General features: G+C 37.7%; 2 protein-coding genes across 4 annotated transcripts in view; both read right to left on the bottom strand.

Annotated features, from left to right (window-relative positions):
• Positions 1–20,846, bottom strand: part of NEK10 (NIMA related kinase 10) — a 166,281-nt gene extending 145,435 nt beyond the window's left edge. Inside the window, exons 1-8 of the mRNA XM_081345079.1 lie at positions 20,766–20,846; positions 19,452–19,589; positions 18,883–18,973; positions 18,551–18,611; positions 16,762–16,895; positions 14,334–14,432; positions 4,831–4,915; positions 1,025–1,066 (exon numbers count right to left, since the gene is read on the bottom strand). Of these exons, the coding sequence (XP_081201205.1) occupies positions 1,025–1,066; positions 4,831–4,915; positions 14,334–14,432; positions 16,762–16,895; positions 18,551–18,611; positions 18,883–18,944 (483 nt within the window). The 5' untranslated portion in view covers positions 18,945–18,973; positions 19,452–19,589; positions 20,766–20,846. The remainder of the gene's footprint in view (positions 1–1,024; positions 1,067–4,830; positions 4,916–14,333; positions 14,433–16,761; positions 16,896–18,550; positions 18,612–18,882; positions 18,974–19,451; positions 19,590–20,765) is intronic.
• A 4,503-nt stretch (positions 20,847–25,349) lies between these two features.
• On the bottom strand, positions 25,350–135,737 carry SLC4A7 (solute carrier family 4 member 7). Of its 3 annotated transcripts, XM_081344060.1 has the most exons (26): positions 135,587–135,737; positions 98,253–98,334; positions 88,104–88,247; positions 83,022–83,160; positions 82,129–82,289; positions 81,135–81,323; positions 79,407–79,742; positions 74,262–74,377; positions 68,352–68,509; positions 66,915–67,002; positions 55,729–55,875; positions 54,825–54,928; positions 53,491–53,665; positions 50,615–50,748; positions 47,535–47,780; positions 46,957–47,062; positions 43,698–43,859; positions 41,794–41,907; positions 40,403–40,564; positions 38,238–38,489; positions 37,776–37,844; positions 34,763–34,936; positions 34,458–34,589; positions 33,152–33,252; positions 31,045–31,152; positions 25,350–29,120 (listed from the first exon to the last, which is right to left on the bottom strand). In XM_081344060.1, the coding sequence occupies exons 1-26, from the start codon at positions 135,632–135,634 to the stop codon at positions 29,039–29,041; spliced, it is 3,729 nt and encodes a 1,242-aa protein (XP_081200186.1). In that variant the 5' UTR covers positions 135,635–135,737; the 3' UTR covers positions 25,350–29,038. The 3 variants fall into 3 exon arrangements, with proteins under 3 accessions (XP_081200186.1, XP_081200184.1, XP_081200185.1); XM_081344058.1 differs by lacking the exon at positions 79,407–79,742; XM_081344059.1 differs by lacking the exons at positions 37,776–37,844; positions 79,407–79,742.
• Between the last annotated feature and the right edge of the window lie 8,442 nt (positions 135,738–144,179).

Genomic DNA, 144,179 nt, shown 5'->3' with positions numbered 1-144,179 from the left:
TAATATTACTGAATTAGCTTTCACAATCTTGTGGGGTTTTGGCAGTTTAATTTTCAAATTTATCTTACTGATTTTAGAGGATGTCATCATTGCCATTGCATGTCATCAGTATAACACAGGAAAAAGTTGCTAATTTCTGCCACAAATCAAAACTGGTTTAGGAGAAGAGTATATCTGTAATATGGCAGCTTATTAGTTTGCTTCTTATTATCATGTCCCCCTTTTTCCCTTATAAAGAGATTATCATTTTTTAACCTCTGTCATTATCGAAAAATACAAAAACTGCTGTGTGTTATAAAAATGAAACCCAACAGAAAATATTAAGCTCACTACAGTATACAACCATAGTACATTTATAAAAAAATACCATCTTCTTCCAAGAAATATTATAGTTGTAGCAGTAGTAGTTTCCTTAACCATACACAGACTAAAAATTAACACCAAGTTATTTTATACCAAATAATAGCAGGGATTGAGCATTTTGACCCTTTGGATAGTTTGGCATTTTTTAATTTCTTCTTCATTGTTTAATGGAATACAGTCCTGGTCCTGGGAATAGGAAAGGGAGGAACAAATAATTAAAGTAGTTTCATAAAAGATAACTCAAGAACCTTTCCAGTTTGATGTTAGCCTTTTAAGGTAAGTGAGGTCCAAAAAGAGGAATAGCAGGATTTCAGAAATGTTTCCTTATTGTTGCTGGGTATCAAACAGAATCTTGAAAGCCTTTCAGAATTTTACTCTATTACATTTTATACCAAACAAAATTCCCCTTTAACAATTCATTCATCCCTTTCCCATTCCCAGTTCTACATTTAGATTTTATCAATATTTTCATCTTTGCTTATCTGTTGTTTTTTTTGATTATCTCAAAAGCTGAACAGCCTTTGTTTAGTGGTCCCTTGAAAACAGGAAATTATTTATGTATTTGTTTGTGTTATTAAATGTATTTGCCACCTATTTCGCTGTGGGGCTACTCTTTTGAACACAATGTATAAAAACAATCATTTTTTTGGAAAAACTTTACCTGTGCTAAACTGTCAATTCCACCTAGATTGTGAAGAACTTCCTAAAGAAGAGAAAACAAAAGTAAGTATGTCAAATGTATTTCCAATTCTATGTACTATTTTATTAGGTTGAGCAGGAAATATATGTCTGTCCTGCCAATTAAAGAGTTCCATCTGGCAGGACCCAGACAGCATGCCTTTATTGCTGTGGCCCCTGCCCTCTAGAACATCATTTCACCTGAGATGAGATTGATTTCATCCCTACTTGTCCTCTGAAAAGTCCCTAAAACATGTTTTTTTCCACCAGCCTTGGGGATCCCATGATGAACATGCACGATGGCTCTGTGATGTCAAGTGCCTGTTGTTTTGCATTCTTGGATTTTGTCACGGGTTATGACTCAGACACTGACTTTTACTTTGAAGAAGTCACTCCAGCATAATCTGTGGAGTACGAGCATCAGAAGATGCAAAGCCAAAGAGCAGTTAAATACTAATGATATAGGTCCTTTATGCCCCAGCACCCAACGAGTACAGAGAAGAGGAGAGCAGAGACATTCCATCAGGTGTCTTACCAAGAAGGCAATAAATATCTTGATACTGGCAGTTGGCTGCAGCCTGATTTAAGAGGCAGTTCTGCAGAAAACAACCATCTCATATATGGCTTTTTATAACCTTTGTATGATTCTGTCTGTGAAATTATGACCTTTGGATTGGTTGAGAACTATGACCTGGCTCTTTGAATCTTGGACTATTTTGTACTATTCTCTTACATCACCATCACCATCATCATTATCAGTTGGAAGGGGCCTTGTAGGTCTTCTAATCCAAACCCCTGTACCAAAGGGCCTATACCATTTTGGATAAATGGATGTTCATTCTCTTCTTAAAAGCCTCCAGTGATGGAGCACCCACAACTTCTGTAGGAAAGCCATTCCACTGGCTGATTGTTCTCATTGTCAAGAAATTTCTCCTTAGTTCTAGGTTGGTTCTCTCCTTGATTAATTTCTATCTGTTGTTTCTCATCTTGCCTTCTGGTGCTCTGGAACCTGTACACTTGGTTTTTCTTCCCTAAGTGCAAAATCTTCTTTTTCTCTACACTGAATTTATTTTGTTAGATAGGACCTGTGTTCAAGTTTGTCAAGATCCATCTGGATCTTGGGCCTATCTTCTGGGATGTTGGCTATTCCTACCTATTTGGCATCATCTGCGAATTTGATGAGTTCCTCTTCTATTCCCTCATCTAAATCATTTATGAAGACATTGAAGAATACTGGGTCTAAAACAGAACCTTGGGGTGACTCACTGCTTACTTCCCTCCATCTAGAAGCAATGTAATTCCATTAAGCACTGCATATTGAGTGCGGTTTGTCAGTCAGTTACAAATCCATCTGATGGTGATGCTGTCTATCCCACATTTTTCCAGCTTATCAAGAAGTAGGTTGTGGCCCACTTTGTCAAATGTCTTACTGAAATCCAAGTATACTCCTGTTACCAGCTCCTATTAGCAGCAAACCATTTAGGCAAGTGTCTGTCAGCTACTGTTTTAGTTTGCATACCTTGACTGTTACTTCTTTGACCTTGAGTAAACTGAACTCATCTGGCTCTTCTTGACCTCTTGGGAACTTTTTATATCATTGACAATTGTATCTTTTTAATCTGACTTAGGGAATTGAGGGTGAGTGGCACAGTTCTGTACTGGTTCACCTCCTTCCTCTGAGGATGATCTCAACTGATATTGATATGAAACAAAAGGTCCAAGATCACAGCCCTGCTTTGTGGGGTGTTGCAGGGCTTGGGGCTTTTTCTGCACCTTTTTAATTTTTATGCCAAACAGATGATTTGATCATATATCACCATGGCACAAAATATCATCAGTATGCTGATGACACCCAGTTATATATCTCTGTCCTGGGCAAAGTGAGTGACGGTGTGGAAATTCTTTTGTGATACTTGGAGGCTGTGGGGAATAGACTTCAACTGAACCCTGGTAAGGTAGAGTGACTGTGGGTATGCCCGCCTGTATCTGGGTGTTTATCATTTTTTATCTTGGATGGTGTTCACTACCCCAGACTGATTCAGTGCATGATCTGGGCTCCTGGACATGGCTCTAGCTCAAAGAACAATTATCAGCTGTGGCTGAGAGCCTTTGTTCAACTTAATGTTGTGAGCCCACTGAGCTCTTTCCTGAGTAAGGAGGCTCTTTGCTTGATCACTCATGTCCTGATCATCTCCCATTTGGACCATTGTAATAAGCTCTACACGGAGCTACCCTTGAAAAGTATCCGGAAGCTTTAGGTGATACAGAATGCAGCTGCACAAGCAATGTTGGTTGCCCAAAGAATGACACATGTAATACTTTTGCTGCATAAGCTTCACTGAGTAGTATTTTGCTCCCAGGTCCAATTCAAGGTGTTGTTATGATCTTTGAAGTCCTATATGCACAGGGCCAGGTTATCTATAGAACTGTGTTCTTCCTGTTACATCATCCTGTTTCACTTGGTCAGGCAGGGAGGATATGTTGCAGACATGTCAGTAAAAGAATTCCAACTGGTTGGGTCCAAGAAGAGAGTTACCCCCATCGTCTGGAACACTCTCTCCCAGGGATGAGATGGGCCCCTACTCTCTTGGCCTTTCAGAAAGATTTAAAAACATGGCTCTGCTTTCTTGCTTTAGGCTTTCAGCCAACCCTGTAGCTGGTTACTGCCTGAAAGCCCTGCCCTTGCCTTTTAATTAATTTTTAATGTTGAATTTTAATAAACTTTGCCTCTTTTTTAATTTTATATACTATTTCATGTTTTAATATGTTATTTGTACACCAGAGTCCATCTATGAGAGAAATGAGTGGTTTCAAAATTTGATCAATAAATAATAAATACATAAAATTGTGTGAGTCAGTATCTGAAACCAGTAGAACAGGAGGTTTTTTAAAAATTATTTCAGTCTTTCATGATTTTAAATGTTATTAGGTTTGTATGCCACCTAATAACACTCTCATGTTTTTAAAGATAGGATAAATACATTTTCAAGGAATTGCCTGTGTGAGGAAACAAATTTTTGGAGAAGTGGGAGCATATTAGCAAGGCAGAAACATAGAAGGAATGTGTGCTAATTGGAGCAACCTTGAAATGCTTGGTACTCCGCTTTACATAAATTTCTATGATAACGTAACTGATATGCATCATTTCATTAAGACAATAATTCTTTCTTGGGTATAGTAATGGTAGAAGAGCGGGAGGTAATTTGAGGTTTGCTAATTATGAATATCTATGCTTTCATCATCTATTACCTATGTATAACTATATAATTTTTCTCCTTTCCTGAAATATATGAGTGCATAGTTTAGTCTGTGGGAGTCCCTTCCATTATTTTCTGGACGGAATTCCTATATTTTAAATAATTACTACAGTAAGCCTTGATTATTGGTTTTTGGGTTCTGCATTTGGGTCCATACTGGCAAACAGAAAATTGGTTTAGAGCAATTTAGCAGAACTGAAAACCACACTGCTCCTCTTTTACTGCTTTGCTGAATTAATTGAATAAAACATTTTAATGCTTCACTACTGCAATAGTGAAAAAAATCAGTTGCTTTAAATTTATTTATAGATTTAGGACAATGCTGACAAATTGAAAATGCATTCAAATCATTCCATATTAGCACGTCAATAATCAGAATAGAATTTACTAACTAGATGTACAAATTGCATAAGGAAATATAACTTGTTATTAGAAAGGCCATTGACTTGCATTAATATTTAACCAGTAGTTAAAGTTGTGTTACAGAATGTAATGCTGAATATTTTAAAAGGTAAATTAAAGACAAGCCAACCTGATAGCATGGATCTCTCATTAATAATCTTATACAAATTAAAATTCTTAGAAAATGGAGGGATGAAGCTTGGTTAGCCCATTCTCTGCAAAAAATAAAAAAATACCACATATTAATAACTCTAGACCAATATATTCTGATTGAGCAACTTCATATTTTTAGCTAATATTCAGACACAGACAAGAAAATAGCATCTCATAAACTGAACCCATACAAATAACTTACTCCCAATTATTTAACTTATTTTTAATTAAACTATATGTTGTTCTAAATTTAGAACAAAATCAAAATTTTATTGCTTTCAAGTTTTAGACTACAAATCAGCAACACAGAACCTCAACCTTACAGGCCTCAGTTTAATGAGTTCAGGCAACCTTCATATGAAAAGCAGATTCAAGCTTCCCCACTATTGATGAAGAGAAATATTTTCTCTTCAGTGCATCCTATGTTTGTGAAACAGAGGGATGCAGGAAACCGTCACCCAAATCAATGCAAAATATATTGATTCTAAACTGAGCAATAGTTCACTTTCTGGAATTTTTGTAGCTCTATTAAATAAATTCATCTCAATATATCTTACTAAAAAGAACTCCTTGAAAATTGTCCTTGGAAATGAATCATTATTAGTTTAGGCAGTTGCCAAAGCCTAACAGCAATGACAAAATTGAATCTAAATATCCCATCCCAATTAATAGACAAGTCCATTAACTCAAAGTTTTATTGATATTTCTGGAAAGGAATAAGTAGGATATGTGGACAAGCCAGCAAAAAGATTGATAAACTGGGAAGTAGGTGTACAGATAAACAATAGTAAGAGGAAGACTAAGGGATAGTACAATTTTAATCTCTTGATAGCATGTGAACTGCATCATAATTATATCATTATGAAAATAAATAAATCACTGCAGAAAACATACTTTGATTGTGACAGACATTTGGGAATAACAAATACTTCATTCCTGCAACTTCTCCATGTCCCAGATTTCAATAGCTTCAACACTCAAGAAAAAAGCCAAATAGGTCTATGTTTGAACTTACCTCATATGGAAAAAAATCTCATCTTTATTTTTTTTTTTGCAAGTAATTTTTTTAAGTTTTGATTTAACATCTTTAAAATGGCAAATACATAACTATACAATTGTAAGATATATTTCAATTTATTTTCCTCTCACTCATTCCGTCTCAGAAATAGCCCTGATTAAAATGTCAGTTCAAGGATATGCTGGCCATCAAGTCAATTTCTAAAAATAGTAAAAAACAAAGGTGGTACTGCTGTAGATATAAATCAACTCCCCAAAATTAGATTATTTGGAACAATCTCTCTGGGCCTATGGCTCTTTTCAAGGTTCTCTCCACAGAAAAGGAGTTATTTAAACTATTTAACAATTGATCTCTGTTTCAGTTAATAAAGAAAAAATAAACTTAATGTAAAACTAAAACATAGCATAAAGCCTTTGAAATTCAGCCAAATTATTCAAATTTTATGAAAAATGGCTATAGCTCAAATGCAATTTAAATCAGGCTTGACCGAACGTAATAGAATTTATGACTGAATTAAATCCTACACATTTAGTGAGTGTGCTGTATCACACTGATATAGGATTAAGGTACCGGATCCATGCTCAAATCCTCCTTGATCACATAGTTCACTTGGAAATTTTAGATCAGTCACTATCTCAGTCAGTTTCACTGAATTGTTCTTGTTAGTATAAAATTAGTATAAAATAAAGAGTACCTTTGGGTATTTAACTTTAAGACTTTGTATTCTAGAAATAATTAAACCAGCCAAATGTCAACAAATGAATCTAACTAAATCTGAGAAACCAAGCTGATTTTGGAGGAGGTTTTGAGAATGGAAGGAGAGTAATTTGCCTCTTGACAATTTTCAGCTTCCATGTAGAAGTTTAATTTGACCCAGTGGGAGGGAAGGAGAGACAATCAGATTCTAAGATTGCTGGCGGATTGACAACAGTGTTACTAATGACTACAGGGTGACCACAGGCCATGGGTTATCCATCCTGTCTTAGGGAAAATGCAGTAATAAATAATAAAACACTTTTTTAAAAAAACAAAACCTGACATTCCACATTTTATTTAAATAGCTTCCCTTCTGTGAGAAGCAATGTACACAATTTATTGGAACATTTGAGGATATAAAACAATCTTGTTTTTCATAGTTAAATTTAATTTAAATTTAATGTTATGTTGCAAGTTGAAACTGTGATATATTAACATGTACTATACATTTTGCATTCATAGACATGATTTTATGGACATTACCAATTTTTCTAGGTACAATAGTACTGTGTGCTTATACTTCTTAAGGAAAAGAATAACATCAGATTAGAATCAGATATAGGATCAAAATGAGTGTTAGCATTCTTGGTTTTTATTCCCCAAATCATTGAATTTTGACAAACAGATCTGCAAAATCAATTTAACATGAATATGGCTTTTTCAAACATCTACATGAAATCACTGCGTGAGATCATCCAATACCATGGGATGAGATACCATCAGTATTTAGATGAAACTCAGCTCTACATCACCATCTCTGGTCATCAAAGTGATGTTGTGGCTGCCCTTCTGCAGTACTGTGAAGGTCTAAATGGGGAACAAGAGATTTGATTTGATTCTTTTTTTTTATTGAAAAGTTTTAACATACAGTTTATCTTTAACAATCCCCCCTCCCCCTCCCCTCTCCCTCCCTCCCTACCCCTCCCCCCCTCCCCCCCCCCGACTTCCCAGAGCTAAATACAAGGTATAGCAAAGAAAAACAATCATAAACAAGCATATGCTAACAACCATAAACTCTAAAATCCATCACTCTCTAGCTTATACAGGATAATACAAATCTTAATAATATTAAATATATATAGAAAAGGAAAAAGAAAGGGAAAAAAAGGAAATAAAGAAAGAGAAAGCGAAGGAAGACTTATTCAAATGCAACATGAAACTTCTTAACCCTATATTTGTTCTGGATGTACTCAACCCATTTTCGCCATTCCATAATATAACGTTCTTGCGAGTGATCTTTCAGATAAGCCGAGATCTTTGCCATCTCTGCCAGGTCGGAAACCTTTAAAGTCCATTCTTCTATAGTCGGCAGTTCCTCTTTCTTCCAATACTGACCTATTAAGAGTCTTGCTGCCGTGATTAAATTCAACATCAACTTAGTGTCCACAACCGTAGCATCCGTAATTATTCCCAGCAAGAAGAGTTGCGGACAGAACTTTATCCTTTGCTTGAAAATCTTCTGCATATTCCACCAAATTTTTATCCAAAAGGCCTTAACCTTTTTACAAGTCCACCATATATGAAAATATGTTGCATCTTCATCACCACACCTCCAACATTTTGGTTGATAGCTCGGATACATACTTGCAAGCTTTTTAGGATCTAAATGCCATCTATAAAACATTTTGTAAAAGTTCTCTCTTAGATTTTGAGCTTGTGTAAATTTTACATTCCTCACCCAAATCTTTTCCCACGTGTCCATCGTAATAACTTCTTGAATATTTTGGGCCCATTTTATCATACAGTCCTTAACAAGCTCTGTTTCTGAATCAATCTCTATCAATGCAAGATATATCCGTTTAATATGTGCTGGACCCTGATTTCTGATTTGCTTTATCAGATTTTCATCAGTCATTGTAAAACCATTTTTCTGATCTTCTTTCCACCTGGCCCGTAGCTGAGTATATTGAAACCAATTCTGAACAATCTTCTCATCTCGCAAGACACTATATGGTTTCAAACACCAGACATTTCTTTCCAAGTTTAGAATCTCTTTGTACGTAGTCACATCATGTTTGAAACCAGCATGTATATTTTCTATTGCGTGTTTTGGAATTGCCCACAATGGTATCTTGCAGTCTAGCTTATGTCTGTACTTCTTCCAAACTCTCAGCAATGCCTGTCTTAAAATATGCACTCTAAACACATTATCTACCTTCTTATCATACAACAAATATGCATGCCAACCAAACAACAAGTCGTGGCCCTCAAGATTTAATAATCTCTCTTGTGTCAAATTGATCCAATCACTTATACCTACTAACGCAGCAGCTTCATAATATAATTTAAAATTAGGCATTTTAAGACCACCTCTTTCACGAGTATCCTGCATAATCTTAAGTTTGACTCGTGGTCTTTTCCCTGCCCAAACAAATTTATTGATACCTCTCTGCCATTCCTCCAAATTAGAATCTTTCTTAAGAATCGGTATCATTTGAAATAGAAACAAGAATTTAGGCAGGACATTCATTTTCACTGCTGCAATTCTTCCCAGTAAAGACAATTGCAATTTTTCCCAACTCTCCATTTCTTTTTGGATTTTTCCCCATAATTTTTCATAATTATTTTTATATAATTTTGTATTAGAGGGCGACAAAAGCACCCCCAGATATTTGACCCTTTTGACAATCTCAAATCCAGTTAACCCTTCTAGAAGGGCCTTTTGCGATACTGTCATGTTTTTGGCCAAAATTTTAGTTTTTTGTACATTAACTTTAAATCCGGAAACCTTCCCATATTGCATTATTATCTCCATCAGGTCCACAACAGAGCTCTCAGGCTGGGTCACTGTAACAACCAGATCATCTGCAAACGCTCTCAATCTATAATCCTGATCTCTAATCCGTATACCCTTAATTCTTTCCGAATTTCGTATTTTTACCAATAATATCTCCAATGTTAACACAAATAACAAAGGCGATAGCGGGCACCCTTGCCTTGTACCCTTCTCAATACTACAAGCTTCAGTCAAGCTATTGTTAACTATTATTCGGGCAGTTTGTTTTTGATATAATGCCCTAATTGGTTGCAAAAATTTATCCCCAAAGTTCATTTTATCTAAAACTTTCATCAAGAATTGCCAATTCAATTGATCAAAGGCTTTTTCAGCATCTAAAAAAATTAGCGCCGCAGGGATCTGGTTATTCCTTTCCAAAAATTCCAACACATCAACTATATGCCTCACATTATTTTTCATTTGCCTACCACTAATAAACCCAGTTTGATCCCCATGAATCACCCGTTGCAGAACCCTCATCAATCTATTAGCCAACACCTTAGCAAATATCTTATAGTCTGTATTTAGTAGTGATATCGGTCTATAGTTTTTTACTTGAGTAGCATCTTGGTCTTCCTTCGGAATCAAAGAGATAAAAGCAGTTCTCCAAGATGGAGGCACCTTTCCCCCTCTCTGGATTGTCTGGAACAATTCCTTTAACGGTTTAACCATCTCTAATTGTAAATTTTTGTAGTAGGCCGCAGTCAGACCATCTGTACCTGGCGCTTTGTCAACCTTCAACTCCTTAATTACTGTAAATATTTCTTCTTCTGTAATCAATTGATTAATCTCCTCTTTTTGTACTTGCGTGAGAACCGGGATGCTAGCATTCTCCAAATACTCATCAATATCTTTTTCATTAATCTTCTCCTTAGCATATAATTTAGAATAGAAATCCACGAAGGCTTCCTTAATAAAGTCCTGTTGAAACACTAACTTCCCCTTATGTTCAATTTTGTCTATGTTAGAAGCCCTCTGCTTTTTCCTTAGTCTATAAGCTAGCCATCTACCTGGCTTATTAGCATTGCAAAAAGTATTATGCCTAGCAAATCTCAAGTTGGTTGCCACTTGATCAGCCATTAATTTATCAAATTGCCCTCTTAATAGCTTGATAGCCTCCTTAGTCTTCACATCCCCTGGATTCAAAGTCAAGGCCTTCTCTTTTTCCTTAATTTCATTCTCCAATTCTTTCCTTCTAGCTTCCAAAGTACGTCTGCATTTATTATTCATATATATCAGCACCCCTCTCATATATGCCTTGCTAGCATCCCAAACCATGTCCATAGACGTATCCTTATTCATATTAATTTCAAAAAAATCCTTCATCCGTTGTTTACATTCTTCCACATTTTTCTGGTTTCTAAACAAGTTCTCATTTACGCGCCACGAGCGCCTATCTCTATTGTCCTTATTGATCTCTAACCATACTGGACTATGGTCAGAAATAGCTCTTGCACAGATCTTTACCTTCTTAATCCTAGAGAAAAAGTCATTAGTCAGCAAAATGAAGTCAATCCTAGAAAAAGATTGATGTCTATCAGAAAAAAAGGTATAATCCTTTTCATGCGGGTGTGTGTCACGCCAAATGTCTCGCAGTTCCAAATCATCCTTCATTTCAAAAAAAGACTTAGGCAGTCTGGCATGGCACGGAATACGCTTAAAAAAACCAGCTTTATCCATCTGTACGTCCAAAACGCCATTCCAATCCCCCATAAAAATAAACGATTTGTAATCCAACTGGGTAAGCTTTGTATGAAGTGAGCTAAAAAAATCAGCCTGTTGTTGTTGTTGATTAGGAGCATACAATCCAACTAAAAGCATTTTTTTACCTTCTAACAACAAATCTATCATTACGTATCTTCCATGCTTATCTGCTTCAATTAAGTCCGCTGTTATAACACTTTTAACATAAACAACCACTCCGTTTTTCTTGTTCATTTCAGAGGCAACAAATTGCGTACCCAATCTTGAATTCAGTAAAAACTTTTGGTCCATAGCCCTAATATGCGTTTCTTGCAAACATATAACATCAGTCTTAAATTGTTTTAAATATTGAAAGACTTTCTTCCTCTTCTGGGGCGAATTTAGTCCATTAACATTCCAAGTTAAGAATTTAGTCGCCATTCTTGTCCCCCCGAAGCTTCTGGAGCACCCCTCCAATGGCCCTATCTTCTTTGGGCCGTGCTCCTCCCACTGCCTCGCTGTAAGTACGCTTTGAAAGTTCCATAAACTTCTGGTGGTCTTGTTCTTTTATTTGTTTTGCTCTTTTTAAAGCAGCACGCGTCACCCTTAGCTCTCCAGCATCAGCCAACAAAGTTGTAGTTTGATCCCTTCCAGCACCCTCCTCCTCTGTCAGACCATCTTCAGCCTCATGAGGTTTTTCTTCACCAGATCCCTTTGCCGCTTCCAAAAGTGATAGTGGGGTTGCTTTTAAGACATTATTGTAGAAATCACGCGCCTGTGCCACAGTAGCCAGACGGTATCTTTTACCTTCATACATCGCCACCAGCCCCACTGGAATCTCCCATCTGAACCTTATATCATGTTGCTTAAGTTCCTTTACCAGAAATGCAAAGTCCTTTCTTCTCCTTAAAATCTTTGGAGGAATTTCCTTTAAGACGAAAACTTCTTGGTCAGCAACCACCACTTTGGTATCGTAGGCAGCTTGGATAACTTCATCTCTGATTTCTCTCTTTGTAAAGTAAACCACGACATCTCTAGGTAACTTCCTCTGTCTGGCAATCCATGAGTTAACACGAAAAGCTTTATCCATACATCCCTTTATTTCAGATGCTGGCTGACCCAATACTGCTTCCAGGGCTTCAGAAATCAGCTGCTTTAAATCATCTTTAATATTTTCTTTTAAGCCTCTGATTCTAACAGCATACTGCATCTGATGAAACTGGACAAGGCTTAACTCTCTGTCCATTTTGTCTCTTAAGTCTTCATTCTCCAATACCTTTATTTCTAGTACAGCATTTTTTTGAGTCAAATCTTCCACCTTTTCTTCCAAACTTTGCACACATTCAGCCACACTTTCCACTGTAGACAAAATGTCTACCCTCATCGCACTAAATTTCTCTTCCATCCTCTCTTCTATTCTCTCCTCCATTTTTGCCAGTTTATCACCCAATGTTACTAAAATTACCTGGGCATGTTTTTCAAGGGCATCTTCTAAATCCTTCGATGTCAATGCAGCAGGAGGAAGCAAGGCTTGCAACGGTGTCTGTTGCACCGGAGAAGTTCCAGCACTCCGAAGGGTTTTTGAGGGAGGTTTAGCCGCCATCTTTTACTTTCACTTGTGACGCAGTTTCACTTTAAGTTTAAAAAGTCCATTAAGCTCAAGAGTAAAAATAAAGATCCTCTTCTCCTTTTTCTCTTGTATCGCTCTGCCTGCTCCTTTTATTCCAGGGTCTTTCCTTCTGGCAGGGGTGGTCGTAAACGCCTGGCTCTGCTCCAAGAAATCCGGAGCAGAGACGCTGACCAGCTGGGAGCGACCCAGGCTACGGGGGAGTTTGATCCTTCAGCCGCCCAAGTTTTGAACTCAGGCGGCCCCGGAGAACTCGACCCCTACCTGGGGCCTCACCCCCTCCTCTTCTCCCAAGGAGGGGGCTTCAAATTCACCCGAACAGCTGATCGGCGCTGTTTCGGGTGAAATCTACGCAGCTGAGCCGCGGGCAGCCCGAAAAGGCTGTCTCCGGCGCTCCGCCGCCACCGGAAGTCCAAGATTTGATTTGAATCTTAGTAAGATGGAGTCGCTATGGTTGCAGGGTTGCACTACCCCAGGCAGATTTGGTTAGCAATCTGAGAATTCTTCTAAACTCTTGCTTGAAGGGCAGAGGAAAATCATGACTTAGGAGGGCCTTTGTGCAATTTCGCAATGTGTGCCAGTTGTGTTATCTGATCATGAGGCCTTGCACACAGACCCTCATACTCAAATCATCTCTCAATTGGATTGCTGCAATGCCCTCTACCCTTAAGAGTATTTAAAAGCTAGAACTGGTGCAAAATGCAGCGGCATGGATAGTTCTGGAGGTCCCTAAGTGGTTCCACGTCCAATTCAAGGTACTGATCATCATCTTTAATGATCTTTATTGTATGGGTCCAGGTTATCTGAAGACCCCCAATAGAATTATCTTGCCCCACATGGGAAGGGGCTTACGTGAACCTCATCTATTAAAGAATTTTATCTGGTGGGGTCAACTAGAAGAGCCTTGTCCATTGTGGTTCCTGCACTGTGGAGCACTTTACCAGCGGAGGTGAGATTTATTCCCACTCCCCTGGCCTTCCAAAGGGGCCTAAAAAAACCTGGTTTTCCTGGTTACTTTGGGGCCCTTGCTGGAGATGGTTGTCAGAATAAACAAGACGACTTCACCTTCATCTTGTCCTTCTCCTTGGTCTTAGCTTTTGTGCAACTTGTTGAATTCTAATTGTTTCCATATTTGGTTTTTTTTCTGCTTGTAAGAAGCCCAAAGTCACCTTATCACTGAAGTGGGCAGCATAAAATTTAATAAATAAATAAAAACATTGCAACCTTCTTGGAGCTATCTGGAAACTGGTCAAAAAAAAGAGAGCAATAACCTCTCATAAGAACTTTACAGTTAGTAACATGACTTCCTTTCACTACTAGAAATCAAAACATAATACAATTCAAGAATGCATAAATATAAAAATCAGGTTCTACTATCAAATATCTATAAATTATGATTTCTAACAATTTATGCTACAGTCCTTTATCAACCTGTTCCAATTAATTACTTACATCTGAGTATCCATATAAAGACATGCCTACAAGGGTAGACAAATCACACAGAACGTATCATACTAATGCTGTATCTAATTATATAAATTTATATGTTTTAAAAAACCAAAATCTCTTCAATTTTGCAGCACTCTTTAACAAGCTATACATATAGTCTGTATCTCTTACCTGCAAATAAGCCGGTTTTTAACCAAAGCTGTGAAGATATCTTGAAATAACTTGTGCTGCGGGCGTTGACTAAAATTTCTTTCATTCTTGTAATTCATACTAAAGGCACAAAAGGCAAATCAGACATTGCAAAAGACTCAAATCTTAGTACAAAAAGCATTATACAAATATCAATTACAGAAAATATATACTCCAATCCAACCTATATGTGAAGTTAAATTTCTTTAAAAAACTACAATCATATTGCAGCTCAGGTATGGGCCCACTGCTTAGTCTCAGGGAAACACCAGTAGTGTCACTCCCTCTTCCTTGAATATTGCAATTATTTTTAGTGCTGTATACTCTTAAGAACTGTCATATATGCCTATTGGAAAATGAAATATGACTGACCCTGGCTTAACAATTTAAGAATTGGTAATTACAAACATCCATTTGTCCCAAGACAGCATTTAGCCAGCTAGAGAAAGATGCACAGCTTTCCTATTAAGCTTATGTTTGCTTATAACTCGTCCCTTGGCTATCTCAGAACAAATAAAAACAATACAGGTAATCCTCGACCTCTAGCCATAATGGAGCCTTCCCTTACCCCACCAACTCCTGCTTATCATAATGCAGTTGTTAAACAACTATGTGGGTTGTTAAGTGCAGTATGTGGTGTGTCTCATGGGTGGGGTAAGGCTCTTGGAAGCCTGCCACAGGCCTAGGCCTATCCCAGGCATCCCAAAGCCTCCCCCATCCCAAGACACTCCATGTTTTGCTTCCTATCACAGCCTTTGGACCTGCTTCCCCCACCCCCCAGTCTCTGGTAGCTGTTTTCCCACTGGGTCCCCACATGCCTTCCTCTCCACTGAATCACTGCAGGGCTTAGACTTCCTCCTCACCCCTTCCTCACAATTCAATGCAGCTGCATCAAAAAGGCAGCCACTTTGGGCCCAGCAACAAACTAATTCATTCTATTTCCCTAATCCAACCTGTGCAATGCTGAGGCAAGCTTAAGAGCTTTGTGTTGTGGTGCACAAACTGCATTAGGAAAGCAGAACAAATCTCTATGTCTCTGGACCATGCAGAAGTGTTCCAGAAGTGGCTGCCTTTTCAATATGACTCCATTGAATTGTGGTCATTCAGAAAATAGTAGCCACTTCTGGGATCACACTACATGACCCAGTAAAGTAGTGGTCCTTTCTGCTTCCCTAATGTGATCTGCACAACACTCCAGAAGCCCGCATTGCTGCAAGGTCCACATCAGGGAAGCAGAATAGAACTCCTGAATGATGTGGTGCAATCTCAGAAGTGGCCGCTATTTTCTGAGCAACCACAATTCAATGTGGCTGCTTGGAAAATGGCAGCCATTTCTGGGACTGTGCCACATGGCCCTGCAACAAAGTGGCTTGTTATGATTCCCTAATCTAAGCTCTAGAGCAACAGAGATCTTCAAATAGTGAGGAGGAGGATGTGAAGCCTGTTGGGATGGAAAACAGGTTCAAGGCCTGCCAGGACCTAGTGGAAAGGACGAGGGGAGTGCAGTATTCCTGTGGTCACTGATAAGGGAAAATGACCATGAGTCCACTGTAGCATCTGTAACTTTGGGAACAGGTCATAAATAGCTTTTGGGGAGTCTGCTATAAATCTGAATGGTTATTGAGCAATCAGTAGTAAGTCAATATCAGTCATTTCCTTGTCTGTGCAGTAAACTGCAGAACTTCTTCCAATCAGCAAAATGGACAGGGCACTCTTTTATACATAATGTGCCATTCGTAGAATAGAATGAATATCATTCAATCAAGATCATTTTATAAATGGTCACTGAAAATATATTTTCCATATGAATTCAGACTACTACACTATCATTCTATTAAATGACAGTACAAATGATTTTACCTGCCCTACTCTCCCACCTTTAAATGAGACTTCTTCAATAAGAGAGGAAATAATTATATATATTCACATGACTAAAACTATAGAAATTCTACATTGTTATCCATATATGAAGCATCAATAAATTAATACAAGTTATGTCTTAAATTCAGGTATCAAGAATAAGCATACTTCACTAAGAAGCTCTAGAATAGGAATGCACAATTTTTTTCAAGCTAGAATTTCATTCGGCCTTTCTAATGGTATGTCAAAAATAATGGGAGGGCTAAAGAAAACTAAATTGGACTTCATTTAATTAAAGTAGTATGACAAATTGGTATTTATTTTACCCTTGTATCATCCGAACAATTCCAAGTTAGCAATAATTTCTGGAAGGTGCTGAAAACTTTTGGAAAGTTCTTTAACTGTATTCAGTGCTGTACTTTAATTATAATCAAAGATTTCAGAAACCTCATCCTCAAATATGCATAGATGCTTGAGAATAAAATTTAAAAATATTGAAAGTAAATGCATGCAAATACAATAAACCTTAATTAATTTCAATACATTGTACCTGAAGCGTTCCAGTTCAACAGCTTCAGAAGATTCTTCCCACTGTCCTCTATATTTCTCTTTGCAAGAGTTGCTAGAATATCGTTCATACTTGGTCATACTATTATTAATACTTTCAAAGTTAAGGGCTGGCAACTGCAAATGCAAGACAGGGTTGTCAGTTAAGTAAGTTACTGAATATAACCAGAATAATATCAGTGATTGTCATTTGAATTCCATAATACTAATAATGATATATGAAATATAGATAACTGATACAATTATTAGTATTCCTCTGTGTTTAAGATTAGTCACTGATATTCATCTTGATTATCTTTACACACAGACACACACACACACACACAGACACACACACATTTGAATTTGGACTATTGGAGAAAAATGCCAATAATTTAGAGCATTTAACTGGAAGATCAGAAGCACAAAGAGGGCAGTTTCAATAAACTTCAACTTAGAATCTTGCTTTGAAGGCTCCCAATAGGTTCTGGGGTACAAAAGACTGTACAGTAACATATGATCTGGTCAGTGTAGGATTCTAGACAACTCTTGCCAAGTGGCCTGAGTCTGATAGTTTGAAAATGTAGAAGCTAAGATGCAGTCTCTGCTTTGGAATGTATGTATGTATGTATGTATCTATGTATGTATGTATTTCATAAATTTATATAGCTGCTCATTTCACACATGTGATTCCAAGTAGCATACAAAGTTAAAAACACAAAAACAATTCAAGAAAATAACCAAAAGCATAACAAAAACCATAAAAAACCATAAAAATATAATTGTAGGACATGCCCTCAATTTCACTAGCAATATAGCCACTGTGCAGGCTCCATGCCTTTGTTAGGCCAGATAGTATGCCATGTTTTCAGCCCTTCCAGAAGTTTACAAAGGACAGGGCCAATTTGACCTCAGGGGAATGATGCTTTAAAAGGCAGATGGTATGGCAGAAAAGGCTCTTTTCCTGGGCCCTATCAAATAGTATCTTTTTCTGCTTGGGTTCCACAACTTGCCCTTTCTGTCAGGCCTCATCGGATGGGTAGATGTGATTGGGGAAAGGTGTTCCCTCAAATTAACCTAACCCTATGCTATAGGGTTGAAATCTATAGATCATTTCCAGCACCTTGATTTGAACCCAAAAGCAATCTACCTATCAGTCAGTCCTGTCTTAGTGTGATAAAACAAAATAGAGTAGGAGCTATCCTACACAGATTGATGTTCCTGAATAGAAAGCTGAAAATATGTAGAAGTACTGGAGACAGTGCTTTTATGTAATCCCTAGTGGGTGCACCAAATACTTACAGTAGACTTCTGTTCCACAAATGGATCTATTTCACAAATCCATTTTAATCTAATCTAAGCAGTATTGTCTTTTAAGATCAGATTTTAGTTCAATCAGTGTTTCTGGAATTTATACTGCCTCATATTTTCAAAACTTTTAATGAAAACTGCTCTACTAGAAATATGATGCATTTTACACTGAAACCCAGGACACAAACAGACATGAAATGATATCATTATCCAGTTTATTATTATCCAAAACTCTGATTTTTTTTTTACCTATAATCAAGCAAAATGATGCTGAAGCAACACAAAAGCAAATACAACACAAAAAAAACACAAAATAATTCATTCTAAAACATAAGCACTTGGAAAACATAACTGAGTTCTTTCTATGCAATTCGTTCTATTTATTAGAGGAACCTGTAAGCATATTGAAACCATGAAATTCATTGTATAAGATTTACTATTTTTAAAACATTGATTCAAATTATAGCAATTTGGACAAGTACCTGTTGCTTGCTAGACTGGACATTTAGAAAGGCCAGAAGCCTTTTAAGATCAGTATAATTCCTGGGGGGAAAGAAATTATATATCTGTTAACAATACATAATCACCATATCATTATGAAATGTAATTTTATCCATACTATTCTGTAGCAGAAAAATCTTTCTAGAGCACCTTTCTATGACCCCCTGTCTCTGCCCACATTTATATAGACTTGTCAGCCACAGCTATTTCTGTCACACTTGGTGACCAGAGAAACAGTAACCATGTACACACAGATTTAATGGCTGGTGCAGATGCAGGAGATATTGCTGACATTTAGTGAAAAATACTATACCTTTGAGATTTAGTATCTGCTGCCTTTTCTTTGGTCTTCACCTTCTTGAGTTGATCTGGCATTTTATACCCTCAAGGCAGCAGAATTAATTCTTAAAGGAAACAAACATAAAAAAGAATATTGGTTTGTGGACATGTGAAGAACAATGGGAACAGAATTTCAGCAACTGGAGGAGAAGAAATAGAGTTAGTTGAAAAAGAAATATATGCTAACTAAAAGATAAAACCTATAGTAAAAATATTAACTGAGTTAACTCACAAAATCACCTCTAAGTGGGATTTATTCTACCTTTGAATTTTAAGTAGTACATCAGGTTGTTTATTTAGTTAGATTTAGATTCCACTTTTCCTTTAAGAGTAGAAGGGAACTCATATGGGGATCTTTTTTTAATTTAATTCCAGTAACATCAGTTCTGTGAGGCAGACTGGATAGAAAGAGATTAGCAAAAATGCTCCCAGCATGTTTCCATATATAAGTACAGATTTAAACCTGAGTTTCTTTGGTCCTAGTCCAACAGCTTAACCATTACAACATACAGGCTTTCATTTAATCAATTAATTTTGAGATACCTCTCCATTTTGGGCAGTGGTTTCTAATGTAGCATGGCATGGGTTGCAGCAAGCCCACAAGGAATTCAGATGTGGAGAGCACAGAACTAGTTGAGCAGATCTTGTAGTTCTGAATGTAAAATCTTCTGTCATTGATTTCTGGGGGGAAAAAGTCAACAGTATGCAGAAGATATACATAACTATTGGCCATACCTATTACAACTTTTTAAAAAGGCAACATTCTATGTACACGACCTTCCCCTCCCCCTGTAAATAAGGAAGTGATAATTTAAATGTGCCAGTGCCCAAAGCCTTTATACATCTTAATACAAAATGTATTTTTGAACGATAAACAGAAAAATGAGATGATATATTCACACATAATAGAGCTCTAAAGTAATACTACACTACTCTATCTGTTTATCCATATCCATTTATGAATTTAAATTAGAAGTTCCCAGAAACAGAACTCTTAATATCAAGCTTGACTTCTGATGGTTGCATCCATCTAGTTTTGTTAGCAATGTTATGGAAGAGAACTGTTATTGCCCCCCATTACATTTGACTTCCCAGTCTATATAACAGTTCTGGATTTCTCAAGGCATTCACCACCTGTTTGGCATCTGTTTAGCTGATCCTGTTTAGCCTCTGAAATTAGCCAAGGTCAATTACTTATATGGTGTATATACTAACAGAAATAGATGAGGTATTCTAGACTGTGCTGTAAAGTAGATGACATCCAGCAAACCAAAACATACTGAATTGCCCTTGCATTGTTAACTTTTGAATTAGAGAAATTATAGAGTGGGTCCAGCTTCCTGGCAATACACTGCATCACCATTTTGAGTTATTTGTAAAAATAATAAATGCAGAATACAAATTAATAAATTTTGCAATATTACATATGGTTAACTGGTATTCCTGGGTTTTTTTTTCTCAAACCTACACTATCGGTCTTCTATAAAGAAATAGGGGGAAAATCTTTGAAGAATGGAGCCCCCAAAAAGAAAAGAAAATTTCGAAAACAATTCTTGATAAAAAAAGAAATGGTAGATCGTACCTCTTACATTTCCTGTACATATTAAATTGAGGCCCTCGTTTATATGCACCAGACGGTTTACCTTTTTAACCTGAGCCCATCTGTACTATATATTTTTTTTAATCCCAACTATAACCACGGAGGAGGCTGCGTGCCCTGTTTATTTGGCCGAATGGGCTCTACAAAAGCTTATTATAGCTCAGTAAGTCAGCTCTTGTTTAAAGATGCCTCAGAGCTGTTCCTGGTTTTCAGTAAAAGTCACACACTCTACCCATGTATATGCACATTTGTCTCACACGCGCCGACGCTAAATCTCATGCCGTAAAAGGATTTTGAGGAACTGCCGGCGCTGCTTTCCATGGGTCTCCGTGCCTTTCCTTCTAATCGCAAAATTCGAGGTTGATCTCAGGAGGGCAGGGGTATTTGGCACTGTTAACTCCTCCCGTCTCTCCTCCCCAATTTTTGCATAGGACACCGCTGGCCTTCGGCCGCCGTTCTATCACTCACCTGCTTGGAGTGCCAGTTCTTACACCATGGCAGCTCGCTCGCTCGCTTACTATTTATTTTTGCAGTAATAATTGTTTTTAAGCCAAATAAAAAGCTCCAGTCCGCCGAGCGATTAAATCCGCAAACGCAGGAACCATTGATAGTGCGCCTTTTCCGTAAAAGGTCGCTTTTTAGAACCAGTAATTAAGTTCCGTAGAAAAAGGCCGAGAAGGTTCCGGGACAACGACTAACTAACACTACCGTTGTTGTCATAGCAACAGAGAAGCCGCGCGGCTAGAATCCTAAAGAATGATTCTAGCTCAGCGCCCCTTGGGTGTGCCTAAGAACGGTGACGTCAAACCGCCAATGAAGGGAAACTGTAAAAGGGAAAGTGATCATACTCCTCCAAGAAGTGGGTGATAGATCTGTATCAGTGTTTTCAACCTTGGTAACTTTAAACTGGATGAACTTCAACTTCCAGAATTCTCTCGTCAGCTACTGGGGAATTCTGGGAATTCCAAATCCACACATCTTAAGGTTATCAAGGATAAAAAACACTAGTCTGTATATTGCTTGTAATAAGGCAAGCCCTGTAGTATCTTAACCCTAACTAAGTCAGTACACTATCTGGGAACTACTGTGTATTCCTGTATAGATTTAAACACAGTATTTTCCAGTCATGGATGCTTTTCCCCTGAGAATACTTCCCTTCCACTGCTCCTGGCATATATTTGCTATGGTTTCTTTGACTGACTGCATATCCTGTCCTATGACATATTTCTGGCTTTTCTACAATACTCATTTCCTATCTGGGCAACTTTTTCCCCCACATCTGCTAAGAATGTTTCATGCTGAATTATTTCCCAAGTACTGTTGCCTTCCCTAAAGGTTCAATGTAAAAACTATTAGGCCTCTTTCTAATGTTAAATTTGATTCCACAATATCATAGGGCACTTTTTAAAAAACCTTTTTTGAACCTTAAGATGATGTTTGAAACCCTCCTCTACTTTGTCCCATAGTCTTACATGATAGGATCAAACTATCTCAATGATATTACTCTGCAATACCACTGTGAAGAATACATATGCACTCCTGAAATACTGTATTTTTAATTTATTGCCTAATGGAGGTTAAATAATTAAAATAAAATAACATGAAATAATTAAAACTATTCCTAGAGATCTTGAGTTCTAGTTCCCCCTTAGGCACTAACGAAGCTAGATGAATTTGGGCCAGTCACTCTTCAGCCTTAGGAAATAAGCAATGGTAAACTGCTTCCAAAATACTGCCAAGAAAACTACAGGCATTTATTTCTTCAGGCAGTCACTAGAGTCAAAAGTGATTTGAAGGAACACACACAAAAAGCCATTCTGAGAAACCTGTGTTTTGAAAGGCACCATATGGGTTTTTTTTAAATTAAGTTGGACATACTATAGGCCCAGAATCTGTCATAAATTGGTCCTAAATGCCTAAAAACATGAAGTATTTATCTGTATCCTACTCTCATCCACACAGAGAATTTTTCTTTGTATAGCCAGACCAGCTCTTTAATCAAATAGCGTTTTAGTTAAAGTTATTGTTAATCTTATTGAAGAGTTTACTTTTGGTTTCTAGGGCACATTTAATTTCTTCCTGTTATTTATGCTGAGAAGTACCATCACTTCTTATTTCTAAATATCAGATAATACATATAATGTGTGAACATGTATTATATCACACAAAGAAATTACCAAATGTTTTATAGGGCATGTTCTTTTTTCTATTATAGGTAATCATAAACTTCACTTCTAGGAATCACCATCAACATATATTAGAAGAGGGAGCATTTGTCCTTTCCCCAAGGAACCTATTCCCTCTTTGTAGGAATGAGTCTCTATACCAGGAATATCATAACAGAGATGATGGTCTTTTGCCATTTTTTTTCACAAAAAAGTATCCATTCATCTTACTTCTATTACCAGGATTTTCAGGAATTAAGCTTTTCCCCTTCAAACCAGGAGCTGGACAAACCTCTCAACAAAGCACAAGATAATTCACACTTTCTGTATGGCATACATTTGTAAGTTAATAGTTGCCAATCATTTAAATCAATCGTTTTTTCTACTACCGGTCCTACTTATCACTTTTGTGATTCTGTAAATGTAATGGAAGACATTTATCCCAGATTAGTGTTACTAGTCAAACATTAGGAATAATAGCTACCCTATATTTCACTTTGCTAATCAATTTTCAATTGCAATTAGGCATAGCTTTAAAGGTAGTCTTTATTTGTCAACCACTTATTCAGCAACTGTTCAAAGTTGTGATGGCACTGAACAAATGGTAATTATAACCAGTCCTTGAAGTTCCAACCATTCTAGCACTGACGTGACATGTGATTACGATTTGGAAGCTTGACAGCTGGCTCACATTTACAAACGTTAATCCAATGGTCACAGTCACCATTTGCAACATTCCCTGCCAGCTTCCCATAAGCAAAGTCAATAAGGAAGTCAGTAGGGAACAAAATGACTTATCAGAACTCACTCTGGTAAGTCTCCCTGGCTTTCTTTCACTTATGCCACACTGCCCATCCCCCAATCTTCTGTACTTTGTCCTGTTGCACCATCCATCTTCTGGCCTCTCCCAAGCCATATGCAGCCTATGCTCAACCTTCCAAGCGTCCTGTCTTCCCCTAATTCACATGCTGCCTGCGCAACAACTTAGGACCTCCCAGCCCTACCCACTCCACTACCACCCATGTTCCTTCAGAACTTTATCTGGGACTTTAACCACATTCTGCTTAATGACTTGTACATCTTGGGATTATAATGGCAATCTGGACTGCCAGGAGTATCATCACTAAGTGATGCAGTCATAATGTCATAAAGTACATCACATGACCAGATTGCTTAGCAACAAAATACTTGCAGTCCCTGTTATCATTAAGCGAGGATCATTGGTTGAGCACTTCCTTGCAATTTCCTGCCAGCTTCCAATAATCAAAATCAGCAGGGAAGTCAGCAGAAAGTTGCAAATCCCAGGTGGCTTGCAACAGGCTGGCAAGCACTTAAGTGGCTGCTGCAGGGTGGAGAAGGGTTTGCAAGGGGGTATTAATCAGGTCGGAGACGTGGAACAAATGCTGCAGAGCTTGAATGGCTGTTGCTGTATGCAAAAATGGCCAGGGAAGTCTACTGGGGTTGAGATGACTACTGCTGGATGGGAGAGTGTGTAAGAATATGCAAGTGGCCAGCAAGATGCAATGTAAGTGCAATGGGGAAGGATGTAAGGGTGATGGGAGACTTATCTGAACAATTTACGACCTCCACTGCCATTCTGCCAAATGACTTTGCTTTGGGGAAGCTGGCAGGAAAGGTTGTAAATGATAATCACATGACTGTGGGATACTGCAACCTTGCAAGTGCAGATCACAATCATATGTCCTTCTAAGGACTGGTTATTATCACCACTTATTCAGCACCATTGTTGTTGAATACAGGAGGATGTATCAATATGAATTTCAATGTTTGTCCTGCCAGCCAAATGGTGTTAAGACAATGTTGGGAACACATTGTGGAATTTGAAATCCCTTAAGTATTTAGACTGTACTCTCTCTAAAAAGGTAAATAGGTTATATGACTCCAAGCAAAAACTATATCCCAGCTCTAACCCAAAATTTTTTTACATGTTCCATAGGCCAGAGGCCAACAATTAGCAAGCAGAACCCAGATACCTTTTTATTGATTGGAACTATCAAAACTAAACCTAGTTTTTTGGAATTAATACTTTACAAACTATAAATGAAACTAAATAAGACAGGACAGGGTCCAACAACAGATCTGAATAACTTTAGTAGCGATAAAATCATTGCCAGGCTTAAGTTGTTTAACAAGATCTGCTCTTTGTGAGCTTGCTTTGGAAGATCAGTACCATATCAGATTCATATTAAGCCCTTCCTTCCTTCCTTCCTTCCTCCTTCCCTCCCTCCCTCCAAAACTTACTTTCTTTTGATAACTTTTTTTTATTTGTTTCAGTCCTGGCTGGTTGGCTTCTATCATCCTCATCAGATTGGCTAAAATATTGACTTCTAGCTACTGACTCCTAAACATTTGTTTCTCTTGAGTGTTTAGTCAGACCTAGAGTGGGACAAAGATTTCCCTTTCAATCTTTTCTGGTTTCCCAGAGAGTTGGTGTAGAAAAAGAGAAACTGGTTTATAGTGACAGGATGATGGCAGCAAGAAAACCCAATTGCTAGTTGTTGTTCACCCATAGGCACTGTTATCTCAGAATGATAGGCCTCAGAGAAAGGGCCTAACATTTAAGGATCCTTTCCCCCCCTCATTAGATATGTTAATCTTACAGGTACAATGTATATATATAAAAAAGTAACTCGAGTCTTTAAAAGCAGTGACATTTTATTGCTTTTTTTCAACCTTTTCAAATATTACAAAAAATAGTCATTAAACAAATGATAAAACATTGGATTTTTTCCATTACATACTGGAGAATTTTGTAGGCATTATATAAAAGAATAAAATATTATCTCTACATTCAAACAGTGTAACTCTGGATATAATTCTATAAGAAAATGATGCACGATTAGAAAATTGTTATATAAATTGGAGTATACTGTGGAATTACACCTCAAATCAAAATAGATGGTTTTGTTCAGGAAGCAATGCTGAACACTGGAAGACACTTACAAACAAAGTATAAGTGACAAAAGGGAATAAACTGCATTTATAAAAACCTGTCCATTAAATAAGTTATTCTAAGATTGCAAAACAGTGACAATATATGCTAAATATGATTTTTCTTATTTTCACACCAATTATAAGCATTTTTCTGTTATTGATAAATTTTCTAAAAAGTAATAAAAAATTCAAAATAGTAAAATCACAGGACAACATTTTATATTAATACAAGTATCTATGGACACACTACACACCTGTTATTCATGAAATTAAAGGGTTCTTCATAGTAATTGTGCTAAATAACATATGGAACCTATATTAATCATCTTAACAATCATTACATTACTGACCAAAATGTGTTGAAAGAAAATAACATTCAATACATTCTACTGATGACCAACATGCACTATGTTGGGGACATAACACAATTCATTAACAAACTTTTAAACAATGAAGACCTATGAATATTTGTAATGTACCACAGTTATCTGACATTACAATTATGGTTGGAATTTTTACCAGACAACACTGTTTATAAGACTACTGTACAGAGAAATAAATTTAATTGAAGTAAAAGAGGAAAAATACAATATTGGATGCTAAGTAATGTACATGCTTTGAACACTATTTTACATATTTTATTGATTGCATTGAAAAATTGAATAATTTGTTTTTAGCGTGGTTAATAATGTGGAATATGGAAACTAAGCATAATGAATCATTCATGTATGTATGTATGTATGTATGTATGTATATGGGTTCATGAGTTTCCACTATGAAAAAAGGTATTTATGTTCTGTTTGTGACATTAAACAATTTTAAGCAAAGTGTTTATATAGAATTAAAATTCAGATAGTCTGCACTGAAAACATGTTGCCTTAAAGAACAGAAAAGATACATTTCCTGGGATTGCTCTACAGTTATTTCCACTAAATCAGTCTGCTCCTAAGGAGGCAATCAGGTTATCTAGAAAACAGTCATTTAGCTATTGTCATAATGGGAATATACTGGCTATAAATTATATTTCACCCTAAGGTGAATTAGTAATTTTACTCATTTATAGCTTTTAGGGCAATATTTATATCTATATACAATAAAAGCTGTGTCTTTTATTGTTTTACTTTAATACTATAATTTTATTTATGGAAAAAGAAATAGTTTTTACAACATACAACATAGAAAATTATAAATTAGCACTGGAGTTTTAAACATCCTATTTGGACATCTGCTATCAAAAAATTAAAATGTGTAATAATGAATTAATAAGCAGTATTTAAGCAAATAATGTAAACTACACTGCAAGTCATGATATTTCTGTCAGGAATTATTTTATATAATTAGCAAATAAATAATGAGTTTCAATAATTTTCAGATATTTATTTAAATTAACTTATTAACCCTTTGGCATTGAACAACAGCATTATTGAATCTCAGGCATTTGAAAACAAAGGGTTAAAATTCAAAACAATCTATTTGAGTTTTTGTAAATTTCTACACATGGCTCTGAACACAAACATTTGTAATAACAAAAGACAAGTATAATTAATTTGGAATGCTGTCAATACTAATGAACATGATTCACTTGCCTACACTAAGTAACAAACCTGAAATGTAATTTCAAAGATACAGAAATATTTATGAGATACAAACAAGTATGATTTTTAAATAAAGAAAAGTGCATATATATTTTTTAAAAAACTAAGGCACAAGCTATGCAAGCATTCAGGAATGAAAATATTCTGTTTCCAATATTTCATATCAAACCCAAATATATTAATATTAATTTTATCATTCTTAGGCATCAGATTTTCATTTAACATACTTGCCTATAAATTAATAATTTCTTTTTTTTTCTTTGCTCAGTTTTACATTTAAGCATTTCTGAGAATGACTGGGCCCTTTTCAACAAAACACAAAGTTTTACTTGCATTGCTCTCACTTGTTTCAGGTAAAATCCATAATTGTTTTAATTATACTCAAAAATGTTTGTTTACCAGAATTCTAGACGTTGCCAAATGAAACTACAAATCTTGCATCCCTTACTTGCTGCCAAAAATTTAAGTTCAATAGCATTGGGAGGCTCACACACTGCAAATCCTTTTCTACACTGTAAGGTTTTTAAAAAAATCTTTGGTGCACTGTAAACAGGAGTAACTTTAGTTTCAGTTTGAAATTAAGTTATGTGTTTTCGGTTACAGTTTTCACATAGCCATATTAAAGTGGATGTTTATATTAAAATGTTTATCTTCAGTTCTGATCTAAAAAAACTTAAATTTTAAACAATCTGTCTTTATAAAATTGGTAAACTGGTACTATTTAAGCACAATCAAACCTTACTCATTTCAGTGGCATATATGTGTACTGAAATCTATAAACACAGGGCTTAAACATTTGACAGATCAAACTCAGCTGTACCCAGCATTTTATATAAATGCTTTTATTGATTTAAAACAAATATGCTTTGGAAAACATTTTTTAAAATTTATCGTAATTTTAAAACAATTCTGGTTTTATTTCCTGGAACTGAATTTTAAAATGATGGACTCAAGAACTTATATAAGTTTATTTTTAATGTCTAGTAGCAATAAAGTTTATGTCAGAGAAGTCAACTCTTAATGTAAATCCAGATGTTCTAATACAGTAGTACTGGAAAATTTTGATTTATATGATAGAAATTTCTTCCCTCTCCTGCAGTTACCAATGATCAACTAACTCCCCCAGCTCTTTGGAACATATTTACAGGATGCCCAGGAGAAAATTAAATCATATCTCACAAAAAGAGAACCATAATCATGTTTAATCTTATTAAAAGGCAGTCTAAATAAATGCCAATCTAGATTTCTATATTAAAAAACTGCTTTATTCTTTCAGTATAATCTGCTCTTGTGGTTGCTGAATTAAAAAATAAAACTGACTTATTTTTTTAAAAAAAATGCAATACAATGCAATACAATGATGTTTAACAGTACAACTCAGAAAATAATTCATATACAAATACAAATAAGTCATCCATAAAATAATATGAAATAAAGGCTGAAATACAGCAATTCACTAAGTTGCATATGTATGATTTGTTCTTATAAACTGGCATAACCTTTGCAAAATTCCAACTAGCAAATGCCCGATAACAGGACATTTGTATTGAAAATTATATACAAATATCACATACTATGCAAACCAATAATTTATAGTTGAAAATGATCTTTGACTTACTGATAACTAAAAAGGAAATTATTTTTCCTATTTAAAAAATTGAAATAAACATTCCACTAAAATAAATATTTCCACAGTGATAGACATTTCTTGTTGGAAAATCTCACTGCTGTTCACATAAGTACCTAGTACTTAAAAGAAGCTGTGAAGTCACCCTCTTTCAATATATCCTATAAAATAATATCATTGTTTTACCTCTATAATGAGGTTTCAGCATCTACATACTTTATTTCAGATGTTTTTTCAATTTCTATTTTCACAGATGGCTCATTTTCAGGGCTGTTAAGAAAAATTCATATGATTAAAAATGTCAAGACATAGGTATTAATAATATATATTGATATAAATCAGCATCTATGGATGCTGATATTGATATAATTGTATATGTAAAATATTTTTGTCTAAGGATATATGCCCACACTCTTCACTTAATACATATTGCCAGGAGCATAAAGCAAGATTTAACCTATAAATGCCTTTTTAAATTAAAAAAGGTATACATTCTAACAATATAACCTTATACATATCTTTTTAAAGCCTAGCAAGTTCAATAGAACATTCTTTTAGATAAATGAATATGGATTGATAATTAAGAAGTCACAATGATTCCTATCTTGTGCAACATGGATCTGTATTTAAACATGTAAAATACATTATTTGACTTTTGTGCTATAATCCAGTATAACCATTAGAATATAAAGTTCTTTGAATTATCAGAACTCAATGAAGGATGGATGGATGGATGGATAGTGGGTGGATTATAGATAATAGACAGGGCTGCACTGCAAATACCCAGTAGCAAGTATCTAAAAGACGGGTTTATGAGCAATTCAGAAGCAGAATTGTTGTAATATTTGAACTCAAGACTTTGTAGTTGTGTTGGCTATTATTACCAAATTTGCAGGTCAGTTAAAAAAAAATCAGTTGAAGTCACTGTATATTGTACTACAGAGGAGAAATGAAATTATGAAATTGAGCAATGAGTGAATGGAAAATAAAAAATGGATTCTTAACAATTATTAAGATAAAAGAAGTTTTCACATTATACGTCAACCCAGAAATACTACACAATGAGTCTTAAACTGAACCCACTCAAATGTGCATAGAATATTAAAATAAATCTGAATTCTATGAAAGAAAACTGGAATACTTTGTATCAGGTAAAGGAGTATACTAGATCCTTTTTTTATGCAATTCAAACAATATCCACAAATAATATAGTCAAAATTTGCCAGCATATATGGCAGCACAATTTGCAAAACGTGCTTTAAGACAGGGCATTCTTCAGACAGTGACATTGCCACATCAATCCCTAAAGCTCTATATTTTTAAGCCTGAAAAAAAATATACCGTAGTCACTATCTACAAGCAAACTTGTCCACCATTATTTTATGTAATTTAGAGCAGAATTCTTAATGTACAATCAAAGAAACCATGTTATTCTCAAGCAAAGAGCTTAAATTAGTCCAAATGATTATTTTGTTTTAGCAGTATATTATTACTCATTTTCCAATATATTTATCATGCAACAGAATGTGTTATCATTTGAGAATATTTTAGAGCACATTACCTGTCCCATTCAAACTACTATAATAAAAATAGTGGAGATCTATTTTGCTAATATGGATATTTGATTTTCAGTTTTGTGCTAAAATTTATCCTCTTTGTTATAAACATAGATCCCAACTCCTTAACATAAGCTCTTTGGTATGTGTTTAGGGCAGTGATTGCAAACTCATGTCATGCATGTCAAAGGTGAAACACTTATGATGTTTTGGATGACATAGCAGCATTCAACAACACCTGACAACAACTATTCTTGAAAGCATGCCTCATTCTTACGTGACTTTTGGAAGATGAGTAAGAATAGAGCGTGCTTGGGGAATATCAAGAGTGGCTTTTTTGAGTGGCAGCAGGGCATTAGGGATGAAATCGAGGTTTGAGTCTCTATTCAGGCCCATCTGTTTAGTGCCACTGTTCAGGTTGGTCTATATGGGGGAGGGGAGATACATAATTGTTTCTCTTTTGTGGGAGGGGGGACATGCCAGAAAAGTCAAGTTAAGCATTTTCTGAATATTTGACACACCAAGCCCAAAAGGTTCATCAGCATTGTTTGGTATATAAATGAACAACCATTTCTATCTGTTTCCATATCTAAACATACAAAGCAAAAGCAAAAGGTAATAAAGCATGATTAATCTACCTCAAGTTAGATCTTGTTACTTTGGCATTCTCTGTGTTCATGGAAAGAGCCTTCCACTGTGCAGTTTTGGCCATTTCATCTGTTATGTTTACCACAGAGGGGTCAATGCTGGGTAATAAACACACACTGATTAGTTCTACATGCCTTGCTATACCATTAATAAGGTGACATATTCTTATCATTTTAAGCCTTGGTTATGTTTTTTGCTTAGGTACTAGAAAATATTGCATTATTTTACTTTAACACTAAGAATCTCAGTGTTAAAAATAATTCATGTTCCAGTTCAGTGTTAGTTCTAAAATAGACTATGAAAATAGGTAACTTCTAAAGGTCTGAACCATATTATAATAGAATATATGAAAAGTCTTTTAAAAGAATCACTGTTACCTATTTTCTCTATCATGTTTTTTTTCCTGGAAATTACCATAGACCTATGGACACTTGTATACCAGCAATCATCTTCCTCTGTGGGCATCATCATCATCATCATATAATAATAATAATGTTGGAAGGGACCTTGGAGGTCATCTAGTCCAACCCCCTGCTCAGGCAGGAAACCCTATACCATTTCAGATAAATGGCTGTCCAGTCTCTTCTTAAAAACTTCCAGTGTTAGAGCATTCACCGCTTATGGAGGCAGGTTGTTCCACTGGTTAATTGTTCTAACTGTCATGCAATAATAAATTAAATGAATATATTTTTACTCAGCTTCAAAGCAAAGAAGAGAAAGGTAAACTGGACATTAAGAAAGGGGCACTGAGAAGCATTTTTACTAGTGTGTCATCTGATAAATCAGTGTTTTATGACCTGCCATGCTAATGATGGCAGCCTTTCTGTGAATAGGCAGAAATCCAAGGTAACCATTTTGTAGAGATATTCACAATATAATATTATACTGAATGGGATTGGGGTTACTGCTTTAGGAAAATTAAGAAAAGTATTGTTAGAAAATTAACTTAATTATACGATGAATGATATTAGTGGAGAATACTTCATAAAATAAGTTTCTTAAATGCGTTATTTCATCTCATCTTATTTTCATCTGATATTATAATTGGCAGAGGTACTGTTCCTGAATTGATTGATTAAGGAGCTTTATAAGCTTTAGTATTACAGAAAAAATCAAGTGAAATCATGTGCAGTTAATGCACAGTATCACTTTAACAGCTTCTATTAAGAAAGGATGGAAAACTGTCAATAAGCAGTTCACGATATATATTTCTACTGAGAAGGAAAATAATTCATAATTATAACTGTTTTTAGCAGAAAGTCAAAGCAGGAATAAGCATTATAGCCTCCAGACTTAATTGCAGTTACTCACTTGGTATTAATTTTTCATGAAGGGAAAAGTGCTAAAATAGCATTAAATCCAAGTAGTAGCAGATTATGTAAGGAATGTTAATTTTAAAAATTGTAAAAAGATGTTTATTTGGGGAATAGTAACATTTCTAATTTTATAACACAGAGTTCCCCAACCTTTTCAGCTTTGCAAACCCGCAGGATGGGGAAGTGATGGTTCCACACAAGTGCCAGGCAAGCTTGTGCACACAACTCCATTTCCATAAGCAGTGAGCACAAGCACCTACACTTGTGCAAATGGAATACATACACTTGCCCGCTGCTGTGCAAATGGAGCGCACACACACACATTCACCCACTGCTTGCATAAGTAAGGATGTGAGTGCGTGCTCACCACCACTTCTGTGGCCCAGTTCTGAATGTATCAAGGCTCGGTAGTGGGTCACGGCCTGGGGGTTGGGGACCCCTGTTATATTCTATTTGTACATGTGAACATACTGTTCAGGCTTTCAGTAAATGGTCAAAGTCTCAGTTTAATATCTTCAGTGTCTTCCACATTAACTATGCACAGTAAGAGACAAGACAGGACTAAAGAAAGTTCTTCATACAGACACGGTTGACTGATAAGGAGTCATCTATTATCTAATTAAGTAACATGTAATGCACTAGGGGGATGCATGAACCTACAGTATAAAGTCTTTGGTCCTCTTTCTCACCATGATTAATTCTCAATTTTATAAGCATCATTCAGAATTAAATGGAATAGATTATATAAAATAAAATGTAAAATAATAGATAAATACTACACCTGTATTTTAGAGCTTTCATAGGAATCTGTAATACTTCACTTCTTTCATATGGAAGGTGTACAGTTTCACTGTCCACTGCCTGAAACATTCGTTCAGCTTCCTGAAAGTTGTATGTAATCCAATACAGGTTTAACAAATTTGGAATTATAAGAGAAATGCAAAAATGAATCTTGTATTTTGTCAACATAGACCTAAAAGCAGGCATTTGGAAACTGCATAGTAACAGACTTCACTCAACATTTGGGGAATAAAAAATGAAGGGTTGTGAAGAATTCAGGCCAGAAAATTATACTCTATTCTCCTCTCATGAAACTCCTTCCTATGCAATCCATCGTATTGTGGCATTCAAATTCAGCCCCATAATATAATATTTTTTTTAATATTTGCCAAAACCCAGACATGAATAATTTTTCATTATGGAACATTTTAACTCAGAAATGGCTCATTCTGAGTACAGATTAAACTATTTAACTAATTAGGAAATAGTCTGACCTTGAAATGGCCATATTCTGAAATGTTCTGGGTCACACGGAATGGGCCCATTTTGAAGTCAGGCCATTTTAAAACAGTTACAGTACAATTACTGGAACAATACTGTCTATTGCTAGGTTACTTTGTTATATGATGAAGTTTTTATAAATGTAAATCCTTCATAATGGAAGATACAATAATACATACAAGTTGTCTATGTATTGCATTATTTCAAATCTACTGAATTTTTCTTTGACACTTGTGTTAATTATACAAACACATTAAAAAGTATGCCAACAAACATAACAATGATCTTACCCACAAAAAGATGTACTACATAGCATTAACTTTTTTTCTAGTTTACATTTTCAATATTAGCCATAGAGAAATTTTAGTACATTTCATTCCAAATATATCTACAGCTATTGGTTTACATTTGTTTATATCCTGAATACATGTATTTTTTAAAGTAATTTACTATGGCTTGTAAGATAATCCTGAAAGCAATTAACCATCTATAAATATTTCTTGTATTTTAATCTTTGAAAAGCCTTCCCAATATTTGGAAAAGAGCGTTTACATTTGACACTTATACAATATCTATGTTTAGTGTATATTCTGTTTATGTCTACGCTGTCATATTTCTATCGATCACATCTCATTTTGCATGCTTTTATAGAGCTTTAATGAACTGCTATATTTGGAGGAATTAAAAGCTAATTTCCATTTGTTTCACTGATAACTTGAATCAAATATGGAAAATGTTTTCCATTTCTCCATCAAACACTTCTTCTATGGGGCTTTTGCCTCAATAATTAATACTATTCCACTTACTTCCTTTGCCTTTTTCTTTTTGTCATCTTCCTTTTTCTTCTTACTTTCTGGCATAAGGTCATCTAGCCAACTGAGCTCCCGTTTGGTGAAACACAAATCCATAAGTTTGCGAACAAAAACTAAAGCTAAAACCTTTAAAACAGTTTTAAATATAAATTATTAGCAAGTATAAATACTAATATAAATATAAAATTAATATAATTAAGGTACACTAATTGCATAAATTTAATATTATCATTGAATTTCATATTTAGACATTTATAAATGATGCATAAAGTTGCAGACATACTGAAATATTTGCTTACCATCATAGGAAAAACAACAGCAGCAGCTGATGCTTTAATTACCCACAAAAGAATAAGACAGGTAAGCTGAACTACTGTAAATACATGTACTTTCCATAATGGCACATAACGGAGATAAATCAAATCAGGTTGATGTTTGGCAGGCATACCGAACAGTTTAATACGATCAAAAAACTGTAATGAAAAGAAAAATTATTAAACATATGTCTAAAAACAATTTTAAAAAACAAAAATTATAAAAATAAATTGATTACAAATTAGACATGACACTCTTTGAGTAGTAAAAATAATAATATTTTATCTGTAATAAAGAGTTATTCTAGCTACTAAAAACTTTTAGAATTTCTGGATTCCTGTCTATTTGCAATATTAAGAAAATAGATATATTTGTAAAAATTCAAGAAGGTGAGCCCTTTCAGCAAAACTAGCATAGTTTTAAGAAGCACAAGGCAAGTAACATAAGCAGAATGGAGAATTCTTCCCTCCCAATGACCTCTGTGAATTTAATACATACTACTGCTAAGACACACGATTTGGGAATAAATGTGTCTGTGCACATAGGCAACATGTACTTGTGTGTACACACTCTCACACTATATAACTATTAATAATAGTTCTATCTATCTGTCTGCCTGTCTGTCTAGCTATCTCTCTTAAAGTGGCGAAGATATCTCATACTGTTTCCTATTTTTCTTATAACAGCAACCTTGTGAGTTGGATTGGGCTATGAGAGTGTGACTGGCCCAAAGTCACTCAACTGGCTTTCGTGCCTAAGTGAGGCCTAGAACTTAGTTTTCTGGTTTTAGGACAATACCTTCAAACTGGCTGTTATTGCAATGGGAAATTCAGAAATACACCTTGTATAAGCCCATCTTAAGTTGTTTAGAGCAGAGGTCCCCAAACATTTGGACACAAGCACCAGTTCCGTGGAGAGAGGTTTTTCTGCGGACTGGAGGGTGCATGGTTTTGTGTGCTGCCTGCATCCCACGGATGGGGCTTTGCTTGTTTGTGTGGACCGGTTGCTGACATGCTGCGGCCCAGTACTGGTCCACAGAGTGGGAGTTGGGGACCCTTGCTTTAGAGCTCAGCTATGTGATATCCTGACCTTTATATTTTCAAGAATATCTTGAAGACGCTCAAGATATTACCCCGGATGAGGTGAAGACGCTCAAGATGTTACCCCGGATGAGGTGAACAGGACCATGAGGAGACTGAGTTCCACCACGTGTTTATTGGACCCGTGCCCCTCCTGGCTGGTGTATTCAGCTCGGGAGGAGACACGAGGCTGGTTCCAGGCAGTAATAACTACTTCTTTGAGAGAGGGTACCTTCCCTACTGCCTTGAAACAGGCGGTGGTGAGGCCCCTTCTCAAGAAGCCTGCTCTGGACCCAGCTATTTTGAATAACTATCGTCCGGTCTCCAACCTTTGCTTTTTAGCAAAGGTTGTTGAGAGCGTGGTGGCGCATCAGTTCCCTTTGTTCCTGGAGGAAACTGATTATCTAGACCTGTACCAATCGGGCTTTAGGCCCGGGTACAGCATGGAGACGGCATTGGTCACACTGGTTAATGATCTCTGGCGGGCCCGGGACAGGGGTTGTTCCTCTGTCCTAGTCCTATTAGACCTCTCAGCGGCTTTTGATACCATCGACCATGGTATCCTACTGCGGCGTCTCAGAGGGTTGGGAGTGGGGGCACTGTTTTACAGTGGTTCTCCTCCTACCTTCTGGGCCATTCGCAGTCGGTGTTAACGGGAAGGCAGAGATCCGCCCCGAGGCCTCTTGTTTGTGGAGTTCCTCAGGGGTCAGTTCTCTCTCCCCTCTTGTTCAACATCTATATGAAGCCACTGGGTGAGATCATTCGTGGTTTCAGGGTGGGGTATCATCAGTACGCTGATGATACCCAGCTTTTTCTTTCCACCCCGAACCAACCCAGTGATGCCCTCAACATGATGTCCCATTGCTTGGAGGTGGTCCAGGTTTGGATGGGGAGGAACAGGCTTCGACTCAATCCCACCAAGACTGAGTGGCTGTACATACCGGCATCTCGGGAGAACCAGTTTTGTCCATCGTTAACTATGGGGGGTGAGGTGTTACCCCGTTGATAGGGCCCGCAACTTGGGTTTCCTCCTGGATTCATGGCTCAGTTTAGAAGACCACATAGGAGCTGTGACCAGGGGGGCTTTTGCCCAGGTTCGCCTGGTGCACCAGTTGCGGCCCTATCTGGACCGAGATGCCCTACGCACAGTCACTCATGCGCTCGTGACCTCCCGGTTAGACTACTGCAACGCTCTCTACATGGGGCTGCCCTTGAGGACCACTCGGAGGCTTCAGCTAGTACAGAATGCAGCCGCGCGAGTTGTGATGGGAGTCTCCCGATACTCCTGTGTAACACCTCTTCTCCGCGAGCTGCATTGGCTTCCAGTTGCCCTCCGGGTGAGATTCAAGGTGCTGGTGATGACCTATAAAGCCCTACATGGCATGGGTCCGGATTATCTTAGGGAGCACCTGCTGCCAGCATCAACTTCCCATCGTCCTGTGCGCTCCCATAGAGAGGGCCTCCTTAGGGTGCCGCCGGTTAGGGAGTGCCGGCGGGTGATCCCCAGAGGGAGGGCATTTTTTGTGGGCATGCCTGCCCTTTGGAATGATTTACCTGTGGAAGTCCGGACTGCCCCTGATCTGCGTTCATTTTGCCGGGACCTGAAAACCTGGCTTTTCAATCTATCAGGCCTGGACTGAAGGGGTTTTAGCTTTTTAATATTGTTTTAATTGTTGGGCTTTAATTAATTTAATTCATTTTAATTTTATATTATCTTTTTATATTGTCTTTTATACGCTGCCCTGTAAACTGCCCTGAGTCCTTCGGGAATAGGGCGGTATAGAAAGCTAATTAAATAAATAAAAATAAATAAAAGGCATCATGTATGGGGTGGGGAGTGAGACGGGAAAGCTAAATACTGCATAACATCTATGTTATTTTTTTCTACAGATGCAACATGATTAAAAATAAAACTTGCCTGAATGCCTTTTAATGAGGATGCTCCCATATAAAGAAAAACACCATATAAAACTGGCATTGGAATAAACTGGAAAAAAAACCAGCAAATTAAACTTTAAAAATCAACATATTAATGAATATAAAAGCATTAAGCAATTTTTTGTGAAGATTGGACCATCTCATAACAAAAAATAAAAATAAAAATATACAGATAAAACAAGATGAATTTTCCAATGTATTTTTGAAAAAGGAGACTGGCTGTGATTAGAACATAAATGATTGGCAAGTATCTGGTTAGGAAAAAAACTGGTTCAGATATAAGGCATTGCTATTCACCTATGGCAGAGATGAATATAAAAGTATGACTAATTTGTAGATTATGAAAGACTGTAAAATATAGTGAAGAGGAGGGAAGGGAAGAAAAAACAACTTTTTTAATACACTAAGTTTGTAATAAAATTATTTTTTTTCTGCTGCTTACCTTTAATACAGAGGTCATAAACACTGATAGCCCCATCAGGACAAAAATCATTAATCCTGTCACTCTTTGTTCACGGATTCCCAGGAACTTTGGTTGTTCTCCTGGAGCTGAACACTCAGATTCCACTTTTAAACTGTTGACATGGCTTATTGAAAGGACAGTTGCAGCCACAAACCAAGGCAAACCCATAATAGAGCAGATACCTAACATAATGCCAACCATGAGCAGATCAAGATGATAACCACAACCTTTCTGTGGAATTAAACATAAATGTTTCATGCTAAAATCATAGTAAATAATGTTCACAAAATATTTAGAATGTTTGTTTAAAAGTTTATTATATAAATTATATTATATGCTATATACTATACCATACCATGCCATACAATACTTTTTTTTAATAAAGTGTGATTAGACACACAAGGAATTTGTCTCAAGTGCAGAAGGTCTCAGTGTACATGCTAACCAACAGAGTAATAATAATCATAATAATGATATTAATAAGAGGGCCTAGTGGAGATGAGAAGGATAATAATACTACAGCCATACATGGGTAAATATACTTAGACATACAATAAGACAGTACTGTGAGGATTAGGTGTTCAGCAGAATGATGACACAAGGGAAAAAAGTGTCCCTGTGTCTAGTTGTTTGACATGTAGTACCGTACACCGATGATCTAAAGGGAGGAGTTGAAACAGTTTTTGTCCAGGATATGAGGAATCTGTACATATTTTCTCAATCCTTCTTCTGACCCGCACAATATACAGGTCTTCTAAGGAAGGCATGTTGGTTACTATTGTTTTTTCTGCAGTTCTAACTATCTATTGGAGTCTGTACTTTTTTTTTAGTTACTGTCAAATCAGACAGTAATAGAAATATGACTGACTGACTCAAATAATATCTCTGTAGAACTATATCACTAGTTCCTGGGGCAAGCTGAACTTCCTAAGCTGATGAAGGACATTTTTTATTTTGCCTTTTTAACAATGGTTAGGCCAGTTGTTCAATCTCCCGTTTATATGCAGATTCATCATCAACTCAAATGTGACCAATGACTGTAGTTATTATCTGCAAACTTCAGTACTTTGACAGAAGGATCCTTAGAGATGGAGTCATTGGTATATAGAGAGAAGAACAATGGAAAGAACACACAACCCTGAAGGGCACCTGTGCTAATTGTCCAGGTGCTTGATGAGATTTTCCCTAGCTTCACTTGTTGCTTCCTATCTAGCAAAAGGCAGTAATCCACCTACAAAATGGATAGGCACAGCTAGTTGAATCACCCAACAATTTTACATTTACATCACGAATCAGTTCAACATAAGGCTGTGCAAATCATTTGTTAAGACGTATAAAGCAAAACATAAATAAAACATTGTTCCTAAAAATGTTAAAACAACAGAGCCCTTTGAAAGACTACATGTGTGTGTATATATGTGTGTATTTATGCTAGGATTAGTCATTTCCAAGTTTCTTCCTAAAAGTTTTGGCTTTTAATTCTGTTGTCCTTCTGTACAATCTTAGAACATCAATATTTCATTTACCATATCTTCCAGTAAAATTCCTTTACCAGTTTTTAAATACAATAGAAAACTGTTTTTAAACAGTTTTACCTAAAATAGTCCTTTTGAATAGTAGCCTTACAATCCTTGATTGAACTTAACAAGCTATGAAGGGTTGGATGCAGTTATCAATCTGAGGTTAAGAGGAAATTACTCAGCCATACACTAGTTTGTGAAGTTATGTTAGAAAAGGCAATAATAAACAGATGCCAAGAAAAGATACATGTCCATACAATCACCAAAGTCAAATTTGTTTCAAATGAAACTTTTCCAAGAATAAATGATCTCAGTTATAAATAAATTAAGTCTGCTACAAACTATTAAAGTCTTTAATTTAGCTCAGGGATGTCAAACTGCCACCCCACGGGCCAGATGCATCACGCCAAAACTGCACCCACCCCATTGCCGGCAATGGGAAAAAAGTTGTGATATGTCGTGACACATCACATGACGTTGCGAGTTTGACACCTGTGATTTAGCTCAATACAAGATTTTGACTTCGATGTTTCCTATATGTAGGAAATTACTACAGTACTGTAATTATTTCTAATTTAAGTTAACTGTTGCATTGGTAAATGAACAAACAAAACAAATATTCACCTTGAGTTTATGCTCTTTTCTGTTTATGATAACAGCTGTAATTTGCTGATCCATAAAAATAAGGATGGTACAGAGCAAAGCAGGAACTGCAGCTACTACTAGGGTCCACCAAGGATTACTCCCTAGAGGATTGATAAGCCATCCACGACCACTCTGTGTAGGCTAAAATAAAACATAAATACACAGCTATCAAAAGGAACAGATATTTTTCATTATTTATAGAGAAACACTCACTATAAATACCTGTATACAGATTATAATAAAAGCAATTTTAGATGATGATTAGATTAAATTTTGAAAAAAGATACATTTCATATAGGATGCAATTAATACAATACAAAAATTTACAACATTACTTTAAGATATAAATATTTGAAATTGGTAAATTTGGCATGATCACAAGGCATTATTGTACTTTAGTGGTTTACAACCTTTACTTTCTTAACATCTGTTATACCACTATTAAAGGTGAACCACCAAATAAACAAGCTATTTAACAAATTTTAATTAAGAGGCTATTGCTGTCAGGAATCAAACATGTATACCAAGAAGCATTTAAAAAACAGAGGCTTTTAAATAAATAAAAATATAGTTATATAAATACACAGGTAATCTTTGAGACATGACAGTAATAGAGTCTTCCCATTATGATTGCAAGTGGTGTCAGCTGTTAAGCAAGATGGCCTCACTTAACAACCCTTCTTTCCCCTTACGTGACTGTTAAACAAACATACAGTTGTTAAGCAAAGCATGGGATGCCTCAGAGGTGGATAAAGTCACTAAAAGCCTAGCGCATCATACCCTGTGCTCTGCTTCCTGGGTCTCCCCACAGGTCTTTTCACCCTCTTTCAGGTCCCAAAGGCCTGATTCCCACCCGATTAGGTTCCATACCTTCCTTTTAAAAGTTCTCCAGGCTAATGTTGGAAAAGAGGACAGGCCACATGTCCCTGAGTTACATGGCAGCCTTGTGGAAGTGGTCACTTCCAGGCAATCACATGTGAGATAGGGGCAAGCTGGCCTGTTTTGCTTAGCACAGTCCCCACATTGGCATGCCAAAATGGCAGATGCTTTTGTTAGGCCACCACTCAGCCCAGGAACAAGTTGCTTCATTTTGTTGCTATAATATGGTCTTCACAGTGTTGCAGAAAGCATCTGCAGAAGCAGAAAGCTGCTTGAATCAAAATCATGAAATATGCAATCAAATATATGAATTTCACTAGTATAATTTCTCATTGGATGTTACTCTATCAAGCATCTACAAAGCTAATAAATAGCCTTGCTTCAGCAGCCTATCACATCAACAGCTACTTTATTTAAATAAAATAATTTTCCTGATTTAATGGATAGTATTTCAGAGTTTATTAAGAAAAAACTAGAAAGCATTTGCTTACTTCAAAATTTTCAGGCACATTTAGTTTAGGAGAAGGAACTCCAACAAGATAATCGATGCAAACCATAATCACTATTGTCAAAAATACAGCAAAATCACTTATTGTAGAACGTACCTAAAAAAAGAAAGAAGACATAGTATAAAAGCACTTTGGTACTTCAAATACTTACCTGCAATGAAATAGTTCTAAAGGACAATAACATTTGTAATTATTCAGATTCTGTAATATGCTCTAATGTCTTAATTTTGAAATAGCAGTCATCTGTTAATGAAAAAAATTCTTCATGAATAAATCTAATATTAATATTATCTAATAATATTCTAATTTAATATTCTAATATTCAATAAATCTAATATAAATATTAAAGCAAAATCTTGCAAAATAATTTATTTAACTAATTTAAAAAACCTATGTCAACAATTAAAATATTTCTCCTTATTTTACAATACATAATGAAAATATTCAATACAGATGAAGTAATGGGGTTTTAATTAGTATTTAAAATTTGGAAGCAGGTAGTGAGATTCTATACTTCTTATCATCAGCAATTTTTCTGCCTAATTAAATGTAATTTAGCATTGTTTCAATTCATTCATTTCTCAAACTTTAATCAGGTTAACTATTATCAATTTAATTTTTCACTTTTAATATTAAAAAGTACTAGCAATATATTTCATATGTATTAGTCTTTGAAAAATTTTGATTACAATTGTTCATGTTCAGTTCTAATAAGTTATCTTCTCACAGAAGCGTAACATGGGTTGCTAACTGTGAATTGTTTAAGCTAAAACCTGTGCTAAGTTTCAAATTTTATGTATCATTCAAACCACAACAAATACTATAGAAAATGATACTGAATCAGGTAAAATCTAAAACTAAACTTTTAACTGTTTAAGCCTTAACTTCATCTAATTTCTAAAAAAGGCATTTTCATTATCAAATCTCCTTTTGTGAAATATGCTAATTTTTATAGCACAAATATTCATCTCAACAAAAATGCTAGGAAAAGTTCACTAAAAGCTTTCTAATGTAGATCATCCATGTTATAAAATTTCTGACAGGTTATACGCAAAATAGTAACCACATTCACAAGTAAAGCTACTTTTTGCAATTGACTAATGTTTTTGCCAATGTTGATGGTGTTCAAGTGGTACACAAGTGTTGGGATTACTATTGGTACTATCTTTGCTTTTTGTTATAATGATTGAACACATCATCATACAGGTCTTATTATAGCACAAAAAAGAGCAAATGGAACAAGGAACAGGAAGAAATTTTTCTCTCACTCTCTGATTTCAGAAATGATTTCTTCCTTTTATCAACAAAAAGATCTGTTTTGCAGTAAGACAGAAACATCTGTATAATTTTTAGGATTATTTTCAATTTGAATCAATATGGGAATATGCATTAGCCAAGGGCTTCAACGAATCTAGCTTACCACTCCAAACACTTTTTCTCTTAACCTTTGCTCGTGCCAGACTTTTAAGAAAATTGGTCTCAGAAATTAGAGGGATATTAGTGCTAAAGCTTGTTTTCTCAAGTCTCTGACTTTAAAAAGGGATTCAATTTTTTCTATGGTGTTTAGGCTACTTTTTAAATTGTATTAAGTATTACTTGGTAATAATTAATTCATATTACATTAATTATTAATATTATTGATATTTTAATATTTTATTAATTAATATTTAAGTATTGTAGAACAGGACTGAAAATAGCCATGCTGCAATAGTCTAGATATGCAAATCAGTTTCAATATCCTTTGGGTATCAACTAAGGATGCAGCAGGAATATTGGAAAATATGCAAAATAATACATTCTTTGCCTTTAATATTACAAATCAAATTATCTTCAGCAAAATACTTACTGTAAAATTAATGTAAATGCATAAAAGCTATCACAATTACCTTGGTGGGAAAATAACGTTTGGTTTTAAACTGCTTGAAAAAAGAGGAGAGGAAAAATGTTGTAAAGAATAATATGACAGACCAAAAAAGAACATCTGGGAAATATGGACCATAATGTCCACAAGCTGATCCAACAAATATGCCATGATGATTGTTGCATTCCTGTAAATACAAACACAAATCAAATATTGCATTAAGAATATTCACATCTGAAGTTAAATTTGTGTCTATTATAATTTCACTACATATGAAATTAAAAACTCACAGTTGCTTGAATATAGACCAAACTACATTTACTTGTTAATTTTAAAAAAAAACAGTTTAATGATTTAATATGCAAAATACATACCAGTTTAATAATTAGTTCTAACTAGAGAAGCCTAAAAGCTCAATAAAATAAACAAATTTCTTCCTATGTTTAGCATAATTTATCCTATGTATGAAAATTGACATTTTACGGATTAGTAAAATGAGATGGACACTTTCAGTTAGGAAATCACAGTTTATTATTCAGAACATTAAAAACAAAGAAGAAAGCTTTTATAGTTAAGAAGGGTTTTACAAGAACAGTACTTTGCTACAATGCAATCTGTGACTAAATATTATTAATTAGACTTTGTGGATGACCACTTAAATGATAACTATACTATTTACGCTCCAAACACTGATATAGAAGAGATTTTATGTTCAAGTTCAGTTTGAAATTGACAAAACATGTCAAGCAAGACTGAAAGCTGTAAGGCCAAAGTTAGAAATATTAAAGAGGAAAATATAGTTGGGTTGCATAGTTTAGGGCAAGGCTTTTCAATCTTTTCATCCATTGTACCACTTTTAGGATATGGCAATATTCGAGTACCACCAGTCACCTAGCAAGGTGTCAAAAATTTGATGACCTCCACCCAAAAAAGAAAGAAAAAAGTAATAAAGTACAGGTAGTCCTTGACTTACAACAGTTCACTTAGTGACTGTTCAAAGTTACAACGGCTCATGACTTATGACCATTTTTCACACTTATGCAGCATCCCCAGGGTCTTGTGATTTACATTCAGTGCTTGGCAACTGATTCATATTATGACGGTCACAGTGTCCCAGTCAGGTGATCCCCTTTTGCAACCTTCTGACAAGCAACGTCCATGGGGGAAGCCAGATTCACTTAACAACCGTGTTACTAATTTAACAACTGCAGTGATTCACTTAACAAATGTGGCAAGAAGAGTCATAAAATGGGACAAAACTCAATTTCTCAATTAGCAACATAAATTTTGGGCTCAATTGTGGTTGTCGGTGGACAATTATCTGTACGCCCACTTACCATACTTTTAATGGGAAACTTGTGCCTGTTTCTCTGACATTAATCTTTTCACTCTTCTATCCCCTTCTCTCCTTCTGGTTGAGTCAAAGAAGCTGATAGGTGATTGCAGAGGCTTTGAAGGGGGGGTGCGGCTTCTGCACTTGAAGTGGGGGCATGGCGGGCATGTTGGGGTGTTATCCCACCAAGAGTCCCTAACTTTTAAATAGCTCTTGGGTGGCAACAGTTACCCACCAGGCTCAAGAGAAAGAGATGACAGCAATGCTAACTCCCAAAAATAAGGGGCTCGGAGGCAGCTACAAGCAGGGAGGCAGGAAGGAGAGGCAAAGAAAGGAAATCAAACCTGATTGACAAGGAGCATAGTAATCCTGCCCCTACTCCGCAGAGGCCAGATCCCCATCATCCCTGGCCCGGCAGGGGTCTTCCTGCCCCACCTTTGCAGACAAAGGGAGGCTCCAATGAGAAGGAGGAGGAAGAGGGTTTAACTAAGCTTAGCAACCAGAGTGGGGATCCCCCCCAAAAAAACGTTCCTCATGGGTAACCACCCAGCACGACCAAAAACATGTTGCAACCACCCAGCAGATGGAGAGGAATAAAAACCAACAGCCCCCGCCCCCGCCAATTCTCAACAGAAATGCTCATGACAACGAAAACCTCAGACAGGGCAAAGACCGCAGGCAGGTGGGTGTCTTGCTCATCTGGTGGCTTGGGGGGGAAGGGGGCAGATTTCCCCCTCCCCCAAAATGCCGCCCTCTCACGAAAGCACGATGAAAACGCCAAAAAACAATCAGGAAAAAAGGTTAAAACAGAAGAGTGTCTCTTCTGAACAAGAAAAAAAAGATCATATTAGCATCCAGCTCTTAGGGGTGGAATGGGGGATTATTATTTTTTTGCCTCATTTTGCTCTTTTAAAAACACCGCCCTCCCAACACCAGAAGCTGCAAACTCTAATAATAGTCAAGAGATAAATTGGGGGAAAAATGAAACTAAAATGAAATATGAAAAAACCTAAACTAATGACAACAAGTAGAACAACCAATCTTAAGAACTGATAATTTATCAAAAAGTTAGATAGTTTCTGTCTTTTAGGTCCAACTATTTACAATAAGGAAAGAAGCAAACAAGAAATATATCACAGATGGGCACTTGGTAGGGTAGCCATGAAGGTCTTGGAAAAGATAGCTAAATGCTGAGACATGTCTATACCTGCAAAGTTCAAAACAATCCAAGCAATGGCATTCCCTATAGAATGCTTTTGTTTCTGTGGAAGCAAAAGTTGCACTTTGATGAAATAGGACAGAAAGAATGCCTATGTTTTGAATTTTGGTGTTGAAAAAGATCCTGGGAATATTGTGAGAGCAAAGAAAAATAATTGTACTATTGAATAAATCAACCCAGAATTTTCACTCAAGGAACAAATAATCAAGTTCAGCTTATCCTACTTCAAACATATTATACAAAGCTCTGGTTCTGTAGAAAAAAAAGCTGTAAAACTGGAAAAGACAGATGAAAAGAGAACAAGAGGGCAACCAACAGCAAGGTACATGAATTCACTTGCAGGAGCAATGAGTGCAATATTGGAAGACCTAAAGATCAAGTTACTGTAGAGACAGATCATCTTGGGGATAAACTTTGTGACTGTTAACAGTGGACATTGACTTGATAGCTGATACAGAAGGTCCTCACCTTACCATCACAAATTGGGACTGGAATTTTGATCATTACATGATGCAATCATCAAATAAGATCGCATGTGGCTTCATCAATTTATGACTGCAGTCCCAGCATTGCCAGTTACCATTCAAATAAGTGCTGATGGTGGATGGGGGAGGCCTTGGGACAGGCTGAATGTTTCATACCTTCCCCAAGCCATATGTCAAATGCAATTTATTATTTCTTTTTTATCAGCTCTGCAATATGAAATTTTACATCACCTTTCAAGACATTCACCTTAACTGTGAAGTTGGTCCATGGTATGTTATCCAGAGAATCATAGTTTCTCATCCACAGCTCTAAAGTTTCATTACTGGGATTTGGAGGCTCAGCACATACACATCTAGCAAATTTAAAATTAAGCATTTTATACATTTTAACATTTATCCTCATATTTTAAAAACAGAATAATGGAAAATAAGAAAATTTGCTATGAAATAATGAAATGACCTAAATGACCTAAAACAGGAAATGCAGTGCAATTTCAAAACAAATTGTTTTAATAAAGAGCTAATGATAATAAATAGCTGATGATTCACTCTAAAAATAAACACTCATGTTCCTTTTCAATATTAGAAATAAAGGCAAAAAAGTGAAGAAAAGGAGTGGAATGAGGAATATCCAAACAAATAATTTAGAATATGCATTAAGAGTAATAATCAAGGAAACAATAGAACAAGAGAATAATTCTGCTGCATCTAAATTATTGTATTACTTTCTTCGATGAACTATCGGCTTAATCTGATTCTCAAAATTTCTAGGAAAGTTCAAAGAAAACAGTAAAAAAACATATTTTATGTAAAAATCACACGTACGAATACAATGTCAGCTTATCAAGATCATTGTGCATATTGAAAGGATATACTTCTCCCAAATGAAAGAGCTTTTCCAGTGCTTCATATATAAATATTATGCAAATCAGGGCAGCAAAAGCCTCTTCAGTAAATCGAGTAATGTAACACACAAGGCTGCTTGCATCAGTTGCTACTAACAAGATGCATAAAAATGATGTCCACAGACCAATACTGGTTCGTAAAGAAAGATAAGAAAGTTTATAATCCCTGTTGAAAAAGGCAACATAGAATCATATATTAGTAAAATGATTTATAAAAATGTTTTTCACTATTGTAATGCATTCTGTTACACACTAATGTTGACAAAGATACATATGCACACTCTACTATGTAGCATAATTTGAAGAGGACTGAATCCTCCCAAGCAAATAAACCTATTTATGGATCAGTAACAAACTTCAAAATACAGATTTTAATTCTATTTCAATAGAGTAAGCTACACTAGTTGTTTTGGTGTTTTTTTTAATCTTTGAATTTTTAATGACATTTCAACAACTGAAATAAAATAATTGGAAATTTTAAATTGTAAAGCTTTAAAATCAGGAATAGCAGATCTGTTGCACAAGCTGGTCTCAGGCATTACTGCTACCTTCTGAAAATGTGTGGCAATAAGAACTTTTTCAATGCTTATGCACCCTTAATTTCTGCACTCTTTTTAAGAGCTTCTTTATTAATTCTTTGGTATCAAATTAGGTCCAGAGTTAGTCTGGCACAAGTCAGCTTCATGTTTTTCCTCTCTCCTTCCTGGCCAAGGATACTGTGTTTCCCCAAAAAGAAGCACCAGGTCTTATTTTGGGGGGATATGTTACTCAACTCTGGCTCCGACAGCCCCACCCAGCAGGTCCACTTCTTCTGGGGCCAAAGGAGCAGCTTCATTCTGCAGCTGCATTCTGGCCTACACAGCCAAGTACCGAGCTATGAATTCAATCCATATCTTGGTCCTTGGTTGCAGAGTTCTTGCAGAACCAAGCTATGGATTGAACTCTGCAACCAAGGACCGAGATATGGATTGAATTCATAGCTCGGTATGCAAAAATTGGATTTTTGGGGCACTCATGGATACTATGCTAATTTTCCTGATTCACCTCCTCCCACCATATATAGCAGTGGTGATTTTGTATACTCACCCACTGACAAAGAAATGATCAGTCTATAATTTTAATGGTAGGTTTATTTTAACAGTGAGACACAATAAAAATGCAGAAAAATGCAGAAAAATGCATTTCAAAAAAGTTATAAATTGATTTGCAATTTAATGAGCAAAATAAGTATTTGACATGACTTAGTGCTTGGTGGCAAAACCCTTGTTGGCAGTCACAGAGGTCACACATTTCTTGTAGTTGGCCACCAGGTTTGCACACATCTCAGGAGGGATTTTGTCCCACTCCTCTTTGCAGATTCTCTCTACATCATTACATTTCTAAGCTGACATTTGGCAGTTCGAACCTTCAGCTCCCTCCACAGATTTTCTATGAGATTAAAGTCTGGAGACTAGCTATGCCACTCCAGGAACTTAATGTACTTCTTGAGCCACTCCTTTGGTGCCTTGGCCGTGTGTGTTGGGTTATTGTCATGCTAGAATACCCATCCATGCCCTGGCTGAGGGAAGGAGGTTCTCACCCAAGATTTCTTGGTACATGGCCCCATCATCCCTTTGATGCAGTGAAGTTGTCCTGTCCCCTTAGCAGAAAAGCACACCAAAGCATAATATTTCCACCTCCATGTTTGACGGTGGGGATAGTGTTCTTGGAGTCACAGGCAGCATTCCTCCTCCTCCTAACATTGCAAGTTGAGTTGATGCCATAGAGCTCAATTTTGGTCTCATCTGACTACAATACTTTCACTCTGAATCATTCACTTCAGACGGGCCTGTACATGTGGTTTCTTGAGCAAGGGGGCCTTGCGGGCGCTGCAGGATTCCAGTCCTTCACGGCGTAGTGTGTTACCAATTGTTTTCTTGGTGACTATGGTCCCAACTGCATTGAGATCATTGACAAGATCCTCCAATGTAGTTCTGGGCTGATTCCTCACCATTCTCATGATCATTAAAACTCCACAAGGTGAGATCTTGCATGGAGCCCCAGACCAAGGGAGACTGACAGTTATTTTGTGTTTCTCCCATTTGCGAATAAACGCACTTACTGTTGTCATCTTCTCACTAAGCTGCTTGGCAATGGTCTTGTAGCCCATTCCAGCCTTCTGTAGGTCTACAATCTTGTGCCTGACACCCTTGGACAGCTCTTTGGTCTTGGCAATGGTGGAAAGTTTGGAATCTGATTGCTTCTGTGGACTGATGTTTTTATACAGGTAACAAGCTGAGATTAGGAGCACTCCCTTTAAGACAGTGCTCCTAATCTCAGCTCGTTACCTGTATAAAGGACACCTGGGAGCCAGAAATCTTGCTGACTGTTAGGGGATCGAATACACATTTCACTCATTAAAATGCAAATCAATTTATAACTTTTTTGAAATGTGTTTTCTGGATTGTCTCTCACTGTTAAAATAAACTTATCATTAAAATTATAGACTGATCATTTTTTGTCAGTGGGCAAATGTACAAAATCAGCAGATCAAATAATTTTTCCCCTCACTGCAGGCCCCTGGTGTTAAAACAAATGTAATTCCATCTGCAATGTGATGCACTTTGGTTTTTAGTATTTATCTTTTGTTTAATTTGTTTTTCATATTTATTTTTTAAAAATATTATATCAGGATAAATACCTTGAAGAATTGCTAATAAGATGAAATCAAGAAGACAGTTTGTAAATTCACTCCTAGTGAATCAAAAATTAATATTTGATATGATGAACTAGTTTTGTTCTAGAACGCTTGCCTTATTTGCCCATAGTGACAACTCTAAAAGTGTTTAATGATGGAACCCTAAGGACAAAATTTTGATTTCTTGCTAAATTAAGTCATGCAAATATTTAATCTGTTTGAAACAAATTACAAACAGATTTCAGACACTATACCTAAATATGCCTTAAGAGAAACTGAAACTAGTAGAATGTTAAATTTTTGAGAATGAAAAATGTACTTACTTGCAAAATTTAAACAATATCTTTTCAAATACTAGTACTGGTCCAGTGCTGCCCAATATTGTCAAAGGTTGCCCAGAAAAAAGTGAATAGGCAACTCCAGTTAATGATGCTCCAAATAAAGACTCTATTGCACTCTGGAGAGAGGGAAAAAGAATCATGTGATTCACTGAAGATATTTTCATACATTAGTTAACAGCATCAACAATTAGAGTATTACAAATATTATTAGCCAAATACATTTTATGTTACATTAGTAATAAAGTGTTCAGTATGAAATAATCCCATTAAGGTATAAATTTATACAAAAACCTAAGGAAAGGTTATTCATTTTGGCACATTAAATGATAAAAAGGATGTTATAATACTTGTAACATACCAAATCTAATTAAAGTAGGAAAACAAGGATAACTTTTACTGTATAAAGAAAGCATGTTTGTAACAAACCTTTAACCAAGCTGAGCATGAGGCTTGTATTAAAACATGCAAATCATAGAACTGAAAAACTGACCAAATACAAAAGAGCAACGATGATTCAATATTTAGAAGAAATAAATTAACAGTAGAAATAATAAACAAATCAAATACTGTAGTTATCATACTATCCAGTAATGCACTTTCTCAATTACAGTGTTCCATAGATGCCCAGCAACTATCTCCCCTTTTATTTTCTATATAAGACAGGGAGTGAGAGGACTTAAAATTATATTTCTATGTATTTTAAAATACCAAAAGTAATTTAAAATATCCAAACAACCTCACATTTAATTACTTTGATTCACTGCATAGTATTAACATCAACAAAGACATTTTATGGGCAAATATAATACAAGTTGAAACTGTGTACACTAAAATAATCAATAATCACAAATATGTAAAGGTCAGTGGGATTAGATTGGGGGGGGGGCACAAGCAGCCCTTAGCATTTACAATCATACTTAAAAGGTACACACAATTTAGTCTGGGCTTATCAGTGAATTAACCTTAGGTATTCAGATCAAATATATTGCAGAAATGACAGCTTTGGAGATACAAGAAAATCATCTGTACTCAAGACATGTTTCTTAAGTTATTATGTTTAAACACAAAAGTGCAAGAACTAATGTACTCATGCACATCAAGCCACTGAAGGCAGCAAACAACTCCAGACAGCTAGAAAATACAGTATAAGGTATTTTTAAATGTACATTAAAAAAGGACATTTTAAAAGTCAGTAGCTTGATGACATACAGTCTAACTACTATTTAGCAACAAATTATGCTAAATATCATCATTTTAGCTAGAGGAAGTAAGCTATGTATGATAGCCACAGACATTGGACATCATATTAACCAGGTCATATTATAGTATAGAAAACTAGCTCTTTTATAAGGAAGTAGAAGGCAGAATTTTTGTGAGTTTTTGAAACCAGAATAATATAACATATACATCTAAAGGTGTCCAGGTATATAACAAATTTAGGAAAATTCAAAGTACTGATATTGTGCTAGACAGCAAAGTTAACTTTTCAATATATATGAAAATAAGTTTAAGGACTACAAGGACGTATATTTTAAATAATGTAATGAGCAGAACCAAATTTTATACCCTCTTTGCGAATTTGAAATGTATCCATTAAGCAAATGTGTTAATTAAGCTGTATGGAAGATGACCATAACTAAGTGGTCCTCTGTTTTGCTCCCCAAATGTGAAAAGTCCTATAGCCAAAATTCTTCTATATGGCTGGCAAATTTTATCAAAGCAAACTGAGAATGTTCTAGAGATTATAAAAATGCAATTCAGGACAACATATGACTCAAAATCCATAGGTTTTTCCACCCTGTGCATAGAAGAATACATTGATACTGCATATTATATGCCATAACACCTTCAAAAAGTAGTTTCACAACTGCCAGTTACAAACTAAAATGCTGAGCATGAGTAATTTATATTCAGTTATTCCATTAATTTATATATTCAGTTAATTCATTAATTTGAAAGCTAGGATAAACCAGCTGTTATTATGGCTGATACACTTGAAATTATCATGAAAATATAATAGTTGACCAAACTTGTTAGTTAACATTCAAATTTTCTTTAGAAATATATTTTTTCTCTGGCAAAAGAAAACAAATATTTTAAAATCAAACTAGGTATTGCATACATGCATTCAAATCCAATTATTTCTTTAGAGTAAATCAGATTTAAGAGAATTGTTCTGTGTGGAGAACCTGTAAGAAAGGATGTTTTATCATTTTTCTGCTATCTTTTCTCCACTGCTATATCCCCAGAAACATTCAAGCTGGACTTGGGTAGGTGGGGAAGGAAAGATAGTGATAAATGGTTTTCACACCAAATGAAATATGATAGGGAAATTCATGATAGAGAAAAGATAAATAATTCTCATATCTCTTTTTGAAACAGTTTTTTCTCTAACAAAAAGATTAATTTGAATTTTGTTACATGCATGTGTGCATGACATTTAGTTTAACTCAGAATGCTGAATTTTTATTTACAAAACATTTTAAAAGCATGTTTTTATTTTATTATTTCACAAAAGAAACAAGATCTCTGAATTAGCATTCTTGAATATATTATGAAAATGTAACAAACATTTTTTCCCATTAGGTTAAGGCCTTTTAAAAACATACACAATGAAAGTTGTTTCTCGGACCATGAAACAGATTCATCAAGGCAGGATAATTTTTACCTTAACTGTGCATCTCCTCCTGGTCTCCATTTTTTCCACATATTTGAGAAACATGTATTATTGGGCAGGGCTAGTCAAAAGGATGTTGATAAAAGTCTTCAAATAAAAGTAGAAATAAAGGAGACAAATGAACACAGTCACTTGCCTCTGAAAAGCTAAAATCCTGGCTACTACCATTCTTTGTACTCACTATTCTGCCTTCTGTAGCTTCTCCAAGGAGCCCTCCAAAAGTGATTACAGGAGACATACAGGCACAGTATAGGAAAAGAATCGAGGCCAGACACTGCAGACTTAATGCATCCTTGAAGTCACTCAAGAAAAAAGATGTTTTCCTTTTGATGTCAAGTATCAAACCACCAAAAAGCCTAAATAGGTGAGATGAAACTCATCAAACTGTACTCTATAGGACTCCAGAATGTTTAAAACTATGGGACACACAAGACTGACAGTGCAGATTTTTAGCATAAATTAGCCTTATATTCCAAACCTATTGACAATACAGATGCAAACATTCCAATTTCATCTATACATTCTCAGCTGAGTGAACTGATATTCTGGTTTATGTATTTTAATGGTAAAGTATCTATTGTTAGTCTCTGGGGGTTGTCTTAAATGAAAACATTTTCAGGTCATCAATTTCTGCATTCAGTACCAGGTTTTGTGCATGTACGCTGGTTGCGGTGAATAGTAATATATGCTTTGAGTAATTTTAAAATCAACTTACATACAATCCTGGTATTTAATATTAACTATATTTTTAAAGATATAGGAAGCTAGCTGCAAGTATTTGTAAGCATTGTTTCATTGTTTATAAGATATTGGAAAAATTAATTTGGTGATTATAAAGTATTCTTTGAAAAAGAAGTTTAATTTTTAAAAAAGCTGAGTTACAATGTCCATTATTTTTATGTTTATAATTGAGAATGAAAAACAAAACAAAACAGATATTCATCCTGAGGAAGATGAAGAACTTTTGAGAGAAACTGAAATCTAAAATCTTCCATTTGTCAGGGTTATCTCTCCTTTAATAATGGTATTTAATTAAATTTTAGCCCATATTTAAATTTTAGGCAACCATATCTTCAAAAGGATTTTCCATATGAAGACACTTACATTTCAATAGAATTTAGCTTAATAAAGATATTAGCCTTTTTCTTTTTTCTGTTGTAACTGCAAAGATTGGGAGCTTACAGGATATCTGTACTATTTTCACATGTGAGAAATCTTTATAAGTGCTCTTTACTGCAATATTTTGAATATCTAGCTTTGTACAAGCAATTTTTGACTTCAAACTATTTTTATCTTCATAATCTGGTTTCAGACGTTGTTTTAAAACTTCGCTATAGTCCCTGGAGCCTATTAAAGAATACTTCTACTGTATTAAGAGACTAAAATAGACTATTAGCTGGGAATCAAGCATATTTATGTAGAAAATTTTAATCCATGGCATCTTATAAATTTTTAAAGCAACAGTAATTTAGATTTTACACTGATATTGTTATAACTGAAGTAAATTCTACACACCTTCCAGTTCTCTGTAGTTCAGGTCCAGCATGATGACCTTCTTCGTTAAGGGGTTCTCCAGGAGAAGCAGCTCCATTTGGAAATTTAGGAATCTTCCTCTTCTCCTGTTTTTAACATTAATCTGTCAAATGATTTTTGCCTTTAAATCATGATAAAGTTATTATTCTTTGTATTTGTTCTTTAGTAGCTTGTTTAAAATTATGTTTTATCTAATTAATGTAGCAAAGCTATCAATGTATGATTTGAGGAAGGCTTTTGTTTTTCAGCCAGCTTGTCCCAGCATATAACAATAATTAGGAATCAGAAGAAATAACTAGTCCACAGTCAATGATCCAAGGAAAACTAGAAGCTGGGTCTCCCATTACTAGTCCAGCATTTTAGCTACTACACTATGTTCACTCTCAAAGTCATACTGCAGTAACAAGCATAATTTCAAGCCATCTTCTTCACATCTATATTAGTTTTCCAGACTAACTATTTAATAGTGTTCTTCCAAACCAGAGTTGTATTTTTAACATGCTAATCTAAAATTAACTCTCTACTCAGAAATAATTTCCAATAATTAACACACTACTGTATTAATAATAGCTTGTTTAAATCAATCGTAACTAGACTATCTAAGTTAGGTATAGTGAATATATCAAACTGTGGATCTGTCATAAATTATATGTGATAGCCACTCCTATTCACTAAATTGTCTAAAAGCTGTAAAATAATTTCTTCCTTTCTTTTTGCTTTTGAATCTTTTTATAGGATAAAAACAATACTATGAATTTGATCTCACCATGTCATCACCTTGTTACTTCATTGCAAATTTATTTTTCAGGTTTGTGATACAATCTTACTCAAACTTACCATACCATTATGCATTTTTAAAGGACTCTTCATTTGAAGAGAAACTTACCTGAGAAGGAACGCTCTTGGGTGGTTCAATTCTTATTGAAGGATCCCACTCGCCTGGAGGAAGAACAGTCACTTGATCCAAAAATTCATCTATTCCAGATAGTAGATCATTTCTGTCTTTGGCTTTATAAGCAACATCATGGAAAACCTTTTAAAAAACAGCATATAAATATATATTTGTATTTCATTTTTTGACATTACAGAACTCTTTACTAAGAAGTACTAAACATGACTAATATAGCTGAAAGACCAAAATGAAGAATTAGTTTAATAAATCTAGATTAAAGTATTAACTTATAAACACATTGGGTTTTCTGAATGAGGCTTCTATCATTGGCTGGACCCACTTTGCCTCTGGCCATCCACCTCAGCCCATTTATAGCCAGCTTTCCTCCTCTACTGGCCCTCCCCCGGCCATTTTCCTTAGCCAATGGGCTCCTAGCCCTCACTCTTCAGCTCAGCCCATTCGCCCAAGCAGTCTTTGTCCTGGGTGTTTTGCTCCTCAAGACAAAAAGCCGCATTATATGAAAGATGATTCATACTGTCTTCAATAATTGTTCAACTGCTATAGATTTAAAAGCGTAAAGGAAGAATCTATAATGTATGCAAATCTCAAGGAGAAAGCATCCTGCAAGTAATTTCTAAAACCAAATTTTGTTAATATTCTTTCTAAAACACGGTTTAACTGTTGCAGGTACTGCTTACTTGCAAATAATATGAAATGTACAGACAATAAATAATCTAATAACACTGTGACAACTTATTTGGCATATTCCACACATTCTGAACAACTTTTATAATTATAATCGGCAATAATGGTGTAAATTCCATGAACAGTTTGATATAGCAATGTAAAGGTGGAGCTATCACTGATGAAGAATCTTTTTTAAAAACAAGGACTTTGCTGGGCATTATTACTAAAACAATATAGTAATTTGATATTTACAGGCTTTAATCATCTTGAATAAGATGGCTGAACAGATAAAGGTATACGGCCAAGTTATAAGAAAACGGGCAATCAAATTCTATACACTTAGTATTACTTTTATTAGTATTATTAGTACTCACATAACTAACTATAAGAGCTAAAATTTCAACTTACTATTTACTACTTGCTGTTATCCTATTTCCAAAATCTGCCTTACTATGAAGTTGAAGGAAAGAATTGAATATCCATTTCTGAACAAATGTTTAAATTAATTTTATTTGTGAACAACTGTTTGGGTAAATGTTGACAATGTGTGTATAAACATGCACAGATGGACCAGATGGATTACACCCCAAGGTTCTCAAGGAACTGGCAAATGTGATCTCAGAACCACTGAACTATATTTTTCAAAGATCCAGGAGCATCGGGGAAGTATCAGAGGACTGGAAAAGGGCTGATATAGTTCAAAACAACAGCTTCTCAAAAGAAACCAGCATGGCTGCATAAAGAGCTCTCTGATAAATTGAAAGATAAAAAGGACAAGTATAAAAAGTAGAAAGAGAGGCACATAATAAGGCAGAATATCAGCATATAGCCCATGCCTGCAAAGATGAAGTGAGGAAAGCTAAGGCACAAAATGAACTAAGGCTTGCAACAAAAGTCAAAAATAACAAAAAAAGCTTCTTTCAACCCGTAAAAAAACAAGAAAAAAGTTAAGGAAACGGTTGGTCCATTAGTGGGGGAAAGTGGCAAGAAGGTGACAAGCAACAGGGAGCAAGAATAATTATTTAACTCGTTTTTGCATCTGTCTTCACACAAAGGGGAAAAACAGTCCAACCTATCAAAAACAATGCCATAAAAACAGAATAGAAACACAACTTAAAATAGGTAAGAAAATGGTAATGTGCAGCCTAAATGAGTTCAAATCACCAGGACCAGATAGATTACACCCCAAGATTCTGAAGGAACTGGCAGATATGATCTCAGAGCCACTAACCTATATTTTTCAAATATCTGAAGCACTGGGGAACTACCAGAGGACTGGAAAAGAGCTGATGTAGTTCCCATCTTCAAAAAAGGAGAAAAAAATAGATCCAGGAAACTACAGACCTATCAGCCTGACCTCAATACCTGGGAAGATTCTGGAAAAGGTAATAAAACAATGAATCAGTGAATATTTAGAGGCAAACAAAGTGATAACCAAAAGCCAACATGGGTTTGTCAAAAACAGATCATGCCAGACAAATCTTATTGTATTCTTTGACAAGATGGAAAAATTAGTGGACCAGAGAAATGCTGTGGATTTAATTTACTTGGATTTCAGTAAGGCATTTGATAAAGTAGACCACAACCTACTAATTGATAAGATAGAAAAACTGTGGATTAGACAGCATCACCACCAGATGGTTTCATAATTGGGTGACCAACTACACTCAATATGTAGTTCTTAATGGAACTGCACCTACATGGAGGGACATATGCAGTGGGGTACCCAAGCCTGTTTTAGGCCCAATACTCTTCAACATCTTCATCAATTATTTGGATGAGGGGATAGATGGAGAATTCATCTAGCTGGCAGGAATATCTAACACTCCAAAATCATTTACAGTAAATATGAGCCAGCAGTGTGCCGCAGCTGCCAAAATTAATCAGCAGAACAATCCAGAAGTTGTGAATGTTCCAACAATGGAAGTTTTTAAGAGGAGATTGGACAACCATTTGTCTGAAGTGGTATAGGGTTTTCTGCCTGAGCAGGGGGTTGGACTAGATGACCTCCAAGGTCCCTTCCAACTATTCTGTTCTGTTCTGTTCCGTTCCATTCCATTCCTTCGGTAAATTGCTTGTACTATTTTTAACTAAAATAGTTATTTTTGCAATCCACATCTTCACAGGTTTCATTACATACCAACCCCAAAGATGCACAGGTAGTCCTTAATTTCCATAGCCATTGAGATCAGAATTTCCTTTGTTGGATGATATGGTCATAAGGCACAACCAATCACTTAGTGACAGCAATCTCAGCAGTCCTAGTCACCTTTGTTAACAAAATCCTACAATTTTTGGTGAGACAACTTCCTCTGCCTTCTCATAATCAATTAAGTGGGGAAGCCAGCATGAAGTTGCAAGTCCCAGAAAGCTTGTAAGCAGGCTGGCAAGCAGATAAGTGGATGCTGCCAAGTGGGAGAAGATGAAAGAGGTTTGTGAGGTAGGTACAGCAAGGCTTGGGGAGGGTTGTGTGAGTCTCAAGGAGGGTACTGAGAACTGTGGCAAGGGTTGGGGAGGGTGAACAAGGAAGTGAGGGATGGACAATGGACCCTTTTTCTGGATTGGTTAAAAAAGACAGAAAAAACTGGAAAGAGATGGTCCCATAGGTAAACTGGCCCCAACCCAAGAACATAAAATTACTACCACTTAAATTACACCAGAAACAAACTGGAAGCCAATACAACAGTAGTGTCACATGCTAAATAACTGGCACCATTAACTATCCAGACTGCCACATTTTGAACCAGCTGAAGCTTCAAAATGCTCTTCACCAGCAATCCCGTGTAGAGCACAGTGTAATTATCCAATTGAGAAGTCACAAGTACATATTAATTTGTTTGGAAGCCATCCAGATCCATCAAGGAATCAACTGCAAAACTGGATTAAGTACTAAATAGTAAAAAATAAGTTGTTACTGCCAAATTAAATGACAATATTTTATAGTCCCAGACACACCCATCACATTTCATGAGAGATTACTATTTAAAGATTGTACAAATAATACTTAATGGTTAACACTTAAATATAATCAAAAATATTTAATTTCATATATGCTTAATATAAAAATTGTTAAACACAAAGAAAAACACACAGTTAATGTTAAAATCCCCTTCATGGATTACTGCCTTGTTGTGGCGAAGGGGCTTGTGTAATTCAATGAAGCTATGAGCTATGCTGTGCAGGGCCATCCAAGATGGAAAGGTCATAGCAGAGAGTTCTGACAAAACGTGATCCACTAGAGAAGGAAATGGCAACCCACTCCAGTATCTTTGCCATGAAAACCCTATGGACAGTACCAAAAGGCAAAATGATATGACGCTGGAAGATAAGCCCCTCAGGTCGGAAGGTGTCCAATATGCTACTGGGGAAAAGCAGAGGGCTAGTACTAGTAGCGCCAGAAAGAATGAAGCGACTGGGCCAAAGCTGAAAGGACGCTCAGCTGTGGATGTATCTGGTGGTGAAAGGAAAGTCCGATGTAAAGATTTTTTCTCCATAGGAACCTGGAATGTAAGATCCATGAATCAAGGAAAGCTGGACATGGTCAAACAAGAGATGACAAGACTGAACATCGACATCTTAGGAATCAGCAAACTAAAATGGAGAGGAATGGGTGAATTTAATTCAGATGACCATCAGGTATACTACTGCGGGCAAGAATTCCTCAGAAGAAATGGAGTAGCCTTCATAGTCAATAAAAGAGTAAGAAAAGAAATACTGGGATACAATCCCCAAAATGACAGAATGATCTCAGTTCGAATCCAAGGCAAACCATTCAATATCACAGTAGTCCAAGTCTATGCCCCAACCACCGGTGCTGAAGAGGATGAAATTGACCGGTTCTATGAAGCCCTACAGCACCTTATAGAACTAACACCCAAAAATGATGTCCTTATCATCATGGGGGATTGGAATGCTAAAGTAGGAAGCCAAAAGATAATCGGAATAACAGGCAAGTTTGGCCTTGGAGTACAAAATGAAGCAGGGCACAGACTGATAGAATTTTGTCAAGAGAATACGATGGTCATAGCAAACACTCTTTTCCAACAACCCAAGAGATGGCTCTACACATGGACATCACTAGACGGTCAACACAGAAATCAGACTGACTACGTGCTCTGCAGCCAAAGATGGACAAGCTCTATACAGTCAGTAAAAACAAGACCAAAAGCTGACTGTGGCTCAGACCATGAGCTCCTCGTTGCAAAGTTTAGGCTTAAACTGAAGAAAGTAGGGAAAAGCACTAGGCCACTCAGGTATGAATTAAGTCATATCCCTGTTGAATATACAGTAGAGGTGACAAATAGATGTAAGAAATTAGATCTGATAGACAGAGTGCCTGAAGAACTATGGACAGAGGTTCGCAACATTGTACAAGAGGTAGCAACCAAAACCATCCCAAAGAAAAAGAAATGCAAGAAAGCAAAATGGCTGTCTGAGGAAGCTTTGCAAATAGCTGAGGAAAGGAGGGAAGAGAAAGGCAAGGCAGGAAAAAAAAGATATGCCCAATTGAATGTAGAATTCCAGAGAATAGCTAGAAGAGATAAGAATGCCTTCTTAAATGAACAGTGCAAAGAAATAGAAGAAAACAATAGAATAGCGAGGACCAGAGATCTCTTCAAGAAAATTGGAGAGATGAAGGGAACGTTTCATGCAAAAATGGGCATGATAAAGGACCAAAATGGCAGGGACCTAACAGAGGCAGAAGAGATTAAGAAGAGGTGGCAAAATTACACAGAAGAACTATACAAGAATGAGCTTAACGTCCCTGATAACCACAATGAGGTGGTCACTGACTTTGAGCCAGACATCCTAGAATGTGAAGTGAAATGGGCCTTAGAAAAACTGAGCAACAACAAAGCTAGTGGGGGTGACAGTATTCCAGCTGAGCTATTCAAAACCTTAAAAGATGATGCAGTAAAAGTGCTACACTCAATTTGCCAGCAAATTTGGAAAACTCAACAGTGGCCACAATAATGGAAAAGAACAGTTTATATTACAATTCCAAAGAAAGACAGTGCCAAAGAATGTTCAAACTATCGCACCATTGCACTCATTTCACATGCTAGTAAAGTTATGCTTAAAATCCTACAAGCTAGACTCCAGCAGTATGTAGATCGAGAATTACCAGAAATACAGGCAGGATTTCGAAGAGGCAGAGGAACTAGAGATCAAATTGCCAACATACGCTGGATCATGGAGAAAGCTAGGGAGTTCCAGAAAAACATCTACTTCTGCTTCATTGACTATGCTAAAGCCTTTGATTGGGTGTGTTGTGTAGCAGGTTCTTTGATGCAGGAATGAAGACGAGGTAAATGAGTACAGGAAAACTCATGGTTTATTTCGTGCAGAATCTGAACTGGGGAAATGGCTGCAACTAGCCGCAATATATAGTCTAGCCCCTAGGCGGCAGCCAATAGGTTTGAAGCAACCATTGCCACCTAGGGATAGCCAATAGTAGCACTGGAGACTTGTACTCTGGGTTGCTGGAGAGCCATTAGCTGCTCCAGCAACCCACGTGGTATTATTAATGAGCCCAGTACATAACACCCCTCCCCTCTTAGATCAGACAATATTAACACAAGTTAGTCTTAATGCAATTATCAAGACGCATTATCAAAACAAACTTAAATAATAGTAATAGAAAAAAACCCATATAGGTTACAATGTTATTAAACAACGTCTGAATGAATAGGCTTCATTGACAGCACACTAGACAGTTACATCATAGCACCTGAATGAATATGCCTTCATTGAAAGTACGCCAGTTAACATCATAACGCTAGTTTCTGTAGTACACTGGCAAGCTGCAATACAACAATATTATAGCTCTTTATTTTACAACGTAATCAGCAAGATATGAAGGAGGCTTGTGTACCCTAGTGGAACATCTCGGAGTTCCAGTCACTTTGTGATGTACCAGCTTACCCAGTGGGCTGGGTAGACCTGTGTCCTTGGTGCTCCTGAGTCAAGGGGATTGATGCTCTCTGGCTGGCCTCTCCAGGTTGGCCCACCCCACAGTCAGACTGATCAGCAGAGTAGGCACAGCGGTTGCTGAAATCCGATTAGCTTGCTCATTCAGGGGATCCATGTTGCATTCCTGGACTCCCCACTTCTCCCTCTGGTTCCTCCTCAGTTATGAAGTAAAAGTAGAGTAGAAAATCTGCCAATCTATGATGCCAGTCACCTGTTACAATGCGCTTGAGTGATTCCTTTGTCCTCACCATGCGTTCAGCTTGACCATTAGAAGATGGGTGAAAAGGCGCAGACGTTGCATGTCTGATGATATTAGCTCTAAGGAAGGCCTGAAATTCAGCAGCAGTGAATTGTCTGAAACTAACTAACATTGTCTGAAACTAAGACATCTGGCAGCCCATGTGTGGCAAACAGTTTTCTTAGCACCTGGATGGTCCTAGCAGTAGTCATGTTAGGAACTGGAATTACTTCCAGCCATTTGGAATGGCTATCCACTACTATAAGGAAGAGCTGTCCCTGAAAGGGCCCAGCGTAGTCTATGTGAATCCTAGACCAGGGAGTGTGTGTTTCCTCCCACCTGTGAGTCAGGATCGTGTGAGCCACAGCTGTGGCCTCATCAACCGGAATTGCTGATAGGCCTATGCTAAATCAACTTTAGCAAAAATAGTACCCCCTTGCAAGGAGGCTAAAATGTGGTTGACAACTGGGACCAGGTAAGCGTGTTGCTTGAAGGCTTTATTTAGAGTGCATTTATAGTCAGTGCAAATGCGAATTTCTACGTTGGCTTTAACTGGAGTGACTATAGGAGTTTCCCACTCCCCACCATCAACAGGCTGTAAAATGCCCTGTTCTACAAGCTTATTAAAGGCAAAGGGGACCCTCAAGGCTTAACCCTGATTGGAACTAGCTTAAATGAGATAGGTGGGCCTGTGTATGTTCCTAGGGCTGAATCAAAAACATCTGCATAGTCCTCGCATACTGATGCAAGGTCTGCATCAAACCAATCGAGTCCAATGAGACTCGTTCTTTGGCCCCCTACTACTATGACATCCAGGTGCCCAAAAAACCCCTTAAATTTTACCGTCAAAGTGGCTTCTCCCTTACCTTTAACTTGAACATTTTGAAAGTCAGTTAGGATTATGTCTGAGGGCCTTAGTTTGGCCCAATTGTTACTGCGCCTACACACGAAGTTAAAAGTGTCTTGAGAAATAATTGAGACTGCAGAGCCAGAGTCCAATTCCATCTTACATGGAACTCCTTGTAGCTCTACCAGTGGTCTGAGTTTAGGTTTGAGGGGCCGTCGGGCCCGTGCAGCACATGCTTCTACGGCTTCTGAAAAACCCCACACTAACCATTCCCTGGGCCCCAGTACCTCTCCTAGTCGGTTCTTGTGACTGGTGTTTGGGTGGCCAGTTTCTCTGGCGGGCTCTGCAAACCACTGCGATGTGGCCTGTCCTTGCGCAAGCTCTGCACATGGCTGATTGGAATCTGCAATCGGCGCGAAAATAGTTGCTGCCGCACCCTTTACATCTAGGTAACAGAACTGCCTTGTAAGTGTTCTCTCGCTGCTGGCTGTTGAGGTGTTGCGTGTTGGGTTGCTTTTGGAGTCTGTTGATTTCAGGCTCTTCTTCCTCAGAAGATTCTTCAGTGCGTTCGGTGTCCTCATGGTGGACTGATTCTTCATGCTTTGTCATTTTGGTGGGCTGTACTGTTTGAACTGCGCCCCCGGCGGCTTCATCAGCCATTACTTTGTCTTGTGCTTCTGAAAATGTTAAGTTTGGTCTGGCAGAGTCTCTGCTGAAGCGTTCGGTCCCGTAGGCCGCGGACGAGCCGGTCTCATAGTGGATCTTCTAAGTTTGAAAATTTGCAAAGGCATGCGGCCTGCCTCAGGCCCGCTACAAATTCTGAAGCTGATTCAGAAGAGCCTCTTGTTGCGAGTGAAGAAGGAGAGTGCAAAACTTGGGTTGAAACTTAATATTAAGAAAACCAAGATCATGGCATCCGGCCCTCTCAATTCCTGGCAAATAGATGGGGAAGAAATGGAGGTAGTAACAGATTTTATTTTCCTGGGCTCCAAGATCACTGCAGATGGGGACTGTAGGCAAGAAAATAAAAGACGTTTGCTCCTGGGGAAGAAAGCCATGGCAAATCTAGACAGCCCACTAAAAAGCAGACATCACCCTGTCAACAAAAGTGCGTATAGTCAAGGCTATGGTCTTCCCAGTTGCAATGTATGGCAGTGAAAGTTGGACCATAAGAAAGGCTGAGCGCCAAAGAATTGAAGCCTTTGAACTATGGTGCTGGAGAAGACTCCTGCGAGTCCCTTGGACTGCAAGGCGATCAAACCGGTCAGTCCTAGAGGAGATCAACCCTGACTGCTCTTTAGAAGGCCAGATCCTTAAATACTTTGGCCACCTAATGAGAAGGAAGGAATCACTGGAGAAGAGCCTCATGCTGGGAAAGATTGAGGGCAATAGAAGAAAGGGATGACAGAGAATGAAGTGGCTGGATGGAGTCACTGAAGTAGTAGGCGTGAGCTTAAATGGACTCCAGAAGATGGTAGAGGACAGGAAGGCCTGGAGGAATGTTGTCCATAGGGTCGCGATGGGTCAGACATGACTTCGCAGCTAACAACGTTAAAATTAACACATTATAGTTAACTTTAAAATTAACATAATTATAACATTTCATTAGTTTCATTAGACTAGTGCCGCTCCTAGTTTATATAATATTTTTATTTTTATATTTCTTTTGAAGTTATCTATATATTTTCACTAGATAACTTCTGACCTGTTGAGTCATCCTTTTTAGAAATATTTCCTTACCATACCATTTTTCAATGCCTTCAGCAATGACAACCTTTAGTATATTGCCTTCACTGGATGTGATGGGATACATTCAGAAATGTATATGCCTTGAAAATCATCCATGTTGAACTGTATAGTGCAGTCAAACATCAGCACAGGAAAAATTTATTACATTTTACATTATGTCATGAAGTGTTTTATGACAACATTTACTTCATAAAATATTTTATAAAATTAGCCAAATTTCGATTTCAATAGGTGTCATAGATTCCAGATTTTGGATACATTAAGTTATCCCATTTGAGGTACCTTGGTTCAAAAATTGTTATCCTCTGATGATCTGTTTCACCCAGTTAAAGGTTACAGGAACAAAAATTTTAGTAGTATATACATTCAGCTTACATTTTTTTGTGTGTTTTACTCTATATTCGCCAGAGACTTTCAAGTATTGGGCAGTTTTTTAATGAATTAATTTTAATAAATAAATAATAGAAATGATGCAATGAGGAGTATAATAGATTAATTCCCAAGTCCAAAGAACAAAGTAGTTGTGTTGCACTGGGAAAATGGAGGAACAATGGCAACTTATAAAGGCAAAATTGGAGCAAGTAGATAGATTCGGGTAGAATTGATGGACTGTTCAGATCTGCTAGTAGAAAAGTAATGAATAGTAATTTATCTTGCAAGAATTAATACTTGTCCAAAAAACAGGAAAATAACTATTCATTATAGCATACTTCTGCTCATTTATATAAAAAGCATTTAAAACCTATGTGTGAGAAAAGGCAGGATAAGGTCAAGAATTAATGGATATTGAACAATGCACTTAATATGAAATGAAAATTACTAGAAGAAAATACTTCAAGGTGATTTGGGCATATAGTCAAATGACACACATTGCAGAGCAAAACAATAAAAATGAATTAGTTAAATGAAAGGGAAGACTAAAAACAAAAGAAAAAGACATGTACAAAGAAGTTCATGGATGTTATAGAAAAATGGTTAGTTCACATGGGCAAAGATATAGACAGATATGAAAAACAGCATTGATATAAACTACATACAGGTAGTCCTCAACTTACAATAGTTCATTTAGTGACTGAAGTTACAACAGAACTGAAAGTGACTTATGATCATTGCAGCATTCCCATGGTCATGTGATCAAAATTCAGATGCTTGGCAACTGAATCATATTTATAACAGTTGCAATGTACTGTGATCATGTGATCACCTTTTACAACCTTCTGAGAAGCGAAGTCAATGGGGAAGCCAGATAACTTAACAACTGTGTTATTAACAATTGCAGTGATTCATTTATCAAATGTGACAAGAAAGGTTGTAAAATGGGGCAAAACTCATTCAACAACTATCTCACTTAGCAACAGAATTTTTTGGGAACTATGTATAATTCAATTTCTTTTCTTATTATATTATTTTAATTTAACATCCCAAAAATGAGGGATATCCAGCTGCTTCTCCCAATACCAACAAAGAAGTTGAGATGACTAAAATGGAGAAACACAGATAGGACCTCATCTCTGCACGTGCCAGAGAAAGGCATAATGTATATGCACATGAGAATGTATTTATAAATATGTGTGCATAAGATGATATACTCTACAATTATAAATTTAAGTTAATTATAAAAATGCATATTGACTTCAGCCTATTTTAAATTATTTTGGGGGGTATATAGTAAATGGCAGTACTCACATCATCAGTCATGAGTGTTGCTATTGATCGACCAATTTCATGATACTGAGGTGCTTTACCTGCTGGTCCCAGCAACAGAAAAAGGAAACTGTGGAATTATGAAAATGGATTGCAAGGTCAAATATTATAGCAGGAATTCAATAATATCCGTCAATGACAACTAGAATTTTTACTATTGAATAATAGCACATATAACAACAACAACAAGAAGAATGTTTTTGACTACAATGAGTACAATGGATTGGAAATTTCTTAATCCAATGTTACTGGATGGTAATGACACTATACTTTTTCATCTAGAAAATTTGCCAAACATTTTATGTAATTCACACTGGTCTAATTCATTTTCCCTTCTATTAAAATAACAATATAGTTATCAGAATTTATCTTAAAATTATTACAAAATTCTATTTTGCCTTTACTGGCAAGACAAGAGAGGATAAAATTGGCATTCCAAATTTTTTAGATCAAAATAAACATTACTTTTGTAATATATTGTCTCATTTTAATATGCATTTGAAATATCTTAGAAGATAATTAGCCTTAAAATGGGAGTTGCAAAAATATGAGACAAACTGATTATTACTTATACATGATGATTGTCACAATCAAATATTCATACTCAAATCTCAGAACCTATCATTGAAACTTGGACAGCAATTAGTCAGTGAAACTTTGACACTGAGATTAGCAGAGCAGCAGGAGAGGACTAACCCAGATCTATTTAATTTAGTGTCTGATCCAGTACAATGCCCCTTTGGCTTTAATGTCCCAAAGAAAATCTGGGCAGTGGTCAGCCAGATTTGAATCAACTGTGGCAGGTGCCAATATTGGAAATATAAATGGGAGCTGGTTGATAATCCTGACTATAACTATGGGAACATCCCACAAACTTTACCATATTGTGATGAAATGCCCCCTCAGAAGGTTCTCTGGATCCCTACATGAAATACATCATCTACAGGGCAATATTGCTCAATGACTAAACATCTTAGACATCTGGCCATAGGAGTAGCCACCCCAGTATCTGCTCATACATAATTTGATTTTATTCATAATTTAATCAGCATTTGTGTTTGTATTTTTAAATTGGTATATTTTAAATTGGTACAGTTTGATACACGTTTCATACGTTGTTTTGGTGAATGTTTATGCATTATGCTGTATTCTGTTATGCCATACGAAATACTAATAATAATCTGAAAGTTATTTTAAGTTCAATTTTCTGCATTTGCCACTAAATCATAAGTATGAACTATGAAGTTAGAGAGATTTTAAACCAACATAAGATAAAATCTGCATACAAGATTTTAAACCAGCATGATAAACCCACAACAGACAGCAGCCTCTTTTTTCTTTCTAAGAAAAAGAATATTGCTTCACATAATATATTAAAAATAATACAGAGAGCTTTATTACATTATATTTTTATTTTACCGTGTAGGAACAGGAACCTCTGTGAGACCAGTGAGAAGCACAGCTGGAGACAGCCTCACAAATGCAATAATTGGTCTCTCCAAAAAATCCACTTCTCCAACAAGCACATTTGATGCCTCTGCACCTATTGGAATCTTCCTCATAAAGTTCATATCCACCTATTTTCAAAGAATAATTAATAGTATATTAAAGTATTCTAAAGCATTTTGAAACTGACATTTACAAATAAGTGACAGGTTGCAAGCAAAATATACTGTATTATTACAGCGTATACATACGTTATGAAGTTTAATAACAATTTAATTTAACCATACATACAAATACTTTTTTCATAACTATGTCAAAATATACAATCACAAAAACTTACTAAAATTATATCTTGGGAATAAAAGTGTTTTATATTAAATAACTACAAATTCCACTAAATCAAAGTAATTATATACACAATTGCTTCATTTTATAAATTCAATATAAAAAAATATTTATGGAAAATTAATTCTTTATATAGTAGGGTTGTTCAAATTACCCATGAAACTGTGTATATAATTATAAAAATTCACCAACATAATATATAGCATTGTACAAACTATTGGCTCACATAAAGACAAAAACACAAAAATCACTGAAACCAACACACCAGTTACACAGCTATCTAGTGAAAAAAAACCACTTACAGCTGGCCTCTTGAGTCCCACACCAAGTGTGCCACAACTACAGTGCCAGGAGGCAGAATCCTGCCCAACAGGAGACAAGGCAGGTGCAGAGAAGAACAGGCCAAGTAAACATATAAAAACTTGACAGAGGAGCTAGAATAATGGCATTTGCCATGATTAAACTATTATATATATATTTGTTTTGTTAAGAGAACTTTTAAGTAAAATTACATCATTTTTCTGAATTATATATTGGAACCAAAACATTGAAAGGAGCAATACTATATTATAAATTATACAAATAATAACTTTATTACAGGTTAGCATCATTTACACTAAAGCAGTGGTCCTCAACCTTTTTGGCATTAGGGACCAATTTCATGGAAAACAATTTTTCCACAAAGGAGGAGTGATGGTTTCAGTTTTGTTCACTCGCCTGCTACTCAACTCCAGCTGTATGGCCCAGTTCCTAACAGGCCACAAACCTGGAGTACCTCCAGTACTCCAAGGGTTGTAGACCTCTGCACTAAAGGAAGCAATTCTCTGTAGATAATTCAATAAAAAGGGAAAGATATGGGTTTTAATTCTGTACTTGGGCCTTCAACCAACATTTACAGTTCTAAATGCACTTTATTCATATTATACCTGGAAATCACACTGTTACCTGAGGTACTCCATATAGGATTCTGTATGTACATCTAGAATGGGCCCATGTCTCTGCTACAGCAGCGTTTTAATGACATGATAAGGACTCTTCTATAAATCTTATAGCCCATTATACTGAATGTAAAAGTAAATTATCTTAGTCTTATACAACAATATGCAGGTAGTCCTTGACTTACAAATATTCATTCAGAGACTGTTTGAAATAACAATGGCACTGAATGAAGGGACATATAACCAGTGCTAAGTCATGGGTGTTGCTGTGCTTCCATAGCCACATAATCGTGATCTGGGCTCTTGGCAACCCATTCACATTTACAATGGGTTACCAAGCCCTCTGCAATCATGTTATCACCATTTGCAAATCATCAGGGAAGCTGACAGTGTTAGGTCACAAGCTGCTTTCTTTCTCTCTTTTTCTCTAGGGCAGCAACATCTTTCTTTATCTTTATTAGACTTATATACCGCCCTACTCCTGTAGGACTAACATGCTGTATAGTGCACCTCCTATCTGTCCTGTCCCAGCTAGAGAAAAGAACTTCTATTTTTTTAGCTCATTCCAAGGAGTAGAGCAGCTGCCTACCCCTTTTCAGGAAGAAGTTCTCTCACTCTGTTCAACCTTCCCATGTGACTGCTTAGTAGCCACATTTGAGATGGCCAAGACAGCGGCTATTGAGGGAGGCGATCATATGGATGCCTCACTTAAAGACTGCAACATTTTACAACTGTAATGGGCAGATTCTATTACTGTCATAATCTATATAATAACAATTTTATTATATATCAGAATATGCCTGGAAAAGTCATGAATGTATTTCTCTAGAAATTAAAAATACATATAAATATACGTAGTGAATCTTTGTAAAACCATTTTTACAAAGATTCACTATATTTATATGTATTTTTAATTTCTAGAGAAATACATTCAGATTTTCATCAGTCATTGTAAAAAAAATGGTTTTACAATGACTGATGAAAATCTGATAAAGCAAATTAGAAATCAGGGTCCAGCACACATTAAACGGATATATCTTGCATTGATAGAGATTGACTCAGAAACAGAGCTTGTTAAGGATTGTATGATAAAATGGGCCCAAAATAACCAGGAAGTTATTACAATGGACACGTGGGAAAAGATTTGGGTGAGGAACGTAAAATTTACACAAGCTCAAAACTTAAGAGAGAATTTTTATAAAATGTTTTATAGATGGCATCTAGATCCTAAAAAGCTTGCAAGTATGTATCCGAACTATCAGCCAAAATGCTGGAGATGTGGAGATGAAGATGCAACATATTTTCATGTATGGTGGACTTGTAAAAAGATCAAGGCTTTTTGGATAAAAATTTGGTGGAATATGCAGAAGATTTTTAAGCAAAGGATAAAGTTTTGTCCGCAACTTTTCTTGTTGGGAATAATCATGGACGCTACGGTTGTGGACACTAAGTTGATGTTAAATTTAATTACGGCAGCAAGACTCTTGATAGGTCAGTATTGGAAGAAAGAGGAACTGCCGACTATAGAAGAGTGGACTTTAAAGGTCTCCGACCTGGCAGAAATGGCGAAGATTTCGGCTTATCTGAAAGATCACTCGCAAGAACGTTACATTATGGAATGGAGAAAATGGATTGAGTTTATCCAGAATAAGTATAAGGTTAAGAAGTTTCATGTAGCATTTGAATAAGTCTTCCTTCTTTTTCCTTCTTTTTCTGTTTTAGTTTTTCTATATATATTTAATATTATTAAAGATTACCCTATCCTATATAAGCTAGAGAGTGATGGATTTTAGAGGTTATGGTTGTTAATATATGGTTGTTTATGATTCTTTTTTATATATATACCTTGTATTTAGCTCTGGGAAGTAGGGGGGGGGGAGGGGGGGAGGGGGGAGAGGTAGGGGGGGAGGGAGAAGGGAGGGGAGGGGGGACTGTTAAAGATAAACTGTATGTTAAAACTTTTCAATAAAAAAAAATATATAGTGAATCTTTAAAATAGAAAAGAACTTTACTACCACTAATTATTAACAGCAGTACTGAATACATCACAGTATTTGAAAAAGCAAAGTGAAAAGTGTTGTTTTAACCTAGAAACCTTACAAAATCTGATATGAATAGTTTCAATTAACAGCATGCAAATGAAGTGAGATTGTGATTTTTTTATATCCCATTTATATCCCGCCCTTCTCCGAAGACTCAGGGCGGCTTACAATCTAAAGCACAAATCAATGTGCTTAGCAATAGCCTTCATTCTATGTATATGCCTGCTTATTAGGGCTTTTGCTCCCCCCCCCAAGCGGCATTTTTACAAAGTCAGCTTATTGCCCCCAACAATCTGGGTCCTCATTTTACCTACCTCGGAAGGATGGAAGCCTGAGTCAACCTTGAGCCTGGTGGGACTCGAACCTGCACTAATTGCAGGCAGCTGGGGTTACTTAAGGAGGCATTAGCCCACTGCTCCACCAAGGCTCTTATTCTTATCAAATGTTTTATTATAATTTATCCTCTAGTAAGCCACCATGAATTTGGATGATTTGATGGCATACGTATTTAATCAATAACAGCAACAATAGCACAAGATCCATAAATACATTTCTACAATTTATCTCAATTTACATTTGTTGCCCACCCTAATTATGCGCCTCACATGGTAATCAGGAAAAAAAGGAAGCTGCAGCATAAAAGAAAACATATTAAACCTCAATTCTGCTTGTGCTGTTGCTTTTAACTATTATGGCTACTGAACAACAACAACATTAAATAAAATACTATTAAAATAGCAAATTATCTTGAAAGACATTTATAACCTTTTACATGGAATTTTTCAGACAAGTTAGACTAGAGCTTTTATGAAGTTCCACATAACCATTTTTATCAATTTATTTGTGATATATCGAGCCTCCAGTTTAAGGCTTCAAGGCAGTATACTAGCATTCCTTCCATTATTTTCTCCCAAACAACTGAGAGATAAGTCTGGGTTGAAAGGGTATAACTGAACAGATGATACCACTCTAAGCAGATGATACCACTCTAAGCAGATGATACTACTCTAATGGCAGAAAGTGAAGAAGAACTAAAGAGCCTCTTGTTGCAGGTGAAGAAGGAGAGTGCAAAACTTGGGTTGAAACTTAACATTAAGAAAACCAAGATCATGGCATCTGGCCCTCTCAATTCCTGGCAAATAGATGGGGAAGAAATGGAGGTAGTGACAGATTTTATTTTCCTGGGCTCCAAGATCACTGCAGACAGGGACTGTAGCCAAGAAATTAAAAGACGCTTGCTCCTGGGGAGGAAAGCCATGGCAAATCTAGACAGCACACTAAAAAGCAGAGACATCACCCTGTCAACAAAAGTGCGTATAGTCAAGGCTATGGTCTTCCCAGTTGCAATGTATGGCAGTGAAAGTTGGACCATAAAAAAGGCTGAGCGCCAAAGAATTGAGGCCTTTGAACTGTGGTGCTGGAGAAGACTCCTGCGAGTCCCTTGGACTGCAAGGCGATCAAACCGGTCAGTCCTAGAGGAGATCAATCCTGACTGCTCTTTAGAAGGCCAGATTCTGAAGCTAAAACTCAAGTACTTTGGCCACCTAATGAGAAGGAAGGACTCACTGGAGAAGAGCCTAATGCTGGGAAAGATCGAGGGCAATAGAAGAAGGGGACGACAGAGAATGAGGTGGCTGGATGGAGTCACTGAAGCAGTAGGCGCGAGCTTAAATGGACTCCAGAAGATGGTAGAGGACAGGAAGGCCTGGAGGAATGTTGTCCATAGGGTCGCGATGGGTCGGACACGACTTCGCAGCTAACAACAACAACAACTGAACAAAAATCACCCACTGAACTTCGATGGTTGAGGGTAGACTACTCAGAATGCACTGAATGCTAATTTAGAATTTCTACCCAGTCAGACTCAGTTCTTTAATCCTTTTTTCATGTTACTGTCTTTGAAGAGGAACCTTAGATATTGCCTCATTATAGAGGCAGTCTCTATATTGCTACTGGCCCATTCTAGTAAGCCAACCACATCAGTCTGGAATCTTCCACTCACCAACTTAACTCTGACTCCACCTTCCTTTCCATCCTCTTTCCTCTTTCACGTATCCCACTGTACTCAATAGATTCTCAGATTACAATGAATAAAATGACAGTTTAAGAAATTATATAGAATTTATCACATATGTGATGAATAAAATAACATAACATAATAATAAAAGTGGCACAGCCTGTGTATGTATGTACAAATGTTAGTCTTGAATCTTGGTGATTTACCTGGACAAGCTCTTGAAGTTTTCTTAGCATTATTTTCAGAAATGTTTTAAAGTGATTAATCCAAAGTTATATTGTTGCCTTCATGCTTAAAGTGGAACTAGAACTTAATCCCCTGGTTTCTGGTGTTTTAAGCACTATATCAAAGTGTCCCTAACTGATCCTGTATTTTCAGGTAATTACTAAAATATATCTGTAGTTGCACGTAATTTATTCCAGAACTTTATTTTAGAATTATATTATATAACACACATACAAACAAGTAGTTTCTGAAGAGAAAAGCAAGCTTCCATAAAATGCACAAAGCTGTGTGTTCTCTAAAAGCTTAAAAACTTTACCTTGCTGAAGTCAACAGTACTGTTTTCTCTACTCCCTCCTGTTCCACTAATTTTAAATTCTCCACTTTTTCCAATATCCAAATTACCAGGTGCAGATTGTGGTGATGCTAAGAGCCCTACAATTAGAATAAAGAAGCATATTTAAAATTACATTGCCTAGAAATAGGCATAGTTACATAACAACAGTGACAGCTTTCTAAAAGCAAATGTGAAAGTTAATAAACAAAAAGTGCATTAGTACCAAAATTGCCAAACAAGTTATTTTTTTCAGGAAAACAATGGAAGCTTATTAAGTGTTAAAATTAGCTATTTCCTAAATGATGGCCTTTTGCAAAATTCACCAAAAAGGTATTATTTTTAAATTTTAAAATGTGCATATAACTACCAATATGGATCATACAATTATAAGAATGTCATATTTTACTGGAATTCCCTGGAACAATCATAAAATAAAGCAAAATGTACTTTAGACTACTTAAATAAATCTATATGGCAGTGAACCATTAGAAAGTTAGCAATCATCCATTGGTGCAGCCCTAAAGCAAGAAAACTTTTTAAAATGGGATCTGAGCCAGGATCCAAACAATTCATTTATCCATAAGTAAAGATTCCTAAGTTTGAATTAGGGGTGGGTTATTGTTTTACTCTGTATATTAGGGTTTTATATTTTGTAAGCCATCTAGAGTCATGGAAAGTGAGTGGATGGCCATATAAATTCCCTAAACAAACATAAAAAAAATTATTCCTATATTGATAAGCAATACATAAAATTCCATTTACTTTTTATTTTAGTTTTACTTATTATTTTTATAAATAACTCAGATAATATATCCAACACATCTTCCTCCTCCTATTTCCCCACAACAACAACCTGTAAGATGAGTTGGGTCTAGAGAGAGTGACTGCCCAAGGTCACCCAGCTGGCTTTCATGGCCAAAATAGGAAAATATGTACCTTATTCTGAAAGCAGAATGTTGCAGAAGACCCCAAAATGTTTTGTTTCTCCTCTGGACCCTACCATTCTAGCCAAATATTAGTTTTTGTACATGTTTAGAAATGTAAACTTGCAGGTTAATCTTCAAGAGGAAAATTATTCATTATATTCAATATATCAATTTTGTGTAACAGATCCATGATGTAATTGTTTTACACATCAGAATGAAAAACATAACAAACTTTTTATCATTTAAAATAGGAGTAGGATATCTGTAGTTTTCCATATATTGTTCATCTACAATGCCCAGAAGCTGTGGCCAGCATGGCCAATGTTAGTATGAGAAGTTCAACATCTAAAGGCCCATGATAAAAAAAAAAAACCAAGCATGCCAAGGAGACTCAAACCTAGCAGAGACCAATATGTAATATGAACATATGTAATTTTGAAGGGATGAACTATATATATTAGAGAATCTTAAAACTTTGTGATATCATGACCTCCTAAAAAAGTAAATGAATTTATGTGATCCCCTCCTATGAACAAAGCTGTTAGATTGCACTTTAGTCTGGCTTTTATTGTCAAGAGTACCTATTCTTTCTGAATAGATCCAAGAGACTGTTGGATGACTGGACCAGTGTCAACAGCTCAGAGAATACTCACATATCCAGACAGAGAAAGAGCAAGTACTGCCATAGTACCGGTACATACCTTTTTAAAAAAGTATAAAATGAATATATACAGTCTCAGCTATCTACTTCAGTGTGTTTCTGACTTGATTTTAGAACTAATATTCTTGGTAAATGAATTATAGCAGAGATGGAATAGAATCTACTGAAATTCTGTAATACCGTTATAATGCTGCCTTGACCTCTTAAAAGGAAATATGAGATATTATCTAACAAGTAAATACTGTAAATAGCAACTGATCTGGAAAGAAATTTATCAAGGCTTATTAACATTTTAATTCCATCACACTCAAATTGCTAAAATAAGCTTCACCTTATTCTGTACTAGAAACAGTGCTTTTTTTGTAAAAGAAAAAGGTGCCGGAACTCACACATGTCATACAACTCGCCTTGCCTACCCTACAAGGTTCCATCCAAAAAAGGTGCCGGAACTCCATTCTGGGCGTTCTATGACAAAAAAAGCCCTGACTAGAAATATGACTAACGCCAGTAGTTGGTACTCTATTACTTTATGAATGACACTACTTTCTGCCCTATTTTCAAACCCATTTCTAGGTAATGCTGTTTTTTTAACATAACAAAGATATATCTATTAAAGGCAGAATATTAAAATATCTTTCTTGCCACTACAATTAACACTCTAAAGGAAAGCAAGGTATTGTTTTTCCAGTACAATTAGTCCTTGACTTACAACCATAATTAGCCCAAAATTTCTGTTAAGTGAGACATTTGTTAAGTGAGTTTTGTCCCATTTTATACATACTTTTCCATAGCAATTACTAGAAACCTCAAAGCCCAAATGAATGTGAAACATTAAATATCTCAAATGATAGAACTCATTCAACATAAAAACAAAAATCAAAGAGCAAAAGAAAAAAAGTAAACTGTTTCCTTGTTGTCTTAATATGCTTGAGAATCTATTAGCAAATAAATAGCAAGAACACAATCAAACTTCATGTACATGTATAAACCTTAAATCAACTTTATAAAGTGTATCATAGAAAATGTGAAACAGAGATGCAAGTTCAAGCACTTAAAGGCATACAACTGGTAATCAAGTCTTCCTATTAATTCCTGGTGCACGGGTGTGACAGGTTTCACCATGATATAACTAGTACTTGTCATACAGCAACCAAACATTCTGGTGTAAACAGAGAGAAATGCATATATCATATAAAGATTTCCTCTGTCCAGACGTGTCCAACTCTAGGGGTCAGTGCTCATCTCCATTTCAGATGAGGGAGCCAACGTTGTCCGAAGATACTTCTGTGCTGATGTGGCCAGCATTATATGCCAAGGCACATGGAACGCTTTACGTTCTCACCATAATGGTACCTATTTATCCACTCACATTTGCATGCTCTCGAACAGCTAGGTTGGCAGGAATTGAGACAAGTAACAGGACCTAACCTGTAACCCAGCAACAGATCTCAACTTTGGGCTGACAGCTTTCAAGCTGACAAGCTCAGGACCTTTAACCACTGAGCTACTCTGCTCCATAAATCACATAAAAGGTAAAGGTAAAGGTTCCCCCGCACATGCGTGCTAGTCGTTTCCGACTCTAGGGGGCGGTGCTCATCTCCGTTTCAAAGCCGAAGAGCCAGCGCTTGTCCGAGGACGTCTCCGTGGTCATGTGGCCGGCATGACTAGATGCCAAAGGCACACGGAACGCTGTTACCTTCCCACCGTAGTGTTCCCTATTTTTCTACTTGCATTTTTACGTGCTTTCGAACTGCTAGTTTGGCAGGAGCTGGGACGAGTAACAGGCGCTCACTCTGCTACGCAGCACTCGGGATTCGACCCGCCAAACTGCCGACCTTCCGATCGACAAGTTCAGCATCCTAACCCACTGAGCCACCGCGTCCCTTATAAATCACATATGGTTCTCTAAATATATCATTACTATAGGAGGAAAGTCTTATATTAATCTCATTGTATCCCATGCTAAAATCAGATAGCGCTGTAAGTGTAGGGTAAATGAATATGTAAAACAGGAAATATATGCATGTAGATCTCTACCTACAATCACAATGGAGCCTGCCCACTACAGTTGTAAGTCATGACAGTTGTAAAATGGGTCACCCACATGATCACCCTGATTTTAGTATATTTTTATGGCAGTTATTAAGCAAACACTGGTCATTAGGTGAACCAATTGTTTGTTGTGGACTGCTTTTGCTAAAACCAGAAATAAATTCCAGTTGTCAGCAAAAAGCTATAAAATCATGTTATCTGACTGTGGAATTCTGTAAATAGCTATAAATGTGAGTCAATAGCTGTGCACCTGAAACGAAGTCATATGACCACAGGGGCATCAGAACTTCAAAACCAGGTTATAAATAACCCTAGGAAAGTCCATTATAATTTCAAACAGCTGCCAAGCAACTAGTCAACATGTCAATATGTGAGCATGCATGTATGTGTATGTTAAAGATTGGGGAAATAATTCAGTATCAATTAAAAAAACTTGTAGATTTGTGGTAATCTATTTCTGGTTGAAATACAATTGCAGTGTAATTATTATGAAAATGCCTATCCTAATCTGCTCAAAAGATATAAAACTGTTTCCCGTTCTTTAGCAATTTTTAGTAACTGATATTACTTCATTATTCCTACATGATTTTTATAGCCTAATTATAATCATGATAACAAGAACAATGTTCATCTTTCAAAGCTATTCTGAAGGCTTCTTTAGCTAAAAGATAAAATGTTTTATATAACTAAGGAAATGGAAGAAAAAGATAAGTTGAAACTGAATCAATGATTAAGGTTAGTCACATTTGAGCTAGAGTATTATTCTCTGGTGCTAACAAATATGTATGTGTGAAAAGTACAGGAATCCAAGAAAGAAGCATCATGTGAGAATTGTCCGTACAATATTCATACTACAAGAGTTGGGTCATCCCACAATTTATTTTTAGTGCCAAGTAGGCTTGCAGGGTTCTCTATTTAAATATCTCTTTAATTGTTGTATCACATAGTATAAAATATTCTGTATTCCCATTCAAAGTCTCATGTAATGGCAAAAGTAGCATTTTGTATTACAGTAATATTGAAATTAGGTAGAAATTTCACAACATGATATTCGGGTTCTTAGCGTACCTTCCTTATGGGAATTAGGAGTTTTGAAAATAAGGAAAAGGCCACCATTTTGTAGTTTACAAATGTGTAACTTATTCCCCTCCTCGCTCCCACACACCTTTTTTTGTCTTTTAAAGCAGGAGCAGTTGCTGAATGAATTCATTTTGTTAAGAAACAAAAAAGTATGGAGAAATGTTCACACATGTAATTGCTTTCAATGTATTAATATTTATGTTAATATTAAGGATCAAATCTTTTATCTATTTCAAAATACCAAATAAAGTTTTCCAAGAAAGTATCACGCAAAAATAATGAGGCATGCAAACAAATAGCAGATGTACAATTTATGGGTGCTAAAGCTGTGTGATTAAAATTTTTGCAGTGGGAGTGATTCAGCTGCAGAAAGCACCACACATGGATAATTTGAGTTCAAATAGTTGCCTGGTGTTATGTCACTATTTTCCTCTGTCCTCTTCTTGCTTTCCTGAGCTTCTAAATCTTCCTCAGGTGGATGAATTACTACTTTAGGGATATCATCATTAGGAGACACCTGATGCTCGGTTGGCTGGAAATTTGTGGTTCCCTTGGAATCACACCTAGGACTGGAAGGTGGAGTGCTTTGTGGGGTAGGTAAAGGGGTTGTGCTCCTTGAGGTTGTTGGAGATCCAGGAAGAAGGTAATTGAGTAGAAGGGACAAACGATTCTCTCCTCTCAGGGAAATATTTGAGGCAGAGAGACCTGCTCGTAAAGAATGGCGGGAGGCTGAAAGGCCTTCCCCTGAGATAAAACAAATAAAGTAAGGAAAATATTCAGTAGAAACATGAAATCATTTCATCTGATACTATAAAATATTTTAAAGGCATAATTTAATAGGTGATAAGGTGAGATAAGCAAAATATTGAGTACTAAGCAGAATTTTAGATGTTAAAGAAGTCAGCATATATTTCCACATAATGGACATTTAAAAGGCATATATAGATATAGATATAATTCATGATTACTTCAGTTCAAAAGCTTTGAAGAAAATGTCAGCACTGTATAAACCATTCACAATTGATTTATGAATGGAATTAGTCCTCCCCCAAATCACTGAATGTTAATGGTTTATACAGCCCTAACCAGAATGCTATGCTTATAATAGAAATCTATTTATTTTGAATATGCAATAAAATATTAAAATCCTTTCTTAATGCAAATTTCGGAAAATATGCAGTAAACAAAACATGCATGTCGAATAAGTAATAAATTGATAACCAGTGTTCTTACCACAACTATAAAAATGCATATGACAGTTCCAGACAGATGTAACTCCAGAACAGAATAAAGGATAAATATTTAGATGAGCATCTTTTAAAGACCTGCATTTATTATTAGTTTCTAACTATAATGAACAATTCACTAGAAAGCAATTCAATTTCTGGTTAGCAATTTAGATGTTTAGACAGTTTACACTCAATTAAGCAACCTGAGAAAAGTAAATTCTTCAAAAGCCAACAAATTTGCAGCAAACGGAATGAAAAATTCAGATAACACAGTTAAAATAAAAATTACCTGAAAGGATAAAACACTTCCAGAATATCAGAAACTACTCCAAATGTGACAGGGACAGAGGGAGGAGCAATCAGTGAATAAGGGAGACATAATCTGTATATCCCATATTATATTTCTATAGTAAATCATATACCTGACATATATAATATTCACAACTGCAAAACCAGGATGTGTCTTTAGACAAAAAAAGCCCACTTTTTTCTTCCAAGTTTGACTCTTTAATTAGTATTAAAGGAAAGCTAACTTCTATATTTGCGTTAACAAAAACTGATTTTACTGAAAATGTTGACAGGAAGATGCAGAAAACAAGGAGAAATAGAGAACATATATGTAACAAAACAGCCATAGTGTTGCTTTTACGCATATCATGGTTTAAGGTACTAGAAAGACAAAACTATAAAATGAGTTCAGTGATACAATCATTTGCCCTAAACGTTCTGAGTTCAAAAGGTAATTTTGTATAAAAAAATGTAATTTTGTTTTCTGCACAACTGTTTTTACAATTATTACTTGCTGGGGAAGAATTCTGATCTTATTTTTTTCATGTGCTGACTTTTCTCACATCTCTGCATTATATTATTAAACAATAAAACAACTGGTAGCCACAACTTATCTCACCATTTCTTTCAAGCAAGAGAGGGTCAGAATGTTTCTTGCCTATATCTGCAAAGGATCGGACGAGGGGTATCCGATTACTAAACTTTTTTTCATTCTGATGATGATGTCTTTTCAGAAGGGCTTCTCTGACATTTTCTCTCGTTGATTCATCAAGGTGGCCAGAAGCTATCATGTTATCCAATACCATGTCTACAAAGGAAAAATGAAATTTAAAATAAATATGAAAGATTGATATAATGGAGAAACATCTTGGATATGTAGGAAATGTTTAATAAGACAGTGTTTAGGACAAAATCATACCAAAAATGGAGTACACTTATGATTCTCTGTATTATCCAGCTGGGGGAATTTTGTAGACATAGATTCTTAGGGAATTTATTGTGTTTTTGTATTTTTAGGAAGTGTAAAATATCCTGCATAATTCCACAGTGCTACATCTACCCACTGCTGGCTGCTTGCCAAAGTCACAGCTTTTCATAGGAAAAATAATTGCCAACTTCATTCCTGTTGTAGAAAAGCTTTTTCTAGCCCAGGTACCCTCTAGATGTTTAGAGTTCAATTCCCAGAATTTTCAGCAATAGTTCAAGAATTTAACCTACCCATCTGGAGCAAATCCAAATCAAAGAAAGCTACCTTGGATCATAATCATTGGTGTAAACCTAAAAATATCAGCTTAGTGGTGGTCTTTTAGACTTGAATGTCACTAGAGGAATGAGTGTGTGCTAGGTTAAAAAAATATGATTAGAAAAAAGGAAGGCTTCTATCCTAAAAAAGCTATCTTTAAAGCCATGGGAAAGATGGTGAAATACAAATGTTGTCTTAATTCATACCCTGCTGGGCTGCAACTAATAGGATTTTTAAATACCATTGCAATATTGTCAATGAACTCCAAACTAGAGCACATAATTTCTTTATGATTTTTTTGAAACCATAAGACACAAGTATATTTTAATTACTTTACAAAACATATAAAACACACTAAAAGAAATACGACCTGCTATTTCATCCAGCGAATTGGCTCTCATATCTAACATGACCGTTCCGTTTAAAATGCAACTTCTCAATTCAAATAAACTATGAAGAGACAGGGTAGCCACGTAAGGTTTGCTCCACCGCTCACCACCATCTTCAACATCTTCTTCAAACTTTAGCCATCTGCAATATACATATGTATAATGAACAATAACGATGATCTATTCTTTTTCAGGTATAGGATACTTGTTTTTAAAGAAACTTATAGAAATCTATAGGGATGCGGTGGCTCAGTGGGTTAGGACGCTGAGCTTGTTGATCAGAAGGTTGGCAGTTTGGCGGGTTGAATCCCAAGTGCCGCGTAACAGGGTGAGCGCCTGTTAGTCGTCCCAGCTTTTGCCAACCTAGTAGTTCAAAAGCACATAAAAATGCAAGTAGAAAAATAGGGACCACTACGGTGGGAAGGTAACAGTGTTCCGTGAGACTTTGGCATCTAGTCATGGCGGCCACATGACCACAGAGACGTCCTCGGACAAGCGCTGGCTCTTCGGCTTTGAAACGGAGATGAGCACCGGCCCCTAGAGTCAGAAACAACTAGCACGCATGTGTGGGGGAACCTTTACCTTACCTTTTTATAGATATCTATATTTGTCTATGCAAAATTAAAATCCACACTTCAGTGGGACCAAGTGTAGGATTCCACTTTCACTTTAGTTTTTCCAATGTTGCAAAATAACAGTGATTTTACAAAAATGTGGAAAAACCCAACTTAGACAAAGCAGTAATATTTATAGCCAGAAGAAATATGCTTAAGAGTTTTGAAGCTTCAGTTACTTAATGACCTTCAAATATTCAAATGTATGCCATCTCTCTTGATTATAAATGAAAAGCAAAAGGAATTATCTTCCAAGTTACCTGGCAGTTTCTTTCCATTCATATTCTTCTCCTTCTCTAAAACAAAGTTCATCCATTTCAGTAAAAAGATCATGTGGAATGTGTTCTTCATCATCATCCTCTATACCAAGGATAAATTGCACTCTCTGGGATGGTGTGTCTTAATGAAAATTGAATGTGAGACACTTATTATGTACATATCCACATTCTTATCCATATCAATACACTGCTAATCATAAATTTATTTGTGAAAGAATGAGACAGAAAAAAGCAAATACCGTAGTTTCCGGCGTATAAGATGACTTTTTAACCCATGAAAATCTTCTCAAAAGTCAGTGGTCGTCTTATACGCCGGGTGCTGAAACTTTAGGGACAGGGCTGGCTGGAAAATCTGGAGCGGATCTTCCATTTAGTCTGCGCAGGGAAAGCGGGACCAATTTGAGAAGAAGCTGCAGTCTGTGATTTTTTACAGGCTGGGATCTGGGCATCTTTCCTTCTAAAGTTGAAGAGCAGCTGTAGTCTATCCCAACTTGAAAGGCAGGTGGGGAATGCCGCAGCCAGAGCAGCTGCTTAGCTCTAAGGACACATTTGACTCAGGAACTGGGCGGGCGGGCTGCAAAACCTGGAGCGGATCTCCCATTTGGTCTTTTTCTTTTAATCCCATTTATATCCCGCCCTTCTCCGAAGACTCAGGGCGGCTTACAATTTAAAGCACAAATCAATGTGCTTAGCAATAGCCTTCATTCTATGTATATGCCTGCTTATTAGAGCTTTCACCCCCCCCACAAGCAGCATTATTACAAAGTCAGCTTATTGCTCCCAACAATCTGGGTCCTCATTTTACCTACCTCGGAAGGATGGAAGGCTGAGTCAACCTTGAGCCTGGTGGGATGTGAACCTGCACTAATTGCAGGCAGCTGGTGTTACTTAAGGCTCTGCGCAGGGAAAGCTTTAGAGTGAATTAGGAAAAGTGAAAAAGTGAATTAGGAAAATAGGAAATGGTTGCTGGAATTGGGTATGTGTAGTTTAATGAAGAGAAGGTTGAGGGGTGACATGATAGCAGTGATCCAATATCTCAGGGGCTGCCACAAAGAAGAGGGAGCCAAGCTATTCTCTAAAGCACCTGAAAGCAGGACAAGAAGCAATGGATGGAAACTAGTCAAGGAGAGAAGCAACCTAGAACTAAGGAGAAACTTCCTGACAGTTAGAACAATTAACCAGTGGAACAACCTGCCTCCAGAAATGGTGAATGCTCCAACACTGGAAGTTTTTAAGAAGAGACTGGACAGCCATTTGTCTGAAATGGTATAGGGTTTCCTGCCTTAGCAGGGGGTTGGACTAGATGACCTCCAAGGTCCCTTCCAACTTATTATTATTATTATTATTATTATTATTATTATTATTATTATTATTATTATTATTATTATTAAGTTTAATCCACTTGCACTGTTTTATGTTTACATGTTTGATAACAAACAGCCTTATGTTTATAAGTGACAGTTTTCCTACTAAGTACCTGCATATCATAAGCATTTGAATTAAAATTACCATATTAAAATCAAATCTGATGTTTTTTAATTTTTATTTGGTGTGCGTTGGAAGAGGGGTAGTCTTATACGGCAAGTATAGCCCAAACCCTATAATTTAACAGGAAATGTAGGGGGTCGTCTTATACGCCCAGTCATCTTATACGCCGGAAAATACGGTAAAAAGACTATAGATATTATTCTTATAAATCTATCATTAACAGTATTGCTAGATGTTTAGTTGCTCAGATCTCAATATAATGGTAAGTTATAATTCTATAAAATGACTACATATTATAAAAAACTAATTAAAAAATAATTAAACCATGACAAAACACAGTTCATACACAGGTTCAGTTCATGGATTTGTCTACCCAAGTAGGTGACCTTATGAACAGAAATTGCTAATGCAAGCAGACATACTGCATACTCATAAAATCTCATATTCATGAACTGCATGGAAATTAAGTCTTAGGCACAAACACTTCCTGGATTTGCTCCCAATAAACCAAATAATAATTTGATTGTGAATGAGACATATGACTGGGAAATTTCCTTTTTCCTTCATACTATTACTTTCTTTTTAGCATAAACCATATTTTGTTGGCTTAGCTAAAATAATGAACTGAATCAGTGCATTTTATTTGAAAATGTTAAAGGCAAAAATACTGCAATAAATGATATATTCATGCAACATCTTAAGTTTGAAAAATACAGAATATTAGTAAAGCTTACTAGTCTTAACTAGTTGTGAACTAGACATAAACCACTACTACAAGGATAAAAAAACTTATTATGTTATAAAATGTTATTGTAATATTATAAAATGGGTAAGAATCATATTCAAGAAATTATATTTAAATCATTTAAAGATAGAAGGCACAAATGTCATTTGTAAATGATAACTGTATGTTTTTATATATAAGGAAGATCACAAAGTATTGACTAAATTGAATTATAGCTAAAAGTACTGGTATTTTAATATACTATTAAATCAGTCAGTAGCGTGAAAATAGAGTCTCCCGTATTTCAATATATACAGATTGCTTCTAAAGGCTGACTTTTTATGGCAAGAATCTTTTTTATTTTATTTTTCTCAAAATGAATAAGGCTGTGCCTTGCCACTATTATAGTCTAAAGCAAGCATAATACAATACTGATTATTGTATTATGATTGTTTTAGACCAAACATGTCAAACACAAGGCCCGGGGGCCGGATCTGGCCCGCGAAGTGGTTTCATGTGGCCCGCGAAGCCATCCTGGAAACAGTGAGGGAACGGCCCCCACTGCCTTGGCCCTGGCCCAGAGACCCTCCTTCTGCCAGAGACCCTCAGATCTGTCCCACTCCTGCCCAGGCCCCCATAGGCACCCTTGATGCGAACAATGTAGAGCTGGCCATGCTCACCCAGTAGGCCATATGCACTGTAGCCACGCCCACCCAGTAGGCCACGCCCACTCTGGCCATACCCACCCGGCCCCTTGAGGGCAACCGCAATGCTGATGCGGCCTTCAATGAAATTGAGTTTGACACCCCTGTTTTAGACTATAATAATCATGTTTTCCACATGTCAGGCACTTAACCCCAATCTTATTTTTATGAAAGAGTGCAAGAAGATGAGCAAGTAGAATTTATAAAATATAAATCTGCACTTCACTATTGTTTAACCATACATCATCTATTTCAAAAAGTATGGTATACTTGTACAATGGTCCTTATCACTCAATTGCTGATGTAAAACAATTGTTGATTCAACTCCAGTAGACAAGTTATAGGCAAAGCTTTATAATGTCTCTATTGGCAAACAAATCATATTCAGAGTAATACAATCCACTTGTTATGAGGCTTGGAGGGCAATCCCATTCTTGTCACCAAGATACCTGATAGGGTTTGTGTTTTCCCCCTTTTGACTCCCATTTCCATGAGTTCCTTTTCCTCACACTGTCTAGTTCCAGAATGCCACTATTGCTCCATGCAGTTGTTGCTGTTTTACTGTTTATAGTTAGCCTAAAAGAACTATTTTGTACATAATGTACTGAAGTTTGCAAACATGGCCACTAATTTCAGCAAAATATAGGTTTTGGGATGTTTTCTTTTCTATGGAGACTTTCTCTGGTTATTAAATTATTAATGCATTAGCAATTATCACATAATTTTGATATTATTGCCCTGAAATAATAATGCAGTTTGCATCTAATAGTGCTCAGGGCTATAATACAGTGGGCATTATCTTCCTACTATAGGCCAGATGTTTAATGTTTAAAATTTTGTTTCACTTGTTACACGACATTTCTATCTGAACAGTAGGTGTACTGTTACAGAAATTTTGTGTTTCATTTGTGCATACTCTAATATATCCTAACATTGCATTGCATTTAGAGGCAATTCTGCCAAATACATGTGTAAAAAGAACAGCTATCACAGCACATAAAAGGCCTCTCAATCCACTCCAAATGTTTAAGATCCAGAAAACAACAACTACAAGAACATTTGCTGAACAAAATGAAAGATATTATGACTAAATGATGGCAACAGAACTATTTAGTAGTAGCACATCAATAAGGGAAGTAAATACTCTGGATGTTTTTCTACAACTACACATGACCTGTATGATGATGACAGAAACATTGAGATTATGAATCACATTAGTGATCATAGAAAAAAGCTGTAAAGTTAAAAGTTCATAAGAGTTCAGGGAATAAAATTTTATAGAAAGGAAAATTCTAGATTTTATTCTGAATTCCATGGAGGACATATGATACCTAAAAAAATACCGACGAATTCTTTTCCACTTATTTTTCAGACTTATACAATCAATCTTTCCTTTTCAAAAGCCACAGTTGCTGAAGAAAATGTGTTAAACATGTAGTGCTTTTCAAAAGTATGAGAGGAAGCTTCATTACCAGGTTACCCTTAAAAATCACACTTATCACTTCTCTGTAGTAATAGGAAAGTGATTTAGGAGTACAACCCTTACCAATGAAAACATATGATAAGGAAATAGTTTGTCCAGTCAATACCTAACTTCCTGCAAACCTGGGGAAAAGCTTAGACAAAATTAAAAACTCTTCTGTTTTCTTTTAAAAGTCTCCAATTATTGCCACTGGTCCCTCGCAGCATTTTTCCTGTATCATTATATCATCTTTCTTGCCATTGTCTAGGGAGCACAATGAAGGGAAGTCAAGAAAACTATGAATGGGAAAGAGGTAGAAAGAAAAAACAGGGGAGCCCCCAGAAGTGGAAATCAAAAGTCTTGTCTTGTAAAGAGGACTGACTTTCCCTGATTACTCTGCTTTTGAGACAGAGCTAGTCTCATGGGTAGCTACATTCCCTGAAAAAGCAATAATGAGACTCTGACAATCTGTTGTAGGAAGTCATACCATGTTATACACCATAAATTTAGGAAAACTAGAAAAGTTGTTTTTTAACTAAGTTACATTATTTCCCCCCCCACACACACTTTTATTAGATTTTGCTGCCCATCTTGTTATAAGGCATACCATAAATTGGTATGCCACAAGACAAACATGAACCCATTTTAGATTAATTATAAATGTAAAGTATTAACAAAGTTCTTACCATAAGAAGGAGATTCCCGCCCATCTTCTCTATCAGTCTCCTTTTCTTTTCTCCGTCTATGACGTTTATGACCATGGTGCCTATGACGTCGTCGACCCTGTTTTCCAAAGGGGACGTGCACACCAATATATACAGCTCTATGACCTTAACCAAAACAGTATTCAATATATTAGAAATGTAAAAAGAATTAAAAACACAGAGCATACTACAGTCTTGTAAAACAAGTTTGATTTGCTGGATATCCATGGTTGAAAAGAAGAAACAACAGGGAACAAAAATTATTTACCAGATCTGCTAGTTTAGGATTATTTAACTTTTTTACCTTAAGGATTTAAAGGCACAAATGAAAATGTGAACCAAATGTTTCATATTGTAATTCATTTTTTTTATCATTAGAAATAAACAAGATTTTTTCCTAATGATAATTCAGTGTCTCTTCCCCTTCGTTTGTTTATTTTTATATTTCATATTTCTGAATTGCCCATCTCCCTCAAAGAGGGACTTTGGGTGCTGTGTAATAAAGCATCAAAATATAAAATGGAATGTAAAAATTAAAATGTTAAATTAAAATTTAAAAAATTAAAAAGTTAAGGAGGCAAGAATAATTAAGGTATTAAAAATTAATTGACAAAGGCAAAAGGATGGTTCTCAAGGCATCAACCAATTCCACTACATTCTCTTTTGGGCTCCCCATTCAGGGCCGCAGAGCCATGTTTTAACCCCCTTTTCAGAAGGCCAGAAATTTGGGGCTTGCCTCACCTCTGGGAGAAGAATATTCCATAGGGCAATGGCAGGGAAGGCTCTCTTCCCTAGACCCCCATAATTCTTTAACTGACGGGGTCTGCAATATACCTTTCTGCTTGATGGGGTGGGATGGATTAATGTGACGGCACAAAGCAAGTTGAATGAACCTTTATTGTCAAAGTACAACAACCATGTATACATTGAGATTAGCTGAGCCTCCCTTCGTGCTCCCACCCCCCAACTCACAGTGACAACAAACCCTCCATCTTATTACACCATGTGAACTAATTGCACCACACACCGGCCTCGCAAGTCAATTCTGCATAAAGTTTATAAAAATTATTTCCCGTTCACAAGCCTAACAGCCCACGGATAAAAGCTGTTTTTCAGCCTATTGGTGCGGCTGGCTATACTCCTATATCTCCTACCCGATGGTAGGAGAGTAAAGAGATACCGTCCAGGGTGTGAGTCATCCCTGAGAATTTTCCTCAGTCTTCCAAGGCAACGAGCCCTGGCGATGTCATCCACTGGTGTCAGGGGACAGCCCACAATGTCTTGTGCTGTGCTCACCACCCTCTGTAATGCCTTCCTACCCGCGGCTGTCAGACCAGCATACCAAACCACAATACCATACGAGAGGACGCTCTCTATAGTAGACCGGTAAAAGAGGGTCATTAGCCATTGTTCTACCCTGTTCTTCCACAAGACCCTGAGAAAGTGAAGTCTCTGTTGGGCCTTTCTAGCCACCTGGGTTGTATTAACTTTCCAGGTCAGATCTTCGCAGAGGTAGTTCTATATGTAGCCTGGCCCAATGCCATTTAGTGCTTTATAGGTCATAATCAACAACATGAATTGGACCCAGAAGCAAACTGGCACCCAGTGCAGTTTGTGGAGCAGTGTTATATGTGCCTTTTTGGGGCACTCAATATAGCTCATGCAATGGCACTTTGCACCAGCTCAAGTTTCCAGATGCTTTCAAGAGTAGCCCCATGTAGAGTGTGCTGTAGTAGTTTCAAATGGCCAATGACTAAGGCATGAGTGAGTGAGTGGAAAGCCTCCCTATCCAGGAAAGTATGTAACTGGCACACAGCATGAAATTGAGCAAAAGCCCTCCTAACCACGATTGCACTTGCTGTTCGAGCTGGAGCCTTGACTCCAAAAGGACCACCATATTATGCATCAGATCTGTCTGTAAACCCATTCAAAACCAAAGATGATAAACTCCTGGATACAGAGGGGCTCACTCATAGCCACTCCATCGTACCAGAGTTAGCTGACGTTTGTTGTTCCTTTTTCAGCCTCCAGATACTATGAAAGAACATCCACTATATCACTCACTTCACTCAGGAGGGAAATATATAATTGGATATCATTAGTGTACTAGTGATACCTCATCCCGTAATGATGGAGTATCTCACCTACTGTAGTAGTTTCATATAGATGTGAAAAAGAAGCGGAGAAACCATCGAACCTGTGGCCCCTCCAAAGTAGGAGCTGTGAGCTGAATCTCTCACTTACTATTAACTTCCACTTGGATCAGTCTCGGAGAAAGAGGTGAACCAATACAAAACTATGCCAATGACCCCAACTCCCAAAGTCAGCCCAATAGATACCAAAGCCACCAAGAATCAAGAAGAGCAAGGAGGGATCACTACCTCCATCCCGCTGCTGCCAGAGATCATCTAGGAGTAAAACCAATGCAGTTTTGATCCCATGTCCAGCCCTGAACCTTGACTGGAAAGTGTCCAAATAATCCATTTTTTTCAGGATCTTCTGGATTTGCAATGCCACCACCTTCTCAACCATCTTTCCCCAAAAGGGGAGATGGGGGACAGAACAAAAATTTACCAGAATGTTAAGGTCCAGTAATGGCTTCTTAAGTAGGAGGCACACCTCCTGTCAGATTTAATTGACAGCTGTATTAAGTGTCTGGAGACTATGATTTATTGATGAGCCTAAGTGGGAAGTTTGAGTGTCCATTCATAATCCTATTGTCACCACCAAGGGATCAACAGCACACTGGCTCTAAGGGTTCCCATATTAATCAAGTTACCAATGTCTTCCTGTAATATTAGTACCAACTAGCAACTCAGATAGACTATAGACACAGCCTTCAGTCCCAAGCCCAAATCCTAAAGAAACTGCAGCAGACATAGGCCACTAAAACCAAGTATCTATTTCCTGGCAAATATAATGGGAGTCCAAGTAAATTTATCCCCTTCATCATTCACTATGAACCACCACCACTCCCCATCCCCATGTATATATAGAAGTATGGGCACTTTTCATTCAGCTGCCTTGGTTGCCAGCATGTTTCCAGATTCCTTTCAAGGTAGTTATTTATAAAGCTCTTAATGGGACCATCTCCTCCCATTTGTATCCACCTGTCCTGTCACAAGTAAACCTTGGTCTGCAATGGCAAAAGCAACTGGGATTGTCATTGCTAAGGCTGAAAGTCACATGATTGCATCACTTAAAGACATTAAAACCAGCAGTCCCAGTTACTGTCATAACCCCAATAATGGGTTTATAATAGTTTTCACCTTGTTTTTAATCATTGTTGGCCATTCAGAGTCATGTATATATTTGAGATGGGTGGTTATATCAAAGGAAGGAAGGAGGGGAGGGGAGGGGAGGAAGGAAGGACGGACATTATTTCCCTGAGACCTGAGGACTTCTCTGACCAAATTTATATGACTAGCAGACTTATATACCACTCCATAGTGCTTTACAGCACTGCGAGCAGTTTACAATGTCAGCATATTGCTCCCAATAATTGGGGTCCTCATTTTACCAACCTCAGAAGGATGAGGGGCTGAGTCAACCACAAGTGCCATCAGGATCAGACTGTGGGCAAAATTAGCCTGCAAAACTACATTCCAACCATTACGCCACCAGGCCTCCTAAATATAATGTATTATTAGGCAAAGGTCATAAGGAGTTATAAAGTGGTTAATTCCCTAGTGGTTTACAATAGTCTGAATTTTGGCAACTGCACAAATGCTATACAGCACACCAGAGAGCTAACTCTGAGGTTCCTATAACAAGCAATATAGAAGTTTCCAAAGTCAAAAGGATATGAATTAATTGGGTCATAACCTGAAGAGATCACTTCCAGAATACATTTTGAAGTGGCATGATGACACTCTTATCATTCTAATGATATTATGCCAGAGGCAGAGGTAATGCCTATTATAGGTGAGAAGCTTACTCCTGCAAAGTTTTCAAAAATTCAAAAGCCATTAAGATACCTATTAAGAAATGTCCCTGCACTATTATCACAACATTTTTAAAGACTCCTTTATTATCTGCTTTAGACTTTTTCCACATAAATTGTTCCTTTGCCTCCTTTTTCAAGGTAAGGACATTTATCCTCTTCCCATCATCTGACACTACATTAACTGACAACTTATTTTTATATTAGCATGAAAACCATCCTAGTGTCAGGTTAAAGTTTTGGTAACTTAATTAAACTAATGTTGCTTGGAAGAAATAAGAACTGAAAATGTTTTGAAAGCTGTAGTAAACTTTAAAAGGCTTCAGAGAAACATGTTTCCCTTTAAAAGTTTTTCAGTAGAATCAGAACAAAACTGTTTCTTCAAAATTAAGTTTCTTTGTTGCATGTAGCTTATTTGTGACAAAAAGCTAAATAGAAAACCAATTGTATAGCATATTTTAATGTGTTAAGGACATCAACTCTTCCTTTGTTTTCTTTTACAAATTCAGTGTTGTATAAGTTGTTTTGCCACATGTGTCTTGTAATAAAATTTACTATAAATTGACTTGATACTAAAAAAAACTATTAAAGGAATAGGAATGTCTTTGGTAAGAAATTCATTACCATTGTTATACTGCTAAATCAAAATAACCTAATTTATTTTATTTTATTTATTTTATTTTATTGCATTTATATACCGCCCTTTCCCTGAGGACTCAGGGCGGTTTACAGGGAGTTAAAAATCAACCATACAAAAGTTAAAAAACCAATTAAAAAAGATTAAACCAACCCTGTACAATTAAAAAACCCCAATTAAAATAAATTTCTCCTCAGCCTGGGCCCGAGAGCTCGAAGAGCCAGGTCTTCAGGCCCCGGCGGAATGATCGGAGGTCGGGGGCAGTCCTCAGCTCCACTGGCAGCTGGTTCCAGAGGGCAGGCGCCCCCACTGAGAAGGCCCTATCCCTGGGTGTCACCCGCCGGCAATCTCTTACCGGTGGGACCCTGAGCAGAACCTCCCTGTGGGAGCGCACTGGGCGAAGGGCATCTGATGCCGGCAGCAGGTGTTCCCTCAAATACCCCGGACCCAGGCCATGTAGGGCTTTATAGGTGATAACCAGCACCTTGAATTTCACCCGGAGGGCAACCGGAAGCCAATGCAGCTCGCGGAGTACAGGTGTTACATGGGAGTATCGGGAGACCCCCATTACAACTCGCGCGGCCGCATTCTGCACCAGTTGAAGCCTCCGAGTGGTCTTCAAGGGCAGCCCCATGTAGAGAGCGTTACAGTAGTCCAAACGGGAGGTCACGAGCGCATGAGTAACTGTGCGTAGGGCGTCTCGGTCCAGATAGGGACGCAACTGGCACACCAGGCGAACCTGTGCAAAAGCCCGCCTGGTCACGGCTCCTATGTGATCTTCAAAATTGAGTCGTGAATCCAGGAGGACGCCCAAGTTGCGAGCCCTATCAACGGGGGGGTAACACCTCACCCCCCATCGTTAGAGGTGGAATAGTCTGGTTAGCCCGAGATGCCGATATACACAGCCACTCAGTCTTGGCGGGATTGAGACGAAGCCTGTTTCTCCCCATCCAGACCTGAACCGCCTCCAGGCACCGGGACATCACGGCGAGGGCATCACTGGGTTGGTTCGGGGTGGAAAGAAAAAGTTGGGTATCATCAGCGTACTGATGATACCCCACCCCGAAGCCACGAATGATCTCGCCCAGCGGCTTCATATAGATGTTGAACAGGAGAGGCGAGAGAACCGACCCCTGAGGGACTCCACAAATGAGAGGCCTCGGGGCGGATCTCTGCCCTCCCGTCAACACCGACTGCGAGCGGCCCTGGAGGTAGGAGGAGAACCACCGTAAAATGGTGCCTCCCACTCCCAACCCCCTGAGACGCCGCAGCAGGATACCATGGTCGATGGTATCGAAAGCCGCTGAGATATCTAATAGGACCAGGACAGAGGAGCAACCCCTGTCCCTTGCCCTCCAGAGATCATTCACCAGCGCGACCAATGCTGTTTCCGTGCTGTGTCCGGGCCTGAAACCCGATTGGTACGGGTCCAGATAATCAGTTTCCTCCAGGAACAGAGGGAGCTGATGTGCCACCACACTCTCAACAACCTTCGCCAAAAAGCGAAGGTTGGAGACTGGACGATAGTTGTTTAAAACAGCCGGGTCCAAAGCAGGCTTCTTGAGAAGGGGTCTCACCACCGCCTCCTTCAAGGTGGCAGGGAAGACACCCTCCTTCAAAGAAGCAGTTATTACTGCATGGAACCAGCCTCGTTCCCTCCCGAGCCGCATAAGCTAGCCAGGAGGGGCACGGATCCAACAAACAGGTGGTGGTGCTCAGTCTCCCCATGATCCTGTCCACATCATCAGGGGAAACAGGGTCAAACTCAGTCCAGATAACGTGCTCAAGACCGCCCGATTCCTCCACATCAGACTCTGCCCAGTCAGAGTCCAGACCGGTCCGGATCTGAGCGATTTTGTCCGCCAGATGATGACTAAACTCCTCGGCTCGTCCCCGCAAGGGATCCTCTCTCACCTCCTGGTTAAGGAGGGAGCGAGTCACCCTAAACAGGGCGGCCGGGCGATTATCTGCGGACGCGATAAGGGCGGCAAAGTAGTTAGACTTCGCCGTCCTTATCGCCGCAAGATAAGACCTTATAAAGGTTCTTAACTGCAATCAGTCGGATTCGGATTGGCTGGATCTCCAACCGCTCTCTAGACCTCGTCTCCGACGCTTCATCTCCCGGAGCTCCACAGAGAACCATGGGGCCCAACGGGATCTGCGCCGGGTCAGAGGTCACATGGGTACAACGCAGTCATGTGCCCTGGCGGCAGCCGTTTCCCAGGCCTCCACCAGAGCATCGACTGGGCTGTGGGTAAGGGTGATAGGTATAGGCCCAAGCGCCCTCTGGAACCGATCCGGGTCCATTAGGCGCCTGGGGCGGAACCACCTGGTCGGTTCCGCCGCCCAGCGGCGGGGGGTAGCATAGCGGAAAACCAGCCTCAGGAGGTGGAGATCTGACCATGACAGAGGGGTGATGGACGGGGAACCCCCTCCCAGATCATCCAACCACTGTCCAGATAGGAACACCAGGTCGAGAGTATGATCCCCCACATGAGTCGGGCCCTCAATAACTTGGGTCAGGCCCATGGCCGTCATGGAGGCCATGAACTCCCGAGCTAACTCCGACGACCCTCCCAGTGACGGCAGGTTGAAGTCACCCAGGACTATAAGCCTGGGGAACTCCACCGCCAACCCTGAGAGAGTGTCGAGCAGCTCAGGCAGGGCTGTTGCCACACAGCTGGGCGCCAGGTATGTAAGCAACAAGCCCAACTGAGCCCGAGGACCACATCTCAAGGGGAGGGATTCACTCCCGGCCATCTGGACAATGGTGGCCTCCCGGGGACACAAAGTCTCCCGAATAACCACTGCCACCCCACCACCCCTGCCCTGAGCCCGTGGCTGGTGCAGCACCCGGAAACCTGGCGGGCATAACTCGGTGAGAGGCACCCCTCCCTCCGAACCCAACCAAGTTTCCGTGATGCACGCTAGATCCGCACATTCCTCCTCGATCAGATCATGGATGAGGGGAGCTTTGTTAACTACGGATCTAGCGTTAAAATAGACCAACCTGAGCTCAGGGACCTGATCACCCTCATCCCCGGGTAAGAGGGTGCTAACCGGAGGGTCGGAGCGCGCCACCGCTCGGAGATAGCGGGGGCGCGATCCCAGGTGTTGATATGGCCCTCCACGCAAACACCTGCTGCCATTCCCTATCGCCGTGGGGATTTGAAACCCCACCCCCACATTCCCAGAACCAGCAGCCACCTCCCCCGACCCCGTCCCGTCAGGACCCCTAACAGGTCCAGACTGAGTGCCGGTTAAAGATTCCCTCCCTACCCCCCCTCCCTCCCCTCCCTAACCTTTTAAAATAACCGGCTAAAAATTTTATCAGGGGCCTCTTAGCACGTCTCAACTCGAGGCCCCTATCTAAGCCCAGCCACCTCTCGGAGTCCCAACACTTGGGCTCGTCATTAAGGGGAGTATGGAAACAGGCGGAAGGTCTATTTTTTCCCCACCAGAATGAATCATATAGCTTATTTTGGCAGGAATACTGAAATCCGAATGCATTCCAATACTTAATTACAAACTATCCAGCTGTCCTGTGGCCTCTTCTTGGGTTTGGGTTCTAGAATCACGCTTTCTATGATGAATCAATCATTATCTCAAGTGGGGAGCTGGAATTCTTTCCTTTGCACGAGTTTGCCTAACCCATACTAAAACTCTCAGAACTCTTAACCAATTAGCTATGTTGGCTGAGCTTTAGAAAACTAACACCCAAACCATCTGGACAATAACAAGCTAAATATCCCTAGTATAATGCATATAAGTGAATTATTACCTGAATTTCAGAAAGCTCACCTGCACAAAAGCTGTAACACACTAATCCCAAATAAAGCCTGTTACAGTATTAGCTTAAATCACTATATATAACAGTATTAACATAATGTAGGATACTAAATATAGAACAGATAGCTCCAGAGGTAGTTGTTTGGCTTGATCAGATGTGACTTTAGCTAAGGTCAGTAGACAAAAATTAAAATTGTATTTGGTTACCAAGGTTATTAACACTGAGATTGTTTTTCAAAAATTAGTATTTGTTACATTTATATAAATAGCACATCATACACACAAGACAATTTCAAGACAGCTGATTTTTACAAATACTTACAGAACCAGAAAAATAGTATAGTAACTAATTTCTAATAGAACAAATGCAAATGTATAAAATTCATGGTAATTTCTTTTAAAAATAACACTGAGGACATCCTTATGCTAATATTGAATTCTCTCATGCAAAAGCCTCTACCCAAATAATTTTTGTTTCAATTTCATTATTGCTATATGTATTTGAGTTTATGTATATTTTTGGCAAAAGGATAAGAAATAAGGCATGCTAGTTACTTCAAAATAATTGTTCTAAATTATCAGTACTATAAAATCCAATTATATCTGATTAAAAAACAAAGTAAAATGCAAGCTAACTGCCTCTTCCCCATTATATGTGCTCTGAAATCATACTTCAAATGCTGGTACAAGTCATTTTTTCAAGGTTCTTTCAGGAGCCCCATTTTTAATATAAGTAAATGCTCATTCACTTCAAAAAAATTTAGCTGAAGCCTTGAACTCTTTGTGTAAATTATTTTTTTATACATTTTAATCGTAGTTTAAAATGTTTGATTAAAACTGGTAATGAGCTTCCTTTTATCACATTTTATACAATAAAACATTTCAATTATACTGACTCCTTCAACTATGATATAATCTTGTGTAAACAGTTATCTAACCAAGTTGATTCATATTCTCCACAAGTAAGCCCAAAAAGGAAAGGTTAAAAAGACAATGAAAAACATGGAGCTGGTGTATCTGTAAGTATATTTCTACCCTAATTTTAATTGGCTGTTTTATGCAGAAAGTGTAAAGTATTCACATATCTCCCTGTAGCTTCCTTAAACATTTTACTACAATTGGGTTAACAAAATATTATTAAAATCCAGGCTTAATGTGTGCAGCTCAACAGTGTCAGTATTGCATTGCACTGAAATATATATAGCAGTGTACTGCCACTGGGGGCACCAGTATTTTTGTGTAGACTGAAATAGCCTACCAATGGGAGAGAAGAATCAAGCAAGCAAGCTTTTCATAATCCTTTTAATTCCTCTGGATAAGAAAATTGAAAAGCTCACTCAGGTTTCTTGTTCAAGAGTGTTTGCCCTCTGGATAACATTCTCATCTGGAAACTGATTACCAGCCAAGAACTTTCAACTCTATTCTTCATTTCCAGGCATATCAGTCTGAAATGGAGAACTACTTAAGAGAACTCTTCAGCTGTGGGGCTAATGTTGCTGCCAGCTACCGTACATGAAAGTTCATTTCTCCTTTCTCAAGTAGATTATATATTATGAGGCAGGCATGGCAAAACTAAATTTTTGGTTGAAATATAAAGATCTTATTAATATTATGCAATGAGCTGACTACAGAGCCAGAAATTCCAAATAGTATTTTAAATTATAAAATACTATTTTTTACAGTTTCACAAATAGGGTACTGGGATTCCTAATTTATTTAATTTACTTGTAATTATATTTGAAAAAAATATGCTAATATTTACTTTCTAATTCTTCTTTCTCAAAGTTTGTGTTGATAGTAGAGCTGATTTTGCCTGTATCCACAACAGCTTCTTCATCATGACCCTAGAACAAAATAAAAAAATTAAATTTTTCATTCTAAATAAACCATTTCCCCTTGGTGCCATTATTATTTCTGATGCATTTTTCAGATAAATAATATTAAGCTATTAGGTTTTATGATTATATATATTTAACTTATAAATCCACTTATTAATACTTTTGACAGTACACATATTTCTAATAAATCAGTCAATTAGGTCTTTTTCCTCCCAAACAGTTCCAAACATAGTACTTACTTAGATTTATATCAAGGTAATGTTAAAAAGTAGCAAATAATTATGTCTACAGTGCCATAGATTCTTGAAATGTTACTTAAGTCAAATGTTTGATAATTTATGTTCACAATATCTAAATATCTGTACTTTATCAAAACCAAAGATTTTTAATGTCAGGGCTCTACATCCATTTCTTTTTTCTCACACTAAAAGTCTCTCACAAAATATGTGCTGATAATTCATAATATTTAAAATATAGATTTTTAAAATATTGACTTTTAACAGTTCATGTATTCCCTAATTATAAGAACCTCTACTATTAGAAGATGAAATTAAATCAGCATTCTGGTCATTACCAAGTTGGAAGGCTAGAGGGATTGATAGAATACCCACAAAAGTATGGCAAGCAACAGAAGTATCAATAAAGATCCTAACTAAGCTACACCAGCAAATTTGGAGAACAACAGAGTGCTTAACAGATTAGAAGAGGTCAATTTACAATCCAATACCAAACATGAGACCTAATAGTGGGTGCAAACTATCATACCGTACTCTTAATTTCACAAACTAGCAAATTAATGCTTACCTCTGCAAGGTAAACAAATTGGAGCCCTATATGGAAAAAGAGATGCCAGACATTTGAGCTGGCTTTACAAAATTGTTTCAATTCACTGATATTATAGACCTGTTTGCATAAATTGATCACTTTAGATCAGGCCATAACACTTCAATGAAATTAAGATCTCAGTTATATCAAAACACAAAATCTGTCTATAATCACTCTATTGTGTTTTACTTATGTATTAAGGATAATTGTGCTGCATGATTCACATTTATTTAACCTTTAGTTCATAAAGAGATAACCTGACACCATCCCTAGAATTTGTTGCTACAATCCAGAATACACTTTTTTTTTCAAGGCTCCAAACTATCTCCAAACCATAAAACTCCTGCAACCGTTCATACTTGGGATGAACTTCTTCTATTGGAATGCATTAGTTTGCTTTCTCCAAGCATAACATTTTTCATTTTCATTCACATCTATCCATAGTGCATTATCTGAAAGCAATTAAATTATTCAGGTAATACTTGGCAAACTTGAGATAAGTGGTAATATGGTTTCCCTCTTGTTAACTTCCCATACACATCATTCTTGTACTTTGTTTTCCTTATAGCAAGTATCAGGAAAAGCAGACAAAGCAAGAGTGCAGATTCTTTGCCATTACTCTGCTATAGGGTTTTTTGCAATATCCAGGGTAATCTTTTGTGGTGATTTATGACGGAGGAGGAATGGCCTACCCTAGGAACACAGCAACTGAACTCTGTTGCATTTATTTGCACATTATCTGCCTGTTTATAGACTGATTGAGGCGTTTTCAAAGATTTGCATACATTTCTTTGTTTTACATATAATTTACTTCTATACATTTGTGTCATGAATATTAGAATTTGATTATAACAACAAATACATTCTTTTTATACAGGAGCTCCCTCAAACTCACACATGATTGCCATCATGCTGATTAGATCATTTGACTCTGCTATTTTTTAACAGATCGGATTATCTTAAGTCTTTATAAGACACTGTCCTGTCTGTCCATCCATCCAATTTTGAAACTGCCCAATTCTCCCACAAAGAGACTCTGAGAGGTGTACAAATAAAATATTAAAACATACAAGCAGTATATAAAAATTAAAAAGGATGATTAAAATTCAACACTCTCTTGTTGAATTTCAGTTTGCAGAATCGTGTGCGTTATCTTACCACTTAAGATATATACATCTGTTTTAAAATGCTTCCATACTGCCTTTTTATATACTGGAGTATAAATATGTATGTGTTTATAAACAGTCAGTCATAAAAACAAAATTATCTTGCATTATTTAAACAGTATTTCATTAATCCTGTATCCCTTTGATCCCAATATTCTTGGCAGGATGTTTAAATAATGGTTGGAAATCTGTGCACTGAACTGGCTGGCATATAAATTACGAAAAAAGAGAAACTTTATACTGAAGCTTCAAGAAGTAGATATTGTATTAATGGATATTGTGATCATTTCAAAGAATAGACCTGTAACAATAAGAAAAGTTTCTAAAGCTATAAAGAAGATTAAAGAGGAAAGATGCCTGGAATAGATGAATTATCAAGTTTATACTAATGTTTTGAAAATGAACTTTTACAACCTTTACAAAATACAATGTCTTATAGGTATGAAGGTTATCAGGGACTTGGACAGAAGCCAATATTGTATTAATAATTAAAGAGAAACAATACTTAGTTTCTTAATAGTTTGAATAATTTGTTCATAATGATTCTAGCTGAAAGACTGAAAATAATTTTGCAAGCATTTCTTCCTGAGGATCAATGTGGGTTTTATCTAAAAGACAAAACTGTGTTAGACGTTTTGGAATATTTGGAACAATATACTGAAAAACAAGCTGCACTGATATTTTTTACATACAGAAAAGGTCTTTGATAGTTTGAAATAGACTTTCAAAGATATAAATTTTTAAGAGAATTTTATAAAGTAGGTAAAATCAATTTATACTTCACAGAAAGCATAAATAATTGTTAATAGAGATCTAAGGTGCCCATTTGAAATACAAAAAGGAACAAATCAAGGCTGTCCATTGTCCCTCTCCTGTTTATTTTAGTTCTGAAAATACTGAATAGAGATTTAAGACAGAATGAGGATTGTGGGAGTAAAGGGTTTTTTTTAAGTTATAAGTTAGAGCTTTTTGGATGAATTGGTGTTTGTTCTGGAAGATTCTTTGGGATCTGAAACATTAATGGGTAAAATACAAGAATTTGTTGCACTAGCAGTTTTTAACATTAAGCAGTAAATAGAAGACAAAAATGTTAACAAAAAAATGAAAACAGAAGATTAAACAAAATTAATGAATAAATGGGTTTTGAAAAGGTAAAATACTTGAGTATCACTATGATAAATATGAGCTGTATGTTGTTTCAAAATAATTATGTTAAGACATGGAATAAACTTTAAAAAATAAGATGGGAGAAAATGCAATTGTCATTCCTGGGGAGAATTTCTATGATTAAGATGAATGGCCTACTAGAGTTTTCAAGTACACTATTTCAAAGTAAAAAACGATGTACCATTTAAGCAATGGCAGAAGGATATATATCAATTTGCATGAAAAGGTCAAATATAAGGTGTTACAAGATGCAAAGGAAAGAGAAGGATTGAATTTATTTGAAATTATATTTTACAGCTTGTTGTTTAGTTTGGGTGAAAGAGTGTATGCTGCTGAGAAATAGAAGGATTTTGGAGTCAAAAGTACATAATGTGAAATTTGACTAGCATGGATATCTGTGGTGCGACAAAGCTTTTTATCTTTGTAGATTTTTTTTAAAAATCATTATCTTAGACATATATTGAGAATATAGTACAAAACCAGGTTGAGGCCAAAAATACCTATGTGTTTCAGCACAAGAAGTGGACTGTAAAATAAAATCATGAGATCTATTAAGAGAGGGATATACTTGTCAATGTTTTATTATGTAGAATTATTAGAAAGGTTTAAAATAAATGAAAGAATTTATGGTTTTAAATAACTTTGACTTTGAAATAGAATTCTGTACTGATGATGTACATGTAATTGCCAAAATATATAAACTTTTATTAAAATTTGGAACAGACCAAATAAAAGAATACATGATAAAATGAGCTACAATTTTTGGTTGCAATATACAAATGGAAGAATAGGGAAATATATGGCTGAAAATATTGGCTATACACTGTTATAGCCTTAAAGAAAAATTGTATAAAATGATGAATCATTGGCAGAGTAGTTGTCTAGAATGTATATAGTTACCTCGGATCCCTGTTGGAAATGTGAACAATACAAGGAGACATTTTATCATGCTTGGTGAACATGTAAAAGCTAGAAAATGTTGAACACAAATCCATACACTAATTTAGAACATTTTAAAGATTAATATACAATTGAATTCAAAGACTTTGGGCAGCAAGGACCAATGGACAAAAAGGTGGGGAAAAGGTCATGGAACTTCCATTTTAAATATAATAATTTAGCAAGATTATTATATGCATAAAGGTGGAAAGATTTGGCACTACCCACAATAAAGGAATGATTGATGAAGATGTTGGAAATTAGTGAGATGGCTAAACTGACTTCCTTGATTAGAGAAGGGGCGTTGTCTTACCTGAACGCCTTTTCTCAGCATGATGATGGAGAATCCACCGATGGGTTGATCTTGCCTTTCTGCACTAGAGACTAAGTCAATCAACCTTTGCCACGCCTCTCCTCTTCCAGCTAGGAATCCCCAGTCATGACGAAGGCGCAGCAGTTGATGAGTATTCAGTGTGGTGGCTCAATTTCCCCTGACACAGGACCAGATGGACCCTGGGGGGGTAGTGGATTCTCCATTGTCATGCTGAGAAAAGGTGTTCAGGTAAGACAACGCCTCTTCTCCAGCATGACAAGTGGAGAATCCACAAATGGGACATACCAAAGCCTCACTGTCCCTATGGGCAGGAAGAAGTTTGGACCTGTGTCCCACTATCTGTTACTACTCTTTGGAAAACTCTCCTGCCAAATGAAGCATCTGATGAGGTGAACTTATCTAACTTATAATGCCTCACAAATGGGGAAGGAGACGACCACGTCGCCGCCTTGCATATCTCTTCTATTGATGCCTGTGTCACCCATGCTGCTGAAGTTGCGGCACTGCAAGTGGAGTGTGCAGTAATTCACCTTGGTACTGGCAAGGAGTGTGTCTGGTACGCCCCTGCTATACAAGCCCTAATCCATCTGCCTATGGTAGTCGCAGTCACCTTCTGACACAATGAAGAGGGCTGAAATAAAACGAATAGAGCTTCAGATTTGCAACAGGAAGCAGTTCGCTTAATATAGTGATGCAAGGCTCTACGAACATCCAAGGCATGCCATTTATGTTCCAAATCATGGGACAGCTCTGGGCAAAAATCTGGCAGCACAATCTCCTGTGCCCTGTGAAACAGTGAGTTGATCTTTGGGACAAAAGAGGGGTCTAAGCATAAGACCACCCTGTTTTTATGAAAAACACATGTCATCTCTGATTGAAAGTGCTGCCAGTTCTGAGATGCATCTAGCCGATGTGACGGCTTCTAAGAAGGCAACCTTGAGTGTCAAGAACCGTAGAGTGGAGGTTCTGATGGGCTCAAATGGAGGAGATGTGAGAGCCTGTAAGACCTTAGACAGATCCCAAGAGGGATATCTGTGAATCACAGGTGGTTTGATGTTGACTGCTCCCCTGACAAAGGAACGCACCATGGCGTGTTGAGCCAAGGGTTCCAAGTTGCCATAAGTGAGCACCATGGATAGTGCAGCAACTTGCCTGCGAACAGTATTTGGTGCTAAGCCCTTCTTAAGCCCCTCCAGCAAATAATTGAAAATTCTTGGAATAGGAATTTTAGCTGGATCTAATTGGTGTCCCCCATACCAGTTACAGAAATTCTTCCATGTGGAATCATAAATTCTATTGGTTGCAGGCCATCTTGAATCCTGAATCACTGTAATTGCGCCCAATGAGTAGGTCTCCTTTGTTAGGAGTCTCCTTTCAAAAGCCAGGCGGTTAGCTGGAGCCACTGAGGCTCTGGATGTTGTAGAACCCCCCTGGCTGAGGGAGATCGGATCTTGAAGTATCCTCCACGGAGGAGCGATAGACCTACGAGGTCAGCATACCATGGTCGTCGTGGCCAGTGGGGAGCAATGAATATCACCTCTGCCCGTTCTTGCAGTATTTTTCGAATAACTGCCTGAATCAGAGGGAGAGGAGGGAACGCATACAGGAGCTCCCTGGGCTCTGGGCTGCGGAGGGCATCTACCCTTTCTGCCCCTGGAGACGGGAACCGGGAGAATAATTTTGGGAGCTGGGAATTCGCTGGGGTAGCGAACAAGTCCAGCGCTGGGTGACCGAACCTCTCCGATATTTCTCTGAAGAGAGCTGGGTGCAGGCGCCACTCGGAGTGGTCCACTGTTGCCCTGCTCAAGAAATCTGCTTGGCGGTTCATCTCTCCCAAGATGTGCTCAGCCTTGAGGGATGAGAGGTTGGTCTCTGCCCAGGTTACTAATAATTGAGCCTCAGCCATTAGGGACCTGGAGTGGGTACCCCCTTGCCGGTTGATATGGGCTTTCGCCATGCCATTGTCTGTGAGGACTAGAATGTGTTGCCTTCCCACAGTGTGGCGAAAATGGCGTAGAGCCAGATGAATAGCTCTGAGGTCCAACCAATTTATGTTGTGCTTCAGATCTGACTAGGACCACCAACCCTCAGCCAACTGGGATTGCAGGTGCGCTCCCCAGCCAAACAAGCTGGCATCTGATGTTAGAATGAGTCAGTTTAACTCCTTGAACAAGATTCCCCTGTCCATCGCTGGGGAGACCCATCATTGGAGGGATTGCTCTGTATTGAAAGTGGTGTCCTGCATAGCAGAACCTGAGGAATTTGCGGTGCTCGGGAAGGATCGGAATGTGCAGGTAGGCCTCCATCAGATTTATTTATTTTTATTTATTTATTTTAATTCCATTTATATCCCGCCCTTCTCCGAAGACTCAGGGCGGCTTACAAGCTTAGATTGATAGATGTCAGGAGGTCCCCCCTTCTGATGCCTGCTAAGATGGATTGGACCATTTGCATTTTGAACTTCCTGTACACCAAATAAGTTTACTTTCTTTAAATCCAGGATTGCTCTCCATCCCCCCTGGTCACAGCAGTTAGATTATCTGCCAAGTTAAGCCGTGAATCCAGAAGGACACCCAAGTTGCAGGCCCTTTCTGAGGGGGGCAATACCTCCCCCCCATCAAAAGAGATGGAACATGTTGGACAATACGACATGCCAGTATCCACAGCCACTCGGTCTTGGAGGGGTTAAGCCTGAGCCTGTTCCTTCCCATCCAGACCTGCACCGCCTCCAGGCACCGGGACATCACATCAAGGGCATCACTGGGTTGGCTCGGGGTGGAGATAAACAACTGGGTATCATCCGCATATTGGTGATACTTCACCCCAAAGCCATGGATGATCTCACCCAGCGGCTTCATATAGAGAAAACCGACCCCTGAGGCACCCCACAAGTGAGGGGCCTCGGGGTAGATCTCTGTCCCCCTGCCAATACGAGCAACCCGAGAAGTAGGAGGAGAACCACCATAAAACAGTGCCTCCCACTCCCAACCCCTCGAGCCATCGCAGCAGGATACCATGGTCGATGGCATCAAAAGCCGCAGAAGTCACTTACAACAGGGCTTTTCAAACAGTGGTACAGGTACCACTTGTGGAACATTGGCACCTGGCAGGTGGTACATGACTATCCTAGAAAAGTGGTAGCGGGGGAAGAGAATGAGCTGAACTGGTGGCAGCACCACACAAGCTTGAGCGAGAGATGGCTGGAGCTGCAGGACTGTCAGGGCTCAGTGTAAGCACCAGGATCAGTGTGAGGTACCAGCTGGAACTCAGCACTGATCCTGGTGCTTCTGAACCCAGAAGAAGTGCCGGTCAATTAGAATGTTGCAGCATCTCCAGGGTCTTATGATTTACATTCAGATGCTTGGCAACTGATTCATATTTATGACGGTCACAGTGTCCCAGGGTCTTGTGAAATGACCAAAACCTACTGTAACCACCTAGCAGAGGGGGGGGGGGAATAAAAACCAAACAGCCCAGCCCACCCCACCCCCGCTGCCAATCCTCAACAGAAATGCTCACAACAATGAAAACCTTGGACAGGAGGAAGAGCGTCGCCAGGTGGGCAGGCAGGTGTCTTGCTCGGCTGTGGCTTGGCAGGCACTTTTTTCAGTGCCATTGTAACTTAGAACAGTCACTAAGCAAACTGCTGTAAGTTAAGGACTACCTGTACTTCATCACTTTTTTCCTTTTCTTTTTTTTTGGTCAAGTTTTTGACACCTTGCTAGGCGACTGGTGGTACTCGGATGTTGCCATATCCTAAAAGTGGTACAATGGGTGAAAAGGTTGAAAAGCCCTGACTTACAACAATGCAGTGCATTCAAGTACCAGCTACACATCATTCCAAGTGGCAACACGACAGTTTCAACCACATGCCTGAGTTACCTGTTAATGAGCCCACCATCTCCACTTTGAAAGAGTGGATTAAACAGCTGCAAAACACCTGGCCTGTGGTTAGAAAAGCTTTAGATGAAGCAAGGGAAGCTTATAAAGTTCAGGCATATAAGAAACGAATGAAACCTAAACCATTCAAAATAGGGAGAAAAGTATATCTCTTAACCAAATTTCTAAAATCCCTGCAGCCATCAAAAAAGCTAGGACCAAAATTCGTAGGACCCTTCCCCATAAAACTTGTAATTAACCCAATAACAGTGGAATTGAAACTCCCAAAACCATTGAGACAGGTCCACCCTGTATTTCACTGTAGTCTGTTTAAATGGGAACATCCCCTCTAAGGCCAGCAGAAGCTCCACCACCCCCCACAGCCCATTATGGTGAAAGAGGAGCAACATTTTGAAATTAAAGAGATATTAGACTCCAGGAAACATCATGGGTCGACCCAATACTTCCACCATCACAAAATGAGTGGGTGCATAAAAAGCATATCAGGGCTCCCTGTCTGCTAAAAAAGTTCCATGCCTGTTACCTGGATAAGCCTGACTAACATTGTTTTTCAACTCTCTCCCTCTTTGTTATTTTCTCTATCTCCAGGTGGCCCTCTCATTTTTCTAGTGGGGGCAGCATGTCAGAACCCTCAATTATTAATCATGCATATTCTCTGGGTTTAGGTTATTCGGGTTCTGCCATCCTCCTATGGAGGGAGGGAGGTAGCTGGGGTCTTGTAGTGCACGTAGATGTATCCTTTATGGGGTGTGAAGGGAATGCCTTGGGGCCATCTGCCTTATCTTAGCACGCAGGGAGGAACTGGAGAAGACCTAACAACCTTGAGAGAGGCACCTTATCGGTTGCTTTCCCACAACTCGATGTTACGTGTGGATTGACCTGTTTGAACTGACCAGATGGAGAGTTGGAGTGGGGTTACTGTTTTGCTGGTTTAACCTATTGATTTGGGTGGGAAGTCCTAGATTTCCTGCTTTCTGTACCTGCCAATAAAAGTTCTTTTTGAAATGATGCCAGTTTCCAGAGTTCTGTTTTCTTGGTAGAGAAACGGAGGCAGGTCCTTACACTGTCACAAAATGTGATTTCACAATAGGTGTTATTTTAGCTTGATAGGATGTCCCATCCAAATTCTAGTCACATACACTATACTTTCCAGGTCATCTTGAAAAGCAACTCCTGTATAGAGCATGTGACAGTAATCCAATCAAGTGATTAGGGCATAGATTACCATATCCACAATATCTGGGTCTAAACAGAGATACAATTTATGCACTGTATCTTTGTAACAGCTGGATAAAGACTTCCCTGGCTACAGTTTCCACCTATTGTTTAAGAAGTAGTCCAGGACAACCCACAAGTGACAAACCAACTACTTGTGCTCCATTAAAACTATCAGAACCAATGCTTTCTTTCATTATGTCAGCCTAAAATTATGCAAACAAAGCTGCGCAAATTATATGAATTTACTAATCTTTTCTAATCAAATGTTAAAAGTTAGGTGAAACTTCTATATTGCGTTTTTTAAAAATCTACCTCAAAAATTGCTGTAGAAGTATTTGTATATTACTGATCCATTTATTTGATATTATTCCTAGTATCAGATACCTAAACATATGTAGTACCATTATTAACCAGATTACATCTTATTTCTCATCCTTAAACTTGGGCAGCATTCATAGCATTCCCCCATATTTTTTATATTACTGTAACAGCAAACCACATCCAATATTATCAATGTGAGCTTCCCTTAACTCGGTGAGATTTGTCATCACTTTTCCCACCTCCCTGGGGTAATTTGAGTTTTATATCATGGGGAAGGTGTTCCAATTTTTTAGCAGATTTAAAAGGCATGTAGAACATTAAACTGTAAATATAATGGCATTAATGAATATAACCATCACTTTATGGCAAAAAAGATAACTAAAAGAATATGTAACTCCAATAATCTGCCTCATAATGTAATGTTTTTCAAAACTATTCTAGTTCTACATTAGTGATAACTTCTTGCTTCCCCCCTTTTCTTTTTCTATTATCTACTATTTTATTGATTTTTGAAATTCAATAGTTATATAAAAATAGTAATTAAGTGATTCTTTGCTCAATTATTAATATTCCAAAATATATTGCTTCAGAAGATCCATTTTATCAAATATAACTAATAATCACTGACAGATATTATCTCTCATTAATTTATATATTAACTTTTAAAACCATTTAAATTATTGGTCATATCTGTAAATTCCATTATGCATCATAGGGGGGAAAAACTCAATGCTTCTAATTCTAGTAAAGACCAGGTTAAGGATAAATGTCATAGAAAAAAGCTATCTATATAGTTACTAAGAGCTGACAACAATTTGATAGCAGATAAATAATAAAACTATTGTGGCATATATGTTTCAATCTACATTATGGTAATTCTTTTCAGATCAGTATTCAGCCTTGAAATTCACAACATGATCTTAGTCAATCTTGACTGTTTAACTTAACTTTACACAATTGCTTTAAGGATAATTGTTTAGATTAATCTCAGCTTTTTGAAAGACAAAATAAGGTCTCTAAATACACTATTACTCACAAGCTACAATTATATATTACTTGAGCTGGATTAAAAAAGAAAATATGAATTAAAAAGAACACCAATATAGTCTTAAACTGTACATTAGATTTTTATAGTTCAATGAACTACCTTTATTAAATGGAACTTCACTTTGTATATATATTAGCCAACATTATAGACCAGTTTCCAGTCTTATAAAAGATAATTATCATAAGGTAATTTTAATTTGAAGGGACGCGGCGGCTCAGTGGGTTAGGACGCTGAGCTTGTTGATTAGAAGGCCAGCAGTTTGGCGGGTCGAATCCCGAGTGCCACGTAGCAGAGTGAGCGCCTGTTACTCATCCCAGCTTCTGCCAACCTAGCAGTTCGAAAGCACGTAAAAATGCAAGTAGAAAAATAGGGACCACTACGGTGGGAAGGTAACAGCATTCCATGAGACTTTGGCATCTAGTCATGCTGGCCACATGACCATGGAGACGTCCTTGGACAAACGCTGGCTCTTTGGCTTTGAAACGGAGATGAGCACCGGCCCCTAGAGTTGGAAATGACTAGCACGCATGTGCGGGGGAACCTTTACCTTTACTAATTTTAATTTTGAGAATTATGGAAACTACTACAATATTCAAATATTTTAAAAAGTAATAGTGAGAAAAGTTAGCCTATTTTTCCAACTAAGTTATTTTTCAACAGCATACAGGTATATGCTATACGGGAGGCTTAACTAACAGCAGACACATAATTTCCTCCCATACATTTCTTTTTAATATAAATATTTGAAATAATACAACTGAGATTTTTCCATCTCACCAACAATAACAAAAAATTTGAAATAAGGGTAGAATATTGTTTTTCATCTGAATACAACATGAACCCACTAGCACAATTATTTAATTAGCTTTTCTAAAATGTAGGCCTTGACTTTATCACCTTTGCAAATCTAGATTTATGGAACATTCTCAGATCATCTATCTACCCATCAGATATAATGTTTCAGAAAGGGTAATCATAAGAATGGTTGCATCTGCAATACTTAGTTGCAACATTTAACTCTCCAATAATAATTTCCATCTAAATCTGCACTGACATTGATGTTTTATAAAACAAGTATTTAACAAAAACAGATTTGGTATCTATTGCTTAACACTTATAAAACATTTCTAGGATTTGTTAATAGTTTGCTGTGAACATCTTGTCTAGCAAGCTAGAAACAAAGTTAACACAGCTTGAATTTTTTCACACATAAAAAAACTGAACTAAATATATTGTATCTTACACATTTTCCAGTGTTCACCTGAATTATGTATTTGTTAAGTCACTTCAAAACTTAAAAGTTGTAAAACATATAACATGTACTCTCTAGAAATAACAATCCATGAAGCAACTCTAACCAATTTCATCATTCATAAAGAAAAAGAATAAAGCTGATTTGTAGATTACGTAACTTCTCCATTTTAGAAATTTCCCAGACATTACAGAGCTTTTTAATTGAATTTTGCACCAGGCTTTTATTCCAATTACTGTTTCTTTTCATTGATTTTCCAAGTTATACAGTACATGAGGGAATAATAGTAATCAAGGCTACATCTAAATCTACTTTCAAGTGCTTTCTGTCGAAAGTACTGGCATTTTTCTTATTATTCCTCTTAAAGCTAAGAAGTTTTCTTTTTGTCAAGTGTTCTTTCCAATTTTATTCTAAAGATTCATACACGTTAGAAACCTGTTTTTCTGAGATTTAAAGGCGTACTCATTTTTAAACCTTTTGGCTCATTTATCAGGATGAAGGTCTGGAAGAATTAAAATTCACAGAATCAAAACAACTAACTCAGAAATTGAACTAACTCAGAAATCTCCATTACAGAATACTACAACCAATACAGGATGGGGAAAATCTTTCAACATAATTGGGCCTGTATTAACTTAGGAGTGTTATTTTTCATCTTTCCTATGTTTAAGGATATATTATTACTTATGGATATCCACAAGTCAAAATAAATCATTAAGAAGTAATTCAAACAAAAAAAGAGGTACAATCAGCTACTCATGCAATCAAATTTCCAGAGAATATTTTCCATAAAGTTACCATTTCTATAGTGAGATGAAAAAATAGGAGCCATATCCTTTCACTTATATGCAGAAAATGAAATAGTTTTTAGCTTTATGCATCAAATTCTTCCGGTCAAGGTTCAGGCACCTCATTCTTTGGAGATATCATAGAAGCTCCAATTAGTGCAGAAATAGCAGACAGTCTGCTGCCAGAACAATCCCATCACTACAACAACATTAATTTTGAATTAATGCACTCTCTTTGCATTAGTTTCTAATCAACATCAGAGCGATATAAGTCATTACAACCTAGATTGCATTGTGTCAGGTACTACATTGCTATAGTTGTCTATGCTAATCCAGCCATTTCATGAAAGCCCCTCCTCCCTGGGAAATTCATAGGACCTGGATGAAATTCCATGTCTTATTTGTGATGTCTCTTTTACTATGAAACATGCTTCTCCCAAAGGCTCCAGTAGTGTCCTTGTTTGCATGCCAGAAAATCATGTAAATCTTGTTATTTCATCAGGCTTTGATTGATTGAGGGCATTCATCTGAACATTTATTATTGAATATTATTTTTGTAACCTACCCTCCAAAATCAGTGAGTATAAGCAAGTATAATATAACCCATATTCAAAATGGCTCAGAATCCATCTTAAGGGCAAAATTATATGTGTTTTTTTTCCCCAATAGTACCTTGGAGAAATATAACAACTTAGACCCTGATGCTATTGTTACTAACACTAAAGGGAGGAAGCTTTCAATTTAATTTACAATGTGTCATTGAAACTTCTGCCCCTGACTGACTACACAGTATACCTTGAAATGTTATTTTTATTCATGCTACAGGAAAAAATAATGTTAGTAAGCAAGTATATTTTTTGCTGCCTGATCAGAGTACAGTTCAAGGGATAAGCTTTTCACAAGAAAATAGCAGGAAAGGGAATTAAAGAAATGCCTGCATTTGTGCCATAATCCTGTTAAATTACATATTTATAAACAACTGCTGCAATATGTTTATTCTCATTAAACATGCCCCTATTTATTACCTATTAAGATAATGATGACTATCCTTTTATAACGGCATGTGAATCAAATTTGTTAGTGATATAAATACAGCATTTTCAATTCAGGCTAGAGTGCTATCATATTAAAAATCATCTACAGGAAAACACACAAAATCAATAATGTTTTTATAGCATATAAAAATGAGAAATAAGAAAGCAATGAAAAGGAAAGATAAAGAAATCTTAATGGAAACATATTTTAGATAAATATTACTCCATTAATTGCTATTCAAAAAGCCACTATAATAGATATACCTCCCCATCCTTCACTAAAGAGATGTTAGCTAATATGCAGTACAAAAAGCATTTCATTCAAACATTTTTAATGCACTTAACTTTCTACATCTAAAACAACTTACAATAACTCATTAAGATTATGATGATGAATTTGTCTTTGCAAATTTTATCAGTCTGAAATTTACTGCTAAATTTTAGCACCATTTTTCAGATGATAAATAATTATGCACATTGGGAAGGTAAACTATGAAGAACAACTTCTATGCTAGCAATAAGAAAAGATAAAAAGGAAAAAAAGATATTTACATACAGGTAGCAGCTCTCTGTCTAGATGCATTGCTTCCATGCTGATGCAGAACAAGAAAATGTCCTTGTAGAAGACTGCAGTGTAATGTGCTTCAAGATATCAGACTGTACATAAACATAACCTTTTTATAACATTATATCCAACATAGATGTATATTGCTACAAAACTCCTGTTGCAGACAATTATCTCACAAAAATACTTGATCTTTCAAGCCAGTAACTACAACCAGCACAGGGTCACAGAATAGCAGAATTGAGGAACATGGCATAGCTTCAATTCCCACAGAGAGAACACCAAAAAAGGAGCTGAAACTATGTGGTTTGTGACTTTGCATTTAACTACAGCAGTAATTAAAACAGCCTCCCAACTGAAATATTATTCTTTGAAGACTAAAATTTCATTATTACTAACTACAGATATTTTATTCAAATTCCAAAATGTAAAAATAAAAATTCAAGCATTAAAAATATTTAAGACAGTATCTTTGTGTCTGAAAAACAGATTTCCTAATGTACCATCAGTTTTTTTATAATCACTCTTAAGAGATTTAAGAAGTTTAGAGATTGTCCCCATTAACCCCCGCTGAAAAAAGCACAAATCAAGACTTATTTTTATATTTCTTAAAAACTATTTATTTGAAGTATAATCTCTGCATTTTTTTTAATTTTTAACTTTTCACATATGAACATACTTGCATATATTAGCCATTTGTGTCCCAAAAGATCTCTCTATATTGAAAACTAGCTATCAGGTCACTTTGCTCAAAAATTCAACTGAGTTACCATATTAAACTTATAATAATAACTCATATACTTAAAACATTCAGAGTTTCATTGTTGTTAGCTGCGAGGTCGTGTCTGATCCATCGCGACCCTATGGGCAACATTCCTCCATGCCGTCCTGTCCTCTACCATCTTCTGGAGTCCATTTAAGCTCACGCCTACTGCTTCAGTGACTCCATCTAGCCACCTCATTCTCTGTTGTCCCCTTCTTCTATTGCCCTCAATCTTTCCCAGCATTAGGCTCTTCTCCAGTGAGTCCTTCCTTCTCATTAGATGGCCAAAGTATTTGAGTTTTAGCTTCAGGATCTGGCCTTCTAAAGAGCAGTCAGGGTTGATCTCCTCTACGACTGACCGGTTTGATCGCCTTGCAGTCCAAGGGACCCGCAGGAGTCTTCTCCAGCAACATAGTTCAAAGGCCTCAATTCTTTGGCGCTCAGCCTTTTTTATGGTCCAGCTTTCACTGCCATACATTGCAACTGGGAAGACCATAGCCTTGACTATACGCACTTTTGTTGACAGGGTGATGTCTCTGCTTTTTAGTGTGCTGTCTAGATTTGCCATTGCTTTCCTCCCCAAGAGCAAGGGTCTTTTAATTTCTTGGCTACAGTCCCCATCTGCAGTAATCTTGGAGCCCAGGAAAATAAAATCTGTCACTACCTCCATTTCTTCCCCATCTATTTGCCAGGAATTGAGAGGGCTGGATGCCATGATCTTGGTTTTCTTAATGTTAAGTTGCAACCCAAGTTTTGCACTCTCCTTCTTCACCCGCAACAAGAGGCTCTTTAGTTCTTCTTCACTTTCTGCCATTAGAGTGGTATCATCTGCATATCTTAGGTTGTTATTTCTTCCGGAAATCTTAATTCCACCTTTTGATTCCTCTAACCCTGCCTTTCTCATGATGTGCTCTGCATATAAGTTAAATAGGCAGGGCGACAGTATACAGCCTTGCCGGACTCCTTTCCCAATTTTGAACCAATCAGTGGTTCCGTGTCCAGTTCTCACTGTTGCTTCTTGGCCCGCATATAGGTTTCTCAAGAGACAAATAAGATGGTCTGGTATGCCCATCTCTTTAAGAACTTGCCACAGTTTGTTATGATCCACACAATCAAAGGCTTTAGCATAGTCAATGAAGCAGAAGTAGATGTTTTTCTGGAACTCCCTAGCTTTCTCCACGATCCAACGTATGTTGGCAATTTGATCTCTAGTTCCTCTGCCTCTTCGAAATCCTGCCTGTACTTCTGGTAGTTCTCAGTCCACATACTGCTGGAGTCTAGCTTGTAGGATTTTAAGCATAACTTTACTAGCATGAGAAATGAGTGCAATGGTGCGGTAGTTTGAACATTCTTTGGCACTGCCTTTCTTTGGAATTGGAATGTAAACTGATCTTTTCCAATCCTGTGGCCACTGTTGAGTTTTCCAAATCTGCTGGCAAATTGAGTGTAGCACTTTTACTGCATCATCTTTTAAGATTTTGAATAGCTCAGCTGGAATACTGTCACCTCCACTAGCTTTGTTGTTGCTCAGCTTTTCTAAGGCCAACTTCACATTCTAGGATGTCTGGCTCAAGGTCAGTGACCACCTTATTGTGATTATCAGGGACATTAAGCTCATTCTTGTACAGTTCTTCTGTGTAATTTTGCCACCTCTTCTTAATCTCTTCTGCCTCTGTTAGGTCCCTGCCATTTTGGTCCTTTATCATGCCCATTTTTGCATTAAACGTTCCCTTCATCTCTCCAATTTTCTTGAAAAGATCTCTGGTCCTCCCTATTCTATTGTTTTCTTCTATTTCTTTGCACTGTTCATTTAAGAAGGCATTCTTATCCCTTCTAGCTATTCTCGGGAATTCTGCATTCAATTGGGTGTATCTTTCTTTTTCTCCCTTGCCTTTCACTTCCCTCCTTTCCTCAGCTATTTGCAAAGCTTCCTCAGACAGCCATTTTGCTTTCTTGCATTTCTTTTTCTTTGGGATGGTTTTGGTTGCTACCTCTTGTACAATGTTGCAAACCTCTGTCCATAGTTCTTCAGGAACTCTGTCTATCAGATCTAATTCCTTAAATCTATTTGTCACCTCTACTGTTTATTCAATAGGGATATGATTTAATTCATACCTGAGTGGCCTACTGCTTTTTCCTACTTTCTTCAGTTTAAGCCTAAACTTTGCAATGAGAAGCTCATGGTCTGAGCCACAGTCAGCTCCTGGTCTTGTTTTTACTGACTGCAGAGCACGTAGTCAATCTGATTTCTGTGTTGACCGTCCATGTGTAGAGCCGTCTCTTGGGTTGTTGGAAAAGTGTTTGCTATGACCATCGTATTCTCTTGACAAAATTCTATCAGCCTGTGCCCTGCTTCATTTTGTACTCCAAGGCCAAACTTGCCTGTTATTCCAGTTATCTTTTGGCTTCCTACTTTAGCATTCCAATCCCTCATGATGATAAGAACATCATTTTTTGGTGTTTGTTCTATAAGGTGCTGTAGGGCTTCATAGAACCGGTCAATTTCATCCTCTTCAGCACTGGTGGTTGGGGCATAGACTTGGACTACTGTGATATTGAATGGTTTGCCTTGGATTCGAACTGAGATCATTCTGTCATTTTGAGGATTGTATCCCAGTATTGCTTTTCCTACTCTTTTATTGACTATGAAGGCTACTCCATTTCTTCTGAGGGATTCTTGCCCGCAGTAGTATACCTGATGGTCATCTGAATTAAATTCACCCATTCCTGTCCATTTTAGTTCGCTGATTCCTAAGATGTCAATGTTCAGTCTTGTCATCTCTTGTTTGACCACGTCCAGCTTTCCTTGATTCATGGATCTTACATTCCAGGTTCCTATGGAGAAAAAATCTTTACAGCATCGGACTTTCCTTTCACCACCAGACACATCCACAGCTGAGCATCCTTTCGGCTTTGGCCCAGTCGCTTCATTCTTTCTGGCGCTACTAGTACTAGCCTCTGCTCTTCCCAAGTAGCATATTGGACGCCTTCCGACCTGAGGGGCTCATCTTCCAGCGTCATATCATTTTGCCTTTTGGTACTGTCCATAGGGTTTTCATGGCAAAGATACTGGAGTGGGTTGCCATTTCCTTCTCCAGTGGATCACGTTTTGTCAGAACTCTGTGCTATGACCTTTCCGTGTTGGGTGGCCCTGCACGGCATAGCTCATAGCATCATTGAATTATGCAAGCCCCTTCGCCACGACAAGGCAGTAATCCATGAAGGGGCAGAGTTTCATAGCTGTCTTTATTAAATAAACCCATTTTTCTCAATAAAGTTGTATATATAATTTTAACTAACAAGGTTAGTCCAAATAAATTCATGTTTCAAAACCTCTTTTTAGGTACATTTCCTATCATTTTTATTTAAGTAATAAAAAAAATATCCAGCAATTTTTATAATATACCATTATTCTGTCCAGATGATTCTAATGCATTCTAATCAGAGCTATCTCTGAAAATTAGAAATGACCATTTTAAAATAAGAAATTTTATTGTGCTGAATAGAAAAATTCATATATTTATTAATGTGATTGATTTCTTGATTTTATCCATGCTCCATTTAAATTATCAGTATTAGCTATTAAGAGCTACAAATAAAAATTTATTTCTTTTCTATTTTTGCTTCTTGGATCCAGCATATAATTAATAATAATAATAATTTCTTAAATTTATATGCTGCCCGACTCCCAGGAACTCCGATTGATAATTGTTCTAGTGTTTCTCATTTGTATGCCTTCTTCATGCGACTTGCTTAACTGGGTCAGTGGGAAGACTTTAGTACTGTGTTGTAGGAAACCAAAAAGGGATCAATTGTTCTATTTAGTTAATTTTGAGGGTTTAAAATTACCTCGTTTGTTTAAAAGGTTTATATGGTTGCCTGTCTTAAGCATGTCTACGTGGCTCACAATAATCAAGCTTGATCTTCTTTCGCTTCCAGTGCTCCTACTTACAAAGTGCCTGCACAGTCTTTCTGGATTCTGCAGGCTTCCACATGAGAACCTGCCTTCTGGAGCAGACATGGTCAATTTCTTTGGCTTCTCCTTGTCCAAGCTTAGTTGGAACAGCTCATTGTCCAATCAGGATTCCAGCTTCAGAGTTATAGGTAATCCTCAACTTATGACCACAATTGAGCCCAAAATTTCTGTTGCTAAGTGAGACATTTGTTAATGTCTTTTGCCCCATTTTATGACCTTTCATGTCACAGCTGTTAAGTGAGTCACTGCAGTTGTTAAGTTAGCAACATGCTTGTTAAGTCAATGGCTTCCCTATTGACTTTGCTTGTCAGAAGGTCACAAAAGGGGATCACTTGACCCTCGGACACTGCAACTGTCATAAATAAGTTGACAACCATCTGAATTTTGATCAAATTGCTGTGGGGATGCTGCAACAGTCGTAAGTGTGAAAAACAATCATAAGTCACTTTTTCAGTGCCATTGTAATTAAATAAACTGTTGTAAGTCAAGAACTACTTGTATTTCTTTTCAGAGATATTTCAGTCCTCCATCAGAAGAATGATGAAAAAGCAAGCCCTTTCATTGTAGAATTCCCTGCCAACTTAGGATAGGACAGAATACTCTATCCAAAGACCTCCAAGGTCCCTTCCAACCCTATCATTCTATTTTCTATTATTCTATTATTTTTATTCTATTATTTCTATTATCCTGTTAAAACACAGACTAAGTAGAGCAGACAAATCAAACATTTGCTGCCTTTAATGGGAAAGCAACTAGTGATATAATAAAGCTTTCCTAATACCAGGTGCAAAAAGCTTAATGGATCAAAAGCACATCCTGAAAAAAATGTGGGTGTGATCAAGTAACTCCAAAACTGGCATGATCCAATAAATGTAACTATGATAATGAGATCTAAATTGATTTATTGACTGAGAATCACTTAAAAATATGTTGGTTTGTTTCCTAGAACCTATCAGTAAAAAATTAGATGCAATTTTCTAACAAAGCTTATATAAGTTGCATTAGTTTAATATCTATAGTAAATTACAGAGAATTCAGAAGGGAAACATAAGTGTCCTTTAATGTATGCTTTAATGTCTTAGCTATTTAATTCACATATAGTTAATAATAAGGTATACACTTTAATCTGATTGTTTATTTTTCACTACACTAATAACTATGTTTGCAAAACATAGCTTAAGAAGCTTCTATTACATGAGCAATAAATGGATAATACTGAATGATTGAATATATGAAGTCTGTGCAGAAAAAGAAACAAATGTATTTTGTTATTTATAGAACTAGGACATCATTTTTTATTTTATTTTTTGCCATTTCAAGTATGGCCTTCCCGTCATCAGTGGGACAATATGTTACACCAAACTGTTTACCTCTTGAAATTAGGTACATAATCCGTTCAGCATAATATGTACTAATGAAAAGAAATTAGGTCAAGCTATTCTAAAGCACTACTGATAACATATTTTGAACTCTCCCCTAAAATTACAGTGCAACTCTAGAACACAAAGTATGTACTCATAGATTTATGAAAAAATGTGAATATCACATATTGTTTTTTCACATGAATAACATCTATGCATGAATCTAATAACATATTTCATTATACACAATTATTTTTGAGTGCAATCTCTTCTAACTAGACAGAGGTCAGAGCAAATCATAAATCAATATTTTAAGACAAAGTCAGAAAGAAAATCTGTTTCTACCAGCACATGCACACGCACGCGCACACACACACACAAAGCAAGCTTGTTTATTTATTTATTTATAATTGAATTTCTATACCGCCCTTCTCCCGAAGGACTCAGGGCAGTGTACAGGGCAGTAAAAGCTTTACATACAAAAGTTAAAATGAAATTAAATTAATTAAGCCCTAACAATAAATAATTAAAAATACCCCAAACCCTTAAACCAGGCCGGCCTGTTCAAATAAATAGGTTTTCAGATCCCGGTGGAAAGAGCGAAGGTCGGGAGCCATCCGGAGGTCAACCGGTAATTGATTCCAAAGGGCTGGCGTGCCCCCAGAGAATGCTCTCCCCCTGGGGGCCGCAAGCTGACACTCTCTGGCCGACGGCACCCTGAGGAGGCCCTCTCTGTGGGAGCGCACAGGACGAAGGGAAGATGACGCCGGCAGCAGGTGATCCCGTAAGTAGTATGGACCCATGCCATTTAGGGCTTTATAGGTAATCACCAGCACCTTGAATCTCACCCAGAGGGCAACTGGAAGCCAATGCAGCTCGCGGAGGTGTTACATGGGAGTACCGGGAGACCCCCATCACAACTCGCTTGGCTGCATTCTGCACCAGCTGAAGCCTCCGAGTGTTAAGTGTGAGGTGTACTCCCCAAGGGATTTCTCTGGCATAGGAAGTGTTCAGAAAGGAGTGCAACAGGGGTGTATTCTTGCCCCCTTTATTTTTAACTTATATTGCTGTTCAATGGTGCATCTTTCTTCATAACTGGGACTCTATGTCCTATACTAGCAGGATGAAAAATCCCTATTCTCCTGAGTGCTGATGATGTCACCATAATTTCACAAAACCCAATAGGGTTGAAAAGAGCAATTGCTGTAATATTTTGGTGCTGCAGACAAAATCAACTGGTATTTAATTCTGAAAAAAATCTAAAATTCTCATTTTGCTAAGAGAGCGATTCAATAATCCTGCACAATAGAAGCAGTAGAAAACAGAGGTTACTGTACTTAAATACCATGGGATGGTTTTATACTCTAAAGGCATCTAAATGCCCAGAATCATATAGTGATTAGATTTTCAAGTTCTATAAAGCTCTTCTTTTGCACAAGTGGAGGCCAGTAGATTCCTACTGCATTAAAACTTTTTGAGGTTAAATCATTGGAATTTATGCAAAGAAAAATAGCACTGGCATCAGTGCAAACAAAATTCTTGTGATCAATCCTTACTGCACCCAATGGAACAGAAATCACCCAGTTAAGATTTGGTCAGGAATACCCAAAAGCACAGGAACAGCCTAGGGGAGGAAGATAAAATTACTAGCCAAAAATCCAATTCTTTCTAGCCAGCTTTATCCACGAGTTTTAGTGGATAATTTTCTTTCTTCCTGGAAACAGGGTGTGGAATTGGCATTGTACAGATTTTCAGAACCATTCCTGATTTCTTTAGGAAAAACTGGTCCCAAAGAATAAAGGATATGGATTTCCATGCTATATTAATAGGTTGCCACAACATTGCAGAAATTGGATAAATAAGGGCACTTGGGAATCAATAAAATACATAATGTAACTTTTCCCAAGGCTGAGAATAGCATTTTTCAAAACTAAGCGTAATATCTCACCATTCACACATTGCTGCAAGGCAAATACTCCAAAATTCCATTAACTGAGCACACTTGCCCATCCATTAAGAAACAACCAAATCCATTCTCACATATTATTATACTGTACATTCTATATGGATATTAGGTCTACTTACATTCACCACTAATATATAAATTCCCAGAAAGGCCAGAAAATTATAGTGAATCATAATTATTCAGTATTAAGATTTCACTTTTGTGCTATATATATTTAAATTTTGTTCATTTTGACAGATTAAACATTATCATAAGCACTACCCCTCTAAATAATTATTGAAAATTGGAAAAAAAAATCATAATGCAAACCTGCACAAGTTTTGTCACACCAAAATTTTCAGATATTGAATAGAAATTATGTATTTGTTTTTCCTTCCTTTCCCTTCAATAGATTTTTATTTAATTTTCTATTTTTTTCAAATCTGTAAAAATAAACTGCATTCATGTTTCCAGCAAGAATCTAGAAAATTTCAGGACAGGCAGCTACAATAGATTTAAAATAATGTAATGTTTTCCTCAGCTCTCTGTTCACCTGACACCAAAGAAAAAAAATGCAGTAATGGGTGCAGAGCATAACATAGCACAGTAAAGTGAATATTATGTTTTCCAAGCCTCACACATCTCTATCAAACCTCGCTAAATATTTCTGAAGCAATTAAGATGCCCCATGGGATTAACATCAAGAGTCTGGATGATGACAATCAGGACAAATATCTGGTCAATTATGGAGTGGTAGTGGTGGTGATGATAGCATTGGTGGTGGTGGTGGTGGTGGTGGTAGTAGTAGTAGTAGTAGTAGTAGTAGTAGTAGTAGTACCATCTAGCTTGAAGCACAATTCTGGCCAACTTAAAAGAACAATAAAATCACAAAACCATAAAACCAAAAACTAAAAATCTAGCCCCTCAATCATTCAGCAACAATCCAGAGATTCCCTTCCTTCTACCCCAACACTTGGGGAAAGAGCCTTCCAGAAGTCTAAAAGAATACGGGTCTGCTGGATTGCTGGGAAAGAATATCCCAAAAGTTAAAGCTTCTTGGATCTCATTGGATGGAAACATTTCAGGGAAAGGATCTGGAGTGTGCTTTTCTACTGGTATCAACCTAGTGAGGCAAGTAGATATCCTCAAATAGCAATAAGATAATTTTAATCATAGCAAAAGTACTACAGCCAAAATTATCAGAGAATCTAGCATTTCATTCAGAAGACCTAGTTTGAAAACTTAAAAAGCAATCCTCTATCCAATTATACAAACAATCAATTAGGAATCCTTATCTAAAAGTAGTTTGTTAGACCATGATACATTGCTGGTCACATACATACAAATAGTTAAAGTCATAATTAGGCAATACTGCTTCTGAATTATTAGCCAAGTACAATGAAAACTTCAATTTTTCACATTTAAAAAGTGATTCATATACAGTACTTTCTACAACCACTTATATACTCAAATGTTCTGATTCTTGTGTGATGTAAAAAAAAAATTAATCCTTTTACAATTATTTGCCACTTGTGACTATTCAGAAGCCAGTCCCACTGAATTCAGTAGAATTTCTAGATACTAGTATATCAGTTAATTTGCTATTTGTCTTCTACTGTACATATTATTGCACATTCTAATCAAGACATGGAGACAGTGCCCTCTAGTGACATTGCAACTGTATTCATTTTTTAAAAGTACATTAAACACAAATTCACACTGGTCATGACATCTGATAGAAATACGGTACTTATGAAATTTATATTCAAACATAGTAAATTGAAACATCTTAGCTGATTGGCTTCTCAGTTTTGCATTTTAAAAAGGAGATAGAATAAATGTTTGAACTACCAAGTAATAGTAACAACTTTTTTTGCTTGCTTTATGTGGCATCAGAGCATTGTTCCCAATAGAATCTAATTTGGATCCCAGAACATAAATCTGTTATAATAAAAAGTAATATGGAAGCTTTCTTTTAGAAAAGGACTATTGAAATCTTTATTATCTTTGAAGAATTCTTAAGACTAAGAATTGTTTTCGTCAGCTCTTCAAACTTTCAAAAACACATTTTTTCTCTATTTCCCTTGCATTATTCTATATTTCATAAACTTTTAGCTTCATCAGGTCAACTACAACTTATTTCTTAGAGGAATTTTTGTTCTTATTATAGCTAGACTATCTAGACTACAATTTACACTACAATAATCCTCAACTTACAACCATTCATCTAAAGACCATTTGAAATTACAAGCAAATCATTGCAGTTGTTAAACTAATCTGGCTCCCCCCACTGACCTTGCTTGCCAGAAGCTAGCTGTGAAGATTATAAATGGTGATCACGTGACCCTGGCAGAGTGTAACTATTATAAATACATGCCAGTGGCCAATGCCCAAATTTTGATCACATGAACATGGGCAGACTGCAAAGGTAATAGGTGTGAAAACTGTTCATAGGTCACTTTTTTAGTTTTGTTGTAACTATGAATGGTTGTAAATCGAGGTTTACTTGTAAGTGTACTGTGGCAGTTCCTTAAAGAAGCAGCAATTATTTAATGAAGAAAAATAACAGTTCTCAAAGGAAACCAGCATGGCTGTATAAAGAACTCTCTGATAAATTGAAAGATAAAAAGGACAAGTATAACAAGTGGAAAGAGGGGCACATAACTAAGGCAGAATATCAGCAAATAGCCCGTGCCTGCAAAGATGAAGTGAGGAAAGCTAAGGCTCAAAATGAACTAAGGCTTGCAACCAAAGTCAAAAATAGCAAAAAAAAAAAAAAGCTTCTTTCAACATGTAAAAAACAAGAAAAAGGTTAAGGAAATGATTGGTCCATTAGTGGGGGAAAATGGCAAGAAGATGACAAGCAACAGGAAGAAAGCAGAACTATTTAACTCATTTTTTGCATCTGTCTTTACACAAAGGGAATAAACAGCCCAACCTATCAAAAACAGTACCATAAAAACAGATTAGAAACACAAAAAATAGGCAAGAAAATGGTAAGTGACCACCTGTCCATCCTAGACAAGTTCAAATCACTAGAACCAGATGGATTACACCCCAAGGTTCTCAGGAAACTGGCAGATGTGATCTCAGAACCATTGAACTATATTTTTCAAAGATCCTGGAGCAATGGGAACTACCAGAGGACTGGAAAAGAGCTGATGTATTTCCCATCTTCAAAAAAGGGGAAAAAATAGATCCAGGAAACTACAAACCTAGCCTGACCTCAATACCTGGGAAGATTCTGGAAAAGATAATCAAAAATCAGCAAACACCTAGAGGCAAACAAAGTCATTACTAAAAGCCAACATGGTTTTGTTAAAAACAGATCATGGCAAACAAATCTTATTGCATTATTTGACCAAGTAACAAAATTAATGGACCAAAGGAATGCTGTGGATATAATTTACTTGGACTTCAGTAAGGCATTTGATAAAGTAGATCAGGGCTTTTCAACCAGTGGTACAGGTACCACCTGTGGTACATTGGCACCGGGCAGGTGGTACGCGACCATCCTAGAAAAGTGGCAGTGGGGGAGGGGAATGAGCTGAACCGGTGGCAGCACCACACAAGCCTGAGCGAGAGACGGCTGGAGATGCAGGGCTGTCAGGGCCCAGCAGAAGCGCCAGGATCAGCGCTTCTTTGGGGCTGTCAGAGCATAGCAGAAGCGCCAGGATCAGCGCCAGGCTCCAGCTGGACCTCGGTGCTGATCCTGGCACTTCTGAGCCCAGAAGAAGCACTGATCAGCTGGAATGTTGCAGCATCTCCAGGGTCTTATGATTTACATTCAGATGCTTGGCAACTGATTCATATTTATGATGGTCACAGTGTCCCAGGGTCTTGTGAAGTGACCAAAACCTGCTGCAACCACCCAGCAGACAAGGGGAATAAAAACCAAACACCCCACCCCACCACCACTGCCAATCCTCAACAGAAATGCTCACAACAATGAAAACCTCGGAGAGGAGGAAGAGCGCCAGCGGGCGGGCAGGCAGGCAGGTGTTTTGCTCAGCTTTGGCTTGTGGGGGCACTTTTTTCAGTGCCATTGTAACTTCAAAGAGTCACTAAGCGAACTGTTGTAAGTCAAGGACTACCTGTACTTCATAACTTTTTTCCCTTTTTTTTGGTCATCCAAGTTTTTGACACCTTGCTAGGTGACTGGTGGTACTCAGATGTTGCCATTTCCTAAAAGTGGTACAATGGGTGAAAAGGTTGAAAAGCCCTGAAGTAGATCATAACCTACTACTTGATAAGATAGAAAAATGTGGGTTAGACAGCATCATCACCAGATGGATTCATAGCTGGCTGACCACCCCCACTCAGTGTGTGGTCTTCAATATAACTGCATGTACATGGAGGGAAGTATGTAGTGGGGTGCCCCACTGTCCTGTTCTAGGTCCAGAACAGATTTGGATGAGGGGGTAGATGGGGAACTCATCAAATTTGCAAACAACGCCAAGCTGGCAGGAATAGCCAACGCTCCAGAAGATAGGTTAAAGATACAGAAGGATCTTGACTGGGCCCTATCTAACAAAATAAAATTCAATGGTGAAAAAATTAAGGTTCTACATTTAGGCAAGAAAAACCAAATGCACACATATAGTATAGAAGGTACCTTGTTCAATAGTAGTAAATGTGACAGGGATCTTGAAGTCACTAAATCACTTAAATTTGAGCCAGCAGTGTGCTACAGCTGCCAAAAAACCCAACACAGTGCTAGGCTGCATTAATAGAGGGATAGAATCAAGATCAGGTGAAGTGTTAATATCAGGATTAGGATTTAGGATTTATTAAATTTATATGCCACCCTTCTCCCTAAGGACTCACGGTGGCTCACAACAATAAAAATTAAGAGACATAAAATACAAAAATTAAAAAAGAATTAAACAATGAATATAAGAAATACGGGACAATTTACACAATAAAAACCAAATTAAAAACCATGGTCAGTCCAGGCCCGCTTGTTGGAACAATCATGTCTTCAGGTCATTGTAAATATCACTTTACAATGCCTAGGTAAGGCCACACTCGGAGTACTCATCCAGTTTTGGTCACCATGATGTAAAAAAGATGTCGAGACTCTAGAAAGAGTACAGAGAAGAGCAACAAAGATGATTAGGGGACTGGAAGCTAAAACATATAAGAAACGGTTACTGGAATTGGATATGTCTAGTCCAGGGGTCGGCAACCTGAAAAAGCAAAAGAGCCACTGGGAACCGGTTCCATCACACATAAAAAAGTGGGATCCACGCACGCGCATGCGCAAAAACAAAACATTTTGCGCATGCGCAAAATGTTTTTTTTGCGCATGCACGTGCGTGGATGCACGTGCGCGATTCCACTTTTTTTATCTGGACGCACCTGCACGCCGGCGGCTACGGGTCTCCCTGGTGACGGGCGCTGGGTTGCGACGCCGCCTTCACCCCGGGCGCTGCCGGAGCCACTCCCCAGGACCTCCAAACTGCCGCTCGTTCGGAGAGGTGGGTGCGCAGCTCTCCAAACCTTTGGAGAGGTGCGCACGCACCTCCGCTCGAACACCCATTTGGAGACCTGCTGCTGCTGGTTTGGAAAGCTGCCGCGGCCCATTTGCAGAGCTACCGCCTTCGGTAGCTCTGCAAACGGGCCGCAGCAGCTTTCTAAACCGGCGGCAGGTCTCCAAACCGGTACCGCTGCCGCCCGTTCCAAGAGGTGCGCGCGCACCTCCGCCCAATAACCCGTTTGGAGACCTGCTGCCACTCGTTTGGAAAGCTGCCGCGGCCCGTTTGCAGTTCTACCGAAGGCGGTAGCTCTGTAAATGGGCCATGGCAGCTTTCCAAACAGCGGCAGCAGGTCTCCAAACCAGTACCGCCGCCGCCCGTTCCAAGAGGTGCGCGTGCAGCTCTCCAAACCTTTGGAGAGGTGCGCACGCACCTCCGCCCGATAACCCGTTTGGAGACCTGCTGCCACTGGTTTGGAAAGCTGCCGCGGCCCGTTTGCAGAGCTACTAAAGGTGGTAGCTCTGTAAACGGGCCATGGCAGCTTTCCAAACGGCGGCAGCAGGTCTCCAAATGGGTACCGCCGCTGCCCGTTCCGAGAGGTGCATGCGCACCTCCTCCCGTTGGGAGTGGTGCTCGCGCACCTCCGCCCATTCAGAGGTGCGCGCGCACCGGGCGACTGGGAGCCGCAGGAGATGGCTTAAAGAGCCGCATGCGGCTCCGGAGCCGCGGGTTGCCGACCTGTGGTCTAGTTTAATGAAGAGAAGGACGAGGGGGGACATGGTAGCAGTGTTCCAATATCTCAGGGGTTCCCACAAAGAGGGAGTCAAGCAATTCTCCAAAGCGCTTGAAGGCAGGACAAGAAGCAACGGATGGAAACTAATCAAGGAGAGAAGCAACCTAGAACTAAGGAGAAACTTCCTGACAGTTAGAACAATTAACCAGTGGAACAACCTGCCTCCAGAAGCAGTGAATGCTCCAACACTGGAAATTTTTCAGAGACTGGACAGCCATTTGTCTGAAATGATATAGGGTTTCCTGCCTGAGCAGCGGGTTGGACTAGATGACCTCCAAGGTCCCTTCCAACTTTTTTTTTGATGATGATGATGATGATGATGGAATGATCTTGGGAAGTAGGAGGAACAGCCTCAGCTTAGACAATCATCATACAAAAGGTACTGTCATCCCACAAAAAGACAAAACAAATGATTTGGGAAGCATTTCAGAAGGAATCAGTCCTAGTTTTCTGGAAACCAAAGTTAAAAGTAGGGAGAAGTGTTTTCAGAGTGCAAAGCTATGTTACTGTAATCGTACAATAAAGATACAGTTACTACTTATGGTTTGCACTTCTTATATGGACTGCCTCAAAAGGCTGGCACCACAGTACAGACAGTCCTTGACTTAAAATGGTTCATTTGAAATTACAATGGCACTGAAAAAAATTACTTATGACCATTTTTCATACTTACAACCATTGCAGCATCTCCATGGTCAGGTGATCAAAATTCAGATGCTTGGCAACTGACTCGTATTTATGGTGGTTGCAGTGTCCTAGGAATCATGTGAGTCCCCTTTTGCAACCTTCTGACTATCCCTGGATGTGTCCTTAGGGAATGCACAGATGAGTTGGCTTGTGTTCTCACAGATATTTTCAATCTCTCATTGGAGCAGGCAGTGGTCCCATCATATTTTGCCAGTGCCAAAAATGTCCACAATTACAGGCCTCAATGATTACCATCCAGTTGCACTGACATCCATCATTATGAAATGATTTGAGAAGCTGATAAAGGACATTATTGTATCTAGCCTCCCACCAGCATTTGACCTGCTTCAGTTTGCTTACCGATCAAATTGCAATACGGAGGATGCTATTTCTTCTGTTCTCCATCTGAGCTTGAAGCACTTAAGAGGAAAGAAATACTCATGTGTTTGTTGTTTGTTGACTTCAGTTCGGCATTTAACACAATCATTCCCCAGCATCTAGTAGACAAATTGGGCCTTTTAGGCTTAAACACTCCTTTGTGCAACTAGATACTTGATTTTCTTACTAACAGGCCCCAATATCTGCAAGCTGGAACAAATACCTCTAGTACCATTTTCTTGAGCACAGGTTCTCCTCAGGGCTGAGTCCTAAGTCCGCTGCTGTTCACCCTGTTGACCCATGACTGTGGTGCAAGGTTTGCCACCAACCACATTGTGAAGTTCGCAGATGATACAACAGCAGTGAGCCTTACTCATGACAACAATGATGGTGCTTACCGCAAGGAGGTTGAGGATTTGGTGAACAGGTGTAAGGAAAACAGCCTAGTTTTAAATATCGGAAAAACCAAAGAGATCATTGTCAATTTCAGAAAAGGCAGGCCCAGCCACACTTCTCTGTGCATTAATGATTCACCTGTGAAGATGGTTACCAGCATCAAGTTCCTGGTTGTGCAGTTAAGTAGGCTGGCTTGATCGCTCAACAGTGAGACTCTGGTGAAGCAGGCACAGCAGCACCTGCATTTTCTGTGTCCCATGAGAAAAGCACATCTTCCTTCCCCTGTCCTGACCACTTTCTACAGGTGGACGATTGAGAGCATCCTGTCATACAGCATCACAGTCTGGTTTAGAAGCATCACTGCTTCAACCGGGAAGCAGTACAGAGAGTGGTGAGGATGGCTGAAAAGATTATTGGCAGTTCCCTCCCTTCCATCCAGGACAGAGCACATAAGCATCACTTGAGCAAGGTCCAGAAGATTGTCTGGGACACCACACATCCTCTTCGTGACCTATTTTCCTTGTTACCTTCTGGGAGGAGGCTCCGTAGTATCCAAAGCAGAATATCCACATTCAGTCACAGTTTTGTTCCATACAGTATTAACCTTATGAACAATAAAACTTCCTCCTTCCATTATTTATTCAAGATGGTCAGTGATTAATATTTACTGTATTTTTCAGACCATAAGACGCACTTTTCCCCTCCCAAAAGTGGGTGGAAAAACGAGGTGCGTCTTATGGTCCGAAGGTAAGCGAAAACACTTGTCTCCCATTCAGTCAACGCAGTCCATCAGCTCCATTGGAGAGACGTGATTGAATGAAGACGTGGAATTCTCCGCCCCGCCCCTGTGATTGCTTGGCAGGGGAGGAAATATGGACGTGCCTGCCATGCCTTCTGACTGCCTCCCCCTCCCTGCACGCGCACATTTTCTTTCTTTTACCTCGCTGCTAAAGAAATAGTTTTTGCTGAACTAAACCTCATAGGCGACTTGCCCCAGCAAAGCCGTGAGTTGTCCCTGCAGGTTTCTCTGCAAAGTTTATTGGAAGTGCTTTCCCATTTGCAAGATAATACTGCTAATTGTTTGAAATTGCTTCGGCATCTTAAGAAAACCTATTCAGGGAAAAGAAACTACCGGTACCTACCTACCTACCTTTCTTTCTTTCTTTCTTTTCTTTCTTCCTCCCTCCCTCCCTTCTTCCTTCCTTCTCCCTTCCTTCCTTCTTTCTCTCTCTTCCTTGCTCCCTCCATCCTCCCTCCTTTCTTTCTTCCTTCCTTCTTTCTTTCTTCCTTCCTTCTCTCTCTCCTTTCTTTCTTTCTTTCTTTCTTTCTCTCTATCTCTCTCTTTCTTCCTTCCTCCCTCCCTCCCTCCCTCCTTCCTTCCTTCTCTCTCTCTCTCCCCTCCTACCTTCCTAGTATACCGGTACTATTTGGTTCAGAATATTTTTTTCTTGTTTTCCTGCTCTAAAAACTGGGTGCGTCTTATGGTCAGGTGCGTCTTATGGTCCGAAAAATACGGTATATGTTATTTATATGTAAGGGTGTAGGTCTATACATATGTTGTATATAGTATGTTTTAAATGTGTGTTATGTATGTGCATACTATGAGGAGAAATAACTAAATTTCATTTTTAATGTGTGCCATTCTGCCCACAGGAAAAAATGACAATAAAGGTTATCTAAACTAATCTAATCTAATCAAAGTCAATAGGGAAGCCAGATTCACTTAACAACCATGTCACTAATTTAACAATTGCAGGGATTCCCTTAACAAATGTGGCAACAAAGGTTATAAAATTGGGCAGAACTCACTTAACAAAAGTCTCACTCAACAACAGAAATTTTGGGTTCACTTGTGGTCATAAATTGAAGACTACCTGTAATTCCATACCTCAGGAAAATACACATTTGAGATGGTATAAAGGCAACAACAGGTTGCAGCCATTTATCACTAACACAGCTGCATATTCCAGTAAACATAAATAGTTTATGTTTACACATAAGACAGTTTCAAGAGAAGAGAATATATGCAACTCAGGATTGAACTGGAGAGTCCTTTATGCTGAGTTTGACTGGTTGTTTACAGATGTTTCATAAGCGAGTAGGTAACATCATCAGGTAACAACATCAGTGCTAATCACTATGGTCTTGGCTCCCTGTTAGCTTGCCATGCCAGTTTTGGGTGTGTGTGTGAACTGATATTACCTAGTCTGATAATTAAATGCCTGCAAAGAACCAAATTCAGAGGGCATCAGGGACTCCACAACACACTCTTTGCTTATTTTTGTAAATTTTTCTTTAGCTATTAATTTCTTGCTGGCAACAACTTGGTTCTTAACTTTTTTCCACAGAATATTCTCTAAAGCAGTACCCCCCAAACTTTTGGGCACCAAGGACTGGTTCTGTGGAGTTTTTTCCATTGACCAGAGAGGGCATGGTTTTGTGTGCTGCCTGCATTCCGCAGATGGGATTTCACTTGTTTGTGTGGCACGGTTTCTGGAATGCCACAACCCAGTGCATGTCCACAGCCCAGGGGTTGGAGACCCCTGCTTTAAAGGATTTTGTAAATAAATTTTATCAGCAAATTAAATCTGAATTCCTTGTGAAAAACTGATTTTAGAGAAAAATGAATTAAGAAAATGAGTTGGAGCATGCATTGTGAATTCCAAAATTTTGGCAGATAATATACTGGTAGAACATAGCATGTATAGAAAGATATGCCAAATCTATTTTTATCGACTTATCACAGTATCCAAATGAGAAAAGAGATTCCAATTAATACTTAATTAATTAATTCACAATAATACATTTAAACTAAAATAAGCAAAAAATACTTCCAGGACTTTTCTTAACATTGGTTACTAGAAAAAAATGATTTTAATTTGCTTTTGCTTTTGTGTTCCAATTATGCAACCTTAAAGGGTGGATTTTTGAAGAAAAATAGTACCAAGGCTGGAGTACTATGAGGCTGCACTATGAGTCAGGCAGTAGAAACAGCTAAAGAATACAACAGTCATATAAAACTACTCCTATTTATTTTTTTAGGTGGACTCCTTGAAATCATCAGTTCTAGAGTCAGTCACAAATTCTAAGGAAAAATTAATGCACACAATACCATTTATCTCCTTATGAATCCCATATTACAACTTCAAACTGTTTCCATAGTGTTATCTATTTATAGGTAATTATATATAATCAGTAAGATGACATAAAACACAGTTAAGGCATAGCATAATGTAATTGTGGTCATGACCAATAAAATATTATCATGGCAAGTCTTTTTGGAAGAGATCCCTTCTTTAAGCAATCAACTAGAAACCATTCATTTTCACTGTTTAGAACCAGGTAGTCCTTTTTTAGCAATCACAACTCTGTTGCTAAGTGAGGCTGTTGCTAAGAGGGAGATCACATGTACTTTCATTATTCCAATTCCCTCACCTTTTAGAATGTTTGCCCCCCCCCCCATGGTATTGGGACACCTGGCTGAAAACTGACAAGATTAATCAATTTCACACCTTCAGCTTTTGTTTGACTTCCAACCACTCTTCACTTTTAAAATGTTCACCTTGGTGTTGGGATAATTAACAAAACAAAAACTAATATTTGCATATATATTCATTGGACAAGATATATTACAAGAGAGTCATCTATAGGGTTTAGCCTATGGTTATATTTAAATTATCTTCCAAGTAGGAATTACTAAAGGTAAAAATTTAATAAAAATATGAAACTGTAAAAATATATTCAGACAGTAAGAAAACAAGAACTGTAACAGGTGGTATTTGCATATTTCATGTGAAAACCCTCTACAGAAAATACTATGAATTATCTACAAACTTTTAAAAGTATTTGTAGGCTATGAGGAAAGCACCATGTTTATTTACAATTATATAACATTCCAATCAGACTGATTCTGGAAGATTATATATCTGATAAACAAAATATTACAAAATTAAAAACCATACTAATCAGTAATTAAAATAATATTAGAAATAAATAATATATGAACACATGTAATCAGAAGATTTATTAAAACAACATGATTTTAAAAGCCTTTTTGAATGACAGGGTGGTAAGAATCAACTTACATCCGGGTTCCACAGAAGGGCAGATGCTTGCATGGGGGGGAGGGAGAACTAAGGTAAGTATGATCATATGTGAATGATCAGAAAGGATTAGTTAGGAAGCAGAAAAGAAGTAACAAATGAATATTCCGCTTTCTATTAAACTATTGAGAACTGGACAGTTAAATAGCTGTCAGCAGCTATAGAATTGAATAAACAAATGCTGCACAAGACAGATATATATTTCTATTTCATTATGTAAGCATTTTAATTTGCATAAATTAGTGCTCTCTTTGCTATAGACAAAAAAATGGGCTGGAGCAGTCAGCTTCAATTCAAAAGCTGCACAATTATTGTTCAACTATCTTTTGATCAAAAAATTAAGTACAATGTGTCAGTGAAAAATTATATCTATTTTATTTATTTATTTATTTATTTGATTTGTATACCGCCCTTCTCCCTAAGGACTCAGGGCGGTGAACAGTGACATAGCCCAATGAGACAATAGTTGAAGTAGTGGGAAACGGATAAGCAGATTCCATATAGCCAAAACCATAAAAGAACAAATAATATGATTAAACTTCTATTCCCCTCTTCTCAATATACAACAATGAAAACAATCTCCTCAGACACTTAGCTTTGTAATATTTAGAGTCAAAGAGTTGCTAGAATTATCATACATACATACAAAGCAATCCAAGGACATAATACTTAAAACTCTACAAAGTGAGTACTAATGGATTTCTTCCATAAGAGAAACTATGGTAGAGTACCAGAAGAATCACATATAATTTCCTCAAAACTTTATGTTAAATCCTTCTTTTCACACATTACACCATTTTAGGGAGGGGAATGAGAGAGCACCTGGCCCAAAGGCAGGCCAAAAGTTCCTTCTCTGTTTGACTACTATGGCCAGTATCACAAGAATATAAGGTCCATTTCACAATAAAGTCTTGCCAATAGGCATTTCAGTCAACTATGAAGTTGTTCATTTCAAACTTTCAGCCATATATGGAATCTAGAAGCCATCTCTGTTGCACTACTTCTGAAGACCTCTTTATAGCAAAGAAGAGGGGTTTAAATGAGCTTTGCCTGGGAACCCTTAGGAAACCAGGATATACATTTTAAATTTAAATTGTTTAAATTCAAAATGTGTATTTTGAATTCAGAGCAAATTCAAAATGAATGTGAAGCCTGTTTTCAATGCAAAAGATTTTACACCTAAAACAATAGTTTCCAGTTCAAAATAATATGCTCTGATAGCCTGAATTAACAACATTTCATGCATTTATATAGAAATTCTATGCAAATGTACCAGAGCAAAATCAGAGAGAACTGCAAGATCGGACTGGATATTATTTAAACTGATTTTCTGGGCCACAGAGATATTATCCAAAATGTTTTTCCACTATCTTATATTATGAATAATTTGTAATTTTGGTTAAAGTTACTGAGCTTGTTTATTAATATAGTCACAGAGTAGGAAAAGTAACAGTAAAAAAGCTTCTACAGTACAGTATTTTTTTGCTTATCATTCTGTCAGGAAAGCTTTCCATTACCTAGTACCCATTTTTACTACCCAATTAAATTAGATTAATTGCCAAACCATAGCTTCAAGAAACTTGGCAATGAACTCATGATTAACATTAAAATAAATGACAGAAACTGAAAAAGGAAAAAAAAAACCTCTTTACCTAAACTGAGCTCACCACCACCAAAAAGAATCACACTTCCCCAAAAACAAAGTGGGCAAAAAACCCAGTAGTTTTGCTGAACAGACATGTGTCTGCTTCACTTCAACTACAGTCTCAAACGGAAGTAAAGTGAATCACTCTTATATTATTCGTTTGATGACCACCTCCATAAACCCTGGCAATGAAAAGGGCCTAGAAACAGCACATCATTTCCTTGAGCTCCATATGACAGCAAGCTCTGAGGACAAAAGAAGTGGTCCTGGCAAAACCATGTGTCTGCAGTCCCAGAGACAGTTAAATGGTAAAGAAGAGGGTAGCAGAGCTTCACAAGCAAACATTGCAACTGACCCCAGAAATTCACGTAGTTTACTCCAGCCCAGAACATACACCAGGTTTGATCTTACAGACTTCTCCTTGTCCTCCTTTACCTTACTTGACAGTGTTCCATGTGCACCACGGTCTGAAATGAGCCGTGTGTGGATGGAAGAGGCTGAGGAGAGAGAGAGAGAGAGAGAGAGAGAGAGAGAGAGAGAGAGAGAGAGAGAGAGAGAGTGACGGGTGGGGAACAAAGAGACCAAGCTCCCTCTGGCCTGTCCTCACTCTATCTAGAGCTCGGCCTAAACAAAAGCAACCAACAGGAGGCTGTAAAAAAAAAGGCTCTTTCTCCGTCACGCACACACAGAAACAGGAAACGAGCAACTGGGGCATAAGAAGATGCTGACGAGAAATATTTCGCCCAGAGGAAAGGGAAGAATTAACACTAGAATTACACGGATGGCTGCCCAGATTATCCTAACCAGCCCTGAAGTCACACGAGGCGACAACAATACTGTTACTTGGGACTCTGGCTACACGCACTGTTGCCCGGGAGGAGGAGGAGGAGGAGGAGGAGGGCGAAGTCTTCCGTCGCCCTCCCCACACGCCACCCGGACTGACACCTGTGACAGAGGGAGACCGGGACCAAGAAGGCGAGCTCTGGATTACCGCGGGCATGAAGCAGCCGGTGGCGGCGCTTCCTTAGCCACGGCTGCCGGGCGAAAGAAAAGACGCCGGGCTCCGCCCCCACAAAAGGGAACAGCAGCTCCCTCAGAGCCCCGGCTGAGAGGAAAGCGGGAACCCTCCTTCTGCCTCTCCAACGCTTTCCCCGCCTCTGCCTCCTCGCTCTGTTACCGTTGTGAGTAGTGGCCTCATCTGCTCCCCGGCCCGCTCCTCCTCCATGGCGCGCCCAAGACGGACAGCGCTGGGAGTCGAGGTCTGCGCTCGTTGCCTGACTGCGTAGGGTGAGGAAAAGGAAACGTCGCGGCTCCGGCAACAACGAGGCTTTGATTTGGGACGCCCGCTTCTGCTCTGGCTAGAGCCTAGCCGGCTCGCGCCTTGGCCACGCCCCCTCGGCCGCCCGATTGGCAGCCGGCCTAACCAATCGCCGCGAGAATGCGGCTCCTCCTCTACGCGGGGAAGAGGCGCTGAGAGAAGAGGCGGGAGGGTAGAAGGGACTTTCGGAGGGTAAAGGGATTAAAAGGCGACCTTTCTCTGAGCTCAAGGGGAGCCGCTTCAGGTGACCGTGGCTTTGTCTCCTGCTTAGAAATAGAAGTCCCGCTGACCGGGATTTTTTTGGTCTCGGAGCTAAGCCAAACGAGACCTTTTGAGGGTGCAATGGCTTTTCTTTGGAAAGGGGCCCCGATTTGTGGGACTGCTTGCACGCATTCTGCCCTTAAATCTGCCCTACCCCATTTTGCTTTCTATAACCCAGTCTAAGCGATAGGTTGATCGCTCCAAGTTTCCTGAGAAGCCAGACCGTTTGTTTAATTGAATAAAGCACGACTAAAGTAACCATAATTTATTCTTTGAAATTAGCTAGAACTTTCGGGTCATTAGCTCAGATTATGGCAGTCGGGATGCACCTTCGGTCCAGCTCAAATTAGTAGTGATGGGGCCTCTTCATTTCAGCGTGGAATATCAGGCACGGAATGTGGAGCAAGAGAGAGTGTTCCAAAGTCACCAAGTGAGTTTGTTTCGGGGTGGGCGTGGGGGGAAGAAAGAGATGGTACAGATTTTGCTTCCTGGCTCAAAACAGTGGGAAACTTTCTTTTCCTATCAACAATGGTTGGAAAATGATGGAAGTGGTCACAAAAAGGTACTTGGAGGTTCTCAGCGTTTCTACCCTGATAAATGTTGGACTTGGTCAGATTTACTGATATCTCTTTTGCATAGGAAAGATTGTTTTCTGAGCAAAATTGTAGATAAGCTGTCTCACACTGTTTTCTTAAAACAGAGCTCCTATAAAATTGATCATTAGGTAATATGCTAATTTACATATCAAAACTTTGAACTGGAGTAAACTACAAATGTATGACACTTTAGTGACTACTAGACAGATATTTAGCAAGATATTTAGTATATTTTACCGCTGGTTGGCATTTATATCCAAAAAAACATGCAATGAATTACAGCCTTTCATTAAAATGAAGCCTTCTGTGACAATAACAATCCTGTGAACATAATATACTAGCTGGGAGCAAATATATCCTTGAATATCTATTAGTTACACTCATAAGTTAGTTTGGTTAACAAATAAGATGTAAACAAGCTTAACATGGTTTCTTCCATTGCAAATAAAACCTTACCTTTGATTAGCTGCATCTCCTCATAAACAGACTCAATGGGAGCATGCAGCTTTATGGTTTAGTGAGATATATTTGGATGCTTTTAAGTAAACAATGCAAGTCAATTTGTTGTAGTGAGTAAGGCATCCAGCTAGAAATCCCTTGGAAACCTTTGAACAGAAGTAAAAAAGTGAACAATATTTCAGTATGCAATTTAAAGTCTGTTCCTCTATAATGAACCAAATTCATATTTTAGAGCAGTTAATTATTCTGTCTGAAAGTATCTCTTCAGATGTGACCAGAATCTTCTTCAGCCCTTTTTATTTCATCTTTATAAATATAAATAAAAAATATGACTATCTATGTATACAGTACATGTTCCTGAATAACATTCTCAATTCCGTGTTCATTCTTTTCCCTTTTCAAGTATTAATTTGTATCAATGTCAGTCTTCTGGAGACAGAAGAAGTTAAAGTGTAACCACCAAAAAGGCCTTTTTAGATGTGGTACATGATACTAATCTACATAGGAAATAAATTAGATAAATTATGTTATTTATAAGTATTGCGATTAAAAGCAGTTGCAGAATGCAGTACCTAGAGCTCAATTATAAAATTGTATGCAAAACAGTTAGCAAATACAGGTTTTGTTAAATTATTTTATGCCAATTAATAAGTTGTTTCTAATAAATACTTCCATTATTCAGTATTATTGCTGACGCTGGCTTTACTTCTGCTAGGAAATAAAAGATGTATACTCTTTAGCTTATTAATAGTAATTTGATGGCTTGTTAGAGGTGAATTTACAAGCCTATTTAAAATTACTGATCCAAGACATAATATGGTGTTGTACAGGTAGTCTTCAACTTACAATCATTCATTTAGTGATCATTCAAAGTTACGACAGCACTGAAAAAGTGACATGACCATTGCATCATTCCCATAGTCACATGAACAAAATTTAGACTCTTGGTCATTGGCATGTATGAGGGCAATTTGGATATAAACCTCTGTTTAGTTATCAATGACAGGTACAGAACTTTTATTATACACATTAGAAAAAGACAGCATTACATTACTTTTCAACATAATCGCCATTCAAATTGAAGGACTTGTCATAACATCTTACAAGGTTTGAAATTTGTTACTAGTGTCACTTGGCACCAAATCTGGGCTATGGGGGTATGTGATCAAAAACATCCCAACGGAACTGCTTCAAAAGTACTTGGGTGCATCTAGTGGTGTACAGGCGAACATTATTGTGAACCAACACCACACCGGAAGTCAGCATGCCCCAACGCTTGTTATGGATGGTTCGTCTGAGTTTTTGTAACGTTTCACAGTAGACTTCTGAATTGATGATCTAACTATGCTCCATGAACTTCACTAGCAGTACTCCTTTGGCATCTTCAAATTTGGCAGGATTTTCTATGGCACCACTTCTGATATGGTGTTGGTTCACGATAATGCTCGCCCGCACACTGCTAGATGCACCCAAGAACTTTTGAAGCAGTTCTGTTGGGATGTTTTTGGTCACACACACCCATAGCCCAGATTTGGCACCAAACAATGGAATTTCAAACTTTGTAAGACATTATGACAAGTGCCTCAATTTGAATGGTGATTATGTCAAAAAGTAATGTAATGTAGTTTTCTAACATGTATAATAAAAGTTCTGTATCTGAGAGTGTTTGTCATTGATAACTAAATGGAGGTTTATTTCCAAATTGCCCTCGTATTTATGATGGTTGCAGTATGTTGGGCTCATGCAATCACTTTTGTGATCATCTGACAAGCAAAGTCAATGGGAAGTCAGATTCACTTACCAACTGTATTACTAACTTAGCAACTACTACAGTGATTCTCTTAACAAGTGTGACAATAAAGATTGTAAAATGGGGAACATCTCACTTAATAACTGTCTTATTTAATAGAAATTTTGGGCTCAATTGTGGCCATAAGTTGAGGATTACCTGTAGACTCCGTGATCTTGCTAAAGAAGTGCTTTTCTCTGTTCCAGATGGCATCTTTTTAAGGATCTCTTGAATCAGTTCTTAAATGAACTTTATATTGTGAGATACCCATAAACTATCTCTCCAGTGAAATGTTTGTGTTCTGCAAGGTATGTCGTGTACATTGAAGACTTTAAAATAGTAAGTTCATTGATTGAGTGGAAGTGTGAAAAAGGCCCGAATATAATTAAATAAAGGAGAATACACTTTATCTCTATTTCAGTGGATAAAAGATTATAAAATTCCTTAAATGCAGTGAAAACTGTATTTTGAACTAGATGCCACATATAATTGCACTTCTCATCAAACACAGATGTGTATCTTGGTTGTCCTTTTAAGAGAGGAAGAACAAGATACAAACATAACAATAAAATATGAGTGATTTTCATGATGAATTATCTCAGTAGAGAAGTGCTGCAGTCTAGAGCTGCTAAATATGCTCAAGCTGAGTCCAGGAACTTGATGAAATGTATGATTACAGGTTGTTTTTTGGATACCAGCAAGTAGATAAGTTAAAATTTGGTTTCATTTGTAAAGTTTTAAAAATAATTTTTATTATTATAGGTAATTTTGATCACAGTCATTCCAAATTTGATTTAAAGTTTCCAAAATTCAACTTTCTATCTGGCTAACTACAGGCAGAAGGACTATAGCATTCCAAAGATCTCAGTTTTAATCCTGGGTATTACCTGTTTTAAGAGGAAAAATCCTATAGTAGTACAAAGTTTAAAATATGCAATCCTAGATATGCTTCCGGCATTAAACAATCAAAGCCAAAACTGACAAATGATGGGAATTGAAGTCCTACAATAGTTGGAGAGGTTTTCCAATAGCCCAAAATTCTTTTACTCTCAAATTCTTGAATAACAATTAGCTGCTTTGTATACATAGATGTTAGTTTGGTGTGGTAATTAAAGTGTGAGTCTAGAAACCAGGAGCCTGAGTTCTTGGTCTCCTTTAGATGTGAAAGCCAGCTGCGTGACTATGAGCCAGTCACACACAATCAAGTCAAGATGCCTATAGAGCTGTTGGAGGTCCAGCAGATCCGAATCTGACCGAACACAGCTAAGAACTTACCTAGTGGTGATGGAAGCGGCAAAGCATGTTTACTTTTCCGCTCTCATTGTGTCTGCAGATAACCGCCCAGCCGCCCTGTTTAGAGTGACCCGCTCACTGCTTAACCAGCAACCGAGGGATGACCCCTTGCAGGGTAGGGCTGAGGAATTTGTACAGTATCTGCAGGACAAAATCACTCAGATCCGGACTGGTTTGGACTCCGACTGGGTGGAATCCGGCGGAGTGGAGAGGACAGGTCTTGGTTATACCATTTGGGTGCGTTTGACCCTGTGTCTTTGGATGATGTGGACAGGATTATGCATAGACTGAGCCCTACAACTTGTCTATTGGACCCATGTCCCTCCTGGCTGGTTTCAGCCACCGGGGAGGTGACGGGGCTGGCTCTATGCAGTTGTCAACGTTTCATTGATGGAGGGTGTCTTCCCCTCAGCCTTAAAAGAGGCAGTGGTGAGGCCCCTTCTCAAGAAGCCTGCCCTGGACCTGGCCTCCTTGAATAACTATCGTCCTGTCTCTAACCTTTGCTTTGTAGCAAAGGTTGTTGAGAGTGTTGTGGCATGTCAGCTCCCGCAATTCCTAGATGAAGCAGACTATCTGGGCCTGCACCAGTCTGGTTTCAGGCCCAGTTACAGCACGGAAATGGCATTGGTCGCACTGGTAGATGATCTCTGGTGGGCCAAGGACAGGGGTTGTTCCTCTGTCCTGGTCCTACTTGACCTCTCAGCGGCTTTTGATACCATCGACCATGGTATCCTGCTGCGACGGCTCGAGGGGTTAGGAGTGGGAGGCACTGTTCTACGGTGGTTCTCCTACCTCTCAGGCTGCTCGCAGTTTGTATTGGCAGGGGGACAGAGATCTACCCCGAGGCCCCTCACTTGTGGGGTGCCTCAGGGGTCAGTTCTCTCCCCCCTCCTGTTTAACATCTATATGAAGCCGCTGGGTGAGATCATCCGTGGCTTTGGGGTAAGATATCACCAATATGCGGATGATACCCAGTTGTTCATCTCCACCCCGAGCCAACACAGTGATGCCCTTGACGTGATGTCCCGGTGCCTGGAGGTGGTACGGGTCTGGATGGGAAGGAACAGGCTCAGGCTGAATCCCTCCAAGACCGAGTGGCTGTGGATACCGGCATCTCGTATTGTCCAACATGTTCCATCTATTTTGATGGGGGGGAGGTATTGCCCTCCTCAGAATGGGCCCGCAACTTGGGTGTCCTCCTGGATTCACGGCTTAACTTGGAGGATCATCTAACTGCTGTGACCAGGGGGGCCTTCGCACAGGTTCGCCTAGTGCGCCAGTTGCGCCCCTTTTTGGACCGAGATGCCCTATGCATGGTCACCCATGCCGTTGTCACTTCTCGCCTGGATTACTGCAATGCTGTCTACATGGGGCTGCCCTTGAAGTGCACCTGGAGGTTTCAGCTGGTGCAGAATGTGGTCGCGCGGGTGCTTATGGGAGTTTCTCGATACTCCCATGTTACACCACTCCTGCGCGAGCTGCATTGGCTTCCGGTTGCCCTCCGGGTGAAATTCAAGGTGCTGGTAATTACTTTTAAAGCCCTAAATGGCTTAGGCCCTGGGTACTTGCGAGACCACCTGCTGCCATTATCAACCTCCCATCGCCCGGTTCGCTCCCACAGAGTCGGCCTCCTCAGGGTTCCGTCGGCTAAGCAATGCCAGCTGGTGACCCCCAGGGGGAGAGCCTTCTCTGTGGGCGTGCCAACCCTCTGGAATGAGTTGCCTCTGGAGCTGCGGATGGCCCCTGACCTTCGGTCCTTCCGCTGTGACCTGAAGACATGGATGTTCCAACAATCGGGCCTGGACTGACTATAGTTTTAAATTTGGTTTTATTGGGTTAATTGTTATGTATTTATTACATTTATGGTTTAATTCTTTTTTTAAATTTTGTATTTTATGTTTTTTAACTTAATATTGTTATGAGCCACCCTGAGTCCTTAGGGAGAAGGGCAGCATATAAATTTAATAAATTCAAATTCAATTCAATTCACCTTACAAGGTTATTGTTGTGGAGGAATATAAGAAGCAGGAGTTTTGAGTACGTTTTCTGCCTTGGATTGATCAAATATAAAGAGGGTGGTATAAAAATCTAATAATAAAGATAATGGCTGGATATATACAACATATTAAGGCAAAATCTTAAAATGGTGGCTGAATCCCTTCTCAATGCATGGTGTGTATTCAGTTGTTATAAAACAGCACTTTAGATATTTCCTAAATAAGTATTCCAAGTGTCTCTTTAAAAACACCTCCAACTTCTGGATCATGAAATGTTATTCTTCTTGTAATAGTGTATTTATTTGGTTAGTGAAGCATGATTGCTACTAAACTCTGTCTGTGCAAGAGCTGCATATTACACAAGAGCATATAAGTTCCATGGAGTTCAGTATCATGTAATAGTTAAATAAAATGTTAATTAAAATCATATATAAATTAAAAATCAGGTATTTTAATCTACTATGTTTAAAGTTGCCTACAATATGCAGTTGCATAATTTTAATGTTCCATTTATGGATAAAACTACCAAGAGAAACCTGATCTAAGAAACTCATAAGAAAAGTTGCCTCAAAGTATGCTGGTAAATTTAGAAGACTACTCCTTAGCTTGAGGCTAGTTGCTAAGGAGATTTAAAATACTCGTAATGACTATACAAGCAGAATGAAAAACCTGTTTGTAAACTAACATGACTGATGAGGCTACATGCTATATACCTTTTCTCTCAAATTTTATTTCATGATATTCTAAAAGATGCCTTCTATTTATATCAAACTAATAGTTTGTATTTCTAATTTCTTATACTAATTTTATTAAAAATTACAATTGCAACAATAACGCAAACTTAAAATATATAAATAGAATGTGCCAAAAAATAAGGAAAAAAGAGTAAAATAAGGAAAAAGAAAAGAAATATGTAAAGAAATGATTTTGTCCTGCATCACAAATATAAACATTTATACAAGTAACTTATTAGGTAAAGGTTAAAAGGTAAAGGTTCCCCTGCACATGCGTGCTAGTCATTTTCAACTCTAGGGGCCGGTGCTCATCTCCATTTCAAAGCCGAAGAGCCAGCACTTGTCCGAGGATGTCTCCGTGGTCATGTGGCCGGCATGACTAGACACCAAAGGCGCACGGAACGCTGTTACCTTCTCACCAGAGTGGTCCCTATTTTTCTACTTGCATTTTTACGTGCTTTCGAACTGCTAGGTTGGCAGAAGCTGGGACGAGTTAACAGGCATTCACTCTGTTACGCGGTACTCGGGATTCGACCCGCCAAACTGCCAACCTTCTGACCGACAAGTTCAGCGTCCTAACCCACTGAACCACCGCATCCCTTCAGTAACTTATTACCTTCTCTTAAATACAACAAATGATCTCTTCATCCCATATCCCATCTCTTAACAATAAATAAATTCATAAAATCTTATCATTTCAGTCTTGACGTTAGCAAAAGTCCATTAGGAGTTCTCAGAGATAATGAAATATCTATTTTAATCTGTATCTTATAGACCAAATTTATATATTTTTCTTCTAATAATCTTGATCTTTAGTCACTTCCAATAATGTCCTAGACCTTGATTTATTTCCATTATTTTTTATTTGTCCCTCCTCACAAAATTCTTCAAGCTTTAACAAACCTGTTTTATAAATTCAATATAGGAAAATTATCCAACTCACTCTCTTATTTTATTTGAAACTTTATAATATTAAGATATCAGTCAGTTTCTTTTGACTGTCCAGTGTAACATCTCTTTCTTCTGGCATTCGTGTAACATTTTAAAATCCATTTTCAAATCAGTCTCAATTATGTCAGGTAATACTAAAATCGTAGCATCTTTTAAACAGAGTCTATAGAGATAGGCATTCTTAAAATTAATTTCTGTATCCATTGTTGAAAAATATCCTTGAGAATGTCCAAGAGCAAAATATTTTGCTTTATTTTGCATTAGTAAGTCAAGTTTAAGTGTTTTCCTCTTTAATTGTAATCTTTAGTACTTTTAGTTCTCTCTACTGTCCAATTTTCTTTACTTTTTTTAAGAGTTCAAAACAAAAGCATT

The sequence above is a fragment of the Vipera berus genome, assembly GCF_964194415.1.
Source record: "Vipera berus genome assembly, chromosome: Z".
NCBI classification, from domain to species: Eukaryota; Metazoa; Chordata; class Lepidosauria; order Squamata; family Viperidae; genus Vipera; species Vipera berus.
Note: the sequence above shows the minus strand (reverse complement) of the source record. Positions and strands in the feature narration are given on the sequence as shown.

Bases quoted from the DNA above. Each gene is read 5' to 3' on its own strand.
- SLC4A7 (XM_081344060.1), bottom strand. From the start codon at position 135,634: ATGGAGGAGGAGCGGGCCGGGGAGCAGATGAGGCCACTACTCACAACG. The intron at 81,324-82,128 runs GTCGTATTTCTT...TTTCCTTTGTAG, and splicing joins TTCGCTGGATGAAATAGCAG to ACATGGTATTGGATAACATG. The intron at 50,749-53,490 runs GTGAGTACAAAG...CCCTCTCTCCAG, and splicing joins AAGCTACAGAAGGCAGAATA to AGTGCAATAGAGTCTTTATT.